This window comes from Coenobita brevimanus, chromosome 64 (assembly GCF_032717465.1).
Source record: "Coenobita brevimanus isolate Jiangsu-jjx chromosome 64, ASM3271746v2, whole genome shotgun sequence".
Lineage (NCBI taxonomy): Eukaryota > Metazoa > Arthropoda > Malacostraca > Decapoda > Coenobitidae > Coenobita > Coenobita brevimanus.
In genome coordinates this window covers 3,328,618-3,450,948 of record NC_137017.1, presented here as the reverse complement: position 1 = coordinate 3,450,948, position 122,331 = coordinate 3,328,618, and the positions used below count along the sequence as shown (strand labels likewise).

The window sequence follows — 122,331 nt, the reverse complement described above, 5'->3', positions numbered from 1 at the left end:
CTCATCCACACACACATAATCAATCATTGCTATTCGTTCATTCAGTTCACCACCCACCCTTCTCATCACTCGCCACGTAGGCCTGTGGATCATTTTGTCGAAAGGGTATACAGAGTACATAATTGTATACAACAAAGTAGGTGGCGGGTCTTGTCCATTGAGCTCTAAAATAGAGCCCACACCTTCATGAAACACAGTCAGTGGTTACAAATCTGTGCATGCAGTAAAAAAAAAAAAAAAAAGAAAAAACGAAAAAAACGAAAAAGAAAAGTGGGTCTTGGCACACACGACTTGAGCAAACGGAGATGGAGTAACAAACGTAGTAAATGCAGTGTACATAGACTATAAAATACGAAAAAATTCATGTCACGTACAGGAGAAAAGTGTGTGTATGTTACGACGGTAAAATTTACATCAGTGTTCTGTAACAGGCCTACTCATTTATCTTGCCAGTTTTCGTCATATATTGTAGGCTCCTGCTATTTACTGTAATTTGCAGTGTTTATATATAGTCATCACTACTGAAATACATTATGAACAAACTCAATGTGATGCATCAATGGAAAGTATAAGCTGAGATTTACAGCACAGCGAAGCGAAATATATATATATATATATATATATATATATATATATATATATATATATATATATATATATACACTGGATGAGGCATGACGCGTACGACTTGCGGGCGGCTAATGCCTGCGCGAGGCGCGGCGGCCATCTTGGTGGTCCCATCGAGCCCAAGCACCCGCATGGTATACACATGTAACGCGATCCGAAAAACGGAGAACTTCCATCAGAACTGAGGCACTTAAGTTATTAATTTGGGAGTTTCTCATTTACTGCCATAAATAAGTCACTGGGAAAGAAAAACCCACTTACTATACCACTGCCGCCCTTTATGGTGTCATAATAGGAATGATGCCAATCGGATTATCAGTGTCTCGTCGGTACACTCCCGATTAGCTGGATGCATCGACGCCGGCCTTTTTCGTGCTGTCAAATATTATTTAAGCGTACGGCCTGTTTTATAACTCAAATTGTACACAAACAATCACAGTTTATTGAAGCGCAAAAGCCAACTATCCGAGGTTATTGCGAGCGAGTAGGTGTAACTGATGAAGTTATATATCGGTGGAGTGGCGAGAGATTGTATATAGCGCAATACAATAGTAATAACAATCCATCATATATCAACAGCATACACAATCAGTCAATCATGTCTGAAGCGGATAAACTTGGACAGTTGTTTCCTAAGTGATGGTCCATTCAACTTCGTGAAACTCGGGGTTGTCAAATACTGCCTAATCAAACTCTGCCTGTATAATAATCAAACAACGGAGTTTAAGCACCACAATTATTTGTAGTGTGCAACAATTTTAATTACATTAAATTTTTGGTGTGAGTGACCACTGATTATCAAAATAGTCACAAGAACCATACTTTGTTGTTGTTTGCCCTACTATTAGAAAATGCAACCAACAAATACGCTGAAAGAGAGAATAGAGAAGCATGGATAAAGAATCCAGTGCCAGTTATGCCGTATCACGGTAATTTTCTAGCACATGAACATGTGGTAAGGCAAAACTGAACAATTTACTCAGATATCTCATTAATCCAATTTTTCCAAAAGACCTCAGCCAGGACACTGTATGTGTTTTACGCATTCCTTGGTGCCTTAAGATATAAAACATGGAAGAATACACTGAGATAGGTAGGTAGTTGATGTAAATTAGCTATAGGCATACTCATCGATGAAACGTCTGTCCACGGTCCTTTAACCGTCTGTTGGTGCAGTTGATTGCAGCACACGATGGCATGGTGTTGAATATTAACTACATCGGTAGTTTTATCTCCAAACTGGCATGTGTAGCCTCAGCTTCAAGCAAGAAACACAAAAACTTTACTGTTGAAAGCATAAACACGTACGTCGACGATCGTTTTGGGACCACCAAGATGGCGGCTGCTGACCTTAACTCCAGAGGCCGATGCCGTATCCACTTCACTACACAGTGAACTGTGTTCTGGGTGGCGGAAGGGCAAGATAAATGTATTACTTTAGGGTTCAGTTTGGGGGTTCGGGGAGAAGTGAGTTCGGCAGATATCCATCATTACTGTACATTACTTTTTCCATTAACAGTCAATAAGACAAAGTAATATGCCACGAGATTTCATACACTGATATATGTATATGGCTGAGTTGTTTTTCACTCGGACTCAGGTGAACATTTTTGTTCGCTCGGGTCGTGTCCTAGTTATAAACATAAAATTCATTTTATCGAGATTCTTGTCAGGTTATTCAATGCGACGCAGTTTCCAGAAAATATATCAGTATTAATATTTATTACAGACCTCATCTTGCGAATTACTGATTACAGTCTAGATAAAAGAATATATTGGAACGTGGGTGATGGGTCCACATTTATAGTTGTATATAATTTTCAGAGTATCATTAACTTTAGACTTTATCACCAGGATGCAATTGTATACTTATGGATATTAATGAGCTTTAGTTATGTAAACAAGAACCATTGTACTAGTTAATGGCTGACTTTTGTGTTGTGCCCGTTATCGGAGCTGTCAGCTTCATACCCCATAAGTTTTTCACAAGTGCGCTCTGTTGACTTCATTTTCCAACCTAGCATTTTTATATTTGTTTAGAACCTTTTGGTTATGCTTAGATTATTGATAGTTACATAACGATGTAGTGTGACGATGCTTGGTCTGTTCCCATTTTTTTTTTTTCTTTCGTTCAACAGTACTTGTGATTGCAGGGAAGTTTTAGAGTAAACTGGCCAGCTTCCCCCGGTTTACTAAGCCTAATTTTGATTAGTTCGTAAGATAGTTAAGGATAGGAGAGTACAGTACAGTATTTAATTTTCACCTTCATTCGGTATGGCACCCTTCATTCCTGGAAGGTCTGTTGATTAACATTTTCCTTACTGATCAAGTAGTTGAATACATAGGAGGAAGTACAAATGAAGTTAGTCAATAAAGAATGGAGTGAAACTGCAGTGAGCCCTCATGCATAAGTTAGAATTTACTTCTTTTTTTCTGCAAAATTATGGCTTCATTGTTACAGCTATAACAAGGCGCAAAAATATGTAATTTTGAAGATATGGGCTATACAGCCTCATCAGTTTCACATGCAAACCATGGCAAGTGGTCATCCACCATGGCAAGTGGCCACCCACCATGTCAGACTACAAGTTGATCATCATCACTGTCGTCATCATCATCATCATCATCATCATCATCATCCGGACCTCCTTTCACACCCTAAGGCAGGGTGAGGAGTAGCAACGTCCGGATAGCCCAAGTTCGCTCAGTCTATTGGGCCACACTTCCATTTGCTCGTCATTCAAACCCCTGGAATCCTGGCTTTATCTGATACACCTTAAAACATTCACTACATTCTGCAGCTTCACATAAACATATCCAATAGAGTCAATCCGGACGCTGTCACATTAAAATGGGATGCCAAGTCCCTGGTCATGCACTTCTCACAATGTTCATCCATGTAGCTTGATCTATGTCAGTCGCTTAGCCTTACCGACTTCCATACCTCTCTTCCTCACATACTCATCCACCTCCACCTTCTCCTTGGCCTACCTTGCCTCCTCCCTCCTTCAAATTCACTCAGATATACCTTTTTCACCACTATATTGTTATCCTTTCTCTCCACATGACCATATCATCTCAGTATGCTCTCTTCAATTCTGGTGTCCACGGACTTCCTCACCCCACATCTTTCACGAATCACATTATTTCGTATCCTATCCACTCTGTGTACTCCACATACATTTCTCAGCAGTCCCATCTCCATTGCTCTAACTCTTGACTTTTCACTTTAATGCCACACCATAGTCTCACAACCATAGGTTAAAGTTGGCATTAACACTCCTTCATGTAAGCTTTGTGCTGCTGCAACACAAAAACCTCTGTTTATCATCAAGGCCTTCATAGCACCAGCTAGCTACTTTCCTTCCTTGTGTCACTCTACTTTCCACTTCTTTTGCATATTTTCCTCTTTTCTCTCACTGTACCCAGGCATTTGAACTCTTACCAAATCCAGTCTTTCCATTCACTGTAATATCACAGTGGGAGTCACCTTCTATCTCAGTTATCATCACTTTATACTCTTTTCTAAATTTACTCTCAAGGCACGATGCTCACAGACTTTAGCAAAACTCTGCACTGGTCTACCAAGTTCTTCTATGATATTTGCAAGTAGTACTGCATCATCAACATACAACAAATTTATGATATTCCATCCATCATCATTCATTACCAACGCCATCCCTCTCTTCATTTTTCGTGTTTTTATTTCTCTCATCATCCCATCCATATATGTGTTGAACAATCATGGGGACATCACACAACCTTGTTGCATGCCCACACCGATCGTGAACCATTCACTTAGATGCCCATTTCCATGCTTCACAACCATCATAGAAACTCTTGACGGTACCTAGCAGCTTACCATCTACACCGTACCGGTACATGTGCGAAACCTTCCACAGTCCTTCTCTGTCTGCTTTGTTGTATGCTTTTTCCAGATCCATAAATGCGTTAAACACCTTATAGCCCTTCTCACAAGCCTTCTCCATTATCTGTTTTACCGCAGATATTTGATCCACACATCCTCTGCCTCACCGAAAAGTTGATTTTGCTTTAAAATAAACCCGTCAGTGATCATTTGTCCCTACAAAGCTGTCCTGAAACAGCCTAATGTACCGGTAATTACTAACCTAACTTAACTAATCAAAATGATTTAGGGACAATTTTTGGATATGAATCAACCCACTGACCTGGAGTATGTCACCACTGATGTCAGCAAACCTAATTTGGTGCTTTTTAGTAACATAAATGTTTCTCTAGAATTTGTGTGTAATAAATGTGTTAAACTCCTAATGGTCAAGCATTTGACCACTCTTCTTTGATACAGATATTGATAAGAGCAAATAAATGCACTGTGGAAAAAATATCCCAAGGCAGGACCAGATTTACAAGAGGTATGAAAAGGATCTAGGGATCACTGTCATCAAGAATCTAAAGTTCTCAAAGCATATTCAGATATTGTGATGAAAAAGAAACCAGATGATAAAAATAATGAAGTACTCATTCGACTGGGTGTGCAAGGAAAGCTCTATATTACTACAGTATATATATAAGAGCTTTGTCAGACCTCATCTGGAGTATGTGGTACAGGTGTGGTCCCCCTATTTGCAGAAAGATTTAAGAACTATCTGGATGCTGCTACTACTCACCCTGCCCTAGGGTGGGAATGGGGATCCTGGCTGTTGATATAAGAGCACTGGGGGGGGAGGGAAAAACAAAAACAAAAACTACCAAACAAGTACTGGGAATCAGTCACCTAACTGTGAGGAGAGATTAAGAGAACTGTAACTACTGACACTGGAAAAAGAGGAGACCAAATAATTTACATTCAAAATAAGGAAAGGAATAGATAGTGTGAATGAGACACTAGAAACAGTAGCAACTCCCACAAACTTTATAAACATAAGAAAGATATTGGAAAACCCTGCTTCTCACAAAGAGTACAGTAATAAATTATTGAAACAGATTACCCATTAATGTTCTAAGCAAAACTAATGTGCGTTAATTCAAACATGTTTTTGATTAGTACAACACAAGTAAAGGGCAGAAACAGTGTAAGATGTGGGCTTAAAAGTGCCAGTAGTTGTTAATGGCCCTGCTAAATTAGGCTATACTAGTAAGTTATACTGGTAATGATAGATAATCTCTGTCATCAGTTTTCATCATTTGAAAGTGTGAGCTTTCCCGTAGGTTGTCTGAGAAAGGAAGGGCACTGCAGTATGTAACAAATTTGCTGGACCCGCTTGTCTTGTACTGTAGAAGTTTACCTTGGGATATCACTAGAAGAAACTTGAATATTTAACTTCTTGAGGAACTGATTGGGGCTCAGAATGAGGGGATGAAATATGTCAAAGGTTGCAGCTTTATGGAATGACTTGATCCCACCCACAGATATATGTTAAAGCACATACAGCTTGGATGTTGTTGGAAGGACACAAGTCAAGAGTGAGAGCAGTGGAAATGAGTTATTTAAGAGGAGCCTGTGGAGTCACATGAAGAGACAGGCTGATAAATGAGGATATAAAGGAGTGTTGTGGTGTGGATGTGGATGTGATAGGAAGCGTTAGGAGGAATACACTGAGGTGGTTTGGCCATGTGGAGAGGATGGAGGGTGAAAGACTGACAAAGAGAGTGTACTGTATGTGAGTGAGGTGGAGGGGGGGGAGAGGGAGGGGGAGGCCAAGGATGAGATGGAGGGATGGGGTGGAGTGGTATATGAGAGAGAGGGTGTGAGTTGGGAGCGGGGCAGTGAAATGGTGGGGGACAGGGTGACGTGGAGGCGATTTGTTTGTGGCCACCACGAATGGGATTGAGGCATCTGGCAATAGATAGATAAATAGATACACATACAGGAAGAAAAAATATTAAACTTTATTGGTAATACAGTGTACCGATATGTTTAGTTTTTCTTGTGTAGTGCCAGAGGAGGCAGCATTTTGAATTTACCATAGATAATGTGTGAATGATTGTGTGGCTGATTTGTCTTTATTATTTGACATTTCTTCTTTTGTGCCATCCTGTAATCTAAGGGCAGAAAGAAACATACACTCTCCACATAGCTGTATCAGGTGCATCAGTCCGGGATTGTGCAGCATTGTAGTGATATCTTTTGCATCTAGGCCTAAGCATTCTATTCTATGTACCGGTGCTGCATATCTTTTCAGTACCTTGAAATACTGGTACTCAGTTGTTTATAATTCACTGAGATCATTCACTGTCATTACCGGTACTGCCATTGTTATGAAAATTGTCATCACTCCCACAGTTGGGTGCAGAAGGTGAGAAGTGTGAATGTTGGGGTTGGGTTGTGAGAGGCAGACCCAAAAAAGGACGTGGGACAAGGTCATAGTGTGTGACCTCAGGTAGAAGGGACTAAATAGGGAGGCTGCCAGAGATCAAGCCGTATGGAGAGCCGCCATTATTCTACCAAGGCAGACATGTGCAAGCATGTTGGAGCCTTTATAAATGATATGATAACACCAAGTTCAGGCGAAAAATCGCCTGGTCTAAATTATACGGCCCATTATTCGAAGTGATTTTTCTTCCACATGTAGGTCACCATTTTCCTGTGTTGCATCTGCACAAAATTAAAGGCATTATAGTTAGATAACATGGCAGTAGATTGGTTTAATGCCAACACAGACTTTTCTAATTATTTTGGGTAGATTGTTTTACCGGTATTTTATTTTATTATTTTTAATAATTTTCTGCATAAAATGGAGGCTGCCAAATCAACCCATGGGAAAGACACTAGTTTAATTAATATCTCAGAAATGGTTAATTTCCAGAGGATGTAATAGCAAAAAATTTTCTTATAAGTAGTACAGTATATATAATGTAGGCTTATTGTTTTTTTCAAGCTTGAAATTGGTGTAAAGAGAAAAATTTACCTCAACAACATTCCAATGGCGTACCTGAGGGGCGGCAGGGGGGGGGGCTGTTTGAAACTGCCCCCCGGACCCCCCAAAAGCCTTAAAAATTTATAAGCTTTTTTATTAATATTTAAAAATATATATATTTATCATCCGGACAATCCCGGCTGAGATATTAGATAAGTTTTGAGAATGAGGGGGGCTAGGTTCTTTGTGGGGGCCCCCATCCAGGAGGGGGGCCCCGCAAAGAACCTAGCCCCCTGGGCCCCCAGATCTCTGGGTACACCCCTGCAACATTCACAGTAGTCACTGTTAGTAAATACAGTACTTTCATCATTCTCTCTCATCTGTCTATAGCCAGACGCCATAATCCTATAAGGGGTGGCCGTTTTTCTTTGAGTATATACAGTAATCGTAGTTGTTTTACAGGAAGGGGCACTAACCCTCTGCCAACCCACTTTTGACACCAAGGGAACACATATGGGTTGGTTATAAGGTTACCACCCAGCATTGTAAATGGTTTCCTGGCTTACAGGAAACCATTGGGCTTGTCATGCTGTGTAAAGCCAGCTGAAAAGGAAAGAAGGTAATAAACAGTGACCGTAAAGATTGGGAAATAGGAAGACAGGAGGGCAGACAGAGAAAAAGATTGATACAGGGTAAAGGTGAAGGAAGAAGTAGGCAACATTACATCAGGTGAGTGGGCAGTGGTTGCCACTACCACCAAAATCATTATCACTACCATCATTATGATTGTTCATTGCCACTATCACCATGGCTGCCTCATCTTTCACTAGGTTTGGCTGAAATAGAATCAAAACTGTTTGAGAAAACAATACACTGCACAATATATGTAGTACATATATACAGTACAGTACTTAAATACTGTATTCATTGATGGAGTAACATGTTGAGATGCTGGTTAGCATCTAAAAAGGACAAAACCTTCTATTATAGAAATGAGGCATAAAGCTAGCAGTGAAGGGAAAAGAAGTGACAATGGAAGAGAAGACATCGGGCTAGAACCTGGCAAAAGTGGTAAAGGATTTGAGGGACATTATGGAGGACATTGTGATACATAACTGTGGTGAAGACACCTCACAGTGAAAGGATTGAGGTTACAAATTACATGTTCATTGGGAGGGAGTAGAAGACCTTACTCATGAGAGGTGCAAGTTTTATTACTGACATGAAGGGACACAAATATTGGACATTTAAGTAAAAAAAAAAAAAAAAAAAAAAAAAAGAGGATATATGGCAGTAAGTTTATCTTTAAATGAAGGTTTTCACATGTAGATTACTCATATATGCCATGGCCAGTAATGCATTTTGTACATAAATATAAAAGATAACTCCATTTTACCAACTTTTATGCCTTATCTTTAGACCTAGGGTATTTTGCATTTATTATTGCTACCTTCAGCTGGTTATTTTCACCTCAACAGAAACTGTTAAACTAGAAAGGTTAGGTATATAGTGTGTATTCTTCATTAACCCCATAAGTGCAAGAAGTCTTCCCTAAATTAAATAAGATCATCCAGATATAGCAAGAATAAAATGCAATATACCGTACTTCCTTGGACTGAAAGGTTTAATAGTCATGTCACACCCATCCTGGCATTTTTAATGTATTGATATACAGTAATAGTGACCACAGCTGTGTCATCTTACATCCACTGGCTGAGCCCTTCAGTTTAGTGGGGGATATTTTATTCTTAATACTGTATATATCTCTAGATTATTTGTGTTCAACTAAATGAAGACCGTTTGAACTGCAACAGTTAGATACAGCCTTCTTTACAGCATTCTCTTTAAGAGGTCTGCTAAACAGATTAAAATTTAATATAAAGTGGCAGAGGAGGGGTGGGTAACTAGGTTGCCTTTCATTTTACTACAACCACATTGACATTAATCTTTACCCTGTATTTATTTTACAACAGTACTGTTATAATGCCTTGAATTGCAAAGGTATGATGAGTAATAGTTGTTTGTTTCAGTGATGATGTGAGTTACATCCAGTTTTGACATTTTGTTTTAAAATCCTGTGGTAGCTTATATGTCAAACTTACGCCCATCACGTCATTTTTTTTTGTTTTTTAAATTTGTTCATGCATAGTTACACAACTAAAAAACATTGAGCTTATTAAGTAAGTCACTAGATTGTTTCATACAAGCATCTCTTTTTTTCTATGTGTTGGTTTACTACCCATCTTATTACGTAGATACCGGTATGTATAATCTATCTGTCTATCTATTGCCAGACACCATAATCCTGTAAAGGGTGGCCATTTGACACTGAGTTAGTTGTTTTACAGGGAGGGGCACTAACCCTCCACCAACCCACTTGTTGATACGTAGGGAGCACGTATGGTTTGGTTATATGATTACCACCCAGCGTTGTAAATGGTTTCTTGGCTTACAGGAAACCATTTGGCTTGTCACTCAATGTAAAGCCACCTGTAAAGGAAAGAAAAGGAATAAGAATGACAGGAAGCATTGGCTTATTATTGATAGGGATATAATTTCCTGTAAACTAGGAAATCTTTGACAGTGTTGGGTGATAACCATATAACCAACCAACACGTGATCTCTACATGACAACAAGTGGGTTGGTGGAGGGTTAGTGCCCCTTCTCGGAAAACAACTAACTAAAAATACGAGCAAGAAGCCTTGGACCAGAACTGACCAACAGGTGACGACTGAGGACTGAACGAAGTATATGGTACGGATTGCAACGTGGAATATATGGGGTGCAAATGATGAGATGAAAGAGAGAGAGATTGTCCAGGTGCTTGAGGGTGTAAAAGTGGATATATGTGGGTTAACTGAAACTTAATGCGGAGGCAAGAGTGTGACAGAATGAGAGTATGGATGGGGTATATGTGTGGAAGTGGGTGAGAATGAGAGGCCAAAAGAAGGAGTGTGTATTGTTGTGTGCAAGAGATGGAAGGAGAATATAAGAGAGTTTGGATCAGTTGCCTCAAGGATTGTGCGGGTAAGACTGAAAGTTGGACTATGAACGTGGGCAGTTGTGCGTGTGTGTATGCGCCAACACAAGATCATGCAAGCAGACTGAAAGAAGAGTTCTTCACAAATTTGGAAGCATGCATGGAAAAGTTTGAATGGAATGAGAGAGTGTTTTTGATTGGAGATATAAATGGTAAAGTAAGGAATGTGAAGGTGGAGGGAATAGTTGGTGAGTGGGGTGTGCCTGCAGAGGTAGATGAGAATGGCCGTGCTCTTGTGGATATTTGTGCCCAAAGGGGGTTGGTGATAGCCAGTACCCTATTCAGGCACAAAATGATCGACAGGTATATGTGGCAAGTGTTGAGAAGGGTTTGTGGTTAACTGAATGATCGGAAGGCAATGATTCATTACGTGTGTGTAGATGATAGGTTGAGAAGGTGTGTAATGGATTCAAGAGCATATAGTGGTTGAGGGAGTGGGCTTTCCAACCAACACTTGGTGATAGTCAGAATCAAGGTTCAAATGAAATGGAGGACTAGAAGAAAGGAAGGCCAAGAGAAAGTAGTTCATACAAGGATGGTGGAAAGGTTACAAGAGGATGGAAAAAATGCAGAATATAAGAGAGAAGTGGAGGAACAATTGGGTACAGTAAATACGGATTTGAGCAGATGGGGTATTGTGGAAGGTGTGTGCAAGATATTCACAAAAGAAAGTTGTGCAGCATGTGAGGTGGTGTGTGGGATGAAGAGAAGACGAAAGGGAGTGCAAGGAACAGCATGGTGGAATGAAGAGGTGAGAGAGGGTGTGGGACAAAAAAAAAAAGCATATAGTGAGTAGATGAGAAACAGGGGTGTGGAAGTTGAGAGGCAGAAGAGAGAGTTATATGTAGAGAGGAAGAGAGGTGAAAAGATTAATGAGAGAAAGAAGAGAGTGGATGAGGAATTTGGAAGGTATTTGAGTGTAAAGTGGAGGGAATGTAAGAAAATGTTCTGGAAAGAGGCAATGAGAGTTAGACAGGGTGTCAGAGAAGTTAGCTGGAGAGTGAAAGATAAGAACAGTAGATTGCTGGTGGAGAAGGGAGGAAAAACGAGGAAATGGAGAGAACACTTTGAGGAACGTTGAACATAGAGAATGAAAGTACTGCAAGTATAAGTGGCTGGGAGATGCAGGGATGTGAAAAGAGAGGAAGAAATCAGTAGGATGGAAGTTGTGGAAGCAGTGAAGAAAATCAAAATAGGGAAAGCCATAGGAATTGGGGGAGGGTATGGTGAAATGCTGAAGCATGGGAGATAGTAGTACTGTAGAATGGATGTGGAAGAAGTGCAGATTGGCCTGGGAGGAAGGTAGAGTCCCAGAGGATTGGAAGTCGAGTATAATTATTCCCCAACACAAAGGAAATGATCAAAAAGAACTGTATGGTAATCATAGGGGCATTTGTCTTCTTAGTGTAATTGGAAAAGTATATGGTAGGATACTTATTGATAGAGTGAGGGAAATAACATAAGAATTAGTTGGAGAAGAACAGGGAGGTATTAGGAAGGGAAGAGGTTGTGTAGATCAGATACTCATCCTTAGGTCTTTTGTGGAAAAGTTTCTAGAGAAGGGAAAGAAATTGTATGCAGCCTTTGTGGATTTGGAGAAATCATATGACAGGGTGGACAGACAAGGGTTGTGGAAAGTATTAAGAATATATGGAGTAGATGGGAAGTTGTTGAATGCTGTGAAGAGTATGCATGAGGGTGCTAAGGCTGCAGTGCGTGTAGATAGTGAACTGAGTGAATTTTTCTATTTGAAGTTTGGGTTGAAACTGGGATGTGTCTTGTCTCCATGGTTGTTGAATCTGTATATGGATGGGTTTATAAAAGAGATACAAGGTAGGGCAGTCGATGTTGGAGTGGCCCTAATGAGAGAAGGCAGTGTTTGGAAACTCCCTGTACTGTTGTTTGCTGATGATATTGTTAAGTGAAGGCGAAGGGGAGCTGCAAGGCTTGGTGGATGAGGGGAGAATGTGTAAGAAACGGAATCTAAAGGTGAATGTAGGGAAGAGTAAAGTTATGATCTTTGAGAGAAATGAAGTCAGTGAATGTACAGTGAGGTTGGATGAGGAGGAAATGGAAAATGTGAGTGCATTTAAGTACTTGGGTAGTGTGATGAGTAAGGATGGAAGTTTAGAGGGTGAAGTGCTTGAAAGGGTACAACAACGAGGAAAGGTTGCTGGTTCCTTGAAAGCAGTGATAAGAAACAGGGAAGTGAGCATGGAAGTGAAAAAGTTACTGCATGGCAGTACAGTTTTGCATTACCAGCTCTAACATATGGAAATGAAGCTTGGACCTTGTTGGAGGGACAGAAGTCAAGAGTGAGAGCAGTGGAAATGAGCTATTTGAGAGGAGCATGTGGAGTCACATGGAGAGACAGACTGACAAATGAGGAAGTGAAGGAGCATTGTGGTGTGGATGTGGATGTGATAGGAAGCATTAGGAGAAACACATTGAGGTGGATTGGCCATGTGGAGAGGATGGAGAGTGAGAGACTGACAAGGAGAGTGTATGTGAGTGAGGTGGCGGGGGGAAGTGGGAGGGGGAGGCCAGGGATGAGATGGAGGAATAGAGTGGAGAGGTATATGAGAGAGGGAGTTGTGAGCTGGGAGCAGAGCAGTGAAATGGCGGGGGACAGGGTGACATGGAGGCGATTTGTTTGTGGCCACCCCTTACGGAATTAAGGTGTCTGGCAATAGATAGACAGATAGATAGACATCATCCAGTACACCTTGAATATTGGGAAGAATCTGTCTGTCTATCTGTCTATCTATCTATCTATTGCCAGATGCTTTAATCCCATATGGAGTGACCTCAAACAAATCGCCTCCATGTCCCCCTGTCCCCTGCCATTTCACTGTCCAGCTCCCAATTCACACCCCACTCTCTCATGTACAGTGGGCTCGCACAGTGTGCGAGCGATTCGGTGGTCCTGGTCCTCGTGCAGTGTGAAATTGCTCACTAAGAATACATAATTTTATCGGAAAAATAACATATGGGCGGTACCCCCTCATGCCTGGACATTTTTTGGCCCTTAAAGACATAATAAAGGTCAAATTTTTCAGACGTTGTACTACAGATATACCTACAATAACAAAAATATGGGTAGTCACCTTAACAACAGTAGGCAACAGGCCTGATGGACTTAAATAACAGGGGTTCCGAGGCGTGGCAATACACTTTAGAGTGCCCCCGCCGCCACCCCGGCTGCACCACACTGTTTTAACGGTTGCCAGTGTTGTATTATTCATGGCTTTGACGAAGAAATTTACGCCCTGTCGAATGTTGCATTTCTTCCAGAATGCAGCAGCAGTCATTATGGTGGGGATTGCAGGTATGCCAGGTAAAGCAGATGAGTCAGGTGGGGCTGTGGAGCTGGAGGAGTAGGTGGCTGGTGAGTCAGGTGGGGCTGTGGAGGAGGAAAGGATGGGAGCGGGCGAGTCAGGGGAGGTGGTGAGGGGAGGATCCTCCATCTCCTGCTCACATTTTCAGCAATTTCCTTCATCTCTTCTTGCTTGTCTGTTTCATTCCTCATCTTGTTATGGATGTATTGGCAATATAGCAACTTGGTATTCACGAAATAACCGTCATTATTATAGAAACTAGGTATCTATTCTAACTTACTGTTATTGCCGAAAACGTTATTGTCAAAGATGTTATTGGCGAGATCTTGCTGTAGACTCCTCTTGAGCACCTTCCCCATGAGCCTCTAGGTCACTATTGGTGCAGTGTGTGGGGGGGGGTCGCGTACTCATGGAAAATGGCGTTTTTGAGCCACTCCTTGCCTCCACCTTACGTTTTGTGAGGTAATTTCGCACATTCAAGGTTTTTGGTTATTATTTTTGGTCATTTGCACACAATGCGATTCGTACACTCTGAGCCCGCGCAGTAGGTGAGCCCACTGTACCTCTCCATTCCATCCCTCCATCTCATCCTTGGCCTCCACCTCACTCACATACACTCTCCTTGTCAATCTCTCATTCTCCATCCTCTCCACATGGCCAAGCCACCTCAGTGTGTTTCTCCTAATGCTTCCTGTCACATCCACTTCCACATCACAGCTCTCGTTTACATCCTCATTTGTCAGTCTGTCTCGCCATGTGACTCCACAGGCTCCTCTCAAGAAGAAGCCAAGGTTAAATGCAGTATATAAGCCCTATAAGACCCTGTTTTTAAGGTGATAGACATTTTCAACATTAATGCAGATGGAGTTGTGTGCTGGTAATGTGATCAGGCTTACTGAAAAGAAAAAGTCCATTAAAGTACATGCAGTCTTCAGTACACGTAAGGATGTGTTCCAAAATATCATTACCCTTTCCATACAAGTGGTACTGTAGATTGGTGGAACTAGTGAAACATCTCCATGGGTGGTAAAGTAACTTTAAATGGGAGTCATTTGATAGTTTTATGCAGATCTAATAGAAGGTATTAACATTAAAAAGATGATATATTGAAGATGTGCTTCATTATTTTTATCCTAAAATAATATGAGTAATCTTTGCCTGATCAAACCTGCTTCATTTGCTTATAGTGGTGAGTGAGGGATGACCAGCTGGCTGCGTGAGTCTCCCCTGCGCGTGTCCCTGGGGCGGCGGCGGGGTGTCTCTCCTCTGCATGATGTCGACCCAGCTGCTGCTTTCCACTCTTTCATCAAGCACTGGCAGCAGACATGTGACATATTTGAGCGAACCCACCTGAGGGGGCAGGTGAGGCTTGGGAAACAGGTCTTTCACTATTTTTTTTAGTTTTACACTGATTTATAAGAATACTTTATTCATAGTTATTGTTTCTGTTGAAGGAGAAAATCCTTAAATCATCACCACACTGAGACTGACCAATCTGGAGTAGCCATCTTCATAGGGATTCTTATCCCATTACCATCCACCATCTCCACTTGTCCTGCACACTCCCCTGTACCTAACCTATCATTTTTCTACCTCTCCAGCACAACTTTTAAAAGGAAATTTACTCCCTCAGCCAGTGCTGTGCCTCAGACATGTCGTTCTACCCTACCCCATCACTTTTAGTCTGTCCTACTAATTCACTTACTCCCTTCTGCCCACTTTATGCATTATTTTATGTAAACCTCTATCACATCACAGTGGGCCAACCTACAATCCCCATAGGCCTATTTAGAGGGTGTCTTATCACTGCCCTGCCCCACCTCCCACCACCATCCCTGCCTGTCCCACTCACTCCTCCCAGCTCAAGCTTCTCAGAGAAATTTGTTTCAGCCACCGGTGCTAGTACTTCGTGCAACACCCATCTTCACTGAGTACATGCTTGTCCCATCCAGACCAACATTCATGACCATTCCACCTGTCCATTCACTTTTGCCCCTCCCCCTCTCCTTTTTTTTTTTTCCTCATCTTTTACCTGCAATTTACAGAACTACTTACAGTTTCCATCTGAACAGCATATACTTGTCCTGGCATACTCAGTTATTTGCCACCATCCTAGCTTATCCAGCACACATGTACTGTATTTACAAAACCAGTCTTACTGATTTTCTTTCTGCTATGATGAATATCTTCATGAATGTCTTGACGACCAGCTGACCCACAATTCCCAGTGTTACACATAGGGTATCATCTCACTACCCACCACCATCCCGGCCCATCCCTCCCATATATCAATACTCACCTGAACCAATACTGAAAGACCTGAAATGTAATTTGAAAATTATTACAGAACATCCTTTTGGTTGAATTTTAGCACAGACATAATAAATATGGCCTCAGTGAAGCCTTCTGGAGCCAAGTGGACAATATTCAGTGCTCTTTCCTATAACATGAATAAGGTAGACAGGCCTGAAGCTGCGGTATACGTTCCATGTGTTTCCATTATAAAGGGCTAACCCAGACTGGACATTTTCTAAAGTCACCCTTTTCACCCTAAATCTTACCCAAACCCTCCAAAAAAACACCCTTCTGACATTTACTCTGGTAGTCATACATAGGAAGTTATTAAAAATACATAAGGAAGGTACCTAGACATTAATAAAAAAAAAGTGTAGGTCACTAACCTGTCTGGCTCTGTTGGCCCCATTTGCTGTCTCCGGCACCCCCAGACCCCCCGATGTGGTTGGCTTGTTCCCTTTGTCGTCGGAGTCAAACCCTTCAAAGCAGGGGTGTGGAGTAGGTGTTCGAGTCGTGGAGTTGTAGTTGGAAGCAAATATGGTGATGCTGAGTCGGCGTCAGAGTATGTAAGAAAGTCCTGACCAGTAAAGAAATTTTTAAACATGATTTAGGTGCAGTGCAGAGCTGTTGCCTTTCAAAAAACAGCATCTTTGGTTTTATTTCTTGCTGCTCCAGTTCCTTTTTTCTTTTCTGTTGTTTTCCACATTTTAGTATGGACTTGTTTTCTGTTCTGTTTTGTTTATGCTGAACTTAAACATAGGTGCTGCCATGATCATAATGTAGCTACAACCATTAAAGTCAAACTTTTAAGGATATGGGTTTTAAAAGTATCCTGACGATTCACATGGTTGTGATGGAATGACATCTTGTGTAAATATCATGGCAAATTTATTACAGAGAAAGTCTTAAGGGGTCGAAGTTGGACACACAAGAAATCAAGGAGTCGAAGTCGGACACTCAAGAAATTAAGGAGTCGGAGTTGGACACACGGGAAATCAAGGAGTCGAGGTCGGACACACAAGAAATCAAGGAGTCGGAGTCGGATGTTTTGGGTACTGACCCCACAGGCCTGCTTTAAAGTCCATGGAGGAAATGATGGACATAACCTCTTCGTCATGGTCAGCACTGTCTTTTGGGCTTGAATCAGTGCCAGAAGATGGTTGTTGTGAAGTTTCCTGATGAACCCGAAAAAAGTCTGTGATCATCTTCTGTTGCCGAGCATTCACTGTCTCCTTGAACATCTCTGTGTACTGCCTTATATCATTGGCCACTGTTGCAGCAGTTCGCTCTGCTCAGTCCTTATCTTTGTTCTGGTTGATTGTGACGAAGGTGACCCTCTCGTATAGTTCCACAGTTTCTCTCAGTGTGCTTGCTGCTATCCCTCCCGATGGCCTGTCCTATGGCTCTCCCTGTTCTTCACTGTCTTCCTGCAGCTGGTCCAACAATACCTTGCTGTCCAAGATGGGGTCAGGGGCAAGAAGCTTCTTTATGTCAGCAGTGTCGAGTTGTTCCATACCAGCGACTCTTCCTCCTGCCTCCACCAGTGTATCAACACTTTGTTGCTTGGTCTCTAAGTCAAGCCTGTGGCCTGGCAAACCTTGCAAAATGTTGCACCAGGCATAATGCACCTTGGCCTGCATCAGCTCATTCCAGGCTTCAACAATGGTGTCTGCTTCGTTTTTGATGTTGAACGACTTCCAAAAGTTGTTGATAGACTGTGCCTCCCCACAGTGCTCTGTGGCAGTGGTGGTGGTGGTGAGTCACAGCTCGTGCTGTGGTTGGGTGACTCAGGCCATGGTGAATCTGGTGAAGTTGCCAACTAATCCAAATCTTTGTCGGTGTTGATGGCAACTTGGAACATAGCTAAGGCCTTCGAGGCGTTAGTTGCTTTCAGCACTGCAATCACTTCTTGGTTGAGTGGCTGGAGGAGTGAGGTTGTGTTCGGAGGCATGAACACAACCTTGATGTTGGGGTGGCGATCGTTGAGGAGTGGTGAGTGACTTAGCACATTGTCTAAGAGGAGCAGGATCTTATTGCCAAGTTGTGCCGCTTGCAGAAATCATCTGCCTCTTTGGTGATGCACTTGTCAAACCATTCGAGGCAGACTGCACCTGACATCCACCCCATCTTGTTGAACATCCAGTGCACATTAAGCTTGCCCATGTCACAGTTCCTGTAGACTTGTGGTTTCTTGGCTCGTGAGATGACAAGTGATTTCATTTTGCAGGTCCCAGAGGCATTACAGGTTAGGAGTAGAGTGAGTCTTTCCATAGATGCCTTGTAACCACGGGCATGCCGCTCGCACCATTGGATGTAGGTCCTTGTGGGCATTTTTTTTTTTCTCCTCCCAAAAAAGCCCTGTCTCGTCAACTTAAAAATCTGGTCTTGGTTGTACCCATCGTCTCTGATGACATCTCTAAGAAATACTGGGAAGGTAGAAGCGTGGATACATCAGCACTTGCCCCCTCATCAGTTAAACTAACACTCCTCAGCCCATTCTTCTTTATGAATGTATTGAACCATTCTTTGGAGGCCTTGAAGGGCGTCATGTTCTCCTGGTTTAGCCGTCTACCTGCCTGACTGTATAAATACTTGGCATTGTCATGTAGTGTGGTGCCGTCAGTAGGGATGTTTCTCTGTCTCTGCCTCTCAGCGAACCAAAGTAGAAGTCGCTCCTTGGCCTTCAGTGCTGCATGCCTGATCGTCATTGCAGCTTTTCCTGCTGTTGTGGGTTGCTCTTGATGTATACCTTTATCTTTTCTTGGCCATTCCATATTGTCTTGATGGTGCTTTCATTAATCTTGTGCTTCTCTTCCAAGCCAACTTGTCTCTTCCCACCCTCCAACTCTTGTACAAGCTCTGTTTTCCGGCTGTAGGTGAAGCGCCATTGCTTGTTGGTGGATTCGAGTTGGCTGCGAGGCATAGTACTTTGGTAACAATGCTCTGTACCACAGGAGTAGCTACCTTAGACTTAACCATGAGGTGGGAGACCACCAAAAATCAATGAAGGATGCCCTTACTGGCCATTGGGGATACAGTACAATCCCAGTTAACCGGGTGGCTTGGGGAATTTACCTTCCCGGTTACAGATTTTTCCCGTATTTCTGATTTTCAAGTCAAATCTATACAAAGGCTATCACAGCAGTAAATACAGTTCAGGTACTCACCAGTCACATTAGGGGTTACACTAAGAGATTCCGCCTGAAAAACTGCCTTGTAAACACACACCATGGTCATAACGCACGTGTGCAATGTCTAGCAATTTGCAGTACTGCATTTTGCACCAGTCCATTGTTTACCGAATTACTGTATTCATTATATGTACTGTACTCATAAAAATTGAAAAATAAAATAAAGAAATAAAAGCCTGAACATTTATTAGTGAACTGATGATGTGTTAAGACTGCACTGTAGAATTATCACGACACCTGTGCCCCCACGTGAGTTTGTTTACGTTTCCGACTGTTCTTCTTCTTCCCCACCTGACCTCCATCACTCCACCCCTCACCCGCCACTCAGCTGTTTTGCAGAAAATAAAATAAATGATGTACGTATGAAATGCAGGCATATTATTTATTTATTTTTCTTCCAACAAAGTAAACTTTCATTCCTATTAACATTTATATTCAGCCATTAGCGTTTTACAATATTCGCCTTTTTCAAGTCTGTAGCGTATGTCCAGCTTCTGTTTCAAGGTAAGCACGATACGCTTACATTTAGTTTGCACTTTAGGCATTTTGGAGTGTATAAATTACCGTCTATCAGAGGAACACAATAGCAAGAGAGCTTGTTTACTGTCTGGTGGCAAAATGCAGACTGGTGATTTTTGGAGGGTGTGAAGGATGACTGAATTCAAGTAGGGGAAAGAGGGGGAGAGGAGGGGTGGTTAAGAGGATTTGCTAGGGATTTACATTAGCCGGAAATGCCTTCATCTCGCTTTGTCTGACATCACCCAGCCTCGCGTGACACAATCAAACGGCGGTTTGGTGGTCCATTCAAATTGGCGCACAGTTATAACTTACTGACATTTTTACCAGCCCTTGAATTTTCCCGTTGTTCTGAGTATTCCGTTTGTCTGGATACCGGATAGCTGGGATTGTACTGTACATGGATGTGATGTCATGTGACTAATCACAGTGCATCTCTCGCCTGATGTCATCATGCTCGACATTTGACTTTCGGTGAGCTGTCTGAGAGCTCCAAGTCCTGACAACTTGCTGTGGTATATCTGATTGTGACTGCAGTATATGTTTTTTGGTCACACTGTAGTGTACTGTGTAAGTACAAATCTGTGTTATACTACATTACAGGAGGGAGCACTGCACCAGCTTACTTGACCTGAAATGCCCTGAACTGCCTGAAAAAAATCATCACTTGATCTGCTTGGATTAGAACATGGCTGCAATAAACTAGAATGACTCACAGCTGATGTGGATGGATATGACAACCTGAATTATTCTTATTAGAACCGATTGGACATAAAGGTCTTGAATGAAGTCGTCTGTTCTGATCTAATCTAACTGGATGTGAAAGACATGAATTAACAGCATTGACTTTGCCAGACCTTGTTGGACTCGTGAAATTATGAGAATCTCAGTAACATGATTAAGCCATGTTAGACCTGAGTTGACATAAATTATATGAATGAGCTTGAATTGACAGTAACATGAATAGCTTTAAGTGAATCTAATTTGACCTGAATAATGCAGAGCAGACATAAATGTTATAATTGAGTTTAATTGGATCTGAATAGATCAGTCCATCATTGGTAGGAAGTGGCAAGACCAGCGAGAGAGAGCCTCCCTTCTTGGAGTGACTCTAGTTCATTGATAAGATAGAAAAATTAAAAATTAACACAGCAGAAATTATGTTTTTGTTTTCTTGTGTTTGCATTATTGTTATTATTAATAGCTGTACTTTTTTGTGTTGCAGGTGTTTGCAGATGATGTAACAGCTGTGATAAACCATCTAGCCCAGATGGTGACATTGTTGTTGGTGGACTTAAAGAAGATGATGGTCCACAATGCCCGTACGCAAAATGGGAAGTTACAAAAAAACAGAGAAGGAACCGAGACTGAGACTTACTTTGCTGATACTGCAACTCACCCTCTGGCAGACCCAGTCACACACACTTCACTCCCTACAGATGAGCCTCCTCACACTCCAATCTTTGATCATTTCCTAGGAGAAGAAATTCTTGAGAGAATTTTGGATTGGAGCCTTAACGCAGGGGAATTCATCAGTGCATTGAAACTTGAGCAACTAAAGGTGTGTATTATTTAACAAAAAAGTTAAAACAAGAAGCCTGTTAATTTTTTATGTAAGTAGGATTAACTTTTGTGTCACTTATAAAGGTTTCAACATGCCTGCATGCGTCAACCTTAGTCACCTAATGGCGACACTCAAATGCTGCTTGATCTCTGGCAGCCTCCCTGTTAAGTCCTTTACCCCTGAGGTAACTCTCTATGAATCATCCTAGGTCGTCTTTGGTCTGCCCTTCTCAACCCTGCCCTCAACGTTCACACTTCTCATCCTCCGCACTCAGTTGTCATCTTCCATCCTCTCATCATATCTAAACCATCTCAGTCTACCCCTCCTCATCACAACTCAAATATATTCCAGTCCCTTCCTTCCTTTCAACTCTTCAGTCATAATCCTAGCCCCCCCCGCCCAGGCCTCGCATTCAAGGACACACTACACATCAATGTAATCATTGTCATTTGTGTATGTTTGAGCCTTCAAACATACACAGATGACAACCATACAGCATTACACTCCAAACACATCTCTGTCTATCTATTGCCAGACGCCTCAATCCCGTTCGGGGTGGCCACAAACAAATTGCCTCCACGTCACCCTGTCCCCCACCATTTCATTGCCCCGCTCCCAACTCACACCCCCCTCTCTCATATACCTCTCCACCCCATCCCTCCATCTCATCCTCGGCCTCCCCCTCCCTCTTCCCCCCTCCACCTCACTCACGTACACTCTCTTCGTCAGTCTTTCACCCTCCATCCTCTCCACATGGCCAAACCACCTCAGTGTGTTCCTTATAACGCTTCCTATCACATCCACAACCACACCACAATGCTCCTTTATATCCTCATTCGTCAGTCTGTCTCTCCATGTGACTCCACAGGCTCCTCTTAAATAACTCATTTCCAATGCTCTCACTCTTGACTTGTGTCCTTCCAACAGTGTCCAAGCTTCACTTCCATACGTTAGAGTTGGTATCACAATATTGTCATGTAGTAACTTTTTCACTTCCATGCACACTTCCCTGTTTCTTATCACTGCTTTCAAAGAACCAGCAACCTTTCTTCCCTGCTGTACCCTTTCAAGCAATTCACCCTCCAAACCTCCATCCTTACTCATCACACTACCCAAGTACTTAAACGTACTCACATTTTCCAGTTCCTCACCATCCAACCTCGCTGTACATTCACTGACTTCACCTCTCTCAAAGACCATCACTTTACTCTTCCCTACATTCACCTTTAGATTCCGTTTCTTACACACTCTCCCAAACTCATCCACCAAGCCTTGCAGCTCCCCTTTGTCTTCACTCAACAACACAGTATCATCTGCAAACAACAGTACAGGGAGTTTCCAAACACTATCCTCTCTCACCAGGGCCACTCCAACATCCACTACCCTATCTTGTACCTCTTTTATTACCCCATCCATGTACAGATTGAACAACCATGGAGACATGACACATCCCTGTTTCAACCCAACTTTCAAAGAGAAAAATTCACTTAGTTCACCATCCACACGCACTGCAGCCTTCGCACCATCGTACATACTCTTCACAGCATTCAACAACTTCCCATCTACTTCATATATTCTTAACACTTTCCACAATCCTTGTCTATCCACCCTGTCATATGCTTTCTCCAAATCCATGAAAGCCGCATACATTTCCCTTCTCTAGAAACTTTTCCACTAAAGATCTAAGAATGAATATCTGATCTACACAACCTCTTCCCTTCCTAAGCCTCCCTGTTCTTCTCTAACTAATTTCTCTGTTCTTTCTCTAACTCTGTCAATAAGTATCCTACCATACACTTTTCCTATTATACTAAGAAGACAAATGCCCCTATGATTACCACACACTTCTTTTTCCCCTTTTCCTTTGTACAAGGGAATAATTATACTTGACTTCCAATCCTCCGGGACTCTACCTTCCTCTCAGGCCAATCTGCACATCTTCCACATCCATTCTCCTACTATCTCTCCCCCATGCTTCAGCATTTCACCACAGACTCCATCAATTCCTGGGGCTTTCCCCGATTTAACTTTCTTCATTGCTTCCACAACTTCTATCCTACTGATTTCTCCCTGTCTTCTCACCTCCCTCCTTCTCCCAGCCATTCCCCAGCCACTTATACTCGCATTACTTCCATCCTCTATGTTCAACAATTCCTTAAAGTGTTCTCTCCATCTGCTCACTTTTTCTCCCTTCTCCACTAGTAATCTACCATTTTTATCTTTCACTCCCCTGCTAACTTCACTTTCACCCTGTCTTACTCTTTTCACCTTTTTCCAGAACATTTTCTTACAGTCCCTCCACTTTACACTCAAATTCCTTCCAAATTCCTCATCCACTCTCTTCTTACTCTCTCTTACTAACCTTTTCACCTCTCTCCTTCTTTCTACATATAACTCTCTCTTCCGCCTCTCAACTTCTTCCACGCCCCTATTTCTCATCCATTCATTGTATGCTTTCTTCTTTTGTGCCACAGCCTGTCTCACCTCTCCAGTCCACCACGCTGTTCCTTGCACCCCCCTCCGTCTTCTCTTCCTTCCACACACCACATCATATGCTGCACATATTTCTTTTGTAAATATCCTACACACACCTTCCACGTCTCCCATCTGCTCCAATTCATATTTGCCCAATTGTTCCTCCACTTCTCTCTTATACTCTGCCCTTTTCTCATCCTCTTGTAACCTTTCCACTCTCCTTGCAACTACTCCTTCCTCTCGTCTTTCCCTTCTTCTATTCCTCCATCTTACTTGAATCCTAATTTTGGCCACCACCAAGTAGTGGTCAGAAAGTCCACTCCCTCAGCCTCTATAAGCTCTTGCATCCATTACACATCTTCGCATCCTTTCATCCACACACACATAATCAACCATTGCCTTCCTTTCATTCAGTTCACCACCCACCCTTCTCATCACTCGCCATGTATACCTGTGGATCATTTTATGCCTGAAGAGGGTATTGGCTATCACCAACCCCTTCCCAGGACAAATGTCCACTAATGCACTCCCATTCTCATCTATCTCAGCAGGCACACCCCACTCACCAACTATTCCATCCACCTGCACATTCCCAACTTTACCATTCATATCACCGATCAAAAACACTCTCTCATTCCTTCCAAACTTTTCCATGCACACTTCTACATTTGTCCAGAACTCTTCTCTCACTCTTCTAGCACGATCTTGTGTTGGCGCATACACACACACAATCGCCCACATTTTTATTCCAACTTTCAACTTTACCCACACAATCCTTGACCCAACTGATTCATACTGTCTTATGCTCCTGTTCCATCTTTTACTCACAACTATACATACTCCTTCCTTTGCCCTCTCATTCTCACCTACTCCTGCACATATACCCCATCCATACTCCCATTCTCTCAAACTTTCTTCTCACCATTTTGTTTCAGTTAGTCCACATACATCCACTTTCGCACCCTCAAGCACCTGGACAATCTCTCTTTCTTTCACCTATCATTCGCTCCTCTTACAGTCCACGTTCCGATTACCAAGTCCTTTGTCCGGTCCTGGGTCGTCATCTTTTGGTCAGTCCTCGTCCGAGGCTTCTTGTTTATTTTTTTAGTTAGTTGTTTTCCGGGGAGGGGCACTAACCCTCCACCAACCCTTTTAGTCGCCTTTTACGACAAGCAGGGATACTGGGGGAGTATTCTTGAAAAACCCCCCTACCCCCAGGGGTTAGTTTTTGGCCATTTTCCTGCAAGCATATTATTGTTTGCAAGTAAGGGACACATCCTTGGACTTTTTGAGGTCACCACAAATGTGCTGAATGTAATTTCAGTAAACCATGAATGTTAAGCCCTTGCTGTGTGGTATTTTCAGTTAATGATTGCTGCACGGTTCCTTGGTATTGAGCAAAGAGTTCTTGTGTAGTAGTTCAAAATTTTGATAAAATGGTTCTTTTTTTGCCATTATCATCTTTACTGACCATTTTCCCACTCCTTTAAATACTATTTTCTTCTGGCAGGTTCATGAACAGCTGCTGAGCCACTCACGTCAGGAGATCTTAGTGTACAAGCCAATCATTCGTCCACTACTAAAGCTTCTGTGGTCATGCAGTGGGTGTGTCCATGCTGATGTAGAAAAGCGTCTTGTGGTTCTCCTCAACCAGCTCTGTGTTTCACTCATGCATAATCAGCATCTTCTTGATTTCTTCTTCCAGTTCTCTGATGACCAGGGACCCACAAAGTTAGTATGAATTTAAATGATATATAGGTAAGCCCTTAATTCACGCAAGGGTTACGTTCCTAGACCCTTCACGTATGTGGTAAATTCGCGTAAACATTCTGCCCCTGTGTGCACATAATTACGCATGACCACTAAGTATATTACATCTGAATAATACTGTTTATGCACTACATACACCTTATAAACTAGCATAAAGTATGAAAAACAACAAAAATGTAAGAAATTTAACACTGAAACCTGACAAGCACAAGCGTAGGTGGAGACACTTCAGCAGTCTGGTGCACAAACCCTCACTGCCTCCCATATGCTACATTCTGCCTTCTTTATTGTCCAAACAGTTGACTCATTGACCCCAAACATACGGTTCCAAGCCAGTTCACAGGCGTAGGTGGAGACACTTGAGCACAGTCTGGTGCACTAGTCCTCACTGACTCCCGTATGCTACATTCTGTCTTCTTTATTGTAAGAACAGTTAACTCACCCCAAACACACGGTTCAGAGACAATTCACCCTGAAGTCAATTCACCAAAACATAGACAATTCCCTGTCATTCTATAATTATACTTATTATGGATTAATTAACGTGAAGGTGGATGGAATAGTTGGTGAGTGGGGTGTGCCTGCCTAGATAGATGAGAATGGGAGTGCGTTAGTGGACATTTGTGCTGGGAGGGGGTTGGTGATAGCCAATACCCTCTTCAGGCATAAAATGATCCACAGGTGTACATGGCGAGTGATGAGAAGGGTGGGTGGTGAACTGAATGAAAGGAAGGCAATGATTGATTATGTGTGTGTGGATGAAAGGATGCGAAGATGTGTAAAGGATGCAAGAGTGTATAGAGGTTGGGGGAGTGGACTCTCTCACCACTACTTGGTGGTGGCCAGAATTAGGATGCAAGTGAGATGGAGGAATAGAAGGGAAAGACAAGAGGAAGGAGTAGTTGCAAGGAGAGTGGAAAGGTTACAAGAGGATGAGAAAAAGGCAGAGTATAAGAGAGAAGTGGAGGAACGATTGGGCAAATATGAATTGGAGCAGATGGGAGATGTGGAAGGTGTGTGTAAGATATTTACAGAAGAAATATGTGCAGCATGTGATGCGGTGTGTGGAAGGAAGAGAAGACGGAGGGGGGTGCAAGGAACAGCGTGGTGGACTGAAGAGGTGAAACAGGCTGTGGCACAAAAGAAGAAAGCATACAATGAATGGGTGAGAAATAGGGGCGTGGAAGAAGTTGAGAGGCGGAAGAGAGAGTTATATGTGGAAAGGAAGAGAGAGGTGAAAAGATTAGTAAGAGAGAGTAAGAAGAGAGTGGATGAGGAATTTGGAAGGAATTTGAGTGTAAAGTGGAGGGACTGTAAGAAAATGTTCTTGAGAGAAGTGAAAAGAGTAAGACAGGGTGGAAGTGAAGTTAGCAGGGGAGTGAAAGATAAAAATGGTAGATTACTAGTGGAGAAGGGAGAAAAAGTGAGCAGATGGAGAGAACACTTTAAGGAATTGTTGAACGTAGAGGATGGAAGTAATGCGAGTATAAGTGGCTGGGGAATGGCTGGGAGAAGGAGGGAGGTGAGAAGACAGGAAGAAATCAGTAGGATAGAAGTTGTGGAAGCAATGAAGAAAGTTAAATCGGGGAAAGCCCCAGGAATTGATGGAGTGTGTGGTGAAATGCTGAAGCATGAGGGAGAGATAGTAGTAGAATGGATGTGGAAGATGTGCAGATTGGCCTGAGAGGAAGGTAGAGTCCCGGAGGATTCAAAGTCAGGTATAATTATTCCCTTGTACAAAGGAAAAGGGGAAAAAGAAGTGTGTGGTAATCATAGGGGCATTTGTCTTCTTAGTATAATAGGAAAAGTGTATGGTAGGATACTTTTAGACAGAGTTAGGGAAAGAACAGAGAAATTAGTTGGAGAAGAACAGGAGGCTTTAGGAAGGGAAGAGGTTGTGTAGATCAGATATTCATTCTTAGATCTTTAGTGGAAAAGTTTCTAGAGAAGGGAAAGAAGTTGTATGCAGCTTTCATGGATTTGGAGAAAGCATATGACAGGGTGGATAGACAAGGATTGTGGAAAGTGTTAAGAATATATGGAGTAGATGGGAAGTTGTTGAATGCTGTGAAGAGTATGTACGATGGTGCGAAGGCTGCAGTGCGTGTGGATGGTGAACTAAGTGAATTTTTCTCTTTGAAAGTTGGTTTGAAACAGGGATGTGTCATGTCTCCATGGTTGTTCAATCTGTACATGGATGGGGTAATAAAAGAGGTACAAGGTAGGGTAGTGGATGTTGGAGTGGCCCTGGTGAGAGAGGATAGTGTTTGGAAACTCCCTGTACTGTTGTTTGCAGATGATACTGTGTTGTTGAGTGAAGACGAAGGGGAGCTGCAAGGCTTGGTGGATGAGTTTGGGAGAGTGTGTAAGAAACGGAATCTAAAGGTGAATGTAGGGAAGAGTAAAGTGATGGTCTTTGAGAGAGGTGAAGTTAGTGAATGTACAGCGAGGTTAGATGGTGAGGAATTGGAAAGTGTGAGTACGTTTAAGTGTTTGGGTAGTGTGATGAGTAAGGATGGAGGTTTGGAGGGTGAATTGCTTGAAAGGGTACAGCAGGGAAGAAAGGTTACTGGTTCCTTGAAAGCAGTGATAAGAAACAGGGAAGTGAGCATGGAAGTGAAAAAGTTACTACTTGACAGTATTGTGATACCAACTCTAACGTACGGAAGTGAAGCTTGGACACTGTTGGAAGGACACAAGTCAAGAGTGAGAGCAGTGGAAATGAGTTATTTAAGAGGAGCCTGTGGAGTCACGTTGAGAGACAGGCTGACGAATGAGGATATAAAGGAGCGTTGTGGTGTGGATGTGGATGTGATAGGAAGCGTTATGAGGAACACACTGAGGTGGTTTGGCCATGTGGAGAGGATGGAGGGTGAAAGACTGACGAAGAGAGTGTATGTGAGTGAGGTGGTGGGGGGAAGAGGGAGGGGGAGGCCGAGGATGAGATGGAGGGATGGGGTGGAGAGGTATATGAGAGAGGGGGGTGTGAGTTGGGAGCAGGGCAGTGAAATGGCAGGGGACAGGGCGACTTGGAGGCGATTTGTTTGTGGCCACCCCAAACGGGATTGAGGCGTCTGGCGATAGATAGATAGATAGATAGATGGATTAATTAATACTTTAATAACTAATTTTCAGGGAGATTTTATAACTCATATAAGTGGAAAACTAGTGTACTGTACTTGCTAAATAAACTGGTATGTAAATAAATGACGGGGAATCGTCCTGACGTAGAATTGTCGCCGACATTCCTCTCGTAAGTTTGTCCAACACTTTAACTTTCTCTGTCAGCAACATCACTTTATAAGTCCGTTTTGGTGTGTTACCACATGCATCACTAGCACTACGCTTAGGCCCCATGTTGGCAGACAAGGCAAGCAATCACTGGAAGGCAGAAAAATAAGCCACAAGTAATGATTCGCGAGTCATGCATGGTTCGACCGTCGGATTCAAACTGACTGTGTGGTGCATTGTAGACCGACCTCACACACACACACACACACACACACACACACACACACACATACATATATGTATGCACATGGGCAGCAGGTAGGCATTTTTATATTTTATTTATTTTTTTTGTATATTAAAATTATTTATTTGAATACTATAATTTTGTTTTAATTATTGTACGAAAAATTCGTGAATAACCGAAATCGCATGAAAAAAGTTCACATGAATTAAGGGCTTACCTGTATTGATATTCTGTTTTGTTCATTACCACCAGCTAGTCATTCCTTCCCTTGCTTTGTATTAATAAATAGGATTGTTAACTTAGAGACAGGAAAGCATAATTTTTCTTAAAACATAAGGTGATAATGTTGTGAATATATTTTTGGACAGGTTTGTGATTTTCTCACTTCTGCTGCCTTATGTACACCGTGAAGGTGGTGTGGGACAGCAAGCAAGGGATGCACTGCTGCTCTGTATGGCCCTTTCAGCGTCACACACCACAGTTGGCCAGTACATAGCTCAACACTCAAACTTCTGCCCAGTAAGTTAGCTAAAACTATGGCACTGATATGTTTGTAAGGATATTCAGGATATCCAATGTTGTCTCCATGTAGAGGTACTCAGTTGCTTTCAAGAAGGCAGAAAAGAAAATGGTTGTATGAGCATTAAAGATAGGGTGAGGGGGATGAGCTAAGATAGTGGTGGGTGGTAGGGCTAGGTGGTAAGAAAACACTCTTTGAAGAAAGATAGGTGCTGTATGAGTGGTACCAATGACCATAGGAGAGTGTATGTCACAGTAGTTCAATATGGGGTAGAAAATGATGGGATGGATGGATGGGAGTGGGGAGGATAAGCTGTGCTGGGATGGTGATAAGTGGTGGGGCAGTTTGTGAGTAAGGGGTAAGGTATTGGATCATGTAAAGATACTGTATGCCCGCTGCATAAAGTTTTGTGATACTTCCTAATTATTTTATGGTACAAAAAAAAAAAAAAATATATATATATATATATTGCTAACCACTTGGTATTTGGTGGCTCAGCCTTTACTGTCATTGACCATTTCCAGACTTTTTGCGTGGAATCATACAGATTCAGAAAGAATTCCACACTTTAGTCCTGTATCCACATGTTTTTGGTTGATCAAGTGGGCCATAGGTGAGGCATCCTGATAATGTTCTTTTTCATTTACAGCCTGTTCTCTGGTCATCATAGATCCTGAATCTCGTTATCACTTAACCACTTTTTTTTTTTTTTTTTTTTTTTTTTTTTTTTTTTTGTGCACCATCCTACATAAAGATGTCACAGCTGTGCATGTCATAATCTGTGTGCAAATACTGTTCTAGAACCAACAGATACTGATCACTGTTCATTGTAGTGTTCTGTGGGGGGAAATACAAAATACGTTTCTCCTTAGCACCACTTAAACTGTCCCAGATTTTATTATTGTAGTTTTTCTGGTGTCACACCTGCTGACTGTTGATGGACAACTTTCACTAGCATTACTCAGTTTGCCCACTGCTCTGGTGTCCATTAACAAAAATTGTGGGCAAATTCAAGATAAACGTTGTACATTTTTTCTGTGAGAAATTTTTTTGATAGCACGACAACAGTTCAATCCAACTACAGTAATCCTTCCACTATCCGATGTAATAGAGCCAAAGGCATGTATGGAAAGTGGTCCCATCCGGAAAGTGGGCCCCTGGCTCCTGGACTGGAACTTAAGGACCCTAACCCAGCCTAACTTTGAAAGCCACCTAAATAACTCCCTGCTGGACATGCATAGCGCCTGTTTAAACTTATTTAAGACCCTATTCACACCAATAATGGACATAAAGCATGAAATAAATGAAAAGGAACCAAAGAATGAGGAATTAGAAGTGACTGTACCTCAGCCAGGGTACTTGCAGCATGTCTGTGGCCGCCTTCTCTAAGGCTTTGGCAGTGATGAAAATGCTCTTGAAGCACATACAGTAATCTAGCATTGTGCTGCATTTACAGTAATTCTTTGCACTATGAGTTATAATTGTTTTACACTGCACATTGTTAATTGCACCAAGCCAGTTTCAACTGCCAGTTTGCACTCCACAGTTAATCCTTTGCACCCTAAATTCTAATTTCTTAACACTGCACAAGACTGTAAATTCCCGTGTGCTCTAGTGGTGAGTAATTAGCAGTTTATTCACTGTTTATTCACAAAAAATGAACACGTGCACCATCCATTGTGATAAGCATCTACTCGGAATCGCAGTTTAGCAGTAAATGGTGGTGAGGGAGGAGCAGGGTTGCCAGATCGGAGCTCGGCCACATTACCACACTCCTCAGTTTTCATTACCAAATTCGTAAAGCTAGCATTTATACTTCACTAATTGTATATACAAATGGAAATAAATGTAATCACTCTCCTCATAATTAACAGGATGTTGATTATTTTCACACTATGTAGGCTAGCAGATTAATCAGAGACAGCAAACAACCCACCATCTTCATCCTGTGCATCCTCATACATTTGAAAAATTCGTTTGGTAATGCATTATGCTGATTCATTACCAAATTAGTCCACATTTGGTAATGAAAAATACCAAATGGCGACCCTGACAAGGGAGGGGGGAAGGCGGAGGAAGGAAGGGTTGAAGGGGCCTTGGTGTAAACAGCTGTTCGGTGCCGTGTGGCAATTTCAAATACGGGTGGGGAAAAAATAGAATTTTTTGGGGGGGATTTTTGTGTTTTTTTTTGGCCATTTTTGGGTTCTGAAGGTCCAGGCCCACAACGTCTGGTAAGTGGGGTGTCCGGAAAGTGGGTGTCCGGATAGTATAGGGATTACTGTAATTTCAGAGATGATGTCGTGTGATGCATGTCCTAGGATATCATAGTGAATCTTTGTAACACATCTGCTGTTATGCAAGGGGTCTTGAGTACTTCTTACCTCAGAAGAGTGTCTATGACCTTAGAAGCCTTGTGTGGTCCACCAGAACACTGTCTTCTTGGTAGGAGTTTGGCAGTTGGCACGTTATGACATGCAACCTTCTCTCAGGAGTGTTGCGCTGAAAGTCTGGCAATTCCTATAACAGGGATCTTATCATCTTGTAAAGTGAGGTTTCTGTCTGTGTCCTTCTGTGACATGCTCTTCCCATACCTCTTGAGCAAGGACTGTAAAAACTAAGAGGAAAAGATAGAAAAAAAAAAAAAAAAAGTGGACTGGGCTGGAAGCAGTGTACATGCAATCCCTTTCCATGGGAAATCCATGAGCACTGAGAGCATGTGGCAGGCAGAATGAGGTAGTGGATCTAGGAGTCACCAAGTACAGGTAGACATCAACTGGTGTATTTTTGAGGTAGGAAAATGCAGACATTTATTCAAAACTTCAGCACAACTTCAGAAGGACAAATGTTGCTAAACTTTTTGTGGTGAGTGTAACCCTTGTAGGTTAGCAAATGTGGATATAGTAAAGATGTATATCAGAACTTTACCCAAAGAATAAGAGTAAGAAGAAACTAAGTATATTGCACATTGGTCTCATGTGCAGCACAGTACATGGCATCTTATGTTGCAGGTACAAAAATCGACATCCTTGCTTTACTCCAACCACCACTGTTGGGAGAAAAACTTGTTTTTTCGTCACCATATATAATTACAGTGATCTATTAACCTTTATCCTGTACTGTGCTGTTGATTCATAAGAAACTTAAAAGACAGACCCAGTTGATGTAGTCTGTCTATCTATTGCCAGATGCCTTAATCTTGTAAGGGGTGGCCACAAACCAATTGCCTCCATGTCACCCTGTCTCCTGCCATTTCATTGCCCTGCTACCAGCTCACACCCCCCTATCTCATATACCTCTCCACTCCATCTCTCCATTTCATCCTTGGCCTCCCACTCCCTCTCCCCCCCTCCACCTCACTCACATACACTCTCCTCTTCAGTCTCTCACTCTCCATCCTCTCCACATGGCCAGACCACCTCAGTGTTTTTTTCCTAATGCTTCCTATCACATCCACACCACAACACTCCTTCACTTCCTTCTTTGTCAGTCTGTCTCTCCATGTGACTCCACATGCGCCCCTCTAATAACTCATTTCCACTGCTCTCACTCTTGACTTCTGTCCCTCCAACAAGGTCCAAGCTTCACTCCCATACGTTAGAGTTGGTATCACAATACTGTCATGTAGTAACTCTTTCACTTCTATGATCACTTCCCTGTTTCTTATCACTGCTTTCAGGGAACCAGCAACCTTTCTTCCTTGTTGTACCCTTTCAAGCACTTCATCCTCTAAACATCCATCCTTACTCATCACACTACCCAAGTACTTAAACATACTCACATTTTCCATTTCCTTCTCATCCAGCTTCACTGTCCATTCACTGACTTCACCTCTCTTGAAGACCATAACTTTACTGTTCCCTACATTCACCTTTAGATTCTGTTTCTTACACACTCTCCCAAATTCATCCACCAAGCCTTGCAGCTCCCCTTCATCTTCACTTAGTAACACAGTATCATCTGCAGACAGCAGTACATGGAGTTTCTAAACACTGCCCTCTCTCACCAGGGCCACTCCAACATCCACTGCCCTACCTTGTATCTCTTTTATAACCCCATCCATATACAGATTGAACAACCATGGAGACATGACACATCCTTGTTTCAATCCAGGCTTCAGATAGAAAAAATCACTCAGTTCACTATCCACACACACTGCAGCCGTAGCACCCTCATACATACTCTTCACAGCATTCAACAACTTCCCATCTACTCCATGTGTTCTTAATACTTTCGACAGTCCTTGTGTATCTACCCTGTTATATGCTTTCTCCAAATCCATGAAGGCTGCATACAACTTCTTTCCCTGCTCTAGAAACTTTTCCACTAAAGATTGAAGAATGATTATCTGATCTACACAACCTCTTCCCTTCCTGACACCTCCCTGTTCTTCTCCAACTTATTCCTCTGTTATTTCCCTAACTCTGTCAATAAATATCTTACCATATAAGTATCCTATTACACTAAGAAGACAGATGCCTCTATAGTACCTTTAATTAATGATGAAATCTGGTATAATATTGGTTGAAGTTTTCTAGATCTTTATAATGTAAATTTAAAGGTTGTACTTGAGAGCTGTAGATATTTATACCAATTTTACTGACTGGATGTTCCAGGTACTGGCAGCTGGTCTCAGTGGCCTGTACTCCATGTTGCCACGGACACTGGATATTGAGTCTGAGGGCTGGCATCGCTTGACTGCTGAAGATATTACAGATATTCCTCAGCTTCAGTTATTTTTAAATTCATTAGAATTCTGCAATGCAGTTGTACAGGTTAGTATCCTAGCTTGCATGTGCTCATTTTTTTCTGATTTGTCCATGACCTCCCCATGTGGTAGATTCTTGTTTTCTGGACAGTCAGTTGCCAGATAAGAGGATTTTTACTGTTTATTATATCCATGGGACTTCACACTTCTTTGTCTGCCATCACCACTGATGTTGAACTATTCTCTCACATACTGTATCAATGCTCCATTACACAGTCTAATACTGTCATGATGACTACAGCATTCATTAATTTGTTTTCCACACCATATATTTGTTTGGCCATGTGAGAGGATGAAGATTGAGAGACTGATGAGGAGAGTGTATGTGAGTGAGGTGGAGGGGGGTGAGAGGGAGGGGGCAGCCAAGGATGAGATGGAGGGATGGAGTGGAGACGTATATGAGGGAGGGGGGCGTGAGTTGGCAGCAGGGCAGTGAAATGGCGAGAGACAGGGCGGCATGGAGGCAGTTTGTTTGTGGCCACCTGTTATGGGAATGAGGCGTCTGGCAATAGATAAATAGATATTTGTGACATCCTCCATAATCCATCTGTGTGTGCCTTTTCATATTCTTATATCAGACTCAGAAGAGTGAAGTACTTTTGTATATTATTTTAGTCTGTGGATCAATGGCAACTCACACATTCATTTCAAAAGTGTACAGTATAATGTGTGATTACAGGTTGCTCACCCACTGGTAAGGAAACAGCTGGTGGAGTTCTTGTACCAAGGTTTCCTGGTACCTGTGTTGGGGCCAGCCCTTCACCAGGTGAGACACACTTCAGTGCTCTTAGCTTTGCTTAGGTGCTCTGCAGAAGAACCTCCCTTTTTACCCTATTTTGTGTGAGTTTCATCCAAACTACAATTTTTTTTAATTAATATTCACCATACAGTATTTTTGGCAAGAGGCTGCAGTGCAGTGGCTTGATTTTGTAGCATGGGAACTTTGCTGCTGTGCAGTCATTAGATCTTGATGTGGTTAAGACTACTGATATTGCTTTGTTGATGAGTGCTCATTTACTCTATACAAAATCTTTACATTGTACAGGTATTAGTGAAAAGTGAGGTTCATGCAGTGCTATAGAAATTGATCAGAACTTCATACTTATCCCATAGTATGCAGTTGAAATAAATTGCCATGAGCTGTAGTGGATGAGAAGTTTCATGCAGTCATTAGTAGCAAAGTGATTGTTAATGCATCATTACAAAATTGCGAGTTGTGTGCATCATTATATGCGCATTTGTTTGTTATTTTGAATAACTTAAATAGATATGAGATTTTGTAATGCTAGTGCATCAGCATTAGTAGCCTCTCACTGTTTGCTTTTCTTAGTGGAACACTTTAGTAGTTTAAATTTAAATTCTATGTGGGGAAGTGTGTTGGGAACAATGAGTGGAAGTATATAAATATTTTGTTGCTTGTACATATATTGTTTTAGGTGTTATTTGGAAATGTTTATGATTGCCAAAAGCATCCTGTTTGTATTTTCGGTTTGTAGGGTTGTCATTAAAATCAACTGCCTTTTGCCCAGAAAAATTGTTTGTTCATACACTGAGCACAAATGAATGAACTGTGCATCGCACTGGGATGCTTTAACTTTCGTAGCTCTGATGAAGGTAAATATGTAAAGGGACTGGAAAGCAGACCTCAGGGAAGATAGGTGATTGGTGCTCTGAGAGAACTGAGTGTGGAGGCTGCTAGAAACTGCATGAAGATGTATTATTGCCCAAGGTATGGGTATGAGACTATTATGGCATGAATTTGATGTGTCAGGTGAGAGCAGTGGAAATGTGACTTGTGGAAAACTGTATGGGAGGACTGTGTAGATTGGATAGGATAAGAAAAATTGGGATTTTAGAGGAGTTTTTAATAAAAGAGTAGAAGAGTATTCAAAGATGGTATGGTTATTCTGGGAGAATTGATGTTGTTAGGGTTTTGGCAACTGTCTTAACCCTATCCTCACACAGTGGGATGTGACACCATATTATTTCCAGCACTGATATTGAACTGCTTATATATGGACACCCCTATACATAGTTACTGCCATCAATTCAAGCTGAACAACATTCCTTACTTATCCATTTACCGCATACACACATAACAGCTTCCATAATCCACCCTTTGTCCAAGATTGTAGATGACTTTTTTTTTTTTTTCCCCCTTCTTTCATTAGAATTTTGTTAATGCATCCTCCCCTACCACTTCTTTTTCATCAACAATGCCTTTTTTCTTCATTTCCCACAAATCTGCTGCCATTTGATTTGCAGATACACCCTTGCAGCACCATACACCACTTAGCATTCATAGCCAACCACTCATTGCGTGCACTCCTCAGCTTTCCCAAGTACAGTATGTTTACTTCCAGTTCATTGACCCACACTTCTTTACTACCTTATACAGGTATTTATATTTTTGTATCATTACTTGATTTTTGAACATCTCTTCTTTCAAGCTTTCTTTTTGAGTGCCGTATAGGCCGACGCGTAAGTTGTCCCATACACTTCAGGTTTAGGCCTATATTCACTGGATAAGTCGACCCGCAAACTAAGGCAGCACCACTTCCATCTGACTGTCAAGAATTTGTTAGTGGTAGTTGGGTAGCCACATGCTAGTAGACTAAAGAGAATTGTGGACAACAAAGACATTACACCTGTGTGTTGCTATCTCAATACTTTGAAAGGTTTATATGTAAGAATACCAGTAATTTTGGTTACAGTAATTACGGTACAATAATCCCCCAGTTATCCGGACATCCATTAACTGGATCATCCATTATCCAGATGCTGTGATCTGGCTGTTCAGAACCATTATTCGTACATTTTTCCATTTTATCCGGACAAAATGCTTGCATCGGGGTGGAAATTATGGCCGTGCAAACATTTTTGTCCAGCTGGGCTTTTTTTTTTTTTTTTTTTTTTTTTTTTTAAGGGCTGTGATGATTGCTTGCCTATGGTTGATGGATCTGGTTGACCATAATTGTTGTATGGCTGTGGTATATAGGTCTTCTTGACCAGGTAGAGTAGTGTAAAACACCAGGAATAAGTGTTGTACGATGTACTGTAGTGGCCCTTTATAGTTGCTTTCAGTGTTAGGGTATGTACAAAGAGGGGCCAGGGGAGAAGCTCACTATCCAGACAGAGCCACTATCCGTACATGCCTTTGGCTCTATTATGTTGGATAGTTGAGGGATTACCGTATTGTGCTGTATCTTCGTTAACCCCTAAACCGCGGGGTTGTTTTGGCGCTCCATGCATGTCCCGCGGCGATATTTGCTCTCTGACAGACTTTGTAAAAATATTCGCCAAAAATCAGTTATTAGTCTTAGAATATTATAATTACATATGCATATGGCACATACCTTTAGCTTTAGAATATTATAATTACATATGCATATGGCACATACCTTTAGCTTTCTCCTGGGATGTTTGTTGAGCCATCGTCGAGTACCGTATGACTTGTGGAGACTTCTGAAGTTGGGTAATGAAGTCTCCCTTTTACACTTCCCAACACCCCATAATATGATTACCACAGCCTGATATTATCATTAGAAACACTATTCTATTATTTTTAAATAGTTTGGAATCCATACTTTAAAAAAAAAAAAAAAAAAAAAAACTTTGAAAGCAATGAAAATTACGAGCGCATACCAGCTTCCCACTTGCGCTCGTTCACCGCTGGTATTCTGTCATTTATTATTCATGAAAACACTCACACTTTATATTTCTGTTACTATATAGCACTTATATATATCTGCAGTCTTTATCCATAAGTTTCCTTCAGTAATAGTAGTTTATTGTCACTGTACAGTAGGCATTCAATTTCTCTCTCAGTAAAATATGTAGCATTCACTTTCTCGTCCTGGATACTAGCATTGAGAGCAAATCTGTCACTTTCACTTTCATCACTCATAGTATTCATACATGCTAGAGTGAAACTTTCACTTTCATTACTCCTGGTATATATACTCGTATTCTTATATTAGTGCTCATTTACATTTCTATTTACATTCTCTATTTTATTTACATTGTTTACATTTCTATTTTATTTACACTGTGTTATGCACTGTCACTTGCAGTAACTTATAAGACTATTTTCCACTCTTCACTTATATTTACATTCATTGCTTTCACTTGCTGTTTACACATTATTTACATTTCCACTTACTCTGTTTTAGTCACCAGAAAGATCGTAGTCACTGTCCATCATTTCCATTGATAAATTATCCAGTTCATGTTCCACAGCAGTCATTTAGCCCTTTACCCCTTTCCACATGAGGTTTAGTAGGGGTAGAGTTTACAGGGCCCTTTTCATGGGGCTAAAAAGCAGTGGGATTGGACAGGCGCGAATCTGACGTAGTTTCACCTTGAAAGGCGACAGTAAACTGAATGCTGTGGTGGCCTAGGGGCAGTGAAAGGCTGCCAATGTCAGCGTGGTGACAGCTGCTAATATATACGCTATGAAATGATTGGCAGGAAATCTAGACAATACATAATAAATTAGGTAGTTCCAGGTGAATGTAAATATCACTTAGGCTTCTCCCTTCCATTCTTATATATATTTTTATTTCGAGAATAGATTATACAGCATATTTCAAGGGAAAATAAACAAGGAAAATTAGCGAACAAGTGCACGTGAGGTGTTGTCAGGTGATAATTAGCCAATTCCAGGTGTATGGCACTATCACTTACCTTATTTCTTTTTTGTATATATTATTTTGTATAAGAATAGGGCATAGGGCTTATTTCATTGGATGAAATCAGTGGAAAATTCCGGGGAAGATTACTTAGCGCAGCGTGGCCGGACAGGCAAGAGGAGAGGGTAATGGAGGGGAGGTAGGGAGGGGAGTCAAGAACGGGGAGAAATGGCTAAATTGTCAACAATGGATGGGAGTACAGATGAGATTAGGAGTGCTGACTAGTGTTGGACATTGGCAGTACTGAACGATGATACAAGCCACCACTTGAAAGCCCGGGCGAATTCAAAATAACACAGAATCACAAAAGTGATGCCTCTCGGTATGATCCCTTGTTCCCAAGCGTCACGAAAGTGACGCCCCGCGGTTAAGGGGTTAATGTCTGATGGAAGTGGCTAGTTACAGTAATTTGTTGGACAGAAACTACCAGTTGTTGGAGGTATTGCATTTGCATCAACTGTCCTGATGGAAGTGGCTAGTTACAGTAACTTGTTGTTGTCGGAGGTATTGCCTTTGCATCAACTGTCCATGTTGGCTTCCACTATGGTGGTTTCCATACTGGTAAGTTCCACAACTCAGTCTTTCTTTCTGTATATCCTTGTTAGCAAAAATACAATAGAAAATTTTCAGTTATTCAGTTAGCATTTTCATGACATGACTGTTACCGATGTGGTATCCAACCGATCTATCTATCTATCTATCTATCTATTGCCACACGCCTCAATTCCGTTTGGGATGGCCACAAACAAATCGCCTCCAAGTCGCCCTGTCCCCTGCCATTTCACTGCCCTGCTCCCAACTCACACCCCCCTCTCTCATATACCTCTCCACCCCGTCCTTCCATCTCGTCCTCGGCCTCCCCCTCCCTCTTCTCCCCTCCACCTCACTCACATACTCTCTCTTCGTCAGTCTTTCACCCTCCATCCTCTCCACATGGCCAAACCACCTCAGTGTGTTCCTCATAATGCTTCCTATCACATCCACATCCACACCACAACGCTCCTTCATATCCTCATTCGTCAGCCTGTCTCTCCACATGACTCCACAGGCTCCTCTTAAATAACTCATTTCCACTGCTCTCACTCTTGACTTGTGTCCTTCCAACAATGTCCAAGCTTCACTTCTGTACGTTAGAGTTGGTATCACAATACTGTCATGTAGTAACTTTTTCACTTCCATGCACACTTCCCTGTTTCTTATCACTGCTTTCAAAGAACCAGCAACCTTTCTTCCCTGCTGTACCCTATCAAGCACTTCACCCTCCAAACCTCCATCCTTACTCATCACACTACCCAAGTACTTAAACATACTCACATTTTCCAATTCCTCACCATCCAACCTCGCTGTACATTCACTGACATACCTCTCTCAGAGACCATCACTTTACTCTTCCCTACATTCACCTTAAGATTCCGTTTCTTACACACTCTCCCAAACTCATCCACCAAGCCTTGCAGCTCCCCTTCGTCTTCACTCAACAACACTGTATCATCTGCAAACAACAGTACAGGGAGTTTCCAAACACTATCCTCTCTCACCAGGGCCACTCCAACATCCACTACCCTACCTTGTACCTCTTTTATTACCCCATCCATGTACAGATTGAACAACCATGGAGACATGACACATCCCTGTTTCAACCCAACTTTCAAGAAAAATTCACTTAGTTCACCATCCACACGCACTGCAGCCTTCGCACCATCGTACATACTCTTCACAGCATTCAACAACTTCCCATCTACTCCATATATTCTTAACACTTTCCACAATCCTTGTCTATCCACCCTGTCATATGCTTTCTCCAAATCCATGAATGCCGCATATAACTTCTTTCCCTTCTCTAGAAACTTTTCCACTAAAGATCTAAGAATGAATATCTGATCTACACAATCTCTTCCCTTCCTAAAGCCTCCTTGTTCTTCTCCAACTAATTTCTCTGTTCTTTCTCTAACTCTGTCTATAAGTATCCTACCATACACTTTTCCTATTATACTAAGAAGACAAATGCCTGTATGATTACCACATACTTCTTTTTCCCCTTTTCCTTTGTACAAGGGAATAATTATACCTGACTTCCAATCCTCTGGGACACTACCTTCCTCCCAGGCCAATCTGCACATCTTCCACATCCATTTTACTACTATCTCTCCCCCATGCTTCAGCATTTCACCACACACTCCATCAATTCCTGGGGCTTTCCCCGATTTAACTTTCTTCATTGCTTCCACAACTTCTATCTTACTGATTTCTTCCTGTCTTCTCACCTCCCTCCTTCTCCCAGCCATTCCCCAGCCACTTATACTCGCATTACTTCCATCCTCTACGTTCAACAATTCCTTTAAGTGTTCTCTCCATCTGCTCACTTTTTCTCCCTTCTCCACTAATAATCTACCATTTTTATCTTTCACTCCCCTGCTAACTTCACTTCCACCCTGTCTTACTCTTTTCACTTCTCTCAAGAACATTTTCTTACAGTCCCTCCACTTTACACTCAAATTCCTTCCAAATTCCTCATCCACTCTCTTCTTACTCTCTCTTACTAATCTTTTCACCTCTCTCTTTCTTTCCACGTATACCTCTCTCTTCCGCCTCTCAACTTCTTCCACGCCCCTATTTCTCATCCATTCATTGTATGCTTTCTTCTTTTGTGCCACAGCCTGTTTCACCTCTTCATTCCACCACGCTGTTCCTTACACCCCCCTCCGTCTTCTCTTCCTTCCACACACCACATCACATGCTGCACATATTTCCTCTGTAAATGTCTTACACACACCTTCCACGTCTCCCATCTGCTCCAATTCATATTTGCCCAATCGTTCCTCCACTTCTCTCTTATACTCTGCCTTTTTCTTATCCTCTTGTAACCTTTCCACTCTCCTTGCAACTACTCCTTCCTCTCGTCTTTCCCTTCTTCTATTCCTCCAACTTACTTGCATTCTAATTCTGGCCACCACCAAGTAATGGTCAGAAAGTCCACTCCCCCAACCTCTATACACTCTCGCATCCTTTACACATCTTCGCATCCTTTCATCCACACACACATAATCAATCATTGCCTTCCTTTCATTCAGTTCACCACCCACCCTTCTCATCACTCGCCATGTATACCTGTGGATCATTTTATGCCTGAAGAGGGTATTGGCTATCACCAACCCCCTCGCAGCACAAATGTCCAGTAACGCACTCCCATTCTCATCTATCTCAGCAGGCACACCCCACTCACCAACTATTCCATCCACCTTCACATTCCCAACTTTACCATTCATATCACCAATCCAAAAACACCCTCTCATTCCTTCCAAACTTTTCCATGCACACTTCCACATTTGTCCAGAACTCTTCTCTCACTCTTCTAGCACGATCTTGCATTGGTGCATACACACACACAATCGCCCACATTTGTATTCCAACTGTTGGAAATGCATATCGTCTCTATCCATGGAAAGCTTATGGTAATGGTGTGTCAGATTCACCATCTTGAATAGCTGTTACACATTTGGTGTTTTTTACATTTGTGGAAGGGTGCACGGCATAGGATATTTCTCACATTTGAAGTGTAAACATCGGTAATTACCGGTAACCATGACTTGTTTTTCATTTAAACTTTGTTCCATCTATGCATCATCTAGTCTTATTTTGCCCAATGAGGAGCATAGGAGACTGGGGCTTGGCAAGTTGGTCCTGACTAGATGAGAGTGACCAGCCTCAGTCATCCCTGAGTGGCATTATATGAGCAATAAACCCCAACTACCCCTTGGATATATACCTGCACCGACACAGTCGGATTGGAGCGCCTTATTTACTCACTAAACCACCAGGTGCCATAATTTGATTATTTGGTTATCACCCAGCATAGTAAATGGTTTCCTGGTGTACAGGAAACCATTTGGCTTATCATACAGTGTAGAGTCACGCATACTGTAGGCAGAAGGAAGAGGAATGAATGAAGGACAGAACGATAGAAGAGTGAGTGTAAAGTCACCCATAGGCAGAAGGAAGAGGAAAGAATAAAGGAAAGAGAGACAGAAGAGGAAGAAAGAAAGGAAAGGGCAGACATCCAAAGCAGTGCTAAATTGAGTGAGTGGATGGTGAGTGCTACAAAAGTCACCCAGGTAAGTAGTAGTACCTATATAAAATGGATCTGTCATAAAAGTTGCAGTACAAGACTGACATGATAGAGTTACTGAAGTAGGCTACCGTATGGCTGTAGACCTGCTGGTAGTGTCACTTCCTTCCGTTGGTATATGCCACGGCCTTATTTTTGTCCCTGGCATGTGTTGACAACTTTATGCTCGGTGTATTAGTTGACCCCAGTTTTTGAGAATTTTTTTTAATGCTTAAAATGTCGACTTATACACTGGCATATACGGTACTTCTCTCGCCCCTAATTCTCCAAGTTCCTGTCAGTTCCACCTTGCATTACACAGCCACATTGTCACACAAACCTTCTGCACAATTCTTGGACCACACTCACATCAGCAGCACCTTCAAGCATATTTTTACGAAATCATACACAGTCAAGCTCATTTCAGTATTCTCTCTTAATAGTTCTTTGTGTTTGAAATTTCAATTAGCTACTGATGCATAACCTTTTTCCTGACACATGTCCTTCATTTGCTTTTATCATTTGCCCCTAGCCCTTCAGAGTGGCCCATTGCATCATTTACAAGGCTTGTGTCAGCTCTTCCATTCAGATCTCATTGCAAAATATTGTAGGCATTAGTGGTATAATTTTAAGCTGCATAAGCAAAAATCAGTGCCACTTTTCAGCATCTCAAACTTGCTGTAACAGGCAGTAGAGTCTCAAGATCTCTACACTGTTGCATTCATAAATTATCAGTTGTGGTAGGTCCCAAATTTCACTTATCAGCACAACTGCTGATGTCCACATAACATTCATGGAAAAATTTGTGGTGATCAAAATAACACTGCTCACTCTTGGACGTCATAACACATTCCCGCATAAACACTGCCAATGCACCGAGTATGAAAGGATGATATAGACACTGAGTGATTTAAACTAGAGCTCAGAGTGCTTGAAGAGCACAGAGTGGAGTGTGTAATTAGATGTGTTACATGTCCTTGTAAAGGAAGAGGGAAAATTTGACATTAAAGGAAAATCATGGACTTTGCTTGAGGGCCTAGAACAAAACAGCTGTTTGCACATATAAACTTTGCATACTGTGTTCCTGAATTAGTTATTTGTGTAGCCTTCAGATGTTAAATACCTGTTGTACATACACCTTGAGTTGATACATTATTGTAATTCATTTGTTTTTGCTCTTCAGCATTTATCAGTAAAAGTTACCACACCCACAGTCATACCTGACCATACACCTGCCACATTCTCATTTATTCACTTCACACCCTGTCATCTTAGTTTAGCACAGTGCCATCATCATCATCATCATAGTCACCATCATCATCATCATCATCATTGTCATCATCATCCTGACCTTTTCCGACCCCAAGGTATTCTCCATTCTGTTCTTCATTCATTTATATTTTACAGTCAAATGAGCCTGCTTACTAGCACAGGACTCTGGTATGAGGTCATCTGTACTATTTCAACAGGGATTTTCAGAGGGTAAGGGGATTCCCTATGCACACCACCTACTCCCTTTTAATCAATGGCACTACATGCAGGGAACACAGGGGCACTATTGTTTTTCCCCTAACCTTAGAGATAGGTTCTGTAAAGTACCTTAGTGTATAGAATAGTTTCCAATGTACAGTACAGGAATCTGGCTTGTCACTCATTGTAAAATTACCTGTAGGTATCACTACATTAGATGTGTGGATGATGGATGCCGCCACCTGCCTTTGTAGTGGAGTAAAGCAGTTGTAAGATGATTTGAAAATTCCGGTGAAAATCTTAATGACAACCTTATCTCCTGTCATTTGTGCTTATTTTTTCTGTTTACTTAGTTGTGTTTAAATGTGGGTTATATGAGATATGATCTTTGATCCTATATGATGGCCTTTTATTTCTATGCTTCGTGTCTTTATATTCCTGGATTGTGTATGACTGATAGCTTTTGTTTGTTATGCGGGCTTAGTAAATTGGGTGTTTTTCTTCTCATTTTTATTTAATTTTTATGTATTGGTTTGATGGACCTTTATGTGACTTGGTACCACAGGGGGAGGCGATCCCTGGGGAGGGTCAGGCCCACAACACTCCTGTCTTCATGGTCAGTACTGCTTATCTGCCTGCCTGCCTGTCTCCTTTCTATTTCTCTTTCATGCATGCATTTGATTGCTGATATTTTTCACTACAATCATTTTCTCATTCCTGTGCCCAAAACTGTATGGAAATACTGTACAGCAACTAATATTTCACGGTATTATTAATCAATGTGCGCTTTCTAAAAGATAAACTTCTGTGTTAAAAGCATGTATCCAATGAAACTGTTGCATGAAAATAACTCATACAGTACTGTAGTTCTCTTTGTTTACCTTACCATGCAACTTTTGAATCTGATATTTTATCAGAATCTTTCATTGTCATGTTTTTTTTTTTTTTTTTTTCATCCCGCATGACAAATACTTCAGGCAAAGAACTGTTAAACATTTGGGCACACTCTTGTGTATAAAGAAAGCACTTGCAGTATGAAAAGTAAAAAAGGCAGCCAGTCTTATATTACTCCATTAGCATCCCCAGAGGACCTAACACACAGGAGAGCCTGAAGATAGGCTACTTTAGTCCAGGTCATTCATGCTGTAGGAGACCACCATGTGTTCCTGGTAGCATTTAGATGACTGAAAAACGTTTAGCCACGTCTTGGATTTCAAATACTGCACTGTTCACAGAATTTACTGAACCATGTTTTGGTCCTTCACTGGTTTGGACAGAATATATGATAGCTTCTTCTGTTTAAGAAGCACTGATAGGTCCATGACATTTATTTCTGATTGCTTCCAGATACAAATGCCCCATAACTCACTCCGTCCCCTGAAAGAAAGGTGGTGGAGTGCATGAAAAAGGCAATTTCACCTAACAGTGACCAGGTTCATGTCCAGATGAGTTTGGGGCTACATCAAAAACAACAGTGACAATGCCCGGACATGTCATTGAATATGCTTGCCAAGTCAGGGATGAAACAAAACTAAGGACTTCTTTTGATACCAAATTGCAGCTGCATAAGCAACAACTGCATGAAATGAACTGTGTTTCCACCTACAGCATAAGGTGGCTGTTTTAGTCCCAGCCAGTTAATTGAAGTTACGGGTACTGTTTTTCCCCATAATATCTCATATTGCAATGGTGTGGATGTGGATGTGATAGGAAGCGCTAGGAGGAATACACTGAGGTGGTTTGGCCATGTGGAGAGGATGGAGGGTGAAAGACTGACGAAGAGAGTGTATGTGAGTGAGGTGGAGGGGGGAAGAGGGAGGGAGAGGCTGAGGCTGAGGATGAGATGGAGGGATGGGGTGGAGAGGTATATGAGAGAGGGGGGTGTGAGTTAGGAGCGGGGCAGTGAAATGTCGGGAGACAGGGCGACGTGGAGGCGATTTGTTTGTGGCCACCCCGAACGGGATTGAGGCGTCTGACAATAGATAGATAGATAGATAGCAATACTCCCAACTAGGGATGTAGCTATTTTTTTTTTAAATGGGGTGACCAAAGGGTGGCCAGACCCACACATAGGGTGTCCCAAGAAGACCTCTTCAGGGGGAACTGGAGTTACTGATATTTGGGGTGGCCATTGGGATGGGTATATTTCAGAGCGACCAGGGCCACTCTGGCCACCCCTCTGGCTATGTCACTGCCCAACACCATCTTACACACCCAACTGATACTAAAGTGTTCCTTAAAGTTTCCTAAAATACAAGCCTACCTATCTGTCAAACTTTATTTATATGTCATGATCCAAGACAAGTTATTATTGAAATTTCATGTAGTACCCTCCCTATAACAACTTCCACCAAATGCTGCACACCACTACTCTCTCTTCCACTGTTACATCACACAGCAACAGCAGCCAAACAAAACACAGTTTCATTGCATAAACCGCACAACAACAGATTTGTACCTATTTAGTCCAAAGAAGTTTTCAAATTTTATCCTTGCCATTCCTGGTGCTTTTATTATGCATTTCATTCATTCATCATCCAATCCTATGTTGCCCCATGAGGAGCATAGGAGACTGGAGGTAGGCAGGTTGGTCTTGACATTTAAGATGAGATTGGCCAGCCTAACTCATCCCTGAGTGGCATTACATGAGCAATAAACTCCAGCCACCCCTTGGATATAAACCTTCACCGGCTCAATCCGATTGGAGTGCCGTAATTACCCACCAAACCACCAGGCGCCAAAATTTGGTTATATGGTTACCACCCAGCATAGTAAATGGTTTCCTTGTGTACGGGAAACCATTTGGCTTATCACTCAGTGTAGAGTCACCCACAGGCAGAAGGAAGAGGAAAGAATGAAGGAAAGAAAGACAGAAGAGGGAGTGTAATGTCACCCATAGGCAGAAGGACGAGAAAAGAATGAAGGAAAGAAAGACAGAAGAGGATGGAAGGAAAGAAGGATGGAGGAGAGGGCAGAGACCCGAGAGCAACAAAACATTGAGTTAGTGGATGGTGAGTGTCCCCACCTACCACATTCTGCCTTTAAAACCTTCTCCAGTACAAGAGATCTTTTTGAAGCTAAATGATATTTTCTAATAACAGCAAGAGTAAGTTTCATAGGATGTCTCCTGGATTCATTGGCTTAAATACATAAACTAGAAGATATTTGTACATACCTGGACTCTGATGGTAGAAGGACTGTGGGAGTAGGTGTAACAACAGAGGGTGGCTGCTTGCCCCCTTGCGTAGTTGAAATGCTGTGCCATCTCCTCTTGAAGCTTTCAAAGTCCTCAGAGGCACAGACATCTTTAACGAGTTTGTCCTATGTTTTCCTCTCCACTTGCTCCAGATCCATGTTGCAACCTTCTGTATCTTCTTGTGGTTGGCAGAAGTAGTTGGTGATTGAATGTGGTGGTGGACATTGACTTGTGCATGATGGAAGTCCTAGTAGAAATTTGCATTCTTGATGGTACTGGCAGCCATTTTTGCATTCGGTTGTTGTTATTGTTGTTTTTACTTTACCCTGATCTGTCTGTGTGAGCAGACACATCAGCCAAAGCTAAGCAACTGCTTCTATTAGGCTGTCCCGCAGGTACAGTACAGTACATTCACCGTGTTGGGATCTAGTGTCCCTTTGTGGTAGATAGTGCCTCACGTGGGTTGAACCAGAGTCCTCCATGGTGAGTTGCAGGGAAATATGAGGAGGTTTGGCTCCTGGGTGGATGCTGCAGATGCATTGCTCCATCCAGGGTACACAGCACAACCATGTGTAGGCTCCTTGTCAACACCTCTGTGCACTGTAATGGAGGAGTTTCTTTAATAAGCTGAGGCAGACCTGCAGAGCATCAGCTGCAGAGAGAGAATTTGATAGGTACTGTGTGTTTGCTATAACAGGGGTGAAATGCAAATGGAGAGTTCAGAAGATGTATAACAAAAACAGTAGTGCTAGAATATACTTACTCTACTATAGATAGAGATGCAACACTTTGGTCATGAGAGAGGCTGAAGGGTAACATTGAGAGGAGAGTTGGTAAGACAAATGCCTTTGTCTGTACCCAGTTAGAACAGTGTTGTAGGTTGTGAATCCTCCTACACATGAAAGTTGTACTTCACATATGGGCAAATAAGGCCCCTGTACAAAGTTGGGAACTATTAAAAAAAAAAAAAATACAGTAAGACCTCACAATAATGGACTAATTGGGGCCCAAGCCATTCTGAAAAAAGCAAAATTCTGATAAAAGCGACATCCGGACTTCCCCCTGCTAGCTCGGACTTTTTCCGATATGTCATAGAGTCTGGATCGCACCAACAGTTTTTAAACTGTTTTCATTACCATTGCAGCACTGTACTGTATTATACCTTCACTACAATAATCAAATAGTTTAACATATATAGTAATACGGTACCGTACACTGATAGATACATCTTTAATTTACCTTGTTTTGGTGAATAGCTGAAGTGGTCAGGCAGTCCGGACTGCTTCTGGTTTTATCGGACTTTTTCCGATATACAGGAATTTAGTCCAGTAGCCCTTCGATTCCGATAAAAGCGAATTCCGATCTATTGAAGCCCATTATATTGAGGTGTTACTGTACACCTAACCTCCGTGATGCTTGTTTTTTACAGAGTACAGATAGAACCAAGTTTATGATTGAGTTGTGTTGGGGACCAAATGATCATAAATCTATCTATCTGTTGCCAGACACCATAATCCCGTAAGGGGGGGGGGGGCATATGACTTTGAGTTATTTGTTTTACGGGGAGGGGCACTAACCCTCCACCAACCCACTTGTTGACAAGTAGGGAGCACATATTGTTTGGTTATATGGTTACCATCCAGTGCTGTAAATGGTTTCTTGGCTTACAGGAAACCATTTGGCTTGTCACTTAATGTAAAGCCACCTGTAAAGGAAAGATAAGTAATAAGAAGTGACAGGAAAGATGGGAGAAAGAGAAAGAAAGGAGGGCAGGTACAGAAAAGAATGATAAAGGCTAAGGAAGAGTAGGCAGCACTACGTCAAGTGAGTGGATGATGGTCGCCACCACCTACCACGATCAAATTACTGTATTAAAAACTAGCCGGAAAGGTCCACCCTCTGGACGGACTTTTTTTGGCTAGCTCCTGCAGAGGGCTGATTGGGCCTTCAGCCAATATACCTAATGTAACTTTTCAACATATAATTAATCCTAATAAATTATATACCAAAACACTCCCTGGATGATGATGATTCAGAATATGCATCATTTGTGGAGATAGACCCTAAGGGAGCCGAGTTTATAGGTAACAAACATACAAACACTCGCCTTTATCGGTATAGATGGGACATTGACAACATTGATTGAGTGGGGATTACATCAGAAGGTCAGCTTGTTTTTCTCCAAAGTAACTGATGTACCCTCACCTAATACAGTACCAGATACAAGTTAACTGAAGTTCATAGCCACCTAAAGTACTTAAGTAGTGATGCAGAAATGTACGTTATGAACTTGTAATGGAGGACATGCTCAGGTGTTGATTGCTAGTCACTCCCTGACTCCTACCACACTCACTCCTCAGAGTAGGAAAAGAGGTAGTTGTGACTGATAGCTGATGCTTAATATGCACTTCTTTCAGACAGTAATACACAGGGGATACTAACATAATTTCTTTATCATGGCAGTCATTTTACTGGCTTGGGCCTTGATATTCTGAGAAAGGGTGTCAAAAATTGAATATCATTTTACAAGGAAATTGTATCCTGGGACATAACACATTGGGGTCTGTCTATACTGTACAGTTGACCTCTACTATTCACGGGGGTTACCCACCCCCCACCCGGTGAGTAGGTGAAACCCATGAATAATCCACACCTTCCACAAAAATCACTGGTTTTACTGTTTTTGCCTATAGACCCGCCATGAGACCTTTTGGTGCATTTGATGGCACATTAATACTTCCTAAAAAGGCAGTACAGGATGATCTACAAGCCTTTCTGGGTGTACTGTACACCATGTGGTGATGATGAGAGTTTGTTGTGTACTGAATAGCAACATACCTATACAGGGTAACTGCACACTTTAACTGTATAAGACAGCTTTTCTCATGAAAAACATGCAATAAAATCACTTATGAAGCACTAGGAACAGCTGAACTGTGGGAAAAGCATGAAATATCTTCTTGTGAATTTTTGAAGTACAGCAATTTCCCAGAAATATCCGCAGATATGTGAACCCCCGAATTATGAACCTGTGAATAGCAGGGGTTGACTGTGTTGGATTCATTCTTAGATAGATGACAAGAAAAAGAGATGCTAAGGATGTTTAGAGATGATAAAAAATTAGTTGTGTGGAGCCTAAGGTAAGTAGATGGTCATGTGAAAAATTGTGTTGAGTTTAGAAATGAGAAATTAAGATTTGAGGGGCATTAGGTGCAGAAAGGTTTCATTTCCGTTGTTAGAATTAAGAAACAAATCAGGATCCAGGGGTGCCAGAGCTTCATCTCATGGATATTGATTGTTTCATCCCTGATTCTTCGCTGCACATCATGAATTCATAGTAGTGAATGGTTGTGTTTTGTGTTAAGATTGTCCATAAAAAAGATGATAAAATGAAAGCATGATGATTGAGGAATCATTGAAATCCCCTCTCAGAGTTACTAACATAAAGCCCTGCAACACCTTGTATAGGAAATTCATTGTTTTCTCTTGTATATTGTCTTATTTTCATGTAGCATCAGCTTGTTTGCAGTTCATTTTGGGTTTTCTTAATTATTGGCATCATGTTTCTGCTACATATTAAGTTGTAGATGTGTGATGTACTGATTGCTTAACACTGTTGTGTAAGACAAGCCCTAAACTAAGGTACTGGTGCTAGCAGTTTATGCTTGTGTGTGGAGCCACTGTTGCGTCACTTATCTCATGAACTTTCTTTTCAATGATACATGTCTTATCACTGTTTCTTCTTTGCAGCTGTAGAACTTATACAGAGTTTTTATTTCTGTTTTATGCATTGGGAATATTGAAAATATTATCAGAGTGATATCCAATGTATGTAAAGATAGAAATAAAAATAGTGATTTAGTACCCCATGATAATATACAGTAGATACATTCTGAGTAAATGAAAGCAGAACCCAAGGAAGTTAATGCAGGAGTAAAGCATTATTCAACTCACTTTGCACAGTACTGTATATGCAGCTTTGGTGACAGCCTATGTTAGAAAAATGGAATGTATCAAATACAGTGAAATAATTGTGATGACAAGACTTGTTTTCTTTATGTGTATGTGGTAACATTTGTGATACTGTTTAGGCAGTGGTGGGTGAGGTTGTGGCAGCAACAGCCTATGTGGAGCTCTGCTTGCGCACGGTGACTGAGCCTCAACTGCTGCGAGTCTTCCTTGCCTTTCTTTTGGTTCCTCCACCTGGTCCACCAACTCTAGATCCACCTATCATCACCCTTCTTATCTCCAGACTCCATTCAACCAATACCGTAAGAGCATTACTTTCTTCATACCTTGTACACCTATTCCTATACTGTAACTCCATTCTAACCCAGTAACATTTTTATATGTCTATCTGAGTGTTTCTTTAAAGTATTTCATAATTATTTTTTTTCGACTTTTGCTTGACCTCACAACTTCGTTGCACTAAAGTTCATTGAGATATTTAGCAGACTCATCAGTTAGCACTTATACTTCTGCCTCTGGTAAGCAACTCGATGACTTTTGTTTCTTCGTACTTTTAGCACTATGTGACATTATGTAATGTAAAAGAAAGGTAAAATGCCAAAGCAGAAAACTGAGAGTTAACCCAGCTCGAAGGTGTGACTTGACTGAATAATGGAAATGTCTGTGAGCTGCTCCATTACCTGCGAATCGTAGTAATTTCTCTGTTTTACATCTCAGTCTGAGGACCATGCTCATAGGCTGTACATGAGCACCTGGTCTTTGGCACATCTTGGGTTGGACCAGTGTGTTAACACCCACATCTGTCTTGACTATTTAATCTCTGTTTTCTTTTCCTCTTTGAATCCTCTCATATACAGCAGCAGAAGGCCTCAAAAATGATTTGATGGTAGATCATCATCATCATCATCATCATCATCATCATCATCATCATCATCATCATCAGCTGTTTGAGTATCCACTGCAGGACCGGCCTATCCCGACCGAAGTCGGAATGATACAGCCAATGCATCTCTACCAAGTGGCCTAGGCTGTCTGGTAGAGAGTGTATGTATGGTGAGAAGTGCTTGTAAGTGTAATTGTAGTGTTGGAATGGCTTTGGATGTGTGTGTAGTCTATGAACCAAGTGTAATCGACCCGCGCAAGCTGACTGGGTGCAAGCATACTTTATAGTAAGCGACACTGGTTCAACCACAGCACCCTTTATGTCTGCCAATGCAGTAAGTGGCCAGGTGACCACTCCCAAAGTTTATTACCCTGGCGGGGCGTGAACCCTGGCTCACCCGTGTACAAAACGCACACTTTACCGCTGTACCACAGGATTCTGTACTGTATTATGTTTCGGGTTGGAATAAGGAACTTGGGGCCAAATTAGAAATTTGGGAGAATACATTCTATATAGAATAATGCTGCTGATGATACCAGTTATCCATATATACAGTATTGTGTATGTAATATACTGTATATATATAGATCTCTCTCTCTCTCTCTCTCTCTCTCTCTCTACATAAATATATATATATATATATATATATATATATATATATATATATATATATATATATACACAGTAATCCCTCTACTATCCGATGTAATAGAGCCAAAGGCATGTCCGGAAAGTGGTCCTGTCTGGAAAGTGGGCCCCTGGTTTCTGGACTGGTACTTAAGGACCTTAACCCAGCCTAACTTTGAAAACCACCTAAATAACTTCCTACTGGACAAGCATAGCACCTATTTAAATCTATTTAAGACCCCTTTCACACCAATAATGGACATAAAGCATGAAATAAATGATAAGGAACCAAAGAATAAGGAATTAGAAGTGACTGTAACTCAGCCAGGGTATTTACAGCACGTCTGTGGCTGCCTTCTCTAAGGCTTTGGCAGTGGTGAAAATGCTCTTTAACCCCTTAACCGCGGGGCGTCACTTTCGTGACATTTGGGAGCAAGGGATCATACCGCGGGGCGACACTTTTGTGATTCTGTGTTATTTTGAATTCACTCGGGCTTTCAAGTGGTGGCTTGTATCATCTATCAGTATTGCCAATGTCCAACACTAGTCAGCACTCCTAATCTCATCTGTACTCCCATCCATTGTTGACAATTTAGCCATTTCTCCCCGTTCTTGACTCCCCTCCCTACCCCCCCCTCCATTACCCTATCCTCTTGCCTGCCTGGCCGTGCTACGCTAAGTAAATCTTCCCTGGAATTTTTCGCTGATTTCATCCATTGAAATAAGCCCTATGCCCTATTCTTATACCAAATAATATATACAAGAAAGAAATAAGGTAAGTGATAGTGCCATACACCTGGAATTGGCTAATTATCACCTGACAACACCTCACGTGCACTCGTTCACTAATTTTCGCTTTTTATTTCCCCTTGAAATATGCCGTATAATCTATTTTCGTAATAAATATACATATAAGGAGGGAAGGGAGAAGCCTAAGTGATATTTACATTCACCTGGAACTACCTAATTTATAATGTATTGTCTAGATTTCCTGCCAGTCATTTCACTGCTATATATTAGCTGCTGTCAAGAGGCTGACATTGGCAGTAATGCATTTCCCTAGGTAGGCCACCCCGGCCCACCCCTATCAGTTCACTGTCATCTTCCAATGTGAAGGTACGTCTGTTTGCTCCTGCTAACTTCAGCCACTTTTCACCCCCATGCAAAGGGCCCTGTGACCTTTACCCCCTACTAAACCTCGTGTGGAAAGAGGTAAAGGGCTGACAATTGATAAAAGAGTGACTACAATCTTTCTGTTGAGTAAAACAGTGCAAATGGAATTGTAAATAATGTGTAAATAATGTGTAAACAGCAAGTGAAAGTAATGAATGTAAATGTATGTGAACAGTGGAAAATAGTTTTATAAGTTACTTCAAGTGACAGTGCATAACACAGTGTAAATAAAATAGAAATGTAAATGACGTAAGTAAAATAGAGAATGTAAATGAGTAGTATTATAAGAATACTAGTATTATAAGAATTACCCTAGGGGTAATGAAAGTGAAAGTTTCACTCTAGCATGTATGAATACTATGAGTTATGAGAGTGAAGGTGAAAGTGACATTCACTCTCAGTGCTAGTATACAGGACGAGAAAGTGAACGCTACGTATTTTACTGAAAGAAATTGAATCCCTACAGTGACAATAAACTACTATTACTGAAGGAAACTTATGGATAAAGACTGTAGATATATATAAGTGTTATATAGTAACAGAAATATAAACTGTGAGTGTTTTTATGAATAATAGACAACAGTAGCGGCGAACAATCAGAAGTGGGATGGTCCTACGCCCTCGTAATTTTCATTGCTTTCACAGTGTTTTTTGGGGGGAGTATGGATTCCAAACTATTTGAGAATCATAGAATAGTGTTTCTAGTGATAATATCAGGCTGTGGTAATCATATTACAAGTTGTTGGGAAGTGTAAAGTGGAGACTTCGTTACCCAACTTCAGAGGTCTCCACAAGTCCTACAGTACTAGATGAAGGCTCAACAAACACCCAAGGAGAAAGCTGAAGGTATGTGCCATAAGTATATGTGATTTTAATATTCTAGGACTAATAACTGATTTTTGGCAAATATTTTTAGAGAGTCTGTCGGAGCACGAATATGCCCGCAGGAGCCACAAGTCAAAGCAAAACAAGCCCGCGGTGTAAGAGTTAAGCACGCACAGTAATCCAGTGTTGTGCTGCACTTAATTCTTTGCACTGAGTTATAATTGTTTAACACTGCACATTGTTCTTAACTGCTCCACCCCGGTTTCAACCTCCAATTTGCACTCCACAGTTGATCCTTTGGATTCTAAGTTCTAATTTCTTAACACTGCACAACACTGTAAATTCCCGTGCGGTCTAGTGGCGAGGTATTGCAGTTTATTCACTGTTCATTCACAAAAAACAAGCACCTTTGGCTTCCGTTGTGATAAGCATCTACTCACGATCGAAGTTAGGCAGTAACTGTTGATGACAGGGAAACAGAGTTGCCAGATCGCAACGGCCACATTGCCAAACTCCTCAATTTTCATTACAAAATTTAACTTTTCATTACCAGATTCGTAAAGCTAGCATTTATTCTTCACTAATTATATATACAAGTGGAAATATGTGTAATCACTCTCCTTATAATTAACAGCATGTTGATTATTTTCACGCTGTGTAGGCTAGCAGATTAATCAGAGAGAGCAAACAATCCATCATTTCCATCCTGTGTATCCTCATACATGTAAAAAATCCTTTTGGTATAGCATTATTCTGATTCATTACCAAATGAATTTTTCATTACCAAACTAGTCCACATTTGGTAATGAAAATACCAAATGGCAATCCTGGCAGGGGAAGGGGCAGGGGGGAGGAAAGAAGGGGTGAAGGGGCCGTGGTGTAAACAGCTGTTTGGTGCCGCGCGGCAATTTCAAATTATGGGTGGGGAAAAAAATCAATTTTGTGGGGGATTTTTTTCTTTTTTTGGCCATTTTTGGGTTCCGAATGTCCAGGCCCATATTGTCTGGTAAGTGGGGTGTCCGGAAAGTGGGCGTCCGGAAAGTACGGGGATTACTTTATGTATATATATATATATATATATATATACAGTAAACCCTCATTGTACGATGGGCTTCCGTTCCTGAAAACCCCATCGTATAGCAATCCATTGTATAGTGAACCTGTTATAACATGTAGTCAATGGGGATACGTTCCCAGACCTGCCTAAACTCGCACATTCACACACCTTAACACTCACATACATGAAATATCCTTATATTTAAACATGTAAAGTAATACATTAATAATGAATAAAGAGGTGAAAAACATGAAAATAACAGTATACATAGTTCTTACTATTACTTAAGTAAATAGGATTGTTGATGTCCCCTCCGAGGCTAAGGGACAGTTAGGGCCTCACAGCCCTCACTCATCACTGTCAGAACTGGCTGACTGGGCAGGGCTGTCTGGCTGCACGGGGCTGGCTGATGAGTCTGGACTGGCAGATGAGACTGGGCTAGCTGGCTGGGTGGGGCTGGCTGATGGGGCTGGACCAATCGATAAGACTGGGCTAGCTGGCTGGGCAGGGCTAGCTAATGAGGCTGGACCGGTGGACAAGTGTGTGTGGTCTAATGCCGACAGTGTGAGGACGTTTTTGTTGCGTTTGCACATTCACTGTTCACTGAGCTGCGGATGATCCATCGTTGTTGCAAATCGTTCCCATTGTATAGCGGGCATAGGGTACTAAAATTTTGACATTGTATAAGCGAAATATCGTACAATGAGGCATTGTATAATGAGGGTTTACTTATATATTTCATTATCGTTTTCATTTTTAAAGGCTCCAACATGCATGCATGTGTCGGCCTTGGTCACATATGCAGTAATCCCTCCAATATCCGACGTAATAGAGCCATAGGCAGGTCCGGATAGTGGTCCTGTCCAGATATTGGACCCCCAGCTTCTGGACTTGTACTTATGGACCCTAACTCAGAAAAACACCTATACAACTCCCTCTGGACATGTATAGCACCTATTTAAGACCCAAATCACACCAATAAGGGACATAAAAGACTGAAATAATTCCAAAAGAAGCATAAAATGAGGTTTTTGAGGTAGGTTCATACAATATTCAACATTCTGGGTACGTACAAGTCCCTGGCTCCTGGACTGGTAGTTATGGACCTTAACCTAGCCTAACTCAGAAAAACACCTCCCTACTGCACATGCATAGCACCCAAGACACAGCATATTCACACCAATAAGGGACATAAAAGAGTGAAATGAGGTGTTTGAGGTAAGTATAATATGGAAAATACAGTAGAGTACAGTATGAAACATTCTGCCTACTTACAGCAAGTCCATGGGCATCTCGATGAATAACTGCCTCCTCTCAGACTCTGACAGTAAGGATATCCTGAAGCACTTGCAGTACACTGTTCATGAAGTCTTGCACTGAACTTAGTCATTTGCATTCAGAAGTCCATTCTCTTCACAGTGCGCACTCTTGTCTAACTTATGCTCCATTGTAACTTAATAAGTCTTGCACTCTGCACTTTAAGTCTTCCACTTTTATAACCATTTTCTAAAGCAAAAACACACAAGTCTATTTACGTTAAATTTAGTCCAAAAATTGTTTGTCTTTTCACTCACAACTGTAAATCCTTAACACAATGCACTGTTTTTTTCACTGCACAACACTGTAAATTCCCGTGTGGTCTAGTGGAGAAGTTCATGGCGTCTCTTCACTGTCAGAGTCCAAGAGTATCGCTGGCAGGTGACCTAGGGGTGTGTCGCTGGGTTTTGGTGATGGCGTACCCACTGCAGACGACTCTGAAGACAGACGCAAACTCACGTCGAGCGGTGACTCCACTGTGGCTGATGTGCTGGGCTGTGGCTTGGAGCATGAGGGCCTGTCTTGGGGAGGCAACGGAGTGGAGCCAGGGCTGGGCACAGTGGGGGTCACGGGTCTGAAAAAACTGTCAATCGTTGATCGACGCAAGGAACGACGATTCTGACAATTAATGATGTCCTGACTGAAAGCATGCACTTCCTTCACAAATCCCAAGGGCCCCATCTCCCTGTCGCAGTCCGGGTGTTCCAGGTAGTCCAGAACGAACTCTAGGTGTTCTCGGAGTGCGCTCAGCTTGGGGATGGCTGGAGTTGTGTCATGCTGAGAGGAGTCCGCATCATCGTCGCCGTCCTTGTCGGAATCTTCAAGCTGGGTACTGACACCTGCAACTGAAGATGCAATCTTGATATCAGACAGGGTCTGATACCCAGGATTGCCCTCGTCGTCATCCAACCACTCACACACATCGTTCACATCAACATCGTCGCCATGCGTACGTAGACGTGCATGGAAGTCATCCACGTCAAAACCTAGGAAATCGTACTCCACATCCGTTCTGAGAAGCAGATGAGACCAACCATTTTCTAGAGTCTTGACAGGGATTTCCTTCCATGCACTGGCCCAGTTGTAGATTGCAGACTTGATGTTGTAGCGGCGAAGGTTTTCCAAAGTCCACTGGCCTCGCGTGTCCCGTCCCTCCCTGCGCTCGTCCTCGTCCTCGAGAACAACCATCACCTCGTCCAGGAACTTCCTTCGGTACAGCCTCTTCGTTGCCACGATCACTCCTTGGTCCATTGGTTGGATGAGAGCAGTCGTATTAGGTGGCAGAAACATGCACCTAATGCGGCCATTCTCAGCCACCAAGTCCTTGTGGCATGGGTGGGCAGGTGCATTGTCGAGGAGAAGGAGGGCCTTTACCTGGTCGCGTGGGATTCCCAGTTTCTCCGTCTGGTAATATATGACCTCCTTGACGAAATGGCGGTGGAAACAGTCTTTGAAGATCTGGGCTGTGAACGCTTCTCCGTCTCCTCGGCTAGAGTGTTCGTTGGCAAAGAGCGATAGAATAAACCAATTTCATCAGCGTTGTATACTTTACCGAGAGTGAGACCCTCCCTGTCAATCAAGCCCTTCAACTTGTGCCGAAACTCGTCAACTCCATCCTTGTTAGCGTCCAAAGCTTCGCCATGAGCCTTACGGTTGGTAAGGCCATGCTGCAACTTAAATGCGAAGAGCCAACCCTTGGATGCCTTGAAGTCTAGGGCGTCGTGAAGCCTGGTGAACTTCTCAGCAGCAGCCTTCAGCTCCGTACCACGTACCATCACACCAGCAGCACGTTGCTGTTGATTCCAAATCAACGTGGAGCGGTCAACTTCAGCAAACTTGGGAGTAAACATCACCTTCCTCTCCACGTTGTGTTTGCTTCTCGATGAGAAGTCAGCCGTGTACTGCATGAGTTTGTCTCGGGGTCTCATAATATCAAACAAAGTAGATCGGGCCAGGTTAAATTCGCGGAGGATGCGTGAAGAAGACCACCCCGCATCTACTTTCTCCAATATCTTCCGCTTCTTCTCTAGAGTCAGCACCACTCTCTTCCTCTTCTCAGGCAGCGGGGCCATCATCACACACACGAAGGAGAGGCACGAGAGCAGCAGGAGTGCCTGCAGCAGGTAAGGCACCACCACAAAAGCGAGCACGTGGGCAGCCATGACGACGAGCGTTCACTCGCGACGAGAGACAGGCAGAAAGTGGGGAGGATGCAGGGATGCTCTAGCGGACGTTGGAGGAATGACGCGCCACAACAAAGCTGTCCCGCACCCTGTGCACCAAATTCAAATTATGGGCGGGAATTTTTTTTTTTTTTTCCCCCGAATTATTTTGTGGTTTTCGGACCATTTTGGGAATATTGGATCCCGGGACGATTATGTTCGGTTAGTGGGGATGTTCAGATATTTGGCGTTCGGATATTAGAGGGATTACTTATATATATATATATATATATATATATACAGTATATATATGTGTATATATATATATATATATATATATATATATATACACACAGTATATATCTATTTATGTATCTATCTATGTATATACAGTATATTATATATACAGTATATATATATATATATATATATATATATGTATATTTATGTAGAGTAATCCCGTACTTTCTGTACGCCCACTTACCGGACATTGTGGGCCTGGACCTTTGGAACCCAAAAAGGGCCCAAAAAAGAAAAAAATCACCCCAAAATCCGAATTTTTTCCCACCCGTAATTTTATAATTCTTTTTCTGTGCCTGCCCTCCTCTCTTCCTAATTCTCCCATCTTTCCTGTCACTTCTTATTCCTTTTCTTTCCTTTACAGGTGGCTTTACATTGAGTGACAAGCCAAATGGTTTCCTGTAAGCCAAGAAACCATTTACAACACTGGGTGGTAACCATATAACCAAACCATACGTGCTCCCTACGTGTCAACAAGTGGGTTGGTGGAGGGTTGGTGTCCCTCCCTGTAAAACAAATAACTCAGTGTCAAATGGCCACCCTTTGCGGGATTGTGGTGTCTGGCAATAGATAGATAGATAGAATTTGAAATTGCCTCACGTCGCCGAACAGCTGTTACACCATGGACCTTTCACCCCTTCCTTCCTCCCCTCTCCCCCCCCCTGTCAGGGTTGCCATTTGGTATTTTTTATTACCAAATGTAGGTCAATTTGGTAATGAAAAATTCGTTTGGTAATGAATCAGAATAATGCATTACCAAATGGATTTTTCACATGTATGAGGATACACAGGATGGAGATGGTGGATTGTTTGCTCTCTCTGATTAATCTGCTAGCCTATATAGTGTGAAAATAATCAACATGCTGTTAATTATAAGAAGAGTGCTTACATGTATTTCCACTTGTAGATATAAATAGTGAAGAATATATGCTAGCTTTACGAATTTGGTAATGAAAAGTTAAATTTGGTAATGAAAATTGAGGAGCTTGGTAATGTGGCCCTTGCGATCTGGCAACTCTGTTTCCCCGTCACCAATACTCCAACAGTTACTGCCTGACTTCGATCGCGAGTAGATGCTTATCGCAATGGAAGCCACAGGTGCTCATTTTTTGTGAATACAGTGAATAAACTGCAATACCTCGCCACTAGACCACACAGGAATTTACAGTGTTGTGCAGTGTTAAGAAATTAGAATTTAGAGTGCAAAGGAACTGTGGAGTGCATATTGGCAGTTGAAACTGATGTGGTGCAGTTAAGAACAATGTGGAAAGTTAAACAATTATAACTCACAGTGCAAAGAATTAAGTGCAACACAACACTGGATTACTGTACATCAGTGGTTCCCAAACTGGGGGCCATACAGTACTCGTCAGAAGTATTCAGCGTTGTCCGCCAGGCGCGCAATACTTATGGCCCAAAAAGAATCACCCATTCTGGGGGGTAAGAATTGTGCCACAAGTTTGAGCTCCGAGCATGACGTCACGGTAGCCTGGGGCCTTCCGACGCGCTGGTTGGTTCCCGCCTCAGTCGCTCACGGGCTGCCTGAGAGAGAGGAACTCCGCCGAGTGTCCCTCTCAAATTGCGCCATTTTTTACCGAGTGTCCCGCAGTGTTCTGGCCTTCACAACTTTGTTATGGCACCTACCCGTGAACTATCGAGTGAAATCATATCCCAGATCATTGCTCTAAAGGAGGCAGGCCACCAGACAAAGGAAATTAGTGAATTGGTTGGTGTGGCACGATCGACAGTGCGTCGTTGGTGTGCGCGATTTCGGGAGGAAAACAGTGGTGCAGTTCCCACAAAGAAACCGCGGTCTGGTAGGCCTAGGAAAACTTCCCCAAGGTCTGTTAATGTTTTAAAACGTGCAGTGGAGTTTAATCCTCGTGTGAGTGCAAGGAAAATTAAGGAGAGCAACCCGGAAGTGTTTGGTGAGGTGTCAGTGAGAACAGTGTCTCGTAGGGTGCATGAGCTTGGTTACACAAGTCACAGGCCTGTGAAAAAGCCTCTTCTCACCAAGAGCCAGAGAATTCGTAGGCTTGCCTTTGCTAATAAATATCTAATCTGGGGTGAGGAGCAATGGTTGTCAGTGTTGTGGTCTGATGAGGCAACGTTTAGTGTTACCTGTAACAGAGGAGCACGTGTGTATCGACGCAAAGGTAGTGACCCACTTGACCCACGGTATGTAGAAAGCACAGTTAAACATCCTGATTCACTCATGGTATGGGGTTGTTTCTCAGGGAAGGGTTTGGGGAAGCTTGTTGTACTTCCCAAGAACATCAGAGTGAATCAGGATGTTTACCTGGAGCTTCTGTGTGATCATTTACCAGACTCCTTCGAGCTAACAGGTGCACGAGTGTTTCAGCAGGACGGTGCACCTGCTCACAAGGCCAAATCGGTCACCAATTGGCTTTGTGACTGCGAGGTATCATTCATGACAGACTGGCCAGGAAATAGCCCAGACCTCAACCCCATTGAAAACCTCTGGTACCTCGTAAAGAAGAGTCTCCAAGGGAAAGACGTGAGCTCTCTGCCTAAGTTGGAAGCCGCCATTCGTGACTCCTGGGACAAAATACCCCTCCAGCACCTCAGGAGCCTCGCCCTTTCACTTCCAAGACGTCTCAGGTCCGTGAAGAAACGTAAAGGCTACCCTACGAAGCACTAAAGGTAAATAAAATGCATTATTTATATGTTTTTTCAATGTTGAAAGGTTTGTTTCTCAGGAGGGACGCAGGGCGCTCTATACTTCTGACGAGCACTGTATATCAGAATGTAGGGGGCCATAACCTGAACCGAAGGAGTTTAGCGAGTAGGTAGTCAGTGGAGAGAACTTACACAGGTTCAGTACAGGTTTGTGCAATGCCTTGTTGCCAGATATTTTTTTTTTTTATTGCTGAATCAGCTTTTCGCAATAATGCAGTTTTTAATTACTCTAAGTATTGATTTTTTTAATGTACATTTTATTATTCCTTTAGTACCATTTCAATAATTATATAAGATTCAGCTAAGACAAAATACACATTTCTTTATTAATACTTAACAAAAGAGAAAATAACAAATGGAATCAATAAAATTACAGGATTTGCTAGAGTGATTTTTATATGGACATGATGAGTGTAGGACTGTCGTGTAGTCACTGTAGTCATGGGTTATGGTTGAGAAAGGGGGGCCATGGACGAGGATCATGTATGAAAAGTGAGTAACGACCAGAAAAAGTTTGGGAACCACTGCTGTACATGCTTCAAGAGTATTTTCACCACTGCCACAACCTTAGAAAAGGCGACCACAGACGTGCTGTAAGTACCCTGGCTGAGTTACAGTCACTTCTAATTCCTCATTCTTTGGTTCCTTTTCATTTATTTCATGCTTTATGTCCATTATTGGTGTTAATGGGGTCTTAAATAGGTTCTAATAGGTGCTAAGCATGTCCGGTAGGGAGTTATTTAGGTGGCTTTCAAAGTTAGGCTGGGTTAGGGTCCTTAAGTACGAGTCCAAGAACCAGGAGCCCACTTTCCAGACAGGACCACTTTCCAGACATGCCTTTGGCTGTATTACATCGGATAGTAGAGGGATTACTGTATATGTAAAACCTCTTGAGAGTTACTGATGTAATATGTGGTTGGACAAGAGGCCCACCAAGACATAAAGTAACTTGGTGGTGGGATGAGGATGTAGAAGCAGCAGTTAAGGAGAAAAGAAGGCTTTTCCGGGAATGGAAGATGGGTGGTAACAAGGAGGAATACTTGACTACTAAGTGTAGGGCTATAAGAGAGGTATACAGGGCGACGTCTGAGTCACAGAGACTTTTAAAACTTGATAACCTAAATCATGGGGAAAGGAAAAATATGATATTTAATGTGGCAAATCAGAAGAAGAGGGATAATCGGGATATTATAGGTGAGCAGTGTGTGAAGAATGATGAAGGAAGGGTAGTGGTGAACAGTGGGGATATTAAAGATGTATGGAGAGAGCATTATAGCTGGTTGTTGAATGAGGAGTTTGACTGGGACAGGGAAGGTTTGGAGCCAGCAGATCCAGTGTTTGGCCCTTGGCCTTTGATTGATGCTGCTACTGTGAGTGAGGCAATAGGCAGGATGCAGGTGGGGAAGGCAGCAGGTGTGTCTGGGTTGACTGCCGAAATGTTGAAGGCCTCAGGAGATATACAGGGCTCGTCAGAAGTATCGGGCGCCTATGGCCGGGCGCGCAATACTTATGGCCAAAAAAGAATCATCCGTTTTTGGTAGTAAAAATTGAGCCACAAGTTTGCGGCGCTAGCATGATGTCACGGTACCCTGAGGCCTTCCTACGCGCTGGTTGGTTCCCGCCTCAGTTTCCTACGGGCTGCCTGAGAGAATGGAACTCCGCCTCGTCTCCCTCTTTTTTTGCGCCCTTTTTTACCGAGTGTCCCCCAGTGTTTTGGCTTTCACCACTTTTTTTTATGGCACCTACCCATGAACTATCGAGTGAAATCATATCCCAGATCATTGCTCTAAAGGAGGCAGGCCAACAAATGAAGGAAATTAGCGAATTGGTTGGCGTGGCTCGATCGACAGTGCATAGGTGGTGTGCCCGTTTTCGAGTGGAAAACAGTGGTGACATTCCCACAAAGAAACCGCGGTCTGGTAGGCCTAGGAAAACTTCCCCGAGGTCTGTTAATGTTTTAAAACGTACAGTGGAGTCTAATCCTCGTGTGAGTGCAAGGAAAATAAAGGAGAGCAACCCAGAAGTGTTTGGTGAGGTTTCTGTGCGCACAGTGTCTCAAAGGGTCCATGAACTTGGTTACACAAATCACAGGCCTGTGAGAAAGCCTCTTCTCTCTAGCAACCAGCGACTTCGTAGGCTTGCCTTTGCTAACAAATACCTTAATTTGGGTGAGGAGCAATGGTTGTCAGTGTTGTGGTCTGATGAGGCAACGTTTAGTGTCACCTGTAACAGAGGAGCACGTGTGTACCGGCGCAAAGGTAATGACCCACTTGACCCACAGTATGTTGAAAGCACAGTTAAACATCCTGATTCACTCATGGTATGGGGTTGTTTTTCCAGTAAGGGTTTGGGGAAGCTTGTTGTGCTTCCCTAGAACTGCAGAGTGAATCAGGATGTTTATCTGAAGCTTCTGTGTGATCATTTACCTGAGTCCTTCGAGCTAACAGGTGCACGAGTGTTTCAGCAGCACAGTGCACCTGCTCATAAGGCCAAATCGGTCACCAATTGGCTTCGTGACTGCGTGGTATCATTCATGAAAGACTGGCCAGGAAATAGCCCAGACCTCAACCTGATTGAAAACCTCTGGTACCTCGTAAAGAAGAATCTCCAAGGGAAGGACATGAGCTCTCTGCCTAAGCTGGAAGCCGCCATTCGTGATTCCTGGGACAAAATATCCCTCCAGCACCTGAGGAACCTCGCCCTTTCACTTCCAAGACGTCTCAGGTCCATGAAGAAGTGTAAAGGATACCCTACGAAGCACTAAAGGTAAATAAAATGCATTATTTATATGTTTTTTCAATGTTGAAAGGTTTGTTTCGTAGGAGGGACTCAGGACACTCAATACTTCTGACGAGCACTGTAGGGGTGAAGTTAGTCGCTGACCCGATAAATATGATTATATATGAGTGTGTTGTCCCAGATTATTGGTTGAAGAGTGCAATTGTAAATGTGTATAAAGGGAAGGGTGATGCCCTGGAAAGAGGAAATTATAGAGGTATAAAGCTTTTAGATAAGTTAATGAATGTAATGGAGAGAGTTCTAGAAGGTATGATTAGAGAAAGAGTGAATATTGATGAGATGCAGTTTGGGTTTATGCCAGACAGGGAGACCACTGACACTATATTCATTGTTCGACAGCTTCAGGAAAAATATACAGTATTGGGAAGAAAAGGGATCTGTATTTTGTTTTTGTTGATTTGGAAAAGGCCATTGTCAGAGTCCCTAGAGAGGTGGTGAAGTGGGCAATGAGAAAACTTGGCTTGGAGGCGTGGCTGGTTAGGGTGGTTATGACTATGTATGTGGATGCTCACACCCAGGTAAGAATGAATGGAGATTTGAGTGATGAGTTTTCCGTGAACATTGGTGTGCATCAGGGATCAGTTTTGAGTCCCATGTTGTTTATCATGGTACTTGAAGCCCTGTCACGTGACTTCAGAAACGGACTCCCGTGGGAGATGTTGTATGCTGATGATTGGTGTTGATTGCAGAGAACGAAAGGGAGGCTAGTCAGTCTCTCATTCTCCATCCTCTCCACATTGCTAATCCTCTCAGAGTAGTTCTCTTAATGCCTTCAGTCACATCCACATCAGCATTGCAAAGCTCCTTCACTTCCTCATTTGTCAGCCTGTCTCCCCATGTACCTCCACAAGCTCCTCTCAGATAACTCACTTTCACTGCTGTCACTTTTGACTTGTGTTCTCAGTATGTACATTAACAGTATGGTATATATATTCATGTACATTATTTATTCTTTTTTCAGAATGGCTGAGAGTAGTTCTTTTAAGTCTCAATAGAACATGTATTTCCTTGCCATTGTAATTGATAAACTATTGTTGCATTTTACTTTACTTTTTATGCAGCAACTGTGCCTGGTAACCCTGAGTCTATTTTGGACTCTTGTGGAACTGAATTGTGAAGACCTGATGGTGGCACTAGTGTTCCAGTACCTGACACCCTGCACTCATGTCATGCTCTCTCAGCGCTCCTGCCTTACACGTCCACCACGTCCTGCTTCAACCAATCCACACAGGCTCCTCCAACTCATTCCTGCTTTATGCAAGGTCAGTCAGGCACCTTGTGTACTTCATTAATCCCCTTTAGTATAATGTGTTATATTTTGTTTGTGTTATCTTCATGATATTATATTTTTATTAGGAAGCACATGTACAGTAATAGGAGTTAATCCCCTTCATTGTTGATGGCATCAGCATATGCCATACAATTCACTGGGCCCAAAATGACAGTGGCATTGATTGTACTAGTGCCACCAAAAACTACATGAGACTGCATGAAAATTTATTCTATTCAGCATTTCATAAGGGTTTACTAGTAGCATTTGGACGCTGTTGCTCCAGTACACCAGTACCTGTGACAGGCTTGACATCTTTTTTCAGTCAGTGGTATGTTTCCTTTCAAGCACAGTAGGCTATCTTTGATTTGAAGAGACATATCTCATCTTTTCTTCTACAGAATGTTAACCCATACACATACCAATGATGGGCTGGGCCGTCATGAGTTTGTCAGCCTCTGACGTCAGTATGACGACTCTGCCTGTCATCCAATATAATCTCTAGAAGAATATTTAGGGAGTTGTCATTTTTGTTGGATGACATGCAAAAGTAGGCGGAGCTAAGCCTGTCACAGCCGGTGCGTGCGTGCTCACTTGGTTTGCTCGGCTCAGTTTGGTGTGAGTTTCCTCACAGGTGGGATGTACACCTCTTGACCTCCCTCTGAACACTTATGCTTCCTTTTCTCGTGTATATGCTGTATGCGGCGTTATTATTTAAGAAAGTACAACAAATAATGGATTATTGGAAAGGAAATTTATTCTGCTACATATTGAAGCAAAAAATGTTATTACTTCTTGAATAGTTTTTTTTTTTTTTTTTTTCCCCGAATATTTTTTTTTTTTAAAGGAAAGTGTAAAACTTTAGCATGTCAGCCAACTTCAACTCACTTTTTTTGCATTCTGTTTTGTATACTGTACAGTATATTGTCTTTTTGAACAATGTATGACAGAGCAAAACTCTTCATCTTCAAAATGAGACCAAAGAGGCCTTTCTATGATGAATGGTAACTTTCCTACGAGTGTTAGAAGTAAAATATCTCTATGCAACTGTTCTGAAAGCTCTTGAGTGAGAGTTACGCACACAGCCAGAATTTATGCTCACCCCTTTTATGGGATTAATACATTTCTCTTCAAACTGTTTGATACCGAAAGAACTGCAGAGTGTGGAGCTGCTGTTAGAGACCAAGGCTAACCCATGCAAACATATTGGAGCCTTTATAAACGATACGATATGATAATGGCCGAATATTGACATAACTTTTTGGTAGAATTTGGAATTAAAAGAAAATTATGGAATTAAAAAGAAACAGCTCTGAAATATGAGCATAGTTATGCAGTAAAAGTCCTTTAACTCATGGATTGCGCAATTACCTCTTTTTATCCCACCCCATGGTGTGCAAAAGATGAAGGATTTTTTTTTTTTTTTTTTGTATATAAACCTGAAAATAAAGATGCAGGGCATCATCTGGTGAAAAGAAAAAAAATCTCTCTCTCTCTCTCTCTCTGTCTTTGCATAGCACCATGTGTAAGTTTGTGTAGGGGTTGAGTTGTTTATGGTGATGCACGGCCAGCACAGCCTGAACTGTGGCTCGCAGTGCAACACTACATGGCCTGAGCGTGGCTCGTAATCCACGGGATAATTTGGAATGCAGTAGCCCATGGACCTTCCGTATTATCAGATTTTCCGGACTATCAGACAAGTACCTGAAAATGTTCAAAGACATCCCAAAAAAATAAATAAATTATAATAATTAAAAAATGATAGTTTTCATTACTTACCTTTGTAGTGTAATACAGATGTAGGCTGTTCGAGGTCATATTAATGCTAGTAGTGTTGGGGTGGTACAGTAGTACCATCGATATATATTTTTTCCCTGGTTTTTCTTAATTTTTTACCCCCAAAAGCTAAAATTGACCCTGGGCTGAAAATTTCAAACCATTGTGAGAAGAGTGGAGAAATTGCAAGATAGTGAGAAGAGGACAGAGTATAAGAGCATAGTGGAAGAAAGATTGGGAAGGTATGAGCTAGAGCAGATGGAAGGGGTGGAAGACGTATGTAAGATATTCACGGAAGAGATAAGCGCAGCGTGTGAGGCGGTTTGTGGAGTGAGGAGGAGATGCAAGGGTGTGCAAGGGACAGCATGGTGGAATGATGAGGTGAAACAAGCTGTGGAACAAAAGAAGAAGGCATATGGTGAATGGTTGGCGAGTAGAGGTAGGGGAGAAGATGAGAGAGAGAAGAGAGAGGTATATGTGAGCAGGAGAAGGGAGGTTAAGAGACTGGTGAAGGAGAGTAAGAAGAAAGTGGATGAAGAGTTTGGGAGGAATCTGAGTGTGAAATGGAGGGAGAGTAAGAAATTGTTTTGGAAGGAGGTAAAGAAAGTAAGGCAGTGTGAAAGGGGAAATAGTAGGGAGTGAAAGATAGGAATAATAGATTGTTGGTGGAGAAGAGAGAGAAATTGAGGAGATGGAAGGAGCACTTTGAGGATTTGTTGAATGTAGAGAGTGAAAGCAGTGTGAGTATAAGTGGTTGGGGAATGGCTGGGAGAAGAAGAGATGAGAGGAGGGAGGAAGAGATCAGTAGGTCGGAAGTAGTGGAAGCGATGAAGAAGATTAAGCTGGGAAAGGCCCCAGGAATTGATGGAGTGTGTGGTGAAATGCTTAGGTATGGGGGTGAGATTGTTGTGGAGTGGATATGGAAGTTGTGTAGATTGGCTTGGGAAGAGGGAAGGGTTCCAGAGGACTGGAAATCAGGTATAATTGTTCCTCTGTACAAAGGAAAAGGGGAGAGAGAAGTATGTGGTAACCATAGGGGTATTTGCCTTCTTAGTGTGACTGGTAAAATATATGGTAGAATACTCATTGATAGGGTTAGGCATATGACAGAGGAGCTAGTTGGAGAAGAACAAGGGGGATTTAGGAAGGGAAAAGGGTGTGTAGATCAGATATTTGTTCTAAGATGTTTAGTGGAGAAGTATCTAGAGAAGGGAAGGAAAGTGTACGCTGCCTTCATGGACTTGGAGAAAGCTTATGACAGAATAGATAGGAAAGGTATGTGGAAGGTATTAAGAATATATGGAGTGGAGGGGAAATTGTTGAGTGCTGTGAAGAGTATGTACAAGGGAGCTAGGGCTACGGTGCGAGTGGATGGTGAGCTGAGTGAGTTCTTTGATCTCAATGTGGGACTGAAACAGGGGTGTGTAATGTCTCCATGGCTGTTTAATATATATATGGATGGGGTCGTAAAGGAGGTACAAGGTAGGGCAGTGGATGTGGGGTGGCCCTAATGAATGAGGGTGAGATTTGGAAGCTTCCGGTGTTGCTGTTTGCTGATGATACAGTATTGTTGAGTGAAGATGAATGGGAGTTGCAAGGTTTGGTGAATGAATTTGGGACAGTGTGTAGGAGGAGGAAGCTGAAAGTTAATGTAAACAAAAGTAAAGTTATGGTGTTTGAGAGGAATGAAGTCACAGAGTGTGCAGTGAGGTTGGATGGTGAGGATATGGAGAATGTGAGTGCATTCAAGTACTTGGGTAGTGTGATGAGTAAGGATGGAACTTTGGGGGATGAAGTACGTGAAAGGGTACAGCAGGGAAGGAAGGTTGTTGGCACACTGAAAGCAGTGATGAGAAATAGGGAGGTGAGTATGGAAGTTAAGAAGTCACTGCATGATGGTATTGTGATCCCTACCCTGACGTATGGAAGCGAGGCGTGGACCTTGCAAGAGGGGAACAAGTCAAGAGTGAGAGCAGTGGAAATGAGTTACTTGAGAGGAGCATGTGGAGTGACATGGAGGGACAGGTTGACGAATGAAGAAGTGAAGGAACGTTGTGGGGTAGATGTGGATGTGGTTGAAAAGATTAGGAGAAATACACTGAGGTGGTTTGGACATGTGGAGAGGATGGAGAATGAAAGACTGACTAAGAGGGTGTATGTAGGTGAGGTGGAGGGAGGGAGAGGGAGGGGTAGACCGAGGATGAGGTGGAGGGATGGAGTTGAGAGGTATATGAGGGAGGGGGGGGTGAGTTGGGGGGAGGGGAGTCAAATGGTGGGTGACAGAGTGACTTGGAGGCATTTTATCTGCGGCCACCCTTTGCGGGATTAGGGCGTCGGGCTATAGATAGATAGATAGATAGGGTTTTCCGAACCATCGGATGCCGGATTATTGGAAGTTCACTGTATACTCTATACCGGTATCTTCATTTTAAATCCATCCTCTCTTTTGTATATCATTCAGTAGATTATAGCAAGTATTGTGGTAGGTGGGGGCGCTCACCATCCACTCACTCAATGTAGTGCTGCTCTTGGGTGTCTGCCCTGTCCTCTCCTCCATTCTTCTTTCCATCCATTCTCTTTTGTCTTTCTTTCCTTCATTCTTTCCTCGTCTTTCTGCCTGTGGGTAACTTTACACTCCCTCTTCTGTCTTTCATTCCTTCATTCTTTCCTCTTCCTTCTGCCCGTGGCTGACTCTACACTGAGTGACAAGCCAAATGGTTTCCTGTACACCAGGAAACCATTTACTACACCGGGTGGTAACCATATAACCAGATTTAGGCGCCTGGTGGTTTAGTGGGTAATTATTGTGCTCCAATCGGATTGAGTCGGTGAAGGTTTATGTCCAAGGGATGGTTGGGGTTTATTGCTCACCTAATGCCACTCAGAGATGAGTGAGGCTGGTCACTCTCACCTTAAATGTCAGGACCAACTGCCTATTCCCGGGCCCCTACGCTCCTTATGGGGCAACGTAGGATTGGATGATGGATGGATGGATGGATAAATAACCAGAAACAATTTTTTGAATGCATAAGGCTCGCGTACTGTCAACAATGTGGCCAAATGAGTAATAATAATAAGCCGTCTAATCTGCACGTGTGAATAATGAATGTGGTTGGTGGGGGCACTCACCATCCACTCACTTAATGTAGTGCTGCTCTTGAGTGTCTGCCCTTTCCTCTCCATCCTTCTTTCCATCCATCCTCTTCTGTCTTTCTTTCCTTCATTCTTTCCTCTTTCTTCTGCCTGCGGGTGACTTTACACTCCCTCTTGTGTCTTTCTTTCCTTTATTCTTTCCTCTTCTGCCTGTGGGTGTTTTTATGCTGAGTGACAAGCCAATTGGCTTCCTGTACACCAGGAAACCATTTATAACACTGGGTGGTAACCATATACCGGCAACCAAATTTTGGTGCCTGGTGGATTAGTGGGTAATAACGTGTTGAGCCGAAGAAGGTTTATATCCAGTGGGTGGTTGGGGTTTATTGCTCATGTAATGCCACTCAGGGATGAGGGAGGCTGGTCACTCTCATCTTAAATGCCAGGACCAACTTGCTTAATCCAGGGCTTCTATGTTCCTCATGGGGCAACGTAGGATTGGATGATGGGTGGATGGTGAATAATGAGATTTCTGTTATTCATTTCTGTTGACTCAGACCTAAACCAACATTTTTATACAAAAATGCCAAAAGAGTAAGATTGAAAAATCTGTAATATCTCAGTGTGGGATTTTTTTTTTTTTTTTTTTTTTCCCCCCCCATCCATCATCCAATCCAATGCTGCCCCATGAGGAGCGTAGGAGCCCAGGGCTAGGCAGGTTGGTCCTAACATTGAAGATGAGAGTGACAAGCCTCACTCATCCCCGAGTGACATTATATGAGCAGTAAACCCCAACCACCCCTTGGGTATAAACCTATCTATCTATCTATCTATCTATTGCTAGACGCCTCAATCCCGTTCAGGGTGACCACAAACAAATCGCCTCCACGTCGCCCTGTCCCCCGCCATTTCACTGCCCTGCTCCCAACTCACACCCCCCTCTCTCATATACCTCTCCATCTCATCCTCGGCCTCCCCCTCCCTCTTCCCCCCTCCACCTCACTCACATACACTCTCATCGTCAGTCTTTCACCCTCCATCCTCTCCACATGGCCAAACCACCTCAGTGTATTCCTCCTAATGCTTCCTATCACATCCACATCCACACCACAACGCTCCTTTTTATCATCATTTGTCAGCCTCTCTCCATGTGACTCCACAGGCTCCTCTTAAATAACTCATTTCCACTGCTCTCACTCTTGACTTGCGTCCTTCCAGCAAAGGCCGAGCTTCACTTCCATACGTTTGAGTTGGTATCACAATGCCATCACGAAGTAAGTTTTTCACTTCCATGCTCACTTCCCTGTTTCTTATCATTGCCTTCAAGGAACCAGCAACCTTTCTTCCCTGCTGTACCCTTTCAAGCACTTCACCCTCCAAACCTCCATCCTTACTCATCACACTACCCAAGTACTTAAACGTACTCACATTTTCCAATTCCTCACCATACGAACTCGCTGTTCATTCACTGACGTCACCTCTCTCAAAGACCATCACTTTACTCTTCCCTACATTCACCTTTAGATTCTGTTTCTTACACACTCTCCCAAACTCATCCACCAAGCCTTGCAGCTCTCCTTCGTCTTCACTCAACAACGCAGTATCATCTGCAAACAACAGTACAGGGAGTTTCCAAACACTACCCTCTCTCACCAGGGCCACTCCAACATCCATTACCCTACCATGTACCTCTTTTATTACCCCACCCATGTACAGATTGAACAACCATGGAGACATGACACAGCCCTGTTTCAACGCAACCTTCAAAGAGAAAAATTCACTCAGTTCACCATCCACACACACTGCAGCCTTATCACCATCATACATACCCACATACCCTTCACAGCATTCAACAACTTCCTATCTACTCCATATATTCTTAACACTTTCCACAATCCTTGTCTATCCACCCTGTCATATGCTTTCTCCAAATCCATGAAAGCCACATACAACTTCATTCCCTTCTCTAGAAACTTTTCCACTAAAGATCTAAGAATGAATATCTGATCTACACAACCTCTTCCCTTCCTAAAACCTCCCTGTTCTTCTCCAACTGTTTCCTCTGTTTTTTTTTTGTAACTCTGTCAATAAGTATCCTACCATACACTTTTCCTATTGTACTAAGAAGACAAATGCCTGTATGATTACCACACACTTCTTTTTCCCCTTTTCCTTTGTACAAGGGAATAATTATACCTGACTTCCAGTTCTTCGGGACTCTGCCTTCCTCCCAGGCCAATCTGCACATTTTCCACATCCCTTCTACTACTATCTCTCCCCCATGCTTCAGCATTTCACCACACACTCCATCAATTCCTAGGGCTTTCCCCAATTTAACTTTCTTCATTGCTTCCACAACTTCTGTCCTACTGATTTCTTCCTGTCTTCTCACCTCACTCCTTCTCCCAGCCATTCCCCAGCCACTTATACTCGCATTGCTTCCATCCTCTATGTTCAACAAATCCTTAAAGTGTTCTCTCCATCTGCTCACTTTTTCTCCCTTCTCCACTAGAAATCTACCATTTTTATCTTTCACTCCCCTGCTAACTTCACTTCCACCCTGTCTTACTCTTTTCATCTTTTTCCAGAACATTTTCTTACAGTCCCTCCACTTTACACTCAAGTTCCTTCCAAATTCATCATCCGCTCTCTTCTTACACTCTCTTACTAATCTTTTCACCTCTCTTTTTCTTTCTACATATAACTCTCTCTTCTGCCTCTCAACTTCTTCCACACCCCTATTTCTCATCCATTCATTGTATGCTTTCTTCTTTTGTGCCACAGCCTGTCTCACCTCTTCATTCCACCACGCTGTTCCTTGCACCCCTGTCCGTCTTCTCTTCATCCCACACACCACATCATATGTTGCATATATTTCTTCTGTGAATATCCTGCACACACCTTCCACGTCCCCCATCTGCTCCAATTCATATTTGCCCAATCGTTCCTCCACTTCTCTCTTATACTCTGTTTTTTTCTCATCCTCTTGTAACCATTCCACGCTCCTTACAAATACTCCTTCTTCCCGTCCTTCCCTTCTTCTACTTCTCCATCTTATTTGGCTCTTGATTCTGGCCACCACCAAGTAGTGGTCAGAAAGTCCACTTCCCCAACCTCTATAAGCTCTTGCATCCATTACACATTTTCGCATCCTTTCATCCACACACACATAATCAGTCATTAAAACCTACACAGGCATAATCCGATTGGAGCACCTTAATTACTCACTAAACCACCAGGCACCATAATTTGTTTATGTGATTACCACCCAGTGTGGTAAATGGTTTCCTGGTGTACAGGAAACCATTTGGCTTGTCACTCAGTGTAGAGTCACCCTTAGGCAGAAGGAAGAGGAAAGAGTGATGTAAAGAAAGACGGAAGAGGGAGTGTGAAGTCACCCATAGGTAGGAGGAAGAGGAAAGAATGAAGGAAAGACAGAATGGGAAGGAAGAAAGAGAGGAAAGGGCAGACACCCAAAGCGGCACTACATTGAGTGCATGGATGGTGAGTGCCCCACCAACCCCCAGACTTATTTATATATATATATACATATAGATATGGATATATATATATATATATATATATATATATATATATATATATTGTTACATAGCCTATGATTTCATCATCCTTTGTGTAATTTTAACGCACAGTATGCTGCATGTTTGATCACGAGCGTGTTCTGCCTCAGTCCCCCCCTTCTACCGTTATAGTAGAGTAAGTCGTCCTTTCTGTTATTCAGAGCGGGATTTTCAGCTTTTTGTCCCCATGGCTTCATTTGCGCGTCCTTCTTACAAGTTGTATCAAGCTCTCCTGGCCCCTATATAATGAGCTCAGTCTCTGCATCATTGCCACTTAGATCTGCTTCTCATTCTGTTCACATCTCTGTCCTCCCCTGTACAGATATTATTATTGTGAGTGCTCAAGAAATCTCCAAACATCTAGCGGCTGTGTGTAATTTGAGTATAACTGTTGTATTTTTTCTTGTGCTGTGTAGCATAGGGTTAGTTCTTAGGCCTAGTGAGGTCTTTGTGATTAATGTTGGGTTTTATGTCAGTTATTTTTTATAATAGTTTGTATCTGTAATAATTTATCTGGCATTCACTGAGTATTATCTGGTATCTCATTTTATCAGGGCTGACTTAGATAAATTTACTCTTGCTAATTTCGTGTTAATAGAGGCTATTGCAGTTAACCATATATTTAACCTGTTTTTTGCCATTACATTATCCTTATGAGTCTTGAATGTTTTGTTGTTAGTTTAAGCATTAAACTTTAACTTGTAATTTTACCTAACTCTTTTGTTTTGAACCTGGAACTTTACGGGACAGTAGTGACTCTTCGTATTCTCACTTAAAGTGTACATTATCTTTCTCTGTTCCGTAACAATATATATATATATATATATATGCATAACAGTGAAAGAGTTAAAGTGCCCTCATCACAGGCCTTCTGTCTGATAGGACTCCTAGATACCTCATTTTTAATCAGTGCTCTAATAATGCCACACTCTAATTTTCTGCTAATCATTATGAAGTTTTGAATGATGAGGTTCATGCAACACCAGCAACTGTTTATGGCATTCATACAAAGTTGCAGTGTCATAATAGCAATGTATGATATGTCACCATCCCATCTGCCTTTCCACAGCTTGATATCTTCTTGGATGACCCCATATGCTTATATATGCACCAGCCATAGGAACATCACTGTCAGAAATTTTTATACACTCCTTTGTCTGATGAGTGTTAGTCTAACACAACCTTAAGTAAATTTACATAAGTCTCTTTGGAGGTTTAGGTGTAATTGATATTTCAACTCACCTGGTTATTATTCTCCTATCTCCTAGCTCATTCCCCTTTGAGTTGGCCAAATCGTAAAGGTTACTTAGCTAGAAAGAGTCGCACAACAAATGACAACGAGCTTGATGTTTCGGTCGGTTGCCTGGGCTTCCAAGTGTCCATTAGTGCTTATTTACAACATGCTTACTCGGTGAGGTTTGGTAGCAGAGTGAGTGAACATGGTGGGCATCTTCTCCCTCATAGGATTTGAAGAGGTGCCAACCATTTATTAATTACAGTGCTAAATACAGTTAGATTACTTCATGATATATACAAGGCAAATCTAACTAAAATTAATCTTAGTTTTACTTAAACTAAAGCCAAGCCAAATATTCCCTTTATCTCTGTAAATATGTATTAAACCCTTATTCGTTTTTCATGTGACGCATTTCGTACTCATCACGCAGGCGTGTAAATATGTATTAAACCCTCTTTCGTTTTTCATGTGACGCATTTCGTACTCATCACGCAGGCGCTGTGAGGTCAATGGAAATTTCCAAAGTAATTACATGTATTTACAATATGGTTGTCCACGAGGGTTAAAGGCAATAGCATTTAATTTATTAATAATAAGAATTATTAAAAAGAACGTAATCTCTGGGTTATAAAACCTCTTGAATAGTTATTAACGCTGTCCAGGTTTTCCTCTGCTTTTAACCAGGGATGACTATTTTAAAAAGTAAAGAGTGCAACAGCTGTGGAGGAAAATATTTCCCACAAGCACTCACCCTTGTCTCACTCCAACACTGATATTGAACCATTCGGGTAGACAAGTATCTGGTCTTGTACATGCCTTACTACCATGTTAGTAATGTTTTAGGGCATTCATCAACTTTTCCTGCATATTGCATACATAAAACCTTGCAACACCCTTCGCTGTTTATTTTGTTGTGTTTATATTCCACATCATCATCATCCTTGTCATGTGGATTTTCCATATCATCGTCATCATCATCCTTGGCATATGCATTTTCCACATTACCATCATTGTCATCATCACCTGTAGGTGAGGTAAGGTAGGGTATAGAAAGCTGGGGAAGGAAAGAAAATTTGGTATTGATAATATTGTCGTATTCTATCATGCTGTCATCGCCAGATCTGTAAATGACATAAATATATTACAGTTTTCACATGCTATCTCTGTTTTGTTCCCTACTGCATATATTTGATTTGAGGCATCCCTTACCAGTATTTTTTACACACTGAACATTATGACATTTTCTCTTCTTTCCATGTACTGGTAATATTAATTGTTAAACCTTTCCTACAACACTCAGTGGTGCAGGAGAGGGTTGCATTCCTGCAGGGACAGCATTATACTCAGGCAGAAGACTTGACCGGATGCACATATATTTCTCAATGCCCCCCACTCACCAATCTACTTATCTTCTGAAAGGAGGATAGTTAATTGCAGCATTATTTCCCTGCAATCCACTGGGTTCATTTCCAGGCGACCCTGGGAGTGCAGTTCCTTTTACTACAATAATTAACAGATTTATCCCATTATAATTTTTTCAATCTTCAGTTGTCTTTATTTTTGTACAAAGACAGTCACAGCCTTCTCCCACTCCACTAATATAACTCCTTCCACCCAATCCTTCTGACATATTTTGCTTTATATGTATTGCCTCGTTTATTCACTTCTGACATGATTCTATGCCTTGGTAAGAAAGAGCTTTTTCATAGTTGATTTACTATATATTATATATTATAGTTGGCAGTATGAATTGTTTATAGGAAATAATTAATAATTCCAATTTTTGGCAAACAGATGGATGTCAGTAACACCAGAACAGAAGTAGTCCCGTCTCCTGGAGCCCCTCAGAGGTCATCCAGCCAGCAACCGTCCCCAAACTTACTGCCAGTGCATCGCCACCACCGTTCTTTGTCCGTCTCTTCCACTTCTTCTACTGATAGTGAGTGGATACAGTGTGACCAGCCAACTCCTTATTCTGACTACCTGCAGGAGGCCCAAGCTAGGGTAGCTACCACCGGTGCTGCGTGTGCCAGCTGGACTTGGCGCTATGATGGCCTATGCCCTCCACCTTCACAGGCCATAGAGATGCTAGAGTCTGCACGGATCACACCACCTCTTCTTTACCCCAAACCACGTACACATTCAGATCCTACGCACTCCTTAAATCCCATATCTCGTGAGGCAAAGCACAGAAGTACCAGTCTCACCATGGGGGAGAGAACTTGTAATAATAGTGTCACAAAGCCAGTGCTCAATGGTGTAGGTGATAGTGAGAATCTGGGGACAAGACAAAGCCAGGGTGAAATGGAGGGGAGAAGGGGTGGTGGTGGTGGGGAGAGAGTGGCAGGACAAGGAGGGGAAGAGGAGAACCTAGACTCGCTTGGAGAGAGTAGTGGTTATGAAAGTTTCAACATTCGAGCATCAAGGGATTCCTCACCTGTCAACAGTGCTGATGGATCACCAAGGAGTCAGGTGACTGTGGAGCCTTCTAGAGAATTAGCAAAGGATAGACATATGCACAACTTTGAGGATGACCAGGAGTTTATTGAATCATTACAGAGAAGCTCAACCCCAACTGAACAAACAGGCCTGGAGGAAACACTTTGTGAACTTGATCAAGCCTTTACTGCATTCAAGATTTATGATGTTAGTTCTTCAAACAATAAGGTGAGTTTTATTGCAGACCAATGGGATGTAAATTTTATAAAGTACTGGTAAATGTGTTAGTGCCTATATTAGTGTTTGTGTATGAGACATTGGTATGACATGAGTGTGAAAAGAGTGACAACAGTGGTAACAGGAATATTAAGAATTACTGTGTGAGTTGCATATTGTTTTTGGTGCTTAACCCCAATCTGTCAGACAGAGTAGACCCATTTACCACAGGTAAGCAACTCTGGGGCAACCAAAAGGTACAGTATAGTAGTGTTCATACACCATGTAAGGATCCGGTGCCCTGTTGTAATAGACAGCACCTCACCAGATTTGCCCAGGGTCCTTCCCACAGAGAGGTGCAGGGAAATACAAGGAGGTTAGGCTCCTGGTGGACATCTCCAGAGAGTACTGCGTTGCTACATGTAGGCTCCTCATGAGCATAGAGTTATTTGTTTCGTTTTTTGTTTTGTTTTTTAAGGCTCCAACATGCTTGCATGAATTGGCCTTGGTCACCTAATGGCAGCCCTCCATGCTGCTTGATCTCTGACAGTTTCCCTATTCAGTCCCTTATCCCTGAGGTCACACTCAGTGACCTCATCCCAGATGTTTTTAGGTCTACCTCTTGCAACCTTACCCCCAACATTAACACTTCTCCTTCACACTCAGTGACCTCATCCCAGATGTTTTTAGGTCTACCTCTTGCAACCTTACCCCCAACATTAACACTTCTCCATCCTCTCCATGTGCCCAAACCACCTCAATCTAGCGCTCCTCATCACAACACCAATACACTCCAGTCCCAACCTACCCCTCAACTCTTCCATCGTATCCTAGTCCCCCCCAGCCTCACACTCGGAGACGCAGTGCACATCCACCTAATCATTGTCATTTCTATATGTTCGAGCCTTCGAATATCCTCTTCCTTTACTGCCCAGGTCTTGCTTCCATACTGCATTACACCTCTAACACATGCTGCATACAAAAATCCCTTCGCACGTAGGGAGAGCCCTCAGGAGAGGCAACAGCTCCCTGAACTTATTCCAACCACTCCCGACTTTAGCCACAGAGGTAGCTCCAGCCCCACCTCCAGCACATAACATGTCTCCCAAATAACAAAACTCTTCCACACACTCAAGAGACTTACAGCAAGTTCAGTCCTTTCATGCTTGACAGTCTCCACCTGCTCTCCCCAACACACCGCACACATGAAATCAGCATTATCTTGCAGTCTACCTTTAATACCACTACATCCTTTATGCATCCACATATCACAGACACTACACAAGATGGAATTACTTCCTATGCACTTGTTGCAAATTGCACATGGCCACTCTGCTTCCTTGACAGTACCGCCACCAGCCCTAGATACCATCACTTTTGTTCTATCTGCATGTACCCTTAATTCCTTATGCCCCATACCGTCCCTCCACTTCCTAAATCTTTCCTCCACCTCCCTTTCATTCTCATCAGTCAACACCAATTTATCAGCTTACAACATCTCCCACAGGAGTCCATTTCTGAAGTCACGTGAGAAAGCTTCAAGTACCATGATAAACAACAAGCTGCTTAAGACTGACCCCTTATGCACAACATTATTCACGGAAAACTCATCACTCAAATCTCCATTCACCTTTACCTTTGTGTGAGCACCCACATACATGGCCAAAACCACCCTAACAAGCCACTCCTCGATCCCAGGCTTTCTCATTGCCCAATTTACCAAGTCTCAAGGGACTCTGTCGAAGGCCTTCTCTAAATAAAAAGAACAAAGCACAGTTCCCTTTTCTTTCCTATATATTTTTCCTGAAGCTGTCGATCAATAAATATGGCATCAGTGGTCCCTTTGCCTGGCATAAACCCAAACTGCATCTCATCGGTATTCACTCTTTCTCTAAACATACCTTCTAGAACTCTCTCCATTACCTTCATTATCTGGTTGAAAAACTTTATGCCTCTATAAGTTCCTCTCTCCAGGGCATCACCCTTCCTCTTTTACACATTTACAGTTACACGATTCAGTAGTCATCTGGGACAGCCCACTCATATATATTTATCAGGTCAGTGACTAACCTCACTCCGATATCTCCTGAGGCTTTCAACATTTCAGCAGTCAACTCAGACACACCTGCTCCCTTCCTCACCTGCATCCTGCCTATTCCCCTGCTTACAGTAGCAGCATCGATCAAAGGCCAAGAGCCAAACACTGGATCTTCAGGTTTCAAACCTTTCCTGTCCCAGTCAAAGTCCTCATTCAACAACTGGCTCTAATGTTCTCTCCATGCATCTTAAATATCCCAACTGTTCACCACTCCCCATCCTTCATCATTCTTTACACAGTACTCACCTATGATATCCCTACTCTCCCACTTCATCTGATTTGCCACCTTAAATATTATATTCTTCCTTTCCACATGATTTAGGTTGTCAAGTAAGAATCTCTGTGACTCAGATTTTGCCCTGTAACCCGCTTTTCTAGCCCTGTGTTTGGCAGCCAAGTATGCTTCTCTGTTACCACCCTTCTTCCATTCCTGGAAAAGCCTTCTTTTCTCCTTAACCCATACTGTGCTGGAGAAAAAAAAAAAAAAGGGCCAATTTTGGATTTTTTATTTTATGGCTAAATGGGCTTAATACATCAATATAAGATCCCTGTCACTAATAAAAGTAATTACTGAAGCCAGAAAGTTGGTTGAATCGAGTCAGGTTGGTGCCACTCTACCTCTGATTGGCCTGGGAGGAAGGTAGAGTCCCGGAGGATTGGAAGTCAGGTATAATTATTCCCTTGTACTGTGCAAAGGAAAAGGCTATAGATAGATAGATAGATAGACAAAGGAAAAGGGGAAAAAGAACTGTGTGGTAATCATAGGAGCATTTGTCTTCTTAGTATAATAGCAAAAGTGTATGGTAGGATACTTATTGACAGAGTTAGAAAAAGAACAGAGAAATTAGTTGGAGAAGAACAGGGAGGCTTTAGGAAGGGAAGAGGTTGTGTAGATCAGTTATTCATTCTTAGATCTTTAGTGGAAAAGTTTCTAGAGAAGGGAAAGAAGTTGTATGCGGCTTTCATGGATTTGGAGAAAGCATATGACAGGGTGGATAGACAAGGATTGTGGAAAGTGTTAAGAATATATGGAGTAGATGGGAAGTTGTTGAATGCTGTGAAGAGTATGTACGATGGTGCGAACGCTGCAGTGCGTGTGGATGGTGAACTAAGTGAATTTTTCTCTTTGAAAGTTGGGTTGAAACAGGGATGTGTCATGTCTCCATGGTTGTTCAATCTGTACATGAATGGGGTAATAAAAGAGGTACAAGGTAGGGTAGTGGATGTTGGAGTGGCCCTGGTGAGAGAGGATAGTGTTTGGAAACTCCCTGTACTGTTGTTTGCAGATGATACTGTGTTGTTGAGTGAAGACAAAGAGGAGCTGCAAGGCTTGGTGGATGAGTTTGGGAGAGTGCGTAAGAAATGGAATCTAAAGGTGAATGTAGAGAAGAGTAAAGTGATGTTCTTTGAGAGAGGTGAAGTCAGTGAATGTACAGCAAGGTTGGATGGTGAGGAATTGGAAAATGTGAGTACGTTTAAGTACTTGGGTAATGCGATGAGTAAGGATGGAGGTTTGGAGGGTGAAGTGCTTGAAAGGGTACAGCAGGGAAGAAAGGTTGCTGGTTCTTTGAAGGCAGTGATAAGAAACAGGGAAGTGAGCATGGAAGTGAAAAAGTTACTACATGACAGTATTGTTATACCAACTCTAATGTATGGAAGTGAAGCTTGGACGTTGCTGGAAGGACACAAGTCAAGAGTGAGAGCAGTGGAAATGAGTTATTTAAGAGGAGCCTGTGGAGTCACATGGAGAGACAGGCTGACAAATGAGGACATAAAGGAGCGTTGTGGTGTGGATGTGGATGTGGATGTGAGAGGAAGCGTTAGGAGGAATACACTGAGGTGGTTTGGCCATGTGGAGAGGATGGAGGGTGAAAGACTGACAAAGAGAGTGTATGTGAGTGAGGTGGAGGGGGGAAGAGGGAGGGGGAGGCCGAGGATGAGATGGAGGGATGGGGTGGAGAGGTATATGAGAGAGGGGGGTGTGAGTCGGGAGCGGGGCAGTGAAATGGCGGGGGACAGGGTGATGTGGAGGTGATTTGTTCGTGGCCACCCCGAACTGGATTAAGGCGTCTGGCAATAGACAGATAGAGAGATAGAGAGGTGTAAAAACTGAGTCTTTGATGCATGAAAATCGACCAGATTATTTTTACCCCAGTCAGAGATATGAGCCAAGTCAGACATTAGGTGTGCCATAGCCTCATCCCTTGTTTGTTTAAGTAACTGCTGAGATGGACGTTGCGGGAACCAAATGGTAAGATGAAGGGTGGAGTCATCAGTGTATGAGTGGATAGGGTTAGATGTACGGCTTAGAAGGTCATTGATGAATAAAAGGAAGAGAGTTGGTGATAAGACAGAGCCCTGAGGAACACTACTGTTAATAGATCTAGGAGAAGAATGATGGCCGTCTACAGCAGCGGCTATAGAATGACCAGAAAGGAAGCTAGAGATGAAGGCACAGATAGAAGGATAGAAACCATAAGAGGGCAGTTTGGAAATTAACGGTTTATGCCAGACTCGATCGAAAGCCTTTGAGATGTCAAGTGCAATGGCAAAGCTTTCGCCAAAGACCCGAGAGGAGGATGGCCAGGAGTCTGAAAGGTAGGTGAGAAGATGACCAGTGGAGCGTCCCTGACGGAACCCATACTGATGATCAGAAAGAAGGTTGTGATAGGAAAGATGCTTCAAAATTTTTCTTGTAGAACTCGTTTTGCAAGACATGGAAATTGATCACCTCAGCCCCATTGTAATTATTATTTTGTCCTATGATTTTTTTTTTTTTTTTTTTTTTTTTTTTTTTTTTTTTAATAATGTGTTCGACTCTGGCCATAGGCTTCACAGCCTGCTCTCAAGGCCCAGTAGTCCTCTCACATACCGTACACCTCTACATCTCACCACTTCAGCACTAACACCCACGGTCCATATTGAATACATGTTAGGGCTGTCTCATACGGGACTGGTGTATTGGTATTAGTGGGGGTATTTTTACGACATGTCGGCGGGTCTTCTGGTAGATCAGAAAATCCTGATTTAATGAAATTCAAATCCTTAAACTGTACCCTGCCCCAGCCGGGTTTTGAACCTGGGTCCGTTAGAACAACAGGCTGCCTCTCAACCGATTGAGCCACCGCCTCCCCAAATGCGCTAGTTTATCAAAGTATACAGACGCTTCCTTCCATGAAACTTCCATGACTACACTGCTCGGCAGTTCGGCGCATTTGGCGCCCAGTTTGAATTTTTTAATTTTGATTATTTTACTTTTGGAGTTTTTGTCAGCCTTCTTCAAAAATTCAGATTATTGGGATTTTCGGATTATTAGTGTTCAGATTAATGGTCTTTTACTGTATACATATATGTATATATATATATATATATATATATATATATATATATATATATATATATATATATATATATATATATATATATATATATATATATATATACTGTATATATATATATGGAGCCTCTGTGGTACAGTGGTAGAGTGTGCTGTTCGTACACGGGTGAGCCAGGGTTTGCGCCCCGCCAAGGTAATAAACTTTGGGAGTGTTCACCCGGCCACGTACTGCATCGGTGGACACCAGAGGTGCTGTGGTTGAATCAGTGTCCCTTACTCTAGAGTAAGTTTGCACCCAGTCGGCTTGTGCGGGCCGATTACACTTGGTTCACAGACTGCACACACACATCCAAAGCCACTCCAACACTACAGTTACACTTACAAGCACTTCTCACCCTACATACAATCTCTACCAGACAGCCTAAGCCACTTGGTAGAGATACATTGGCTGTATTGTCCAGACTTCGGTCGGGATAGGCCGGTCCTGCAGTGGACACTCAAACGGCTGATGAGATGAGATGAGATATATATATACAGGTATATACAGTATGTATATAAGTGGTGGCGACCATCATCCACTCACATGATGTAGTGCTGTGCACTTCTTCCTTAGCCTTTATCATTCTTTTTCTTAGCCTGCCCTCCTTTCTTCCTATATCTCCCATCATTCCTGGCACTTCTTATTGCTCTTCTTTCCTTTATAGGTGGCTTTACATTGAGTGACAAGCCAAATGGTTTCCTGTAAGCCAAGAAACCTTTTACAACGCTGAGTGGTAACCATATAACCAGCCCATATGTGCTCCCTGCGTGTCAGCAAGTGGGTTGGTGGAGGGTTAGTGCCCCTCCCCGTAAAACCAATAACTCACATGGCCACCCCTTACGGGATAATGGCGTCTGGCAGTAGGTAGACAGATAAATATATGTTTTTCATTCATTCATTCATTGCCAGACGCCATGTATCCCAAACGGGGTGGCCAAGGGCTCAGAGTTAATTGTTTTACAGGGAGGGGCACTAATCCTCCACACACAAAAACTGTTCACGTCCACTTATCACTGGAACCCTTTTCCAACTTGTCTCGCTTAATTCAAATTTCTGTCTGAATTAAAATTATTCGTCTGGTGGTCAAAAAAGATCCTAATTAACCAATTTCCTAATTATTTGAGTTTGAATTAAAGAGGGTTTACTGCATATATATATATATATATATATATATATATATATATATATATATATATATATATATATGTATGTATGTATATAAAACTGACAGAATGACTAATGATACTTTGTTCAATATGTTTCAGTATGTGAAGCACATAAAAAGAAAGTTAGGTGAAGCAAGGATTTTGAAGGCAGGAATGATATATAAATGCATGCATATATATATATATAGATAGATAGATAGATAGATAGATATAGATAGATAGATAGATATACAGTAATCCCTCTAATATCCGAACGCTCAATATCCAAACATCCCCACTAACCGGACATAATCGTCCTGGGATCCAATATTCCCAAAATGGGCCAAAAACCGCAAAAAATTCGAAAAAAATCTTATTGTTTTCCCTCCCGTAATTTGAAATTCCCGCCTGGCGCCGAACAGCTGTTACACCATGGTCCCTTCACCCCTTCCTTCCTCCCCCTCCCCCCTCCCCTGTCAGGGTTGCCATTTGGTATTTTTCATTACCAAGCGTGGGCCAATTTGGTAATGAAAAATTCGTTTGGTAATGAATCAGAATAATGCATTACCAAATGGATTTTTCACATGTATGAGGATACACGGGATGGAGATGGTGGATTGTTTGCTCTCTCTGATTAATCTGCTACCCTACATAGTGTGAAAATAATCAACATGGTGTTAATTATAAGGAGAGTGATTACATGTCATGTGGGGTTGGTGGAGGATTAGTGCCCCACCCTGTAAAACAATTAACTCTAAGCCCTTGGCCACCCCGTTTGGGATACATGGCGTCTGGCAATGAATGAATGAAAAATTAGATGTTTTTCCACTTGTATATATAATTAGTGAAGAATAAATGCTAGCTTTACAAATTTGGTAATGAAAAGTTAAATTTGGTAATGAAAGTTGAGCAGATTGGTAATGTGGCCGTTGCGATCTGGCAACTCTGTTACCCCGCCAACATCAACAGTCACAGTCTAACTCCGATCGAGAGCAGATGCTCATAGCAGTGCAAGCCACAGGTGCTTGTTTTTGTGAATAAACAGTGAATAAACTGCAATACCTCGCCACTAGAACACACAGGAATTTACAGTGTTGTGCAGTGTTAAGAAATTAGAATTTAGAGTGCAGAGGATTAACTGTGGACTGCAAACTGGCGGTTCAAACCAGTCCAGGAGCAAGGGACTTGTAAGTACCCAGAATGTTTAATATTGTATAAACTCACCTCTAAAACCTCATTTTATGGTTCTTTTGCATTTATTTCAGTCTTTTATGTCCCTTATTGGTGTGATTTGGGTCTTAAATAGGTGCAATGCATGTCCAGAGAGAGTTGTATAGGTGTTTTTCTGAGTTAGGGTCCATAAGTACAAGTCCATAAGCTGGGGCCCAATATCCGGACAGGACCACTATCCGGACCTGCCTATGGCTGTATTACGTCGGATATTGGAGGGATTACTGTATATATATATATATATATATATATACATAACTGACAATGACTAATCGTACTTTATTTAATATGTACCAGTATGTCTATACTGTATATCTATCTATTGCCGGATGCCATAATCTCATAAGGGGTGGCTATTTGACTTAGAGTTATTTGTTTTACAGGGAGGGCCACTAACCCTCCACCAACCCACTTGCTGACACGTAGGGAGCACATATGGTTTGGTTATATGTTTACCACCCAGCATTGTAAATGGTTTCTTGGCTTACAGGAAACCATTTGGCTTGTCACTCAACGTAAAGTCACCTGTAAAGGAAAGAAAAGCAATAAGTCACAGAAAAGGTGGGAGAAGTAGGCAGAGAGGAGGGCAGGCACAGAAAAAGAATGATAGAGGTTAAGAAAGAAGTAGGCAGCACTACATCAAGTGAGTGGATGATGGTTGCTGCCACCACCTACCACTAACCAGTATGTGAAGCATATATATATAAAAAAAAAAAAAAAGTTAGGTGGAGCAAGGATTTTGAAGTCTGGAATGATAAAAAATGCTTGTCTGGCCTATTTCACTGAACATGATGATAGTTCTCCATCCATCCATCTATCATCCATTCCTACGTTGCCCCATGAGGAGCTTAGGAGCCCAGGGCTAGGCAAGTTGGTCCTGACGTTTAAGATGAGAGTGACCAGTCTCACTCATTCCTGATTGGCATTATGTGAGCAATACATCCCAACCATCCCGTGGATATAAACCTTCTCCGGCTTAATCCGTTTCAAGTGCCATATTTACCCACTAACCCACCAGGTGCCATAATTTGGTTATATGGTTACCACCCAGCATGGTAAATGGTTTCCTGATGTACAGGAAACCATTTGGCTTGTCACTTAGTGTAAAGTCACCCATAGGCTGAAGGAAGAGGAAAGAATGAAGGAAAGATAGATAGAAGAGGGAGTGTAAAGTCACCCGTAGGCAGAAGGATGAGGAAAGAATGAAGTAGAACAACAACAGAAGAGGAAGGAAACAAAGAAGGATGGAGGAAAGGAAAGGATAGACACCCGACAGTGGCACTACATTGAGTGGGTGGATGATGAGTGCCCCCACCTACCGCTATGATAGTTCTGATTTTGCATTTTTTCTTTGATTTTGGATCCTTCTTTGCTGTGCCCTTGTGGTGAGAATAAGGATTGCATTGATAATTTTTTAAACATAACTCAGAAACAGATCAGTAGATTTTGTCAGTATGGAGAAATTTCTTGTCTTGATTAGAATTTTAACGAAATGTGTTAGCACTTAAAAATAAAGATCACAATATTTTGCAGGTGTTCTGCTTAGAAGTGGTGGGGGAAGAAGAAGAATGGGACAGTTTGCCCTGGCAAGGTCATGAGGCCTCCCCTTCTGAAGTCATGGAGAAAAGTTCCTCCACAGAGCTCCAGACAAGACCAACCATAGGTATACAAAGGGATATACTGTATTGTGTTGCAAGTTATAAAGTGTCCCAGTACTGTCTCACAAGGTCTAAATCTTTCATCATATAATATCATGTTCACAGCTACCAAAACAGTTTCTGTAAGTACTGAGTGGTGGTTTAATGAGTATATATACGCAATGACCTATCTTGCTTTCATGTTCCTGAACTTGATTCTTCTGAATTCTCTTCTTTCTAGCTTCGGCTCTCCTGTCATTCTCTGACTAAGTATATCTGCGCTGTTTACTTATCTCTTAATTCTACTCTAAAAAATTCTTCAACTATCTTACTTCTGCGATGGAACACATTCTATCCATTTCTCCTTTCTCTGAAATCTCCATTCTAGGAGATTTCAGTGTTCACCACCACCACCTTTGGCTCTCCTCTCCTTTCACTGATTCACCTGGTGAACAAGCCTACATCTCTATCCTTAATGACCTAGAGCAGCTTGTACAGCACCCTACCCGTATCCCTGACCACCTTGGAGAGAGCTCCAACATACTTGACCTCTTCCTCACAACTAATCCTTCTGCTTACAGTGTTAATCTTTTCTCTCCGTTGGGCTCCTCCGATCATAACTTTATTACCCTAACCTGTCCTATCTCCCCGGGATGGCTTGTGGACCCTCCAGGGAAATGTCATCTGTGGCACTTTGGACCTGCGGATTGGGAGGCCCTCAGGCAGTACTTCTTTGATTTTCCCTGGAATGATTATTGCTTCAATGGCCGGGAGCCATCTGAGTGTGCCTTGTGCATTACAGAGGTCATTCTTATGGGCATGGAAGCATACATTCCTTTCTCATATCCTTTGATAAATGCAAGAAAGCCTTGGTTTAATCACGCTTGTTCTAATGCTGTCCGCAACAAGAAGGGAGCCTATAAAAGGTACCAGAGCCAACCCACCCTTGAACCACATCTTTTTTATGTTTCTGCCCGGAATCGTGCTAAGTCTGTTCTTCACTCTGCTAAAAATAATTTCATCTGTACTAAATGTTCTCAACTATATAACTTGAATTCTTCCCGCTCTTTCTGGCACCTTGCCAAAAATCTTTCTAACAACTTTACCTCATCACCTTTCCTCCCTCTTTTCTGCTCTGATGGCTCTGTAGTTATTTACTCTACTGATAAAGCAGATCTCTTCGCACAGACTTTCTCCCCCAATTCCATGTTAAACGACTCCGGTGCTATTCCTCCATCACTTCCCCCTTCTGACTTCCTCATGGCTGACATTAGAAATTCTTCAGCTGATGTATTTTCTGCCATCTCTGGCCTCAGTACTAACAAAGCATATGGGCCTGATGGAGTACCTTCTGTTGTCCTCAAGAACTGTGCTTCTGTGCATACACCATCCCTGGGTAAACTCTTTCACCTTTGTCTTTCAACTTGTACCTATCCTTCTTGGTGGAAGTTTGCTCTCATTCAGCCAGTCCCAAAGAAGGGTGACCATTCCCAACCCTCTAACTATCGTCCAATTGCTTTAACATCCTGTGTCTCAAAAATTTTCGAGTCTATTCTAAACAGAAAAATTTTAAAGCATCTTTCCTATCACAACCTTCTTTCTGATCATCTGTAGCACCCATCTAGTAACAAACTTTCATTCCTTTTCTGTCCATCTCTTTAATGCAAGAGTTAACCGTTACTTCCAGTCCTTCATTTATGCAACAGGTCAGCTCTAGAGCTGACTCCCTCTGTCTGTATTTCCTACTTCCTATGATCTCCAGCCTTTCAAATGCAGTGTGTCCAGGCATCTTGAAATAAATGGTTCTTGAATTTGGCTCTCTTTTGTATTGTTTTAGTTTTTTTTCTTGGAAGAAATGTTATATGGGCTCAGCCTTTGGTTGCTTCTTCTTTGCATTTAAAAAAAAAAAAAAAAAAAAAAAAAAAAAGGACGTGTAGGAATCACTGAAATTGTAGAATCACTGAAATTGTTTATTTGGGGTTGTAGATCATTATACTGGTCAAAATTAGTAAATAATTGTTTATTCATCAATCCATCACCCAGTCCCTTGATGCATTATCAGAAGTGTTAGGGCCTGTGGGTAGGCATTTATAGCAAAGCCTTCATCGTTAAATTCTGGGTGCCAGTGCATTTCTGTATGAGACTCAGTGCCGTGCAGTGAAGAAAAAATAATCTTCATCTTTCCTGGTATGGATAAAACCATTTACAAGTTTGATGCTATGTTTAATTAGGTCATTAGTTATACTCACAGAACTATAAACGGACTGTATATACAGGTAGTTTTATTTTTTACTGGGTTGTAGAAATACAAACTTGGGTATGTTATTAGATCATTAGTCATACTTACAAAATTTTAAAGAAGCATACTGTATATCATCATCATCTAATCCTGTGTTGCCCCATGAGGAACATAGGAGCCAGGGCTAGGCAAGTTGGGCCTGACGTTTAAGATGAGAGTGACCAGCTTCACTCATCCCTGAGTGGCAGTACGTGGACAATAAACCCCAACCACCGCATGGATATAAACTGCACAGGCTCAGTCCAATTAGAGCACCTTAATTGCTCACTGAACCACCACGCATCATAGTTTGGTTATATGATTACCACCCAGCAAAGTAAATGGTTTTCTGGTGTACAGGAAACTATTTGGCTCGTCACTCAGTGTAGAGTCACCCATAGACAGAAGGAAGAGGAAAGAATGAAGGAAAGAAAGAAGAGGAAGGAAGGAAGGAAGAGAGGAAAAGGCAGTCACCCGAGAGCAGCACTATTGTGTACAGTTTTATTAATCACTGGGGTGTAGCAAATGTACTTGGGTATGTTCTTAGTCATGCTCACCGAATTGTAAAGAAACTTACAGTATATAGCTTATTCATTATTGGGATGTAGAAAAATGTACCTCGATATTTCCTATTTCAGGTCCTTTCCTGGAGGCATTGATGCTTCGGGTGGACCAGATGCTTGCGTCAAACATTCACGTCAGTCTCCTGGCCACCACCATCATCAGTCGTCTGGCCTCCTACCCAACTCCGCTGCTGTCCACCTTCCTCCTTGATGCATCCATTGTCTTCCAGCCTGCTGTCCGCTCCCTTGTCCAGGTCTGCCTTCCCTCCTCATAACTCATTCATCCAGAGATTTCTCCCAAGCTGATCATAGTCAAGTTATAGCCATAATGGAGTACAGTACAACACTTATGTGTGTGGGGAGTGGCTGGGGGTTAAGGGTCACAAGATTTTTTAAAGCAGGATGGATTGAAAACTTTGCTTCATCATCTTCCTTCTCTTATAGCCTTTTTTTTTTTTTTCCCATTAAAAAAAAATAAAAGTCATGCTTGATCATATGTAAGTTCAAAAGCCATTTTTGTCAGGTATCATGATTTTGATACAGCCAATGCTATTCTAGCTGCATGTTAGACAGTGACAGCCAGACATCCCAGAGTTGTGTACCAGCATGCTATGAGAATTATGGTCTCCCTTCATGCTAAGGGATCCTTGTATGTGGCATGTGTGAAGAGTGTGATGCTGTTGGTTAGTGAGACCTGGTTAGTAAAGGAAGGGGATATTCATAGCCTTAGACATACAGAAGTAACAGTGATTGGAGTGTAGTGTGTCCTTGAATACAAGGACCTGAGAAGAAGGATGGGACTGGAGTGTATTGATGTTGTGATGTGGAGGAGTAGATTGAGATGGTTTTGGCATGTTTAGAGGATGGAGGATGACAGTTGGGTGTAGAAGTTGAGAAGTGTGAACTTTGGGGGTATGGTTGTGAGAGGCAGACCAAAAAAGATGTGGGATGTGGTCATAGAGTGTGACCTCCCAGATAAGGGACTGAATGAGGAAGCTGCCAGAGATGGAGCAGTGTGGAGAGTTGCCATTAGATGACCAAGGCCGACGCGTGCAAGCATGTTATACTCTTTATAAATGGGACAATATGACAAAACAACAGTTATCAATTTTCCCTTTACCCCAATCCACTGGGCAACGTGTATTCACGTCACAATCTGGCTTCCACGGGGCCGCCAGGTAACAGCTATACGTGCAAGTGTCTTCATGCCACCATTTGAACTGGGTGCCATTTCATCTTGGTGCCAAAGGGTAGGGAAGGAGTCTCGCTGGAGCACAGAAGCAAGAGTCAGTCTGTCCCATGCATTTGCCAGGTGTACACCAATGTCTTCAGGTTCCTATTTGATTCCGTCTGTGCCGCCTGTAGCCAATTGTATCATCCACCCTTGCCAAGCCTCTTTCCAAGGATGCTTGAAAAGGGTTCAGTGATAGTACCATAGAACATGCCTTGGATGCAACAGTATCTAGTTTATCTAGTAATGGAGAAGTTATCACGTTGAGAGCAGAGCCATAGTTGGCGCCGTGGGCAGACACGAACACGTCCTGCTCGCATGCCAAAAATTAGCTCTCTTCCTCACGTCATTACTCATCAACACAAAGACTTTCATACCGATATTTTAATTTGCAAGAGGAAGAGTTGGTGAGGAATATGGTCTTTAATTTGTTTCCCTAAGTGCTATACTTTCCGAGATTTTAAGGTTTGAAAACAAGCAATTTCCGGGACATTGCCCATAATGAGGTAACGACTGCGTTAAAGAGTTACCGTCCGGATGGGGGTAAGGTTGTATTGTATGTTTATCAGATTTGCTGTACTACAATTCAGGTACATGACAGTCTTCTGGTACTTTCCCCTGTATTGCATGCCTGCCTGCACACTGTTATTATGTTGTCTGCATGATTACCTCCATACCTCAGCATTTTTCCACTAATGTCAACCATTCCTGTAACATCAGCTTATTAATTACTGTACTCATACTGTATTTCTCCTGTACTGCTGCTATATCACTACAGTAATCCCTCTATTATCCGATGTAATAGAGCCAAAGGCATGTCCGGAAAGTGGGCCCCTGGCTCCTGGACTGGTACTGAAGGACCCTAACCCAGCCTAACTTTGAAAGCCACCTATATAACTCCCTATTGGACATACATAGCACCTATTTAAACCTATTTAACCCTTTCAGGTCTCCTGGCCACTATAGTGGCTTTCTCGGTAGGGGTCTCCTAGCCACTCCCGTGGCAGCATATTTAGGCATGAATGAAAACTGTTGGGTGAGGCTGGTGAATGAAATGAGGATACGAGCTGCTCCCCAGACCCCTCTGCTTCCACCAGGCATGCGCAGATCACAGTATTTTAGTTTAAACAGTCTGGGAAGAGCTAATCATGGTGGGGGGTTGGGCTGCACATACTGGTTTTATTATACTGTTGATCTGGCAATATTTTTTACTATCTTTGTATCAGACAGTTCATTTAGGAAAAGAATATTGTTTGCAATATATTTTTACTGCTCTGGAGGATACATAGCTCTCACCTCCATCCTCCCTTTCATATCCCCCTTCCTCCAGCCCCCTACCTCCCACCGATTCCCCACCCCTCTACCTCCCACCCTTCCACCCTCCACTTTCCCTCAAATCCCCCAGCCCCTGCTTCCTCCACCCTCCTACCTCCCACCAATCCCCCACCCCTATACCTCCCACCCTCCACCCTCCAATCCCCCATCCCCTGCCTCCCGCATACGCACATACTGTAGTGCCACGTCACAGGCAAACGAGATTTCCGCGTTGTATGTCTCAATATTTATTCATTTCTTGGGTGTTAGAGTGTCTGATTGAGGGTAAATAATTACAGATTTATGATTTTAGGTTTCTGAGATTGTTTCTGTAGCCTTTTATACATGTACCATGCATTATTGTTACTAGGCGGACATACATGTGCTGCGAGTGTTGCCTTTTTCATTGACAAATGATTGTTAGTGTCTCCTTACTTTTTTTCTGATTTATATTTCATGAGTTTCTCACATTTCTTGGTTATACTTATAACTCCGTAAATTTTGAGAAATAATAAATATTTGATCACTGTCTCTACTGCTGCCTGTAAGTAGCCTACAGAGGACGATATAGTTAGCAACAATAAACTAAACATATGTACATACAAAAGGCAAGCTTGTAGGTTTACCCCCATGTCCTCACCCCCACAGCCTTGGACAGTACTAAGCAAAATAAGAATAAAATAAATTAGTCAGTAGTAACGTGTAAGTGATAGTTTTATATGGATCTTGCAACTGTTTAGTTTGTTTTTTGTAAAGAAAACATCTCAAGAATCATTCACAAATCACGTGAGATATAATGTACATACTGCATATTAGTGCACTGTTTTTTTAATGGAGAAACATGGAAACAAACAATGCAATCATGTCGCCAATGCACCAAGAAATCACATACCCATCGAGACAACAATACTCACCACGCAACCACACACCACTTGCTATGCAACTTCCCATCATTTTTGCAGCACTTGTATAGTGAGTAGAGCTCTAATGTTTTATAGGCAGTTGTGTATTACTTCCCTGTGCATGAATATGATATTTTTTCCTTTATTTGCAAACCTTGACTTTTTTCAAAAAAATGCGTCTCAAACGTAACCTTGGGACCTATTTGAGACCTGAAAGGGTTAAGACCCTATTAACACCAATAATGGACATAAAGCATGAAATAAATGAAAAGGAATCAAAGAATGAGGAATTAGAAGTGACTGTACCTCAGCCAGGGTACTTACAGTATATCTGTGGCTTCCTTCTCTAAGGATTTGGCAGTGGTGAAAATGCTCTTGAAGCCCGTACGGTAATCCAGTGTTGTGCTGCACTTTGCACAGTGAGTTATAATTGTTTAACACTGCACATTGTTCTTAACTGCACCACGCCAGTTTCAACCATCAATTTGCACTCCACAGTTGATCCTTTGCACTCTAAGTTTTGATTTCTTAACACTGCAGGACACTGTAAATTCCTGTGTGGTCAAGTGGCAAGGTATTGCAATTTATTCAATGTTTATTCACAAAAAACGAGCACATGTGGCTTCCATTGCGATAAGCATCTACTCACAATCATAGTTAGGCAGTAACTGTTAATGGTGGGATAACAGAGTTGCCAGATCGCAATGGCCACATTACTAAACTCTTCAGTTTTCATTACCAAACTCGTAAAGCTAGCATTTATTCTTCACTAATTATATATACAAGTGGAAAGACATGTTATCACTCTCCTTATAATTAACAGCATGTTGATTATTTTCACACTATGTAGGGTAGCAGATTAATCAGAGAGAGCAAACAATCCACCATCTCCATCTTGTGTATCCTCATACATGTGAAAAATCCATTTGGTAATGTATTGATTCATTACCGAATGAATTTTTCATTACCAAATTGGCCCACATTTGGTAATGAAAAATACCAAATGGCAACCCTGACAGGGGAGGGGGGGAGAAAGGAAGGGTTGACAGGGCCGTGGTGTAAACAGCTGTTCGGCGGCGCGCGGCAATTTCAAATTTGGGTGGGAAAAAATTTGGATTTTTGGGGATTTTTTTTTTCTTTTTTGGGCCATTTTTGCGTTCTGAAGGTCCAGGCCCACAATGTCTGGTAAGTGGGGTGTCTGGAAAGTGGGCATCCGGATAGTACGGGGAGTACTGTACTTATATTCACATCCCAACCAGCCAGCCAACCAACTAAAAAAAATAAAGGGGGAGGGAGCCAAATCAGCATTGCCCTTTTGGGGGCCCTGGACAGTCTGGGACATAGATGATCCTTTTTCTTTTTTATAAGCATTCCTTTAAAATTATTATTGATGGAAGAATTGAAGAAAGGAGGAAGGAAGAGAAATGGGAAAAAAAAAAAAAGAGGTAGAAGGAAGGAGTGAGGAACAGAAGCATGCTTGGTAGAAGGAATTAAGACAAACTGGAAGAAAAGAATCATGAAATGGTGAGGAAGGAATATTATGGAAATTAGTTGTGGCATGAAAGAAGATATGTAAGTGGGAAGGAAAGAACCATGGAGAAGCAAAGAGTAAGAAAAGGAAGCATGGCGGAAGGAAAGAAGAGAGGTAGGAGAATAAGGCAGTGGGAGGAAAATATCAAAGGAGGTAGAAACATGAGAAGTAAGAAGGGAAAGCCTGGATGAAAGAAAAGGGAAGGAAGAAGGCAGTAGATAAAGAGTAAGATTCATAACGAAGGTTCAAGAAGTGGGAAGGAAATATGTAAGGTAGAACTGAGGAAAGAGGCACCATCTTTCTCAACAGTAATACTGTTATTCTTTTTTGCACTTGCACTTACTCTCAAACCACACCACATTAACAGGCATCTGCAAAACTCTGAGCTACACTGCAAAGATCATGGCCAAGACAAGACAGCATCATTTGCATATGTTAGATTTGAAGTACATCACCATTCACCATTCATCCCTAGCTTCAAATCACTGTGTAATCCATCTCTGTTTTGGTTAATTGTTATGCCATTAGCCTGGAATTTCACTCTTTTTCTGACCATTTTATATTTCGGAATGATGAAAATTTTTAGCTTTTGACTGTGAATAAGTGCATTCACTGTCCAACTCGGTGCATAATTGTTACTAAGCCCCACATTGCATTTCAGACAGAAAATCTGTCCCTATCATCATCATCATCCCTGACACCTTGCTTCCCCTTGGGTACTCCCCAAATGGGATGAGTATGACAGAACTGCGTCCAGGCTAATTTATCTGCACATACCTCTCATTTTCTTAGGCATTCCTCTTCCTCTGCGTTCTTTGTCACCAGTATATTACTCCACCTCTCATTTTCTTAGGCATTCCTCTTCCTCTGCGTTCTTTGTCACCAGTATATTACTCCACTCTCTTCCATACCACATAAGCTCTGCAACAATTCTCCAGTTGACTTTCAGATTTCTTTGGCACCCTGTCTCTGTGCATTCTTTGTATATCTCCATACCATCTCAGTGAATGCTTTTTTTTTTATTCACTTAGTAACTCCATATCTCATTTGTATTGCTTTCTTGCATTCCATAGCATTCATAAATTTCAATATGGCTTACACCATCCATCATCCATTATGCTAATTGGCATTCCAAGAAAGATCATTTCTCCAGATTGCAACCTAGAAAGCTGTGTCATTCACTGCCCAGGCTTCACTTTTATATAAGAGTGTTGTCAATAAAACATGTTCACACATGGCCATTTTAACCCCCATCTAACTATCATACCCCACAAAATACAGTTGAGCCCTGCAGTTGCTCCATTTTGTGATAATGTCACCCAGGGTAACTCCAAAAATGCACTAGATAAATGTATTTTATCATCTTTGTTGCATAGGTGGTAAGTGGCCTAAAGCAGCGGATTGATGCAGTGCTGACTGTTGAGGACAGCCCATTGCTGGTGGAAGCTCGAGCATGGTTCATGATGCGGGTGTTTGTACCCCACCCTGTCCCCTCCAGGTCACGGACACCCTCTGTCTCATCTACTGCATCTACGGACACGCTAGTCAGAGGTAATTTTGTATATCTGTTTTTGTTGTGAGCAGATATTAGCACTTGTCATTGATAGCATGTGAGTGTAGGGAGGGAATAATAATAAGAGAAACATTATAAGAGTATATACTGATGTCCAGAGTAGGAAATTGAAGAGTGGAGGTAATAAGTTTTATTTAGGAGAAATGCAACGGTGGGTCTGGTTAGTACTTGGATGGGTGACCGCCTGGGAACACCAGATGCTGTTGGCATCCCTACGTGTCACGTGGGGTTGGTGGAGGATTAGTGCCCCTCCCTGTAAAACAATTAACTCTAAGCCCTTGGCCACCCTGTTTGGGATACATGGCATCTGGCAATGAATGAATGAATGAGAACAGTATATGGTATTGAGAAAAATAATAATGGGTAAAACCTATGGTCTGAAGGGAGAGTGTGGCATATTCCAAATGTAGTGGAAACAGTGAATTGAATATCAAGAATGCTTTTTGTTGAAGTGAAGTTAGAAGCCAGAGAGCTGGGCTGGGATGAAGTAGTGGTTGGAAGTTGAGCCTGATAAAAGCTGTTTGAAGATGGTCTTCATGAACACCATGAATGCAGTGTTAACAGAAGGCTTTAGGAAGCAGGTGATCCTGCTGCTGTAACATATGAAAAACATTCTGGAGCCTAAAAATCTCTGTACTTTCTTCTGTCATGTTTTTTATCTGTTATGAGTATGAGTCAGAAAAAATTATGACAACCTTAATAATGAAATTGTATTAATGGTGCAGGAGAGGGTCGAAGGAGGAGTTTTTCCCGTGCTGTGTCTTCACTATTTCGCCGCACTGCTGCCATTGGCGCCGCAGAGAGACCACTAATCAAAGAGAGCCCTCTAGAGCACCTTCCAGACAAATCTGGGTACAGGTTAGTCTGAAAGTGTTACCTGTATAATTAATGTTCACCTGAGGACAAAAGTCTTAGATACATTTAAAGCCTGTTAGCAAATGACACCCTCTTTTTGGCAAACAGTACAAGGTTTGAAATCTTTGGTAATTAATTTATCAATATTTGATGCCATTTCAAATGAAAGGCATGATCACCTGTTTAGTTGTTCAAAACTATTATTATATACCGTAATAAAAAACACATTTTATTGGTACTGAGAAGGAGTTTACATGTTCTGGTGCTGTACACCCTGGGTAGAGTGAAGCAGCTGCTGTGTTCTGGGAGCCAGCCAAACCACCCCATATTTCCCTACACCTCACCATGGGGAAGGACACTTATCTGACTTTGGTGAGGTGCTGTCTGCCACCAGGGGATGCCAGTTCTGTACATGGTGCATGCACTGTACTCTACCTGTAGGACAACCCCACAAAAGCTGTTTCTTACCTGTAGTCATTGAGTCTGCTTGGCCCTTTAGAATTGGGTTGAGCAACAGGTACAGCAACAAAAGATTTACTATTTATTTTTTCATATTAAAGTGGTAGGAGAGCATGCTCACCATCCATTCATTCATGGCATTGCTGCCTTCAGATGATTGCATTCAGTGACAGGTTAAATGATTTGTTGCATTTAAAACCTTTTTATTAAACTAGGTTGTGATATAATAACCAATCCCTGGAGGAGAGGAAAAGTTATGCACCCCTACTTCCTACATGCCAAACAGGTGAAAAGTTCCCTTACCCTTTATATACACCTCACAATAGTCCAGGAAGCCTTGGATGTGGGCCTTTTCCCTGCCCAGGACTCAGGAAAACTTGGGAGCTCAAAATATAACCTTTTGGAAAGTGAGAAATGGAAATGAAAAAATAAGAGAACAACAGTGGTCATTTATCCATCCATCCATCATCCAGTCCTACATTGCCCTAAAAGGAATGTAGGAACCAGTGCTGGGCAGGTGCGCAAAGCGCCATTGTGCACCGTTGTGCTCCGGTGAATATCATTTGCGCATTGCACACCGCCAATCATTTCATAGTGTATATATTAGCATCTGTCACCAGGCTGAGATTGGCAGCACTGCACTTCCCCTAGGCAGGCCACCACACACTGTATTCAGTTTACTGTCGTCTTTCAAGGTGAAAGCACGTTGGATTCGCGCCTGTCAAATTCCGCCCCTTTTTAGCCCCATGCAAAGGGCCCTGTGACCTCTACCCCCTACTAAACCTCGTGTGGAAAGAGGTAAAGGGATAAGTGAGTGCTGTGGAACGTGAACTGGGTAATTTGTGAATGAAAATGATAGAGAGTGACTACCATCTTTCTGGTGAGTAAAACAGTGCAAGTGGAAATGTAAATACAGGTAAGCCCTTAATTCACATGAGAGTTACGTTCCCAGACCCTTCGCGTATGTGGTAAATTCGTTTATACATTTTGTCCTTGTGTGCACATAATTACGCATGTCTGCTAAGTATATTACATCTGAATAATACTGTTTATGCACTACATACACCTGATAAACTAGCATGAAGTATGAAAAACAACAAAAATGTAAGAAATTTAACACAAACCTGACAAGCACAGGTGTAGGTGGAGACACTTCAGCAGTCTGGTGCACAAGCCCTCACTGCCTCCCATATGCTACATTCTGCCTTCTTTATTGTCCGAACAGTTGACTCATTCACCCCAAACATACGGTTCCGAGCCAGTTAACAGGCGTAGGTGGAGACACTTTTGCACAGTCTGGTGCACTAGCCCTCACTGCCTCCCATATGCTACGTTCTGCAGTCTTTATTGTAAGAACAGTTGACTCACCCCAAACACACGTTGCAGAGACAATTCACCATGAAGTCAATTCACCATCAAAACATAGACGATTCCCTGTCATTCTATAAATATACTTATTATTGATTAATTAATACTTTAATAACTAATTTTCAAGGGGATTTTATAACTCATATAAGTAAAAAACTAGTGTACTGTACTTGCTGCATAAACTGGTATGTAAATAAATGACGGGGAATCGTCCTGACAGAGAATTGTCGCCGACATTCCTCCCTTAAGTTTGTCCAACACTTTAACTTTCTCTGTCAGCAACATCACTTTACAAGTCTGTTTTGGTGTGTTACCACATGCATCACTAGCACTATGCTTAGGCCCCATGTTGGCAGACAAGGCAAGCAGTCACTGGAAGGCAGAAAAATAAGCCACAAATAACGATTAGTGAGTCACACATGGTTTGACTGTCGGATTCAAACTGACTGTGTGGTGCGTGGTAGACCGACCTCCCACACACACACATATGTATGCACATGGGCAGCAGGTAGGCATTTTTATATTTTATTTATTTCTCTTGTATATTAAAATTATTTATTTGAATGCTATAATTTTATGTTTTAATTTTTGTACAAAAAATTCGTGGATAACCGAAATCGCGTGAAAAAAGTTCACGTGAATTAACCCGTCACGTCCCGACCACTTTCGCACCTCTGACACCCCCCAGTCCTGACCACTTTTTTTTTTTTTTTTTTTTTTTTTGCTAAAACTTCCGCTTGTGTTGAGAAATAAAGGAAAATCACAAAGAAAGTGCTTACCGTGGTCCGCAACCGGTCAGAACAGGTGAGGTCCCCCCGCCAGGTATCGTATTCTATCATAGAGGTGTGAGGCGCTTACGTTTTCTGTGGTAGGTAATTTTGGGAGAAACAACAAACAACACCTCTTTATTTATTGAATTTGAACTAATAAACAATAAGAATAACAATATAATGAATTTCAATGACATATATATGAAAAATAAGCATTGTACCTTCACGCGAGCATAGCGAGTTTGGTCCGATTGGTATAACGCTATGTGCTAAGTTTCCTGTTTCAATCAGCATATCATTTTTTCTACTTGTATACTACTGTTTCAATGCCATTTTACCATTTTGTACTGTATGTAAATGTTTTCTGCTGTTTTCATTCATTACGATGACATGTAGCATAAGTATAGCACACATATGCATACTCAGCGCACTCGCTACGACTCGTATTTCAACATACAACATTGTTTTATCACTTTCATAATATTTTCTTCTTTACATTGAACCTTTCCTCCACCACTATAAACATTTTCAATTATTTATATTCATTATGAGGGCATTTAGCGAAAGGCTAGCGCATAATCTCGTAGCAAGCACACTCTCTAACACTCGTGTTTCCACTTTTACTTTATTTCTTCAATCACAATATACTTTACCACTTACATTACACCCATTTACACCCTATTCTGCACTATACATATTTACTGACATTATTTATTCTAGTGAGCATCAGAATATCGCATGAAAATACCCTCGCAATGAATGATTCGACCAACATAATACTCATACACTTACATACTAATATTCCACTTATATTACACCCGTGTTCACTTGTAGACTCCTATTTACATATTTACAGGCCTTATTTATTCCACTGAGCGTCTGAATATTTCATCAAAATACCCTCGCAAGTTATGTTTCCACTTAGAAATTACTCATACACTTACATACTAATATTCCACTTATATTACACCCGTATTCACTTGTAGATTCCTATATACATATTTACGGGCCTTATTTATTCCACTGAGCGTCTGAATATCACATCAAAATACCCTCGCAAAGTATGTTTCCACTTAGATAATATTCATACACTTACATAATAATTTTCCTCTTATATTACACCCGTTTTCACTTCCATACTACTATTTACAGATCTGTGGGCCTTATAATTACACTGAGCGTCTGTTTGTCGCATTTATTTCAGAGTATCAGCATCCTATCGCATTCACACCTTATCAGAAGTGCAGGAGCATATGAAACTCACTGAAACGGGTGAATACACAGACCTACGTCACACTGAACGCACTCATAGCGGGTGTCCTTTCTCTGAGTGGTGGGTCTCACGCGGGAATTGCTACACATGTGACACCTGCACTGGGGCCTAGGTCTGTTTGCTTGGGGAGGTATGGGAGTGGGGAAATGGCAGGCGGATAATCTCAGGGGAGGGTGGGCACCTGGGGCTGTGCGGGTGCAGTGTTGGGGCCTTTCAACCGCATATCTTGCAACAATCTCTCGTGTCATCTCCCTCACAAACCCTTCAAAGGTTTCCTGAACTCTTGTTGTCATGGTGTGAAGGTGGTGGCAGTTCAGGGCGGTAATGTCAAGCGGGTGAAAGAATAGTTTTTTGTACCACTTCATCGTGGTCCTGGCACACTCAACAGTGGATATCATGGAGTCTGACTGGTCCACCAGGCGCATGTTGATATTATAATCAAGCACACACTCAGGTTTCAATACGTGGCGCCTGTTCTCGCTCCGATAATCTACCGACTCTGTACGGTGCATCAAGGGGCGGTGAACCGTGGACAAGAGGCGGACTTCTCTATTGTGGTTCCTCACAGTTGCAAGGATATTGTTTGCCTGGAGGAAGACAACCTCATTCCTGTCAAGTTTCCGCCCCACCTTGACCATGTGACGCCGGTTCACCTTGACGGTCCCACATATCCCCTTGTCATACCTATGTAGATATCGAGCGAGAAGAGGGCTAGTGTACCATTTGTCAAGGTAAAGGACGTGACCACGATGAAGATAGTCTTCTATCATTGTCTTTACCACTGCTCCCGACAGACCAATACTCTGATCTTCTATTATGTCTGTCTGTGCACCGGTGTACAAGACTATGTCTTGCACATACCCAGTCCTGCAGTCACACATAACAAAGATCTCGAACCCAAAACGGTGCCTTTTGCTGGGTATGTGCTGCCGAAATGAAATATTGCCTCTCCACAACACGAGACTCTCGTCTATGACGAGGTCTCTACAGGGATAAAATGAGGAACGGAATGTCTGCCTTAGGTGATCAAAAACCAATCTAATTTGCCTCATCTTATCTGTGTCATTAGCATTTGCAGGATCATCAGCATCATAGAAATGGAGGCGGCTTAGAATTTGCTGAAACCAATTGCGGCTCATTACTTGGCCAAATATTGGTGTAAGAATAATAGGGTCCCTTGTCCAGTATGCAGGAATTCGGTTCTTTCATACAATACCCATCAAAAGTACCAGGGCCAAAAACAAAAACATTTCTGCAAGGGAGACTGGGTAATCATAGAGGATAGAATGCCTACTCCTTGTGCCCTGTCTTTCACGCCGCTGGCTGTTAGCGAACCGGTTTGTTTGATCCACTATTTCCTTCACAAAGCCTCACTGAAGAAAAGGTGGAAAAAATCCAGCCTGGTTGAATTAGGGTGAACACCGGGAGCAGTGCATCCAGCACGCCCCTGCTCAGTGAATGGGTGAATGAGGGGAGTAAAATCACTCCCATCCTCCCAATTCCAAGACACAAAATCTTCATCCCGATCGTCCCCATCCTCGCCTTCATCAGGGTGGGGAGGAGATGATGGTGGGGGAGGTTGGGGAGGAGGAGTGCGTAGGGCTTCCCGACTCGCACTCCTCTTCCCTCTGCCTTTACCCTTCCCCTTTCCCTTACCCTTACGGCCTTGGGGAACATCAGGGGTCTGTAGGGAGGAAGCCCGGGAATATTGGGGAGCATAAGACATGCTGGGGAGTGGCTCCTCCTCACCTCCCTGCTCCATCACCACACCACGTGACTCACCACCCACCCTCACTTCCCCAAGTGATAAGCCCCGCCGCCTCACACCACCACGTGACTCACTCCCGCCACTCTCACTTTCCACACTCCTCCCAACACTTTCCATTTCACTCCCCACTCCCTCAACACCATTTCCGCCATCCCCAAACAAAACACTAGGCCCATACCTGTTAGAACGATGTGGTGTGCGCTCTGGGCTGCGATAAGTAGTATCCTCACGGCCGTACCACGTGACAGCACGTCCCACGGCTATGTCCTCGTCCTCGAAATCTGGCTCCACGTCACATAGGGGCTGGCTAGAGGATCTTGAATGTTGTTTTTGTGCAGCCTGACCCTCTCCTGCAGCACGATAAGTCATGTAGCGCCGCTTCCTGGGGGACGGGACTTCCTCATCACTGCTGCTGCTTTCCACATCCTCTGGTTGGACATAATCTTTGTCCATCTCCTCGTCATCGATTGGTGAATCACTATTGCCAGTAAAGGCATCCTGGGCGGCTTGAATTTCCTCCTCCAAGAGACCTTTATGCGCCATGTCTGAGCAGAGCCGCAGGTGAGCGCGGGTCGTGTGGGGTCGCCGAGTGTCCCCGCCTGGTGGCAGGTAGGGGAAGGTAGTGCGACGCTACGTACCAAAAATCTCGCGCGAATTTTGAAAATTGTGGAAATTATGCAACTTGCAATTTCAAAACGTACCAGTATGTCGACGGGACTGGCAAATGCAAAATGTTGCATTTATCCATACGTTGACGGGACGTCTCGGGTTAAGGGCTTACCTGTAATGTGTAAATAATGTGTAAACAGCAAGTGAAAGCAATGAATGTAAATATAAGGGAACAGTGGAAGATAGTTTTATAAGTTACTGCAAGTGACAGTGCCTAACAGTGTAAATAAAATAGAAATGTAAATAATGTAAATAAAATAGAGAATGTAAACAGAAATGTAAATGAGTAGTAACATAAGAATATGAGTATATATACTAGGAGTAATGAAAGTGAAAGTTTCACTCTAGGATGTATGAATACTATGAGTTATGAAAGTGAAGGTGAAAGTGACAGATTCACTTTCAACGCTTGTATACAGGACGAGAAAGTGAATGCTACGTATTTTACTGAAAGAGAAATTGAATGCCAACAGTGACAATAAACTACTATTACTGAAGGAAACTTATGGATAAAGACTGTAGATATATATAAGTGTTATATAGTAACAGAAATATAAACTGTGAGTGTTTTTATGAATAATAAATGACAGAACACCAGCGGCGAACGATCGGAACTGGGAAGGTCATACGTGCTCGTAATTTTCATAGCTTTCACAGTGTTTTTTTTTTTTGGAGTATGGATTCCAAACTATTTGAGAATCATAGAATAGTGTTTCTAGTGATAATATCAGGCTGTGGTAATCATATTACGGGTTGTTGGGAAGTGTAAAGTGGAGACTTCGTTACCCAACTTCAGAGGTCTCCACAAGTCCTACGGTACTCGACGAAGGCTCAACAAACATCCCAGGAGAAAGCTGAAGGTATGTGCCATGTGCATATGTAATTTTAATACTCTAGGACTAATAATTGATTTTTGGCAAACATTTTTAGAGAGTCTGTCAGAGCGCGAATATGCCCGAGGGACACGCAGGTCAAAGCAAAACAAGCCCGCGGTTTAGAGGTTAAAGGCTCCAATATGCTTACATGCATTGGCCTTGGTCACCAACTGGCAGCTGTCCATGCAGCTCGATCTCTGGCAACCTCTCTATTTAGTCCTATATCATTGACGTCACACTCAGTGACCTCCTCCCAGATCCTTTTTGGTCTACCTCTCACAGCCCATCCCTTAACATTAAGGCTTCTCACCTTCTGCACCCAATTGTCATCCCCCATCCTCTTCACATGCCCATACCATCCCAGTCTACCTCTCCTCATCACAACGCCAATACACTCCAGTCCCATCCCACCTCTTAACTTTTCCATCGTAAGCCTAGCCCCTCCAGGCCTCGCACTCTTGGACATACTTCACATCCATCTAATCGTTGTCATTTCTGTATGTTTGAACCTGCAAATATCCTCTTCCTTTACTGCCCAGGTCTCTTGGCCATACAACATTACACGCCTAACACTTGACGCATACAAAGATCCCAGAGCACGGAGGGGAAGCCGTCTCAATGTCAGGAGAGGCAACAGCTCCCTGAACTTCTTCCAACCACTCCTCACTCTGACCACAGAGCTAGCTCCAGCCCCACTTCTAGAATATAACGTCACCCAAATAAAAAAACTGTTCCACACACTCGAGAGACTCACCAGCAGGATCAATCCGTTCTTTTCTGAAAATCTCCACATTCTCTCCTCGACACACTGCGCACATGAAATCAGGATTAACTCACAGTCTACCTCTAATATCGCAATGTCGCTTATGCACCCACTTGTTACAAACACTGCATTAGATGGAATTACTTCCCATCCCTTGTGTCAGACTGCTTATGGCCATTCTCCATCTTCCTTGACAGTACCACCACCAGTCCAAGATACCATCACCTTTGTTTTATCTGCATTTACCCTCAAGCTCTTGTGCCTATACCATCTCTCCACTTCCTAAATCTTTCCTCTGCATCCCTTAAATTCTCTGCAGTCAGCTCCAAATCATCTGCATACAACATCTCCCACAGGAGTTCATTTCTGAAGTCATATGAAAGGGCATCAAGCTCCGTGATAAACAACAAGGGGTCCAAGACTGACCCCTGGTGCACACCAGCATTAATGGAAAACTCTTCACTCAAATCTCCGTTCACTTTTACCTGGGTGCGAGCACCCACATACATAGCCATAATTATTCTAACCAGCCACTCCTCGATCCCAAGTATTCTCATTGCCACTTCACCACCTCCCTAGGGACTCTGTCAAAGGCCTTCCCCAAATCAGCAAAAACAAAGTACGTATCCCTTTTCTATCTATCTATCTATTGCCAGACGCCTCAATCCCGTTTGGGATGGCCACAAACAAATCGCCTCCAAGTCGCCCTGTCCCCCGCCATTTCACTGCCCTGCTCCCAACTCACACCCCCCTCTCTCATTTTCTTTCCAGTATATTTTTCCTGAAGCTGTTGAACAATGAATAGGGGATTAGTGGTCTGTTTGCATGACATAAACCCAAACAGCATCTCATCAATATTCACTCAATCTCTAATCATATGAAAAAAAAATTCTTATTTGTATCTTTTATAAGGAAGGAATTTGAGTGTCAAGTGGAGGGAATGTAAGAAAATGTTCTGGAAAGAGGTAAAGTTAGTAGGGCAGTGAAAGAAAAAGTGGTAGATAAGTAGTTGAGAAGGGAGAAAAAATGAGCAGATGGAGAGAACACATTAAGGAACTGTTGAACATAGGGAATGAAAGTAATGCAAGTGTAAGTGGCCGAGGAATGGCTGGGAGAAGAAGGGAGGTGAAAAGACAGGAAGAAATCAGTAGGGTGGAAGTTGTGGAAGCAATGAAGAAAATCCAAATGGGGAAAGCCCAAGGAATTGATGGAGTGTGAGGTGACATGCTGAAACACTGGGGAGAGATAGTAGTAGAATGGATGTGGAAGATGTGCAGATTAACCTGGGAGGAAGGTAGAGTCCCAGAGGATTGGAAGTCAGGTATAATTATTCCCTTGTACAAAGGGAAAGGGGAAAAAGGTGTGGTAATCATAGGATCATTTGTCTTCTTAGTGTAATAGGAAAAGTATACAGTAGGATACTTATTGACAGAGTTAGGGAAATAACAGAGGAATTAGTTGGAGAAGAACAGGGAGGTGTTAGGAAGGGAAGAGGTTGTGTAGGTCAGATATTCATTCTTAGATCTTTAGTGGAAAAGTTTTTAGAGAAGGGAAAGAAATTGTATGCGGCCCTCATGGATTTGGAGAAAGCATATTACAGGGTGGATAGACAAGGATTGTGGAAAGTATTAACCCTATCCCATGAAGGGAGGAGCGTAAACTTCTGGCTGTTCGCGTAACTCTCACTCGAGAGCTTTCAGAACAGTCGCGTATAGATATTTTACTTCTAACACTCGTATGAAAGTTACTATTCATCACAGAAAGGCCACTTTGGTCTCATTTTGAAGATGAAGAGTTTTGCTCTGTCGTACATCATCCAGAAGACAATATATACAAAGTAAAATGCAAAAAAAGTGAGTAGCTGACATGCTAAAGTTTTTCACTGCCCTTTACAAAAATATTCATTAAAAAAAAAAAAAAAACTATTCAAGAAGTAGTAATATTTTTTGCTTCAATACATAGCAGAATAAATTTCCTTACCAATAATGCAGTATTTGTTGTATTTTCTTAAATAATAATGCCGCATATGTATGCGAGAAAAAGGAGCATAAGTGTTCAGCTGGAGGTCAAGAGGTGTACATCCTACCTGTGAGGAACCTCACACCACACTGAGCCAAGCAAACCAAGTGAGCACGCACGCACCAGCTGCGGCAGGCTTAGCTCCACCCACTTTTGCCCGTCATTCAACAAAAATGACGACTCCTTAAATATTTCTTTAGAGATTACGTTGGATGACGGGCAAAGTCGTCATATTGACGTCAGAGGTTGACTAACACATGACGACCCAGGTCGTCAGTGGTAAGTCTAAGGGTTAAGAATTATGGAGTAGATGGGAAATTGTTGAATGCTGTGAAGAGTATGTATGAGGGTGCTAAGGCTTCAATGCATGTAGATAGTGATCTGAGTGAATTTTTCTGTTTTAAGGTTGGGTTGAAACAGGGATGTGTCATGTCTCCATGGTTGTTCAATCTGTATGTGGATGGGGTTATAAAAGTAATACAAGGTAGGGCAGTGGATGTTGGATTGGCCCTAATGAGAGAGGGCATTGTTTGGAAACTCCCTGTACTGTTGTTTGCAGATGATACTGTGTTGTTAAGTGAAGACGAAGGGGAGCTTCAAGGCTTGGTGGATGAGTTTGGGAGAGTGTGTTAGAAACGGAATTTAAAGATGAATGTAGGGAAGATTAAAATTATGGTTTTCGAGAGAGGTGGAGTCTGAATGTACAATGAAGTTGGATGATGAGGAAGTGGAAAATGTGAATACGTTTAAGTACTTGGGTAGTGTGATGAGTAAGGATGGAAGTTTGGAGGATAAAGTGCTTGAAAGGTTACAACAAGGAAGAAAGGTTGCTGGTTCCCTGAAGGCAGTGATAAGAAGCAGGGAAGTGAGCATGGAAGTGAAAAAGTTATTACAGGACGGTATTGTGATACCAACTGTAACGTATGGAAGTGAAGCTTGGATGTTTTTGGACGGACACAAGTCAGGAGTGAGAGCAGTGGAAATAAGTTATTTGAGAGGAGCCTATGGAGTCACATGGAGAGACAGACTAACAAATGAGGATGTGAAGGAGTGTTGTGGTGTGTTATGGATGTGATAGGAAGTGTTAGGAGAAACACACTGAGGTTGTTTGGCCATGTGGAGAGGATGGAGAGAGACTGACAAGGAATGTGTATGTGAGTGAGGTGGAGGGGGAGAGAGGGAGGGGAAGGCCAAGGATGAGATGAAGGGATGGAGTGGAGAGGTATATGCAAGAGGGGGGTGTGAATTGGGAGCAGGGCAGTGAAATGGTGGGGGATGGGGTGACGTGGAGGCGATTTGTTTGTGGCCGCCCCATATGGGATTAAGGCATCTGGCAATAGATAGATAGATCTTTTATAAAGGTTCTAGGATGCTTGCATGCACCTGCCTTGGTCATCTATACGTAACTGACCACGTTGCTCAGTCTCTGGCAGCCTCCCTGTTCAGTCTCTTATCCCAAACTCTATGACCTTGTCCCAAGTCCTTTCCCTCCTACCCCTCCCCCTTCCCCCAGCCCTACCCCTGATGTTCACATTTTTCACCTTCCACACGCAGTTGCAAGAAATGAACATGAGTTTCTTTGAAAGTTGGAACAATTTTGGAAAGAGGCATAGAAATGCAGGATTGAGGATGAAAAAAAAAAAAATGAGAATGAGGGATAAGAGAGGAAATATGCTGACCAGTGGAGGCAAAGTATTCCTAGGCTGATTTAAATGGGAGTGCTGAGCTCTAAAAAGCAGTAAAAGTGATTGGTTTTATGGGTGCGTAGGAATGTGATGCCAGAGAATGTCACTGACAAAAGTGAAGAGTACTGTCAAGAGCTTGAAGAATGGGAAGGCAGCATGTGTTCATGAGATATATACAGAGAGAATGGATTGAAATTATCATTGACATAGCTGTCTGCATCCTTGTTTGAAAAGAACTGATGTTCGTTTCGTTTTTGTTTCATTTCGTTTTGTTTTTAAAGGCTCCAACATGCTTGCATGTGTCGGCCTTGGTCACCTGATGGCGGCTCTCCACGCTCCACGATCCATTGCAGCCTCCCTGTTCAGTCCCTTAACCCTAAGGTCACACTTAATGACCTCGTCCCATGTCTTTCTCGGTCTACCCCTCATAACCCCACCCCCAACATTAACACTTCTCACCGTCCTCACCCAATTATCATCCCCATCCTCTCCACATGTCCAAACCACCTCAATCTACCTCTCCTCATCACAACACCAATACACTCCAGTCCTATCCTACCTCTCAACTCTTCCATTGTAAACCCAGCCCCTCCAGGCCTTGGACGCAAGGACGCACTGCACATCCACCTAATCATTGTCATTTCTGTACGTCTGAGCCGGCGAATATCTTCCTCCTTCACTGCCCAGGTCTCACTGCCATACAGCATTACACTCCTAACTTATGCTGCATACAAAGACCCCTTAGCACGTAGGGAGAGCCCTCTCAATGTCGGGAGAGGCAAGAGCTCCCTGAACTTCTTCCAACCACTTCTTACCCTAGCCACAGAGCTAGCTCCAGCCCCACCTCCAGCGCACAACATGTCTCCCAAATAACAAAACTCTTCCACACACTCAAGAGATTCACCTGCAAGTTCAATCCTTTCACGTCTGACAATGTCCACCTGCTCACCCTGGCACGTCGTACACATAAAATCAGCATTATCTCGCGGTCTACCTGTGATACCACTACATCTCTTATGCACCCATTTATCACACACACCGCACAAGATGGAATTACTTCCCACGCCCTTGTGGCAAACTGCACATGGCCACTCTCCCTCGTCTTTGACAGTACCGCCACCAACCCTAGATATCATCACTTTTGTTTTATCTGCATTTACCCTTAAACCCTTTTGCCCCATACCATCTCTCCACTTCCTAAACCTTTCCTCCGCCTTCTTTTCATTCTCTGCAATCAACACCAAATCATCAGCATACAACAACTCCCACGGGAGTCCGTTTCTAAAGTCACGTGAAAAGGCTTCAAGTACCATGATAAACAACATGGGACTCAAGACTGACCCCTGATGCACACCAACTTTCACGGAAAACTCATCACTCAAATCTCCATTCACTCTCACCTGGGTGTGAGCACCCACATACATGGCCATAACCACCCTAACCAGCCACTCCTCCAAGCCAAGCTTTCTCATTGCCCACTTCACCACCTCTCTAGGGACTCTGTCAAAGGCCTTTTCCAAATCAACAAAAACAGAATAAAGATCCCTTCTCCTACCAATATATTTTTCCTGAAGCTGTCGAACAATGAATATGGCATCAGTGGTCCCCCTACCTGGCATAAAGCCAAACTGTATCTCATCAATATTCACTCTTTCTCTAATCATACCTTCTAAAACTCTCTCCATTACCTTCATTATCTGATCTAAAAGCTTTATACCTCTATAATTTCCTCTTTCCAGGGCATCACCCTTCCCTTTATACACATTTACAATTACACTCTTCAGCCAATCATCTGGGACAACACACTCATAAATAATCCTATTTATCAGGTCAGTGACTAAACTCACCCCTCTATCGCCTGAGGCCTTCAACATTTCGGCAGTCAACCCAGACACACCTGCTGCCTTCCCCACCCTCATCCTGCCTATTGCCTCACTCACAGTAGCAGTATCAATCAAAGGCCAAGGGCCAGACACTGGATCTGCTGGCTCCAAACCTTCCCTGTCCCAGTCAAACTCCTCATTCAACAACCGGTTATAATGCTCTCTCCATGCATCTTTAATATCCTCACTGTTCACCACTACCCTTCCTTCATCATTCTTCACACACTGCCCACCTATGATATCCCGATTATCCCTCTTCACCTGACCTGCCGCCCTAAATAAATTTTTTCTTTCCCCATGATTTAGGTTATCAAGTAATTGTCTCTGTGACTCAGACTTTGCCCTGTATACCTCTCTTCTAGCCCTACGCTTGGCAGCCAAATATTCCTCTTTGCTACCACCCTTCTTCCATTCCCGGAAAAGCCTTCTTTTCTCCTTAATTGCAGCTTCTACACCCTCATCCCACCACCAAGTTACTTTATGTCTTGGTGTTACGTCAGTAACTCTCAAGAAATTGTTCTTGAGGGCTCTGTACTGTTCATTAATGCCTCTGTCTACAGCTCCCTGTTCAGCCACCACTCTCCTCAACTCGCTATAGAAGACATCCCTTACTACTTGGTTTTTCAGCTTTCATATTTTCCTCCTAGGTACATGGGTATAAATGTAAGTAATTAATAGAAATGGAAGTTACGGTTTTGTGATGTTTTTACCTGTATTTAGGTTCATCAAGCATCCAGCAGCTGGCACTGTGGATGGATATTGTAGGCTGTAATAAAGAGCAGTGTCTGTATAGATTTGTGATATGTTTTAACTATATTTAGGTTCATCAAGCGACCAGCAGCTGGCACCATGGATGGGAGCTGCAGGTATGAGGTGGTGAGTGAGAAGCAGCATGCTGCCCGATGTGCAGTCTTGCTCCAGGACTGGCTACAAGAACTGGCTGCACTTGCACAAGAACAAACTGTAGCTGTGCCAAGTCTGGAGTTCAGATTTCCATCCAGTTGACAGTGACACCACTGTACGATAACGCCAAGGGAGGCAATAATTTCTGAGGGTCACAGCAAGGCTTTAGTTATGTTATCCCTTGTTTTGATTTGTATGTAGGGTTGAGCTTGGCGCTGGACTGATTGGCGGTCAGTGTCGACCATTGTCTTTTTTTACCAGGCCACTGCTCGTATTCTCTGTGGCGTTTCCTACCAGTTTAGCATTTACTGTACATGTCAGAGTATTGATATACATTGTTTTATTACAATTTCCAAAGACATTAGTTTTATTTGTATATTGCTAAGCTCATTTTAATAAAATGAGCATGTATTGTACATAAGTCATATGAATAATATATATATAAATATGTATATTAAAATATATTTTATGATGAAACATTGGGTTATACCCTCAGATCATATCACTTTTAATAAAGCAATACACTGGGATTTTAAAATTATTTATGTTATTAAGATTTCTCCATAATACTACTAACACCAAAGATGAGCAAGTCATTAATTCACAATGCACATAAATCCTTGCAGTCAAATATTCTTAGCATCAGTTTCAACAACAACTTCTTGGCTCAACACAGGAGCACTGATAACACATGATTCTCTTCAGTGCAATAACATACCTCTTTTTATATGGAATTAAGTAAAGTATAACATTTCATCTTAGGCCAAACTCTTGTTGGTTAAGGATGCATTGTAGCACTTCATCCTTACCAGTTTATTTCTGCAGCTGTATGGTAGGATGATATTCTCTTGTATGTTATGTATGCAAACTGTGTCATTGCTGATATAATAGAAGCAACATAAGAAGAGAATATTACTGTATAGTAAGGAAAATAAATTGCTAAGGGGGATATGGTAGAATGCCTCCATAGTGGACAAGAATACATACCATGCTGACTTAACATTGACCATCCTGTTTGTAATGGTACCACTCCACATGCTCTGGGTGATCCCGTCCACCATACAATATTTTAGTAGTTCAGGCTCAGCTCAGAGGTGGCTTATGAAACATGTTAGTAGACAGAGCTGGAGCATGACCATGGTTTGTGAAATAATTACTAATGGTTTATATTGTTGTTTACTGGTTTATTGTTGTGTTATATGCATTATTGTCTCTAATCAGTGGGCTCCTCTCATATTTTTTATTGGGAGGACTTTATGTTCATATAGCTTATTTCTACCCCGAGTTATGATTCTCGCATAATAGAGTGATTCTCCAGTTCATATAATATGTTGGTATATTTTTATCAGCCTTTTGATTTTATGTGAGTTTTGAGATGGAAAGCTACCATGTGATAAAATAAGTATGTTTTAGTTAGGAAATATTGTGAATTACAGTATCAGAATTTATCTTCAGCTGTTATGGTACAGAGTTTGAAAAAACTGTAGGATGCTATCTAAGATGAAGACATTGCTTACCCAAATACATATTCTGTACATTACATTTTTTCTCAAAGCCAAAATTGTACACAATATTTTGCATATACTGAGATTTAACATACAGATTATCAAGATTTATTTATTAGAATGTACAGGACCCAGTATTTCATTATATATTTTTGAGTCACAGCACAACCTGAATAATTTTTTTTATTTTTTATTTAATTTATTTTTTTTGTGAATAGTGACTAATGCATTTTTTAATTGAAGAGAAGACTGGAAATAGAAATGGTCAGCACTCTCAGATGATATTACAAGATCTTATGCTTCCCCTTTCGTTCTACTGTAGCTTCATCATTATTTTCAGCAACTCTTTTATGTAGGCCCTCCCTTATCCATTCTAATTGTCCTACTTTTATCCTTTATATCTCTTTCCTCAGATTTCTGCTATTTCCACCCCTTTCTGCCAGTTGACCTTTTCAGTCAGAAGGTGTGTTCTTTATTTCATGCATGCTGGTTCTGTTTTTTAATATAGGAAAACACCTGGGAGTAAAACTATTAATGAAGGTCCCTCAAAGTGTAAAAGTTCCTCAGAAACTTGGCAAGAAAGAAATAGAAAATACATTATTGGGTTGAAGGGGTTAAATATATATTTATGTATACCTAAAGCCGCCTCAGTATGGTAAGTTATCGATATAAGTTACCTGTTTGGCATCATTTTTGGATATCATGTCCTCAGAAAATTACAGAAAATTTTTGCCATTAATGTGTTGTCAGTACATACAATGATGATAACCAGTTACTCCCAATTTACAGAACTACTGTATGCTGTTTTTACTCCAACTTGGCCTAAAATTGCCATCTCTTCGTGTACTATAGTTTAACACTACAATATGGTTATTGTCATGAAGAAGTGTTCTAGAAAGGATGTAGAGCTACAGCATTGTCTTTTTTTGCCACTGACCTACTTGAAATAAGTTGCAAAAGGATGGAAATCTTGTCCAAGTTAGAGTAAAATCTATATAGTTGTATTGAAAAAGATATCCTACTTTGAAACACATCCATTACTTATATCGAGGTCTGCCTGTACACCATTGCCATAATACTCTTGGTTGTTTTCAGTGGTTGAGTTTTATAGATCTACTGGAGTTTCTCTGTCATTAGTAAATCAGGTTTATCATGTGTGCATTCTTATGTATTAACTTGAAGTATATTGCCTTTATACCTGATTTGTTCCCCAACCCATGAATGACAAACAGACAAATATGTAGATTATGCAAATAAATTTATATATTAACCTTGTTCACACTTATTAACAGCTTATGTTTTGCTTACAGTACTAGAACGTAGAACAGTCCGAGAGAAATGATGTCACTGAATGTACAGTGAGGCTGGATGAGGAGGAAATGGAAAATGTGAGTGCATTTAAGCACTTGGGTAGAGTGATGAGTAAGGATGGAAGTTTAGAGGATGAAGTGCATGAAAGGGTACAACAGAGAAGAAAGGTTGCCGGTTCTTTGAAAGCAGTGATAAGGAACAGGGAAATGAGCAAGGAAGTAAAAAAGTTGCTGCATGACAGTATTTGATACCAACCCTAATGTATAGAAGTGAAGCTTGGACTTTGTTGGATGGACAAAGTCAAGAGTGAGACCAGTGGAAACTGAGTTGTTTGAGAGGAGTATGTGGGATTACATGGAGAGAGAGACTGACAAATGAGGAAGTGAAGGAGTGTTGTGCTCTGGATGTGGATGTGATAGAAAGCTTAAGGAGGAATACACTGAGGTGGTTTGGCCATGTGGAGAGGATGAAGAGCGAGAGACTAACGAGGAGATTGTATGCAAGTGGGGTAGAAGGGGGGGAGAGGGAGGGGGAGGCCGAGGATGAGATGGAGGAATGGAGTGGAGAGGTATATGAATAATATGAGAGATGGGGGATGTGAGCTGGGAGTAAGGCAGTGAAATGGCGTTGGACAGGACGAAATGGAGGCAGTTTGTTTGTTGCCACCCCTTAATGGAATTGAGGTGTCTGGCAATAGGTAGATACAGGTAGATAGATAGTTTTGCTTACTGTACTAGAACTTAGAACAGTGACTTATAACCAGTAGCTATTGTTATTTATAACCCTGTGTGACCTTACCATCTAAGCTCAGGCTGTTTGAGTGAAACGTGAAAGTTGAGGAAGTAGAAGGTTTGACAAAGCTAGAAAAGGATAGACAAGATATTGTACACTATACGAATATAACAAATGGGCAGGTTGATGGGGACATCCACCGTCCACTCAGTTGAAGTATTTTTGTAACTCGGGAAACCATTTACTGCGTTGGATGCTCACTACATATATATAGTATGGTGGGTCAAGGCACTCCAGCCAATATAGCCGTGAAGAGATTATCTGAAGGATGGTTGGGGTTAGTCATTTGCATAAAACCACTTAGCGATGAGCAACATCATCCAACATGTCACTCTCAGTGCCAATATCTTGATTAGTAGCCTAGTCTCAGGCCCATGCACTGATGATGAGGGTAATAAAGACTTGGATGATAGATAAAATGAATGACAAAGGTTGCACTCCACAAGCATAATGAACCATAATTATGTTTTTGTGAATCATAGCCAGTGAACTGCAACAGAGAAACTAAGCGGCCTAAATATTGACTGACTGACTATTTCTTGTCTCATTTATTTGAGATTCCTGTTGCTAATCTTTATTCAAGTTTCCCCCTTATTACTGAGCTGGATGTATCCACTTCTCATAATGGTGATGATAAGGATAATGCTGTTACCATTCACCTCCTTGAAATAATATGCTTCAGAAAAATTGAAAGTTGGTGTACCTTTAATCAAACCTTTCAGTATTAACAACAGTGACAAACAAAAAGACAGAAATTAACCTACCAAGCTCTGCCAACAGAAGTTGTAAACTTCCAATTCTGAAAGTTGTACATATGAAAATCCTTTAGTTATTAGTCCCCTACGAGTGAAACTGGTCGGAGACTATAGGTTTGCACGGTTCCATCAGTACGTCAGTCTACCTGCAGTTTCATGTCCGCACTGGAACTTCCACATGCATAGACAGATTTTGATATAACTTCATACAATAATATTGTTCCCCATACGATCACGGTGTGTCGCGTGCAACAACCAGCGATCTACTCCTAAGGTCAAGGTCACACTTGGGGCTCAAACAAAGTCAGGTGCTACATTCATGTCTGATCTGCAACTTCCACATGCATGGACAAATTTTGATATAACTTTACACAGTTATTCCCCATACCATGACGGCACGTCACGCGGAACAACCAGCCATCTACTCCCTAGGTCAGTTACATAATGTATAGTTATCTGGGTAGGGGACTTTGTATTGCATGGCAATACTGAATGCACTTGTGTATATACGGTAGGTATTTTCATAAGTTGCTATTAAAGTGCAATACACAGTTAGTTCCCCACATTAATGGTATATTTCAGATGCATTTGAAATAACAGCACCTGACAACACCACGACACCCCCAGGAGGCGACAACGGAGGGGTAGACGGAGTGAGCAGAATGTCCGTGAAATATGGGCACAAGTCCCAGGTAGCCGCGCGCCCCTACTCCCCGGAATGCGCTCGGCACGAGCCTCTAGTCGCGCCAGGGAGGGGTGCTCCAAAAGCCCCTCGTCTTCTGTGACTTCACCACATGAGGGCGACCTACACCCACCTGTGGCAGAGCCAGTCGTTCCCCCCTACACCCAGACCAAGGCAGTCCCCAGAAGGAGAGCTCCCTGCTAGAAGACTGGTGGAGAGGCCCCGTTTTGTCCCCAGAGCTGTACTCCATACAGCTGGTGCCAGAGGAAGCCCACTCCTGATGGACTCTTGCCAGAGGCGACGCTGCAGACCCACTCTGACGGTGATGCATCAGGAAGGGGACCTCAGTCACCAGGACCCCGATGGCACCCCTGGTACTTCAGGGCGAGGCCTCCCCAGTCCCTGCCTGAAACGACGCTGTTCCACCACCAGGCGCATACGAGAATGCCTGGAGAGACTGTTCGGCCCTAGTTCTGTGGGCCAGACCCCAGTCCCCAGCCCCAAGAGTGAGGGGCCCTTCACCACGCCCGTATGCAGCCCTCGGCGAGAGACAATGCCCTTGCGAGTGGTCCCGTGGCCGTTAGAAGAGAGGGCTCCTGGAGGGACTCCGACAACCCCGGGCCGACACCTGTGAGTCCCCCCCGTCCTCCCCCTTGCCCATCGACAAGTGACTGTGTGACAAAGTGAAACTGAAGTGAAAGACAGTGACTAAGGGAGAACTCCCATTCAATGCAAAATGAGTGCCAATGCCTAACCCCCCCCCCTCCTGTGATTGTGTCAGTATACAATGAACCTCAATCCCTTATGACCATCCTTAGCACCCAGTGAAACCAAAGAAACAGAACACAAGTGTAACACTGTGAATTACTTACTAGCCCCAGAATAAAGAAGGCACCAGTATAGAGACTGTGCACTGTGTAGCACGTATACCTGACTCCCACCCAGAATACCAAGACAAGGATCTAGAGACAGTGAACTATTGCCACACCCATTCACCCTGAAATCCGTACAGTGTCTGTTTTGTATCATGAGAGATTCTCTTAACCTGTTCAGCAGTCTGAGAAATGATTTGGCATAATAGGTTGTTGCCCAGAGTTTTTGTTCCGTGTTCCTTTTATGTTTGTGGTCTAGCTCCGGTCTAGAATAGAACCCAACAGCATGCCAGGCATTTCTAGGACAGGAAGCCGACCTAGAAACACCCAGCGTAACACTGGTGGCACTCACTAGAATTCAGCCGAGACCCCTAGGAAGACAACAATCCTCAGCCATGAGAATAAGGTGCGCCACCTGGGCACCAGCCTTCGGAGGAAAGCACTGCGTCCGTGGGCCCCACCACCTCCTCCAGCTCCTCCAAACAGCCTCCCAACCTTCCACCCTCTTCCTCACCTGTACCCCCCACCAAGACGAAAACCGAATGATTACACGATGAACCACCCTCTTACATCACCTGACGCCAGCCCACATCACCAACACCACCAAGACCTCCTACCTCCAAGCATGGGGACGTGAGTTTTCCCACCACGATGGTGGTGAAATAACGACACCCGACAACACCACGACACCCCCAGGAGTCAACAACGGAAGGGTAGACAGAGCAAGTGGAACGTCCGTGAAATATGGGCGCAAGTCCCAGGTAGCCGCGTGCCCCTACTCCCCGGAATGCGTTCAGCGTGAACACCTCAGCCTGGGTGCATAACCTTTCCACCAACCCGGCCTGTGTCAGGATCGGGGTGGAGCTGAAATATTCGATCCAGGCAGCACCCCAGAGACGGCCTCTAGCCGCCCAAACAAAGAGACAGCCTCTAGCCGCTCAAACAAGGAGATGGCCTCTAGCCACCCAAACAAAGAGACGGCCTCTAGCCACTCTAACAAAGCGATGGCCTCTAGCCACTAAACCAAAGCGATGGCCTCTAGCCGTGCCCTAACAAAGTGATGGCCTCTAGCCACTATTCACTGTATCTATTCTTCACTGCACCACTTTGGTATTATCACTGACTTCCATTAGAGGGTTAGTTCGCTATTCTGCCTTTGCACTGCTTCATCACTGACACTACACAAGTATTGTCACTCCGGTTGAATCTGGCGCCGGGGCGGTCAGGTGCATGGGCGGAGCGGCTACAGACCATCTCCTGACGAAGGTGGGAGTGGCTACAGGCTGTCTCCTTCAGGAGGGGTGTTGAACAGCTACAGGCCGTTTCAGGGAGGACACCTTCGGAGCGGCTACTAGCCGTCTCCTTGTTACCCTCAGAGCGGCTACAGGCCGTCTCCTTCAGGAGGGGTGAGCGACTACAGGTCGTCTCGGGGATACCTTCGGAGCGGCTACAGGCCGTCTGACGAAGGCGGGAGCGGCAACAGGCCGTTTCCTTCAGGAGGGGTGTTGAGCAGCTACAGGCTGTCTTGGGGAACACCTTCGAAGCGGATACAGGCCGTCTCCTGACGAAGGCGGGAGCAGCTACAGGCCATCTCCTCATTACCTTCTGAGTTGCTACAGGCCGTCTCCTTCAGGGGTGAGTGGCTACAGGTCGTCTCAGGGGGAACACTTTCAGAGTGGCTACAGGCTGTCTGACGAAGGTGGGAACGGATACAGGCCATCTGACAAAGGCGGGAACGGCTACAGGCAGTCTCAGGAAGAACACCTTCGGAGCGGCTACAGGCCGTCTCCTGACGAAGGCGGGAGCAGCTACAGGTCGTCTCCTGATTACCCTCAGAGTGGCTACAGGCCGTCTCAAGGAAGACACCTTCAGAGTGGCTACAGGCCGTCTTGTGACGAAGGTGGGAACGGCTACGGGCCGTCTCCTTGGAACCCTCAGAGCGGCTACAGGCTGTCTCCTTAGCGAGGAGTGAGCGGCTACAGGCCGTCTCTGGGGTGCTGGCAGGAGCTGGATAGGCAGCTCCACCCCTTAGCTGGTTGGTGAAGGCTCGCCCGAAAGGTAGTCTGGTATTCCTGCTATGATGGCGGCGGGCGAGCTCCGGGTCATAGGGGCGCGCGGCCCGGACTGACTTATGCCGTTGTCGCTCCGAGTCCCGGTGTGCTGTCGTTGCTCCTCTGTGGGCTTCTTGTGGGAGTGTCTGGGCGTTTTCGGGGGCACTATACTGCATTTTACTTCCTATTCGGCCACAGTCCCGAGGACCGAACTCTCCACTGAGGCCCTACCAGGGATGGGCAGCTACGCCGCCCAGCAGGTCACTCCGGACGACTCGGCCCCTGGCAGTAGTCCCGTGCCCCCTGAGGGAAGGCACGCCTGACGGGACCCCTCCCACACCTGGCCGACACCTGTAGGCAGCCCGAGACTTCAGTAGCCCCCGTCAGAGTCCTCCTGTCCTGACAGTGACTGAAACCTGTATAGTGTATTGTGTCAATATTGTATTCACATTTACTCAGTGTTGTATGAAGTTAAGGTAATATATGTGTAAGGTTAGCTGACCAGAGTTTTTGTACCGTGTTCCTCTAGTTATGTGTACTAGACCCGGTCTAGACAAGAAGCCCACATCAGTTGCACGTAATCAAAGGACAAGTAGTTGGACTTTGAACACGTCGCATAACACATTACATTCACTGAAAGAATAGAAGAATGACCAGAACCAATAGATTTGCAGATATAGTGTCCCATGTGACTATTTAAAATAGAGCAGTCGAGTACTGTAACAGGCCTCACAACTGTTTCCCCCTCTATAAATATTTACACTAAGTTTACTGGAGAATTACAAAGTATATGGAAGTAAAAAATTTAAATATCAGCTGAGTATAAACAGTATTTTGGGGAATGTTCATTTTGGCTGTGGGTTGTGCTAGCAACGACTACCAGTAACCCAAA

At 42.5% G+C, this 122,331-nt stretch overlaps 1 protein-coding gene across 2 annotated transcripts; it reads left to right on the top strand.

Moving 5' to 3' along the window:
• The first annotated feature begins 2,553 nt into the window (after positions 1-2,553).
• On the top strand, positions 2,554-116,221 carry LOC145404617 (FHF complex subunit HOOK-interacting protein 1B-like). Of its 2 annotated transcripts, XM_080276138.1 has the most exons (16): positions 2,554-2,616; positions 15,033-15,207; positions 21,073-21,408; positions 25,397-25,617; positions 29,500-29,650; positions 34,265-34,423; positions 35,096-35,182; positions 45,248-45,298; positions 51,970-52,149; positions 66,752-66,952; positions 78,442-79,314; positions 88,686-88,815; positions 91,706-91,884; positions 97,985-98,159; positions 98,907-99,039; positions 113,390-116,221. In XM_080276138.1, exons 2-16 carry the CDS (start codon positions 15,046-15,048, stop codon positions 113,571-113,573), a joined length of 3,222 nt encoding a protein of 1,073 aa, XP_080132264.1. In that variant the 5' UTR covers positions 2,554-2,616; positions 15,033-15,045; the 3' UTR covers positions 113,574-116,221. The 2 variants fall into 2 exon arrangements, with proteins under 2 accessions (XP_080132264.1, XP_080132265.1); XM_080276139.1 differs by lacking the exon at positions 45,248-45,298.
• The last annotated feature ends 6,110 nt before the right edge of the window (positions 116,222-122,331 follow it).

Coding starts and splice junctions, on each gene's coding strand:
- LOC145404617 (XM_080276138.1), top strand. CDS start 15,046: ATGACCAGCTGGCTGCGTGAGTCTCCCCTGCGCGTGTCCCTGGGGCGG. Junction 25,618..29,499: donor GATGACCAGGGACCCACAAA/GTTAGTATGAAT, acceptor ATTTTTGGACAG/GTTTGTGATTTTCTCACTTC. Junction 66,953..78,441: donor TCATTCCTGCTTTATGCAAG/GTCAGTCAGGCA, acceptor TTTGGCAAACAG/ATGGATGTCAGTAACACCAG.